Source organism: Rhinichthys klamathensis, unplaced genomic scaffold (genome assembly GCF_029890125.1).
Source record: "Rhinichthys klamathensis goyatoka isolate OS25496 unplaced genomic scaffold, OSU_Roscu_1.1 h1tg000001l_1, whole genome shotgun sequence".
Classification (NCBI taxonomy): domain Eukaryota; kingdom Metazoa; phylum Chordata; class Actinopteri; order Cypriniformes; family Leuciscidae; genus Rhinichthys; species Rhinichthys klamathensis.
The window spans coordinates 5,341,255-5,455,490 of record NW_026606555.1 but is presented as its reverse complement, the minus strand read 5'-3'; the positions used below and the strand labels follow the sequence as shown (position 1 = coordinate 5,455,490).

The 114,236-nt window shown below is 39.3% G+C and overlaps 4 protein-coding genes across 5 annotated transcripts; 1 reads left to right on the top strand and 3 right to left on the bottom strand.

Moving 5' to 3' along the window:
• Positions 1-2,654: 2,654 nt before the first annotated feature.
• spint1b (serine peptidase inhibitor, Kunitz type 1 b) lies at positions 2,655-28,096 on the bottom strand. Its single transcript, XM_056252894.1, has 10 exons — positions 27,476-28,096; positions 26,165-26,322; positions 25,451-25,592; positions 9,896-10,066; positions 6,263-6,301; positions 6,048-6,173; positions 5,924-5,971; positions 4,444-4,614; positions 4,296-4,361; positions 2,655-3,486 (listed from the first exon to the last, which is right to left on the bottom strand). Exons 1-10 carry the CDS (start codon positions 27,903-27,905, stop codon positions 3,299-3,301), a joined length of 1,539 nt encoding a protein of 512 aa, XP_056108869.1. The 5' UTR covers positions 27,906-28,096; the 3' UTR covers positions 2,655-3,298.
• Positions 28,097-33,298: 5,202 nt separating this feature from the next.
• Positions 33,299-71,373, bottom strand: rps6kc1 (ribosomal protein S6 kinase polypeptide 1). Of its 2 annotated transcripts, XM_056252024.1 has the most exons (16): positions 71,201-71,373; positions 70,549-70,584; positions 69,937-70,057; positions 69,696-69,811; positions 64,611-64,704; positions 62,533-62,592; positions 60,445-60,795; positions 57,223-57,344; positions 55,850-55,942; positions 52,122-52,169; positions 50,469-50,601; positions 49,210-50,376; positions 39,090-39,179; positions 34,581-34,663; positions 34,276-34,371; positions 33,299-34,025 (listed from the first exon to the last, which is right to left on the bottom strand). In XM_056252024.1, the coding sequence occupies exons 1-16, from the start codon at positions 71,300-71,302 to the stop codon at positions 33,924-33,926; spliced, it is 2,814 nt and encodes a 937-aa protein (XP_056107999.1). In that variant the 5' UTR covers positions 71,303-71,373; the 3' UTR covers positions 33,299-33,923. The 2 variants fall into 2 exon arrangements, with proteins under 2 accessions (XP_056107999.1, XP_056108075.1); XM_056252100.1 differs by lacking the exon at positions 62,533-62,592.
• Positions 71,374-74,869: 3,496 nt separating this feature from the next.
• Positions 74,870-86,248, top strand: ndufaf7 (NADH:ubiquinone oxidoreductase complex assembly factor 7). Its single transcript, XM_056251888.1, has 10 exons — positions 74,870-74,983; positions 76,078-76,238; positions 78,878-78,958; positions 79,059-79,169; positions 81,038-81,248; positions 81,339-81,397; positions 81,488-81,601; positions 82,850-82,993; positions 84,959-85,132; positions 85,998-86,248. Exons 1-10 carry the CDS (start codon positions 74,944-74,946, stop codon positions 86,199-86,201), a joined length of 1,299 nt encoding a protein of 432 aa, XP_056107863.1. The 5' UTR covers positions 74,870-74,943; the 3' UTR covers positions 86,202-86,248.
• A 1,848-nt stretch (positions 86,249-88,096) lies between these two features.
• Positions 88,097-102,671, bottom strand: cebpz (CCAAT enhancer binding protein zeta). The gene is made up of 15 exons (XM_056251770.1): positions 102,483-102,671; positions 98,840-100,341; positions 97,164-97,395; positions 96,735-96,885; positions 95,234-95,322; positions 95,101-95,154; positions 92,702-92,804; positions 92,549-92,617; positions 90,897-90,963; positions 90,697-90,803; positions 90,552-90,612; positions 89,596-89,792; positions 89,128-89,192; positions 88,698-88,779; positions 88,097-88,517 (listed from the first exon to the last, which is right to left on the bottom strand). Exons 1-15 carry the CDS (start codon positions 102,627-102,629, stop codon positions 88,363-88,365), a joined length of 3,081 nt encoding a protein of 1,026 aa, XP_056107745.1. The 5' UTR covers positions 102,630-102,671; the 3' UTR covers positions 88,097-88,362.
• Positions 102,672-114,236: the final 11,565 nt, after the last annotated feature.

Below are 114,236 nucleotides of genomic sequence, written 5' to 3'. Positions count from 1 at the left end.
TTTTTTTTTTATCATACATTTTATTTTGCATGTCCACATTATTCGTCACCATTACATTTTAATGAGTTAATTAGAATAAATAAGTCAAAATAGGCCTGGATGTAGCTTTTAAATTAATACAATCTACTTTCACTAAAGTTGTTTTGATTGATCGTTTGAAAAGATTGATCGATTGATTGATTGATTTATTGATTGATTGATTGATCGATCGATCGATTGATCAATCGATTGATTGATTGATCGATCGATTGACCAATCGATTGATTGATTGATTGATTGATTGATTGATTGATTGATTGATTGATTGATTGATTGATTGATTGATTGATTGATTGATTGGGTCTGAAGTTCAACCCTGTTGGGCTGTGACACTTCCAACTTTAAAAATGCATGTCCCGTGAAAGTCCTAACTTGACAAACAAAGGCATTTATTACTCTTGGTATTTAAATGCATGATGCAAACGTTGAACCCTTTAATGAAAGATGAAACTCAGGAAGTACAGTAGGCCTATATGTCTCACGAGTCATTTTAACAATTATAACATCTTATTACGCAACAGTTATTTTACTCATGTTATGACTTTTCACATAACATTACAACAAGTCTTCAAATATGTCATTATTAAGATGAACATCGAAACAGAACACGTCAAGACATGCCAAAAAACATGTTTGTCCACCAACGCAACCAGCAGGACAGGTGTATGAATTCGGTCCGCACGTCACCGCTATCCTGAAAACCAGAAAAACAGAAAGACTGTCATGAAAAAAGTTCTTACATGACTCCTGGCAAACATCCCACACTGAGAGAGGAAATCTGTTTAAATGTAAAGAAAACACTTTTTAGGGAATCAGTAGAAGTCAGAATATAAACTTCCAGTTATTTCAGAAACCTTAGACCCTTGTCTCAGTGTATGCCAGAATAATAGATCATCCACACGTCCCAGCACAAATCAGGCCAAAGAAAACTGGAGGGTGAAAAAGAATGACAACCATCACATGGACTTTTATTTGTATAAAAAATAGGCTACAACCTTTTCAACCTGATCTGAGTCATACGGTGTTGGTGTTTTACATTTATGAGAGGTGCCACTCCCCAATGAATAAATGAACATTGCCAAACATTGAGCCAGACATTATCCTTTATTTAAGATTGCTTTGCTATTACGTATGTTCAGAATGATCAGTGATGATATTATAATGACTGGTTTCTTCCGTAAGACATCCCAGACAAAAACCAACAAGATAGGACTTGCTTGGAAGTGACAGATTCCATGGAAACATGTATGTTTGGCTTTTGTCTAAAACCATTGTGTTCATCGAGTAATTCAAGGTGAAGAATTCAGTCAGAAGTAATTAACAAAAACAAAAAACAAGGTATTGAGACATAACAGAAAAAGGTCACTGGCATGTTATATTTTAATGTAATTTTATTAAAAATATTTAGTGGGGGAAAAATGATTACAGACATGATGGTGGTGAATAGGCTATTGCGACAGAACACTAGCCTTCAAGGAAATTCATTAAGGTGATTGGCTATAACTTTTAAATGAGAGAAATGATGTCTTCTAGTGGACAAGAGAGGCGGTCACGGAAATGATAATCATGCAGGAAAGTTCTCCTCTAGGGGGCGCATGACGTCTCACACTGATCCCCATTCAAAAAGCGTTTATTATTTTTGGAGAAAAAAATGAATTATTGTTTGTACACGAATACTGTAAGTGTATACGGTTTTATTTGTTAATTCCAAACAATCTGACACAAATGTAAAATTCTCAACAATATTCCCATTTATAAGCATGAACGAATGTGATTAGACCATTATGACCAGCGCAGAGAAAAGTAACAGGTTCCATGTGATGTCATCGGAAACGTTAAAGACATTGTATTAAAAATACAGTGAAGAATTAATTTGACCATCGTAGCCGAGCGATTTCAAACAACTTTCGGGGAACAACGATGGGCCCAATTTCACTCAAATTAATTTTATTCCTGCTTGTCCTAAGAGCATGTTCTGTCCATGTTCTAACATTTTTCTCTGCTTTTTGTTTTATTCGGATCAATTCGTCTATTTTCACGAAACATGCGAGACTCGTCACTGCCAATGGATGTCGCTATTGTACCAAATAACAACGAGCTCTATCAGTGCATTCATATTAGGCGTGCACAATCTCATTCATAACTTTTACGAATAGAAAATAAATGCTGTTTCAGTACATTGAGTCACCTTATTTGTTTTTCACGTTAAGCGTTTTAAAATGTTTTTAGCGATTTAAATATTGCAGTAGGTTCGTTTTTCTTCTTTTGAAATGGAAAATTGAGGTTTTGCCCTCCATGTCTCCACATCAGTCAGTGACCAAAAACTATGAATTGTCAAGTCACCTTTATTTATATAGCGCTTTATACAATACAGATTGTATAAATTCGGCTGTAAAGCAACTCTAAAGAAAAGTGTCATTGTTCAATTCAAGTCAGTTCAAGGACTGTAAAGTTCATCATTCAGCTACAAAGCAGCAGTCATGTCACCATCGAACTGTGACCCATACTGAAATGACATACAAGCAAAAATCTATTATGCATTAAACCTAGTTTTCTAGTTTTAAAGCCCCCTTTGTTCCAATACTCAGTAACTGGAATATCACTCAAACACTCAATATTAAGAAGTTCTCTTTAATAAACACTTTAGAGAAAAGCTGGCAGACATTTTACATTTAGTGCAACAAGAACTCATGGTTTTGTGGGACAAATAATACAATTCATCTCACAAATATTCCACATATAAACAATAAATTGTCACCATGAAAAAATAATGCAATTAAAAATGTTACAGAATTATTAATATAGATAAGAAATTCTACTCCCATCAACAATCTTCAGAATGATAAATACAGCTTGTGAATAACAAATAAAACAAAAAGACTATTACAATATCTTTTGTCACATGCTTATAAAACCTGAATATAAAATTCTCTGATTGTAGAAGACTATTTTTAAGGAATGATAAAAATCCAATATCTACTTTACAAACTCACTCGTGCCATTTCACAAACACACACTTGAGTCTCAATGTAACATAACATACTAATTATCCACATTAAAAAGAAACACCTTGATCATTAAGACCTGAGATAAAAAGACCTGGTTCAGTGACTAAACTTGTAATATGGCTTCAGGTTAAGGTCAGAAACCTGTAACTGAGTACTTTTGACAAGGGAATGATTCATATGACCCGTCCTACACTGCAGCCAGCCTACAGTAGAGCGGAGTGGCAGACCATAATGTTTTAAAGATGCTGGTGTCATGCTTTGGCAGTGGTGCTGTTGTAGACCATCTGTTGGTCTTCTTCACCCAAAGCCACTGGAGGACTGCTGGTGGCCACGCGCTGATGCTGATGTTTTTTTCTCCTGTTCTTGAGGAAGAAGTAACCCAGCACAGCCAGAACGGCCAAGATGCCCACGACCAACACCACAGCCAGGGCAACAGAAGCTGAGGGAGGAGAAAAGACAATTCAGAACATGCCCTGCGTGAACTCGTACATACTTCACACATAATTACTCAAGTTCTAAAAGTCACCAGAATAATATTATATATATATATATATATATATATATATATATATATATATATATATATATATATATATATATATATATAGAGAGAGAGAGAGAGAGAGAGAGAGAGAGAGAGAGAGAGAGAGAGAGATAGTTGTGCTGCAAAACAAGAACAAATCTACAAAAAAATAAAACAAGATACATTTACAAAATTGATGCAAGAAGCAAAATTGGGTAACGTTTTACTTGAATGCTTGATGTGTAATGCCATATAAAAGGTATTCATAACGCATGTTGTAATTCATTATATATATATTAAAAAAAAATTAAAGTTAAAATGGATTATAACTTTTGCAGATTCCTTGTCACATCTAGAATTGGTCATTTCTCTCATTTTAATGCATTATACTTTTTAAAAATGTGACAATAAATAGATAAGTATTATAATGTATTATAGCTGTGGCTACAATTATTAATGAGATCATACAATGCATTATAAGGTGCATTATAAGGCATATTTAAAAATAATTTTATAATGCATTATATATTAAGGCTAAGTAAAGTGACCTAAAATATGACAAAAGACGTAGGAAAATATCTTGATTTAGGTTAAGTATAAAACAAAAAAACTTGTATTCATGCTTAACACATTAAAAAAAGCAATGAGTTACAAGAATATTATTTTAAGGTATATATAGGAAAATATAAAGGAAGATATATGTAAATAAGATGATTAGATGTTACCTGACTGGCTTTCCCCAAGGCCAACATCAACCCTTGCAAACAATCCTCTGGCAAACACGTCTTTTTCTAAAAGATAGACATCAGAAATATACATCAAATCCACTCTTCGGCCATCATCACTGATATGTCAGAATTGAGCACTTCATACCTGTGACACCTGAGCAGTTGCTCATGCATTTGTCTGTTGTTTCAAAGTTGTTCTCATTGCCATCACAGCCACCAAAGATGAAGCGATGACACTTTTTGTTGAGAGGGTCATAGTACCAGCGAGTAAAGCTGGCTCGACATGGGCCCGTGTCAGGAGGATCTGTGCAGTGGGCTGTTCGGTCACGATAGGAGAACAGGATTAGCAGAGAATTAAAGATTATGAAGAAATAAGCAATCCGTTTCATGCACAAACTGTTGGTGGGATAACAAAAATACAAAACATTAACTGTTGATAAATGAAAACTTCTAAGATCGATAATAATGAGCAATAATAGAAAAATTAAAGACATTCTCCACCCAAAATTCCATTATGCAATAGCTCTCATATCTCAATAACCCTTCCACATCATCAAAATGCTGTCATGATGGGTTGTGATGTGAGAGAATTAATAGCTTTGAGCATTCTTGACATCAAACTTTTGCTCAATGCATGTAAACTAAAGGAACTACTTCATAAAATAGCAAATGTGGAAAGGAAAATTTGGTCCATTCAATCAAATTGTTCCAAAAGCTTTGTTGTATGGACTATCTTGTTTTATCTTTCGGTGTTTTTGCCTTTATTGCAGCTTGACAGCTTTTATTATATAGACAAGAATAGCCAGGAGATTCCACTAAATTTCCTCTGTGTTAAAATAAAAGAAAGAAAAGTTTCCCAGTGACATGAGAGGGAGTTAATATGGTGGCTTAAATGTGGGAGTGAATTATTCATTAAAGGTGCAATAGGTGATCTGGGAAATGCTAACTTTAGCCTGATAGCATTGAAGCATATGATCCCGCCTTTATGGCAAATCGCCGTCCAAAAGCCTCGCCTCCTCCAAAACACATGAACAGACACAGACCAGGAGAGAGACGACCAGAGACAACGTTATTGGATTAAATCATGTGTCATTTACCGATGAGAAAACTTTACAGTTCAGTGAGTAACACAGTACTACAATAACGTTTGCCTAACATTCTCGCTCTGTCCGCACAGTGTACGTGAAACACACTGATGAAGTAACACACCGCAAAGACTACAGGGGCAACTGACAACTAGCATATTGTATGTAATGAAATAACTGTTTATATAAGCCGGTATCAATAGTCTACAATCTTCATTCAAAAAGAGAAACCCAAACTAGGACAACACAATAAACAAAGCAGCACTTGCTTACCATTTTGAATATCAATCATGCGAATCACTTTCTTCATCCCAGGCGGCTGAAAATATTTGCATATCGGAATGCTCAGGTAAAATGACATATAATTATAACAGCCTTCTGAGCCGTCTGCACAGCCAATCAGAGTTCTCGCTCTCACTGACACCGATTCAACACGCTCAACTGGGCAAAGCTAACCTGACAGACGCTCAGATGGCCCACCAGTGGCTTGGTGTGTCACGGCAATACAATTACAATTTCTTAGCACTACATAAAACTCACCTTTTTCATTCACCCCAATCTCAAGAAGTCGACCCAGGCTTTTATTCACTAAAAAGTAAAAGAAGTACATTTAGAAATGGAGTACATGTCATGAGGTGTGTGTGGTTATGGTGCAGAGTCTCACATTGCTCACAGCTGTTCTCATCAGAACCATCTTTGCAGTGCTGATGTCCATCACACTCAAACTCTTTCTTCACACAGCAGCCGTTGGAGCATTTAAACTGCTCTTCTCCACAAAGAGTAGAACATTCTGTATCACACAGGCAAAAACACAGACTGAGACGAGCAACACACTCTGGGAGAAGTTTTGGGCAGAGGGGAGATTGAACGCAAACATACCTTCCTCAGTCACCTTTCTCGAATCTCCACCAGGGATTACTGCAGACAGACAACATTTGAGAAGACATTAAATCCTCAATCTCTCATGGACCATCAGAAAGTAATGAAAGGAAATGTCTTAAAGGAATACATATGATAATCTAATGATTTTTTGTGAGGGCAAATCCTAATGTTGATACAATGGCATTCAAAAAAACGGTGTCCTTTCAACATTGTTGCAGCAGTTTGTCTATCCCAAACACAAAGCGAGATCCATACAGATGTTTTGTGTGGATGAACTTGCCAGGCCTGCAGAGGTCATAGACATGTACCCCACCAGGCCCATTTACCCAGAGTCAGTGCCTGACCTCACTGAAGCACTGGTGTAGAAATGGAGGCTAATCTCTGCATCCATGTCTCAGCTTGGAAAGACCAAAAGAGTGTAAACTGCTATAGTAGCAAAAGGAAGGAATAATGCTTTTTGCCATGCTTTTAAAATTAAAGGGATACTCCAACCAAAAATTAAAAAAGTCCATTAAATGCAAGTATACGGGACCTTTTTTGACACATCATTTTTGATGAATCGATGCCTTCTGAAATAAAACAACAGGTGTGTGTGTGTGTGTGAGAAAAATACTAATAAGCACTATGTAATATACAAATGCACTATGATACTAAAGATGGTGTTTTATTTATATACAAGAAGTACAGTAGTTCCCAATGGGATGCATTCCAAAACAAGTGAATCCACAACTGCACCAAAATAATGAACTGTACCACCAAGAATATATTTAAAATAAACAAAAACAAACAAAAATATTCACAAATGTTCACAAATGTTCGCCAATACACAAATTCACAAGGTAAACAGCTCCACAATTGCACTCACACATCGGCCTACCGTGAGACAGTGGCTGCGTTAAAAGCTTAGGCAGTGACTTGTAGCCTCGCTGCCCTATTAGGCAATGACTTTTGCACACAGACACCTCATGAAGCTGATTTCGGACAGACTTCTGAGGCAGCGTAACGTTTTAATTATCTACAGCAAAATAGAGAGAGCTTTGGTGAAAATTAAGCGAATATTTAATTACTATGTAATGTTGCTGTTTGAGCATAAAAAAGATGTGCAAGGTTACAAAGCTCAAAATCCACTCCAAAGGGATACATTTTATTTAACACAATCCCCTTTGATTTTTCCGGATCTTAGATCTGGTTAAACTTAGAGTGACAAACTTAGAGTGGTTAAAATTAATTTTAAACGCTGTTCCTAAACATTGTAACTAGTGTTGTCAAAAGTACAGACTTCGGTACCAAGTCGGTACTGAAATTAAAAAAAATAACAACGCTTTGAGCGCTGTTGAGCAGAATCATAAACATCTCTGATTGCCTATTGTACTCACACGCTCATCAAATATGTCTGTGATTGGCTACACCGATCACTTATTCAGATACAGACGGGAGTGTTTGAAAGCAGCCGTCTATCGGTGGACCGGTCCACTAATAGACGGCTGCTTGTGCTTCCAAAAGCTCCCGCTCCCATTTAAAAAAACAACAACGTTCAAACACTTCTGTGTGCTCTGGAACGCTCCCGTGCGTTGATCATTGTAGCCAATCACAGACATATCCGATGAGCGCGTGAACAAAGTCTACGCATGAAATGCATTCTGGAAGATCCTCTTTTTCGTTAACATTGTCAGGGTCTGAATCGGGCTCAAAAAGCCATCCGTATTCATATTTACACTAGAGAACAACTTGCAGTTATGGAGGGGCGGGACATTTCCCGGACACACGCTAAGCGCTGCACACAATCACAACACACTGGGCCAAGGACCAAACCAATCGAAATCGGCGTGTTCGGGCCAGACTGGGGAGAGAGGTGCTGTAATAAAGTAAAGTATGTGAAAAATAATGTTTTTTGAACAATCAAGCATGAAAACATTGTAGTACACCCCAAAAACTAAATCAAGACTAAGTAAAAGGGCATATTTGGACCCCTTTAAAGGGAGAGGGCAGTTGTCATTACAGTGGTAAACCTGGACATTGGATGATAGTGTAGAAAAAAACAAGAAGAACTTAAGAGAAATGAACAATGTTAATCATCTTCTACTCAGTCTGCTTGCTATTCTGAAGCAGCCCCTCCCCTCGTCATTAAACCAGAACTATTACACTCGCGTACATCTAGGACACGACACAGAATAAGTGATATGTGCCTGTAACTTTTTCAAGTTACATGACTGAAAGATTGGACTTATGTTGACTAATAGGTCATAGAATGGACTTGAGGAGGTTTAAATTTGTATTATGTGAGAGTTATTAAAACTATCAAAGGGGGGATTGAGGGACAACAAATTTAAGAATAGGTTTTAAGATCTGCGGATCCTACCTCCTTATATAACATCACTTGGAAATCTAAGGTGAAATATATTGTATTTTATAGGCATTTAGTTGGCAGAACTTATATCTCATAAGCCCGATTCAATGCATGCCTGCCTTAGTCGGACTTGATGACTGCAGCCACCAACAACACGTTCTCAGTAAAGAATCCAGTTGTAGATACATCCAAGTGTCCTAGTCTTCGCTTCTGAGATTTCCAACAAGAAATTAACAAGCCTAACTACATTACCCACATCACACAACACATAGTACGATCCATCCCGGATGGCGCCATTATTGCGGAGTCGAGGCGGAGCGCTAGCCCTCAATACCAACAATCTCCTCAGCATCTGGAATCACTCAACATATATCAACCAACTGGTAATACTTGAATGTGTATGCGATGTGAGTTTATTGTAGCGGGGGCGATGCGTACATTGAGTTTTAATGAACACGTGCTATGGGTCTCGTGTGCACCCGGACCATAGCGGTAACAGAGGAGGGGCAAATTAAAATGTGTGTGTGTCCGCGCGTCAGAGCCAACGCCATCCAGTGGCCAGATCAGGTCTCTCTCTTCACAAAGTGATAGTGTAAAAATATTTGTATTTTTCTCACACACCCCTATCGTTTTGCTTCATAAGACATTGATAACTGGCGTCACACGGTTTCTTTTTGCATGGATTTTGAGGTATCAGCTTTGAGGTACCCATCCACGTGGGTAGAGATGGATTATTTTTCTAAAAATCTCTTATATACATTTGGGACGTCATGAAAGCGAGTAAATGATGAGAAAATGTTCATGTTGGAGTGGTGAATCTCTTTAACTGTGCAAGACACAAGCATCAGTGAGGTAAGGCTCGGAGGTTGCCGCTCTAATTCATCACAAAGGTGTTCTGGAAGGCTTCAGTAAAGGGACCAGTCAAGGTGACGACTTCTCCAAAGTCACTGAACTATTTCTTTATGAACCCACTCTGTGCACAGGGGTAATATCACTTTGGAACAGAAAAGGACCTGGAGCAAACAAAGTTGCAAGCACAGAATTCTCTAAAATGTCTGCATGGCCATATAGAACCAAAACCCACCCTCATTTTGCACTCATATTCTGTAATATTTTCTGTTAACACAAAACATTTTTAAATTTGTGGCAGCTCTTACAATTAAATATTCTGCAGGTTTAATCTCATGTTGTATGGGAATCAGACATAATTAAATTCAATGTTATTGCTGTCCAACCTGAACCACTGACGCCACATTTAATTTAAGAACTGCCATTTGCCTTACCTGTGATGTTTTTACAGGCATTTAAACACTCCTGTTCGGAGAGATAGTTGTTGTTATTCTCCTTACACCCTCCAAAGACGAACTGCTCACACTTGCTGGATGCAGCGTTGTAATGCCAACGAGGGAAAGCACCTCTGCAGGGTCCCGCCTTTTTAGGGGTCAAACAGTTACCTAGTGGGAAATGGAATAAAACAGAGTCATGACATAAGAACAGCAGAAAAAAAACTAGATTTATAATTTTCCTGAATAGCTGTTGGTGGCCTCTGGCCCAATTCAAAACCCTCCATTGACAGTTTATTTTAAGTTCATGTGCGGCATTTTATTTTGTGAATAAAATGTATGTTTAAATTCAGTTGGTTCACACCTCCTTATTGCCCACATTATGGACAGTGTTACATAATCATTTACACCTTTCATTAACAAATCTCTTTTGGATAGTACTTTAAGCCGGATTTAGTTTACAGCTTTTATACCTTCAGTTGTGCAAACTGAAACATTTTTCCTCATTTTAAAAAGACCTTAAAGAGGCATATTTAAAAATGCTTTCTGTAATTTCTTGCATTTTGTTCTTTACAAACCCCTCAGTTAAAGATTATAAATTAATAAATGTTGAAAAAAGTGAAAGAAATGAGATTCCAAAAGTAATCAATGAAATATGATAAATAAAAACATTGTTGATTAACTTGGGTGAGCAGATCACAGCATCATAGTTTATTGCAGTGCAAGATCAAAATAAAAATAAATATCTCAAATATCTTCAACAGCACTTGAATGACCTCGTAGAGTATTAAAGTATACGATTATTTGCAGGGTACATCACACGTAATTTACATTGCAAATGCATTTTCATTATCTGCATTCAGCTTTTACATTTACATCTTCCATAAATGTGGCCAGAATCTTTCCATCTGCAGCAGCTCTTCAATAAAATATGCTGCGGGTTTGACATCATGCTATATAGTAAAGACACACAAGAACTAAAGACGTTTTATCTTATTGACATCCAACCTGCAACACTGATGCCATATTTGTTTTGAGAAATACAACAGACATGAAAAACAAATTCCAATCTGTTCCTCACACAAAGACTTTAAAAGTTGCATTGGCCTACTGTGTGCGCATAATTAGGCGAAATTCTGATATTTTTCCTACCATTTTCCCAACCCCAAACCACATCAATCTTAAAGGGGTCATATAATGGTACATGCACTTTTACAAGTTGATTGTACTGAAATGTGTGTTGGCAGTGCCTGTACACAACCATCATAAAATTATAAAAATCCATCCAGTGTTTTTGTTTTAATCTCCTTATATGTTTTCCCCTGCCTCAAATCGAGCCGTTCGATTTTGTGACGTCACACGCTCGGAAGCCCCTCCCATGATTGTTGATTGACAGCATCGTTTCAACACAGACCCGCCCTCGCTCGTGAGAGCTGTCAATCATAGTCTGCGAGGACCAGCGCGGTCTTTGTTGATATGCTGGAGCACTGTCTATGAGCAGAATGGCGTCTAAGCGATTGTGGTGTTCTGTTCTTGGGTGTAATAACGAACACAGTAGTCATTTTAATGTTCCTAAATCCGAACCGCTGAAGACGCAGTGGCTGAGTTTGTTTTCGAAGGGAATATTCCCCACGATCAACGTCAATGCTCTCATGTTTGCGCGAATCATTTCACACACCAGACTGCTTTATAAACGAGGGTCAGTGTAAAGCTGGTTTTGCTAAGAAGCTGCTCATGAAAAAAGGATCGGTACCAGATATTCGTGTTCTTGCTGAACCTCCAGAAGAACTGAAGTGAGTGTAACGTTTTATTAAACTTTATATTAATATTTATATTAATCTTTGCAAATCGCTAGTGCACGCTTCACAATGAATGCGTCTAAGGTTTACACTTAGAAAACATGCCATAATGTACCCTATGTATGATGTTCTCAATATAATTCATAATCCCACGTTTATACTGAACAACGCGTTATGGTTATTGTGTTATTGTGTTACAAACGGTGTACGCACAGAACAGAGAGGCGGGGTGAGCAAAGCTCATTATCATTTAAAGTCATATTCACTGAAACGGCGTGCTGAAAACAGAGCTGTTTTTGACCAGGTAAAATAAGTGTTTTCTTACAATACTAATGAGAATTTTTAATTAAAGTATATTACAAACTTTTAATTTAGACCCTAAAGAATCAAACTAGCTTGTACAAAAATGGCATTATATGACCCCTTTAAAAAAATTACTCTTAAAGGTGCTATATGGAACTTTTCTTCTAAAATGAATCCTTTTTTTATTGCCTGTGTGTGAAGGGGTTGTAATCACACATTACAATGATCCACTTGTCGAGTTTTGCTATTACCTCTGAAGGCCAGTATTCCTATTTCTATGTTAAGTCTCCTGGTCGGATTTACCGCGAAATCCAACGGATGTGACGTGCATGCCTACTGTGCATTTTAATGAAAGTTAAATAGCAGAAGTGGGTGCTTGACTCACCAATCAGTTTAACCTGGGGCTGGATTTGGCACAGTGAGGGCTATTACATTAACCAACTAGGGGTAAAAACAAAACATACAGAGTTCTCTGGAAAAGAAAAGGGAACTAGGCCACAAGGTGTCCAAAGAGAAATTATGACTAAAAGCAACAATATTGATCACTCCATTTCATTTAAGATGGGACGAAATGGGAATGCCACAGTGCGTCTACGTTCGGTAGCTTCTGTCATCGTCAAAGTTACCGTTTAGATTTGGTGGTATTCCACCCCTAATAATATATACGTTCCCCATTCAGTTCACAAGCTGCTGAGGCAGGCAAAAAGGTATGATGCTCTGGCCAGAGGGGGGTGTGAAAGTGTGTGTGAAAGATGGTGAGAGGATGTTGAGTGATGGTGTTTGGTGAGACACCAAGACAAATAAATCATTCCAATCAAAACAGCTCTATCTAAATGTATTAATTGGGCCCAGGGGGCAGAATATGCCCAATAAAATAATGGCCATGGATGAATTTGGCTACCTATCCTGGCCTGGGTTATTGCAGCAGAAAGAAACCGTCCCACACCTGTGCAGCGCATAACATGGGAAGGCAAGCTTGCCCTGTCCACCCCACACTTAACTCTTTCCTTCTGCGGAATGTCATGATGGATTCCACTGAACAGAACTGATTGTGTTTAACACTGATGGGAGGATAACGTCTAAGACTGCAGAAATGAGAAAACATGCTGTGGAGTTCTCTTACGAGAGGTTCTCTCGTATTGCGTAAGCTAGCTTACGCTACGGGAAAGATTAATCTTTTCTGAGAAATTGAAGCCAAAAATTATCCCATAATTTTGTATCTATTGTCAACGCAGTTCAGCTGCAGCAGAGCATGAGCAGGCTAGCTAGCAGCTCATTGGCTCGCTCACAGGGAACTGCTTAAGCCTATGAGGAGACACGAATGAACTCTCGGCCAATGAGAGTCTGACCTGCTCTCATTGCGTCAGAGCCCGCCGAAACGGGCGTGGTCAGAGAGTATAAATTCGCCTCTCAGGCTGTAAATTCTGATTTTCATCTCTTCAGCGAGGCTACACGCATCTGCTGATCCTGAGAGAAGCCGCCCTCGTAGAAAAGGCACCTTCTAGCGAGCATCTGGGAGACTGAGGAAGCCGGCCGTCTTCGCCACCTTCAGCCGTCCTGCAAGCTAGCGCCATCCGACGGATTCATATCCTTTAATCAAAAGCTTCTTGTTTTTGTGTGTGTGTGTGTGTATCTAAAAGAGCCGAGCGTCTTTGTAAAGATGTCTCGTTTTTCCTCCTGCGGTTCTTGCCGCGCTCCCCTCGAGGCTGGAGACCGCCACGTCATCTGCGCTCTCTGCCTCGGATTGGAGCACGCCGAGCTCGCCCTCGCCGATGGCGGCTGCGATCTCTGCGAGGAGATGCCGTTATCGACCCTGCGGGCTCGACTTCAGGCCACAAAAGCTGCTTCCGCGCCGCCTTCGACTTCGCTGCGTAAGAAGAAACGCCGCTCGCAAAGGCCGCCGGAACCCCAGCCAGAAGCGTTCATCCCACCGGAGCCTGTCGCCTCCCGCTCTCCTTCTCCGCCGCTTCCGGACATACAGTTGCCGCCGAGTGGCCGCTCTGTCGCCTCCGACGACGCCGCGGACATCAAGGAGACATGTTCGCTTCTCGCTTCAGACAGTGAGGATTGGTCCGGTTCTCACGCCTCTTCGGCCCGAGAATCCTCTAGGACCCGCGCTGGAATTGAGGAGGAATTAGTGCGCCTCCTCTCACAGGCCGTCGAACGCCTCGGGCTCGATTGGTCTCCTCCCCCCGAGCAGACCATCAACCGTATGGACGGCAGCTATTTCCGCCAGCGCTCGACTCCCGTCACTAAACGGGCCGCGCCCTTCCTGCCCGAACTGCACGCGGAACTCACAAAGTCCTGGAATGCCCCGCTCTCTGCCAGAACTCGCTCCGACTCTTCCGCCCCGCTTCGCGTTGTGGACGGAGCCGCAGAAAAGGGCTATCTTTCCATTCCCCCTGTAGAGGACCTGGTCGCCGCACATCTGTGCCCGCCCTCCACGAGATGGCGCTCATCACCTGTGCTTCCCTCTAAAGCCTGCAGAGCGACTTCGAGCTTCCACGCGCGCGCTTACTCAGCCGCCGGCCAAGCAGCCTCTGCACTTCACTCCATGACCGTCCTCCAGATTCTACAGGGTGATTTACTGCGTGAGTGGGACGAGAGCGGAAAAAATCCCCCATCAGTCGCGGATTTGAGGAGCGATACGGACATTGCCCTTCGCACTACAAAGTCTGCTGCTCAAGCCCTGAGGAAATGTATGGCCGCCATTTGTGTGTCTGAAAGACATTTGTGGCTCACGCTCGCCGACATGGGAGATTCCGAGCGCGCCGCTTTTCTCAACGCCCCGCTCTCTCCGTCCGGCCTCTTCGGATCTGCTGTCACGGGTATCGTTGACCGTTTCTCCGAAGTGCAGAAAGCCTCCCAGGCCATGAATCTTTTTCTGCCTCGTCGCGCTAGCTCCTCTGCAGGCCGCTCACGTGACCAGCCTCCTGCACGAGCCCCACCCCAGCGCCCAGCTCAGCACAGTCAGACTTCTCAGCGACGCCAGGGCGGCCGCCTCCCCGTGGGCCTCGGTCCAGGATCACGCTGAAACCCGATCACTCTAAGTCTGCCTAGCACAGCTGAGAAAAAGACGGCGCTCTCCCGCCGAGGCCGGACCGCCGTCAAAGTTTCGCCCTCTGTTAGTCCCCGCTCACGCGGCTACTACAGCAGTGTACCCCACCATTACCAAGCCGGTTCCCTTTCCCGCTTGCATGAGCACAAACGCCGTTTTCACGGCGACCCAGAGAAATCTCAAAAAGAGCATAAAAGCCTCACGTGTAGAAAATGTGCCCACAACACTGTGTTCACTCATACACAAAAGCATTTCAGTTCCCGTGTGTCTCACAGAGCCCACTCTCATAAAGCGGTTCCTACCCGCTCGAGTGTCAAGAGTACATAAGCGCGCCCACGAGCCCGTGTGCGCGTCCCACCTCTGCCCACTCTGTTACACGGCCCTTAAACTCATCTCTGAGTGTAAGTCCTGCTGTTATAAACACGATGAGCGCGGCCTGCTGTGTACAGCAACGGGGACCATGTAGCCATTCACCCCTTAGCGTTACGCTTCAAAGCGTGGGAAGCTATTCCGGGAATTTCCCGCTGGGTGCTAAACACAATAAGGCTAGGCTATCGCTTACAGTTTCACCGCCGCCCTCCACGTTTCCGAGCTCGGCTAGAGACTATTGTGAACCCAGAAGCAGTGACTCTGCTCCGTTCAGAGATAGCGAAACTATTGTGCAAAAGGGCTATAGAGAGAGTCCCTCTATCTATGAGCGAGTCGGGGTTTTACGGCCGTTATTTTCTGGTTCCCAAGAAAGACGGCGGCCTCAGACCAATCTTAGACCTCAGATTTCTGAACAAAGTTCTCATGAAGAGACCGTTCAAAATGCTCACTATCAGAAAACTCCTCGCGCATGTGCGCCAGGGGGACTGGTTCATTTCACTAGATCTGAAAGATGCTTACTTTCAGATTCAGATAAATCCCCTTCACAGGCCATTCTTACGTTTCGCCTTCGAAGGCCAGGTTTATCAATACACCGTCCTCCCGTTCGGCCTATCCCTAGCACCCCGCACATTTACGAAGTGCATGGATGCGGCGCTCGCCCCCCTGCGGAGTCAGGGGCTGCGAATACTGAACTATTTGGACGACTGGCTGATTTTGGCACAATCACAGAGGAAGCTACTGTCTCATCGTACAGTCCTCCTCGACCATCTGAAAAGCTTGGGCCTCTCTGTCAACTGGACAAAGAGCGCACTTCAACCCAGTCAGACTATCTGCTTCTTGGGTATAGAGCTAGACTCGGGCTCGATGACGGCTCGCCTGTCTACACAGCGCGCGCGCCGTGTGCAGCGTCTCGCCGCATCCTTTCAGATGAACAGACTCACACCTCTAAAAACTTTTCAGAAGGCGCTGGGTTACATGGCCTCAGCCTCCGCAGTGCTCCAGCTGGGGTTACTGCGCATGCGCCCGCTTCAGTTCTGGTTGAAGAGCCGCGTGTCATCGCGCGTGGACCACGGGCCGCCAGCTGATAAAGGTAACGCAGACCTGTATCACAGCTCTGCAGCCATGGACCATGACAGAATGGTTTCAGCGGGGCGTTTCCATGGGGACCTTTTCTCGCCGAAAAGTCATTTCGACAGACACATCCAACATGGGTTGGGGTGCGGTCTGCGAGGGCTCACCGGCCTTCGGCCCCTGGTCAGCTCAGGAGAGTCTCCTCCACATAAACTGTTTGGAGATGCTGGCGGTCGAGAACGCGCTCACGCGCTTTCTGCCGCGCATTCACGGTCACCATGTGCTGATCCGTTCGGACAATATGGCTGTGGTCTCCTATCTAAACCGTCAGGGCGGTGTCAGATCCAGAATTCTCTTCCGGCTGACAGAACGCATCCTAGTTTGGTCCCAGTGTCACCTGCTCTCGCTCAGAGCGACGCACGTGCCGGGCCATCTGAATGACGGTCCAGACAGTCTTTCCAGGAACCCCATTCCCCCTGGCGAATGGTCCCTGCACACTCTTACAGTCCAAAAGCTGTGGCGAATATTCGGCAGAGCAGAGGTGGACCTCTTCGCCTCAGAAGAAAACACCCACTGCCCAATATTTTTCTCAAAACGCGAGGACGCGCTAGCCCAGACCTGGCCCAGCCGTCCGCTTTATGCATTCCCTCCGGTGTCTCTGCTACCACAGGTGCTTCAGAGAATCAGGGAAACACGGCACTCGGTGCTCCTCATAGCCCCGCGTTGGGAAGGTCAGACTTGGTTTCCGGAGCTCACTCAGCTGTCACAGACAGCCCCGTGGCCCATTCCAGTCAGAACAGATCTCCTCTCCCAAGCTCGCGGCACGATCTGGCATCCCCACCCAGAGCGCTGGGCGCTTCATGTGTGGGTGATCAACGACTACCCGTTGCTTTGCCAGAAGGAGTGTTAAACACGATCATGCAGGCTAGAGCGGCTTCTACTAGAAGGCTCTATGCGTCTAAATGGTCTGTGTTCTCTAAGTGGTCCACCGACAGAAACTTGGACCCACGGTCATGCGAGGTTCCTTCCTTGCTAGTTTTTCTCCAAGAGATGCTGGATAAGGGCAGGTCCCCTTCCACTCTCAAGGTGTATGTGGCAGCCGTCGCAGCGTTCGCTGAACCCCGGCGCAGCCAGTCACTGGGCAAAGATGGCTTAGTCATCCGCTTCCTCAGGGGAGCTAGAAGGATGAACCCCTCACGCCCCCCGTCGGTGCCGATTTGGGACCTTTCCATAGTTCTCGAAGCTATGAAAGCCCCCCCATTCGAACCGTTAAACACCGTGGAGCTCAAATACCTTTCGCTCAAGACTATCTTCCTGCTCGCGCTCGCGTCAGTGAAGCGTGTGGGGGACCTTCACGCGCTGTCCAGCAGCGCTTCCTGTCTGGAGTTTGGGCCCAATGACTCCTTAGTCGTTCTCAAACCTAGACATGGTTATGTCCCAAAAGCGATTGGTACCCCATTCAGGGCACAAGTTATTTCTCTATCGGCTCTGCCTGCATCCGATAGCGAATCTGACTCTAATCTCCTGTGTCCGGTCAGGGCCCTGAGATTATACTTTACTCTCACTGCTCCGGTCAGACGAGCTAAGCAGCTTTAAGTTTCGTTCGGTGGGCGCACCAAGGGGTTGGCCGCCTCGAAACAGACTCTGTCCAGATGGATAGTTGATGCCATTGCAGCCGCATACGCGTCAAAAGACCTGCCATGCCCTCTGGGCATCAGGGCCCATTCCACTAGAGGCATGGCCTCATCGTGGGCTTGGTCCAGCGGAATTTCCATTCATGATATTTGTGTGGCAGCGGGATGGGCTTCCCCCTCCACCTTTATCGGATTTTACAATCTGGAAGTTCCCGCCTTGCAGGCTAAACTACTAGCAGTCTAGTATGTTACAGCTCTTCTGGTTGAGCTGCACTATAGGGAGTTATTCACGCAGACCGGTCTCGTTCTGTCCCTCCTTATGTGCTTATGTACTTCACAAATCCCCGGCCCGCTCCGCTGGCCTTTGTCACTTGTACATATTTTATTCCCACTCATAAGGGTTCCCCGGGGTCCCCCCTGGGACTCATAGTGGGTGCTTAGCACGCACGGCGTTGACCAGGTGTTCCCGTAGCGTAAGCTAGCTTACGCAATACGAGAGAACCTCTCGTAAGAGAACGAATCGGTTACCTAACGTAACCTCGGTTCTCTCTAGATGAGGGAACGAGTATTGCGTTCCTGGCCGTGCTTGTGCTACTAGCGTTCTCGCTTCATTCTATGAAAACCAGAATTTACAGCCTGAGAGGCGAATTTATACTCTCTGACCACGCCCGTTTCGGCGGGCTCTGACGCAATGAGAGCAGGTCAGACTCTCATTGGCCGAGAGTTCATTCGTGTCTCCTCATAGGCTTAAGCAGTTCCCTGTGAGCGAGCCAATGAGCTGCTAGCTAGCCTGCTCATGCTCTGCTGCAGCTGAACTGCGTTGACAATAGATACAAAATTATAGGATAATTTTTGGCTTCAATTTCTCAGAAAAGATGAATCTTTCCCGTAGCGTAAGCTAGCTTACGCAATACTCGTTCCCTCATCTAGAGAGAACCGAGGTTACGTTAGGTAACCGATTCGTTCTATTCAAGCCTTTATGTTGCAGAGAACTGTGAAAATAGTGACTGTATGACACAGCTTCTTCAGGGTCTTACCACTGTTACCAAAGAAGGGTGATTTAGCCCTTTTAAAGAACTGGCGTCCTGGTGCCCTTCTTACAACAGAATATAAAATATTCTCAAAGTGTCTGGCAAATAGATTAAAACATTTTTTGGGTTTGGTTGTACACAAGGATCAGTCATATTGCATTCCAAAACGGTCTATTATGGATCATTTGTTTTTAGTGCGAGACATTGTGGATATTTGTAATGGTTTCAATGTGAATGTTGGGTTAATTGCCTTGGATCAAGAAAAGGCTTTTGTTCGTGTGGATCACAATTATCTTTTTAATGTATTGAAGGTTTTTGGTTTTGGCGAAACATTTTAAAATTTGATACAGTTATTATATAATGGTGCATCATGTATGGTTAAGATAGGGGGCACTTTGAGTCGGCCAATTCCTATTTTAAGTGGTATTAGGCAAGGCTGTCCATTGTCTGGTCAACTATACAGTTTAGCAATTGAGCCGCTGCTTTTTAGACTTCGAGATACTGTCGGGTTTTAATGTGCCTGGTCTTTCTTTAGACTCAAGAATGTATCTCTCTGCCTATGCTGATGATATTACAGTTTTTATAAACAATGCTGGAGATATTAACTGTCCATCTCAGGTATTCAGTCTTTTTGAGAAAGCTTCATCAGCTAAAGTGAACTGGGCAAAAAGTGAAGCTTTTTGGGCTGGTAAAGGGGAGTTTGAGAGTCTCCCAAAGTTACCCAGAGACCTAAAGTGGGGCAGAGAGGGACTTGAATTATTGGGAGTTTGTTTGGGGTCAAATGATTATAAAAGAAAAATTGGGAGGGACTAGTGGAGAAAGTGTGCAGCAAGTGGTCTAAATGGAAATGGTTGCTGCCGCAGTTGTCCTATAGGGGGAGATTTGAACAACTTTTGCGAATATCTTCGAAACCGTTAGTCCGATCGAGAAGAAGCCACTGTAGGAAAATGGGAAACATAGGTTGTTGTCTACATGATACTAGCCAAATGTCAAAATTTTTATAGTAAGTTGCAAATAAATGCAAAGTCGGATGTGGGTCATTTATTTGCTCATAAATAAAAATGTCTATAACTAAAAATATTTTTTACCAAATTTGACTTATGTACTCCACTCTGAGGACACAGAAAAAAGTAGTGGGACTGTGCCACTTGGTGGCGCTATAATTGAACAAAACATGAGATTGGCTCTAACTACAGTACCGTTAGTCTGATTGACTTCAAAAACTGACAAGCAGCATCTTTGTCTCAGTTGCTACCATAGTCCATAATGACATTGGTGTACCTTCAAATACATGGATGTCATTTTAATTACAAAATGACCAAAAAACATCCAAAGCTAACCATTGACTCTTCTACCTGTTCTTTACATAGCAAGCAGCCTACATTGTGAAATGTAACCCCATTGGTAATCTGGATTTGATCATCTGAAAGTGTGTATCTGGATCAGGGTGATCCAATCCTATTTTGCTTTGAAAAACCGGTAAAAAAAAAAAAGATGGATTACCTGATCCTGGATATCAAAAAAGGGGATTTACAAATTAAGTTCCAGAAAGTTCTGGAACATTTTAGAAAGAGCTACTTACTTACAAGCAGTAATGTTTGTTATATGGTTCTTCAAATTTTTTATCTGGGGTAACCTTTTTTTTTTTAGAGGAATTATGGCTTTTTTCATTGTCATTAAGCACAAGTTCATCATTTATGATACAGGAAATCTTTTACCTGAAAAATAGTCAAAAAGTTATAACCCTAGTGCCCATCTTCAAATGGGTACTTCCAGCAGGATAACATAACATATCACAAAGCTCAAATCATCTCAAACTGGTTTCTTGAACATGACAATAAGTTCATTAACTCAAAGCCGACAAATCTGTAGCAACTGCATGACACTATCATGACAATATTGACCAAAATCTCTGAGGAATGTTTCCAGCAACGCGTTGAATCTATGTCACGAAGAATTAAGGCCGTTCTGAAGGCAAAAGTGGGTCCAACCAAGTACTAGTAGTGTATATAAAAAAGTGGCTGGTGAGTGTAGATCTTAGTAGTATTTAAGTGATATTATGATAAACATCCATAAAAGTTAATTTTCATCTTTCTCCGGCTCTCTCATCAGGCAAAACCAGAAGGGTCTATGCGCACACTCACTAGACCAGAAATCCAACATGGCCAGCATATGCAACTAGCCAATTGCTTAGAAAAGTGCACACCTCTTCTCAACAAGCCACACTATTTGGACCACCAGTCATAAGTTTAATACTTAGGGTTAGGGATTTGAACAAACTAAGTACACTCTAAAATTAAATTTTTAAACCCAACGGTTGGGTTTGTCCATATTTGACCCAAACATGGGTTGAAACAACCCAGAATTTTTTAGAGCGAATAAGCAAGAATCACTAATCCACAAAAAAAAGAAAAATAAATGGGATAGCCTCCTCATATACGTAATTACATGTATACAATGAAAATAAAATAAAAGGAAACTAAAGAAAATGTAGAAATGAGTGAATGGGCAAATACAATCGCTTATGAGCAGTTGTTAGCATGGATGACAAGACATGACATGTTCCTTATTTGCAAGTCAATTTTATAGTTTAAGATACTGTTGAAACCTGCACATCGGATCAACGGTTTTGGCACCTGTTCAAGATGCAGGGGTGTACACAAAGTTCCTATTGTGCTAAAGGGATTGTTTGCATTAAAGGGACTCTATTATGCTTTTTCAAATATGACCTTTTATGCAGTGTGTAATATAACTGTTTTGGAATGTGAAAGGTCTGCAAAGTGTTAAAGATCAAGTGCACAACAGATAAAGTTATTGTTTCCTGAAAGAAAGGAACGATTCTGAACTGCCGAAACGAGTCACCAGCAATTCCAGTCTCACTTCCTGTTACATACCTATGTAACAAATTCGCATAAAGCCAGCCTAAGGTCTTCATTGGCTGGCCACGAACGTCATCTACTTTGACCCGCCCTCAAACACTGTAGTTTTTACTGAGGCCTGGAAGAGTTTGGTTAGTGTTGTCGACATGTCAAGAAGACATTGTTTTCAGTGCTGCAAATCCACTTTGCATGCACTTCCAAAAAGGACGAGTTTTATACATTTTTATGCGAATTGATACAGAAATAAACGACACATTACTGTTTGTATCAGTCAGTGTGTATACAAGCGCTGAGGAAGCCAATGCAGCTGAAATTCAGATATGGTAATGGACATTTTTTTTCCGAAACGTGCTGTAAGAGGTAGACCAATGACAACAGACTGGTCCGTCTGACCAATCAGAGCAGGGTAGGGTCTCGGAAAGTAGGGGTTTAGAGAGACTGAGGGCCCTATCATATACCCAGTGCAATGCGGCGCCAGGCACGATGCAAGTGTTTTTTGCTAGTTTCAGCCCGGCGCAGTTATCATTTTCACGTCCTGCGCCACGATGTTTAAATAGCAAATGCATTTGCGCCCATGGGCTGATGGTCTGTAAACGAGGTGTGTTCAGGCGCATTGTTGCTGCGTTGCTATTTTGAGGCAACTGAAATAGACTGTGCCATTGACCAAAGTCAATGGCGCAATTCTTTTTAGTTTTATTTAAAGAGCGCGTTAGTAAACCTATGTAAACCTATAGGCGGGTCCACAACGCGCGTACACTCTGCTTATTACACACACAGGGGAGTAGCTGCACACACAACCATGCCAAATATTAAAAAATATAGCGCGTTACACCCAAAACACACCCATTACTCATTAAGAGAATAGGGACAACTCTTTTATACCTTGCGCTGGGCGCACTGACCATTTTTCCCGCCGTTAAACTAGCAAAAGTGGATTCAGACATGCCATAAGTGCACTTGCGCCGTGCGCTTTAGACCATGCGCTTAGATCGTTCAAATAGGGCCCAGAATCTTCTAACAAACCGTTTTCAGACTCTTTAGCCTTGTTCAGACTGCCAGTCGAGATCCGATTTTTGTTTATATCTGATTGGAATACGATCATATTTAGCAAGTGTGAATGTCAAAAAAAAAAAAAAAAATTTCACATAAAATCTAATTTTTACAAATCTGTTTCAAGCTACAATCATATGTGGTTTAAAATCCTATTCAAATCTCACTTCTAGAAATCTGTTTCAGTCGGACCGCACTGATCGGATTTCGTGTAGCTTTTCTGCCTACGTCACGTTCTCACGCCACATAACACGTCAGACGTTGTTGCAGAAGGTTGTGTCAATGTGTAGGTCACACAGACAATTCTAGTATAATGCAGACATCTCTGTGGTCCAGTGACGAGGTGTCTTCACTTCTTTCACTGTGCAGCACAGACTAAAGCTGCTCATTTCAGCCTCTGTTTCCCTCACTGCTTCATTAATACACTCATATTCTAGACAACATTACAACTAAAAAGCCTGTATTATGCATGGCAGGCCGGTAGTTGGCGATGCCACTTTGTCAAGAAACATTAACCACAGCCACGTCCAAGTGATCTGAGGGCGCCGGCGCTTCGGTCTGTACGTTACAAGAGGTAAAAACGATATAAATACTGTTCGTTTTCTCACACGAACCGCTTGTTTTGTGTCTTAGGCCATAAATGTGTACTTACATTTACGAGTCATTAAATCATGTTTAATTTGGACTTCTCTGTGCATGCTCTTTGAGGTGGTGACCATAGACCTGCATTATATGACTGACAGACAAGAACGGTTTGACCTAAAAATATCAAAATTGAAACTTCTGCGGAAACAAAGACACCTACATCTTGGATGCCCTTGAGGTAGTCTAAAACATAAAAAATTTATTTCAAAGTGAACTATACCTTTAAATGCTTTTGTGAAAACGGTTTTCAAAAGCTTGTGTTCTCAAGCCCACAAAATGCTGTTGTTGTGTAAATGAAAGACCAAAACGCATAAAAAGTTTTCTGTTTTCATTTGAAAACACTGTCGTCGTGTAAACATACCGTAATATTCCTACTGTGATCTATGGCCTTAATGTTAATCAACCATCAAAAGCAAAAAGAGAATAGCCTTCTCCCAAATAGAACTATTCTCGTGCACTTGTAGGGACACGTAGGGTGTCCCATTCGTAATTTTAGGTTTCAGAAGGGTGCTCGCGAGAGCTCTCAGACTTCTACCCGATAGTCAAAGGCATTTCATTACGAATGTACCTATTTTTGATAATTTAGCACAACCCTTTTAAAATTTTGTATGATTTATGCCTAAAAAAACAAAACAATTCCCCAATATACACCACATTTGTGTAAAGTAAATTTGTTCTTTTATGGACCCCCCCCCCCCCCGGAAAACAAGATCAAAACACTAATTACAAAAATATTTTTTTTCGATGCAATTCATAGATTCATAGGTTTACTTTGAAATTCTAACCTTGTTGGCAAAACATCAAAGTAGAGGAATATCCACATTGTCTTCTACCATATGAAACAAAATGTAATTACACTGCATTACACAAATGTACTGTTGTAGTCATGTACCAGACAAAGATGTGTCACATAAAAAGGGTGATTAGATGGTGAGTAAAAAGCATTTTCATGTGATTCAACTGTTGCTAAAACTGACCTCATTTATACTGAAGTATACATGTGATTTTACTCAATTTATTGTAAATGTATGGTTTCTTCACTGAGTTCAGTCTTTGCGCTTTATTGCAATTTACTATAAAATACATTATCAATATTCTGCTTCCTGTCACACTGCCACTTTTTCATTTTTCATTCTATCGCTCCTCTTCTAAGTCCTTGCTGTATTGTGTGTTGTTTAGCAGAGCAGTTATCCATACTGGGCAACTGTGACTCAAACCCTGCAACACGTCAAACCGGTTCTACATTCATAGAGGGAGCGGTAAGCCTTCTCAAACAATAAAAACAGAGTCATACCTAACAGCACTACATTTCAGAGTCATTTGTAAGCTTACGACATTTAGACATCTGAAAACCTTCCTTTTTAGATTTATATATTTAGCAGATGGTTTTATCCAAAACGACTAACAAAAGAGTTTGTCATAACAGCCAACAATATTCATAGTAAAAAACTTAGTACACAACTTTTCCTAGTTAATAGACTACTTATTTGTTTGAACAGCTAATATTTCAAAATAAAAGTCCAGGTGTAATTGGGCTAAAATATTTTACTATGGTATTCCTAAACATTACAGGAAGAAGAACAACTCCACAAAGAGGGTTGAAATAATAATAATAGCTTGTTTCTCATTTACTGTGGGATAAACCCTGAGCCTCATTCAAAGGTAAAGGTAAAAGTCTGGGAGTGGTTGGGAAAAACATGATCAAAGATAACTCACGCTCAGATTGCTCAGAGGTGAGAACCAGGACAGAAACTTGATCTGAATCAGAATGGTGTGCTGAATCCGTCACGGTCAGTTTGAACTCATACAGCCCAGGCATCAGGTTGGACACCCTTAACTGGTCCAGAAAATCAGTTTTCTGTGGAACAGTTGTTTAGAAACAGATCACATGTTGGGTTTTATTCCTATTATGCCATAAAACAACAGTGAGTCATAGGTGACTGCTACTTGTCACCCATGTGTCAAGTCTGTTGCTACATGTCATCCGATCTGGGTCTTAAAGCCAAAGCCACTGAGAACACGTTGGGAAAGGCATTTCATTCCACTGAATTGCACTAAAATGATCATTAGTCCTAATTAAAGGGATAGTTCAGCCAAAAATTAAATTGTCATCATTTACTCTTCCACCTAACACAAAGAAATATTTTGAAGAATGTTGGCAACCAAACAGTTTTGGTTACATTTGACTTCAGTATGGAAAAAAATTATGTTGTTGTTCTAAAGAAGAAAGTAAGTCAATTTTAAAACTACATGAGGGTGAGTAAATGACAGAATTTCTTTTTTTTTGTTTTTTAGGGTGAACTATCAATTTAAGATCTCAAAGAAACAATTATTCAATAAGCTTTTAAATTAATCTTAGCATCATAACTGGAAACATAATTACATAACAACATTATTAATATCATAACATGTCTGATCATATTCTCATACCTCCATCTTGACAGATTCATCTCCACGGATGAGGCTCCATTCGTATTTTACGATCTTCCCATCATCCCAACTCTCTATGCCATTCAGAAACACCTCTTCATGAGGCTGGACCACCACATCTCGTCCAGCATTGGCAATGGGAGCTTTGTCCTTCTTATCTGAAGAAATTTCATATTATTGTTAAAATGACAATCACTCAGATTTCAATAAGAATGAAATTAATTTAATTGCACCTAGCTTGATTAAAGACACATAATCCATCTTTTATAAATCCAAAAATAAAGATACCCCCGGGGCACCAGGGATCTCCAGATCAGAACCCTCTAGAGAACCTCTAGCCACCCTTTCAAAAAGAGCATTTCTCAGAGTCACAAAATGAAACCCATATATTCCTGCAAAAATTCTAAAGAAAGTCAAAAGTTCCTCCATGGTATCATAAATATGAAATACATCATGAGTTTTACTTTGAGGCATTTTTAAAAGAGGCCAAGAGATTCTCCACAGGGTTCCACTGATGTGGCACACAGAACGAATTTTTGCTTTGAAAAACACGTGTGGATGGGGAACAAATGCACGTTTTCCAATGTTGTTCCAAACCTGCAAGACTTTCGTTGTCTTTGGAACACAAATGAAGATATTTTTAATTAAATCTGAGCGAATTTTGTTCCTCCATTGACAGCTACACAACTAACACTTTGACACATCAAAAAGTTTGAAAGAGCTTGTAAAACTAATCCATATGAATATGTGAAAAAAAACCTAAATTAAATCTGATTAGCATAAAAAGTGACTTAACTGCTCAATTCACATTGATTAGTTGTATGATCTCTTAATGAACTTCAATGTGGTAGTTGCTTAGTTGTCAATGGAGGGACATAAATCGCTCAGATATCATTTAAAAATATCGTATTTTGTCATAATTAATGACATTATTTAATTTTGTTAGGTGACCTATACCCTTAAGTATTTGTGGATGAATGCAATTAGACCATGTAGCCTATACCTATTCAAAACTACAAATAAATAAATAAAGAAAGCTTTATAAAGGTTTCTATTTTAAAATCAAAAAGAGAGAGAAACACAAGCCCATTTTAAGACAGTCTAAAATGATTTGCTTAGTTGGTATCTTGGCTGTTTTTTTTATAGATATTCTGGACACTTCACAACAGAATGAACCAGCTGAGCAAACTGAGACACCAGACCAGTGTAAACCAGCAAAACAGCTTAGGCTGTTAGGCTTAAGCATGGGTGGTAATGTTTTATAATGAGCATAATAAAAAAAAAAGTGAATGTAGCCTGAATAAAGTTTACCAGTTTTGCGGCCGTTCAGGTAGTTGTCATAGACTGAATCCAATACATAATTTTTAAACCCCTCCTTATGAACAAATCTGCAGACATATTTATCCTTGTATATGCAGTTGAAGAGAAAGCAGCCCTTCTCGTTTCCTTGCTCTACGAAGGCCAAGTTGCATCTGGGATGCCCGCAGCACGCGACAGTGCACGCGATACTGTCCTCGACGCCCGGGTTCGCCAGGAAAACCGCCCCATCCTTGATCGACTCTTCCGTGTCCAAAACAAAGTCTTCCCGACCTTCCATGAATGCGTTTACACACTGTTGGTCGGACATCTCGCTCTGGGTTTCTCCGACATAAACACCTACAATAAAAAGTAAGCACGCGAAACGAAAACACCACGAACCCATTTCTGATGGATTTAAAGTGACCCTGATATACTTGCGCATACAGTCCTCAAAATCACTCCAATCCACTTCAGCTGTAGTGTCAGCCGAATTGACTGGTATAAATCGCTTATCGTTGTTTCTTTTCACTGGAATTCATTCAAATTCACGGGTCTCCTGTCGAAAGATGTCCTGAGAACCCCATTCGTCTGATTTCTTCCTGCTTCAGCGCTCAGGTGTGTTGTTTTACCTGTGGGGAAATTAAGCACTGACGTAGTTTGTGGCCGTGTCTCAATCCCGTGTGAATGCCCTACATAGACAGCCTTTTGGCTAGCAGATGTTTTAACACTTCATTTCCTTTTTTTAACTTAATAAAAGTTCATTTTAAATTCTATCTATTCCTAAAAGTGGACTCTTTGTTTTTGGTCCAATAGTTGTGTGTAACTAAAGCAGTTCAATGGTAACCACGTGAAACCAGTTAAAATGCATATTTGTCATAGCCTGTTTGTCATTTCATTTATCAAACATGCACAAACTTTCTTAAAGTAATAGTTTACAGAAAATTCAAATTCTGTTATATTTTCTCACCACCAAGGTTAACAAAACTGAAACTAAGACTAAAACTACCCACTTAAAAATGTTGGGTTTAAAATAACCCAACTATGGGGTGGAATAGCACCTTCCCAACTGTTATTTTAACCCAATGCATTGGGTTAAACTCCAGACCTTATTTTAATAAATAAAATACACATTGTTTTCAAATACAGATTGTTTATTTGTGTAGAACAATACATATGTTTCAACAAATATATTTTTAAATTGCAAACTATATATTGGAGAGTCTAGCATTTAATGTAAATATACATAATTGTGTACATAAATTCAAAATACACAAGTGTACATACAACACACATAATAAATTCAAAACCTTTGCAAATATGTACAAACAGTACACATTCAAAACCTACACAAAAATGTAGTACAAATACATAAAATATACAGTACAGAACACAAAAATTCTAAATGAACACTACATTTAAAACTACACATTAATAACCTACATTTAATTCAATAACCTATACAAATATGGACACAATACACAAATTAATAACATTAAATCCTAATCACAAATCTTTATTAAAAGGTCTTAACTGTACACTGAATGCATTGATGTATTGTTGTAAACATACCTTAAGTAATTAAAACTACAAATACATATATGTTGACTACTGGACCTATAATGATGATGATGATCAAAGTTCTTAATGTGGCAGGAACTCCTCCGGATATATTAAAGTTGGCATGCTACAAAAACTCCCCAAATGGGTGCAGAGGTCTTGAAATAGTTTATGTCATGTAAAACATTTTTGAAACACATCCATTGCTTGAAATAAAGTCTTCTGTTCAACTGCTTCCACACTGAATATGATGAAAACTATAAATAAAGTTCAGTTGGGCATGCACTGTGACAACATCAACAGTGTTAAATTATGAAAAAGTTACATCAAAGCAGTGCTGTATTGAATTAAATTATGGTCACTCTAATTAGTCATAACACATGCTGTTAAAGGGTTACCCGGTAGTTCACCCAAAAATGTCAATTCTGTCATTAATTACTCGCCCTCATGTCATTCCAAACCTGTAAGACTTCCGTTCATCTTCAGAACACAAATTAAGATCTTTTTGATGAGTCTGAGAGATTTGATGTCTTTACTACCTTTCTGGGGCTTGAAAGTGGTAGTTGTGTAGACTTTCAATGGAGGGACAGAAAGCTGTCAGATTTCATCTAAAAGATCTTTTGTGTTCGGAAGGTGAGAGAAAATCTTACAGGTTTGGAACGACATGAGGGTGAGTAATCATGACAGAATTTTCTTTTTGGGTGAACTAACCCTTTAACAGCAGGTGTTATGACTAATTATGTGACCATAATTTAATTCAATACAGCACTGTTTTGATGAAACTTTTTCATAATTTAACACTGTTGGTGTTGTCATAGTGCATGCCCAACTGAACTTACATGACCAGCATGTAATTTAAAGCTGTGCAAACGTATGCAACTATGCACATGTTGATATACATAATTTGTATTTGATTCACGATAAAGCAACGCTGATGAGGCATCGCTTGGACTTGTGTTACTGTAATTAATATCATCCTTTACAGGAGTATTACAATTTTGTATGTCTTGATGTAAGAATTTTTAGATATTGGACTGGAAACAAGACAAAAATACTAAGTAAGAAAAGCATTTTTTGCAGTGTGAGTTGTATGTTCAGGAACAGTGTTGTGCCTGGACGTCCCTTTCAGACTGCTTCCTCTTGTGTCGACAGTTACTCCTGTTGGATGTGGTTCGTCCTACGTGGTGCTTTGCTGACATTACCCTGGATCCCATAGCACTCTACACACCACAAAGACTTGCCAACCTGGTCACAGATGAGCAAGCGAAACGATTTACAACAATTTGTCCTCTTTTGAACTCTTAATATGTCTCACATTATGTTGTGTGGATTGCAAAATTTTGTACAGTATAACTCCGCTAATTCAAACTTCACACTCTTACTGATGGAATGTAAAATTAGTAAAGATTGGCCACCAGGCCACGAGAGAGAAATATGAGAGTACTGATATCATAATTGCTACTTATTTGATAATCTATGATAAATCGTCTGCCAGTTTATTGGTATGCCAGTTTATTCAAACGTTAATGAGTTACGTTGTATATGTATATTGGTGTACATGTTGTACTGAAATGTTGAATAAGTTGTAAATTGAATGTTGCGAGTTGATATTTAAGAAGTAATGTAAGACTGGAAAAACTGGAAGAACTGGTTGAGGAACGACCACTCTGGAAATTACCATTTGAACTCACCATTTGAGACAAAAGTCTCAACTAACCTACATTTCTTTCCCTCATCCCCCATGCGAAGATCACCAAAAACTCACCCAAGAATCTAAATTGTTTAATACGAATGACTATCATCGAGTCTTATACATGTTTGGTATCATTTGAAATGTCTCAGTGCGACTGGTACAAATGTCTCATTTCCAAATAAGTAAAACAAAAGGTAATAAGGTTTTTAAGAGTTTAGAGATAACATACACACAAAGGAGGGTGGGATGGTTAAACCCTCCTGTTCATGTTAGCACGTTTCCATGTGAAAGAAGTTTCTGTCTATATAAAGAAATGCAAAGGGCTCGGGGCCTTTCTGTACCTCAGATCAGCCCGTGAATGTTGAGAGCCGCCGAGACTCTCATGTATTTCCTAATGTCTCCTCTTTTTATTCCAGAGCATTTGATGTTTTGTATTGATTATCTTTGAACTGATTATGAAATTGGAACGATACATTTACCTAACATAATAAATTGTTACATTTGATTATTCTAACTGACTTTGACATTATTTTCATTAGAGTTAAAAGGAACAGTCAAACATTCACTCACATTTAATGATGCACAGATATCATTAAAACCTTTTATGGAGTCAGATGAAATAACGAGAAAATACATATGAGCAAATGTATTGCATTTAATCAAAAATACTTTGCCACGAGAAAAGACAGTAACATGTAAAGACCTTCCGTGCTGGTCAGATGATGATTATTATTATGATTATATGCTGATAATTTCAGCTTTGTTTTTGCAAGGCCAGGTTTTTGTGAGTGTTTTGTTTTCATCTTTGGTATTCTTCGAGAGGGGGGAAAAAAAGAGTATCTTTATGGAAAAAGTCTTCTCATTATTGTAAGAAATCACAGAGTTCCAGATGCCAAAAACACTTTATTGGTAGAGACAATAAAGCCGAGATGCCTGCAGAACATCTAACAACCTCAGTCAAGACTCTCACTTTTATAGTTTCTCACACCTCGCCCCCAACTTTGCTCGGCCAATGAGCGTTCATTAGGTCATTTTTATACTGTTCACCCATCCTCCCCAATCAACCGTCTCTTTTCTAGACTCCATTCCTAATAGTGGAGAGCAATCACCTGGTTTATCATCAAAGCAACATATATATATACAACTATTTTACAGTGTCATTTGCATCAGTGCGCTAGATATGTGGTTATTTATATTAAAACATCTGATATTTCATTTTTGGCTGGTGTTTTGCTCAGAGCTGCTGAAGTGAGACATAGTGAACTCTGTGACCTGAGGCCTTCTCTGAGTTTTACACTACAGGCCGTAAAACATATCAAGAAATGCACAAAATATCCCAATAAAGAACTGTTCTAGCCTTGCGAAATATCCTTTGCTTGGACTGTCGAGGCAATCAACTGGATTTTCTTCCCTGGTGAAATTGAGAGAAACTCACAGCACAAACAATTTTCCTGATTTTAATTTCTTTGATTTTGATTGTAATTAACAGAAGGGAAAATAGGTTATACAGTGAAATAAGAATTTAACATATTCTCAAACGGATTTTACTAAAACAATAGTTGATACAAATATTAATGATTAAACAGAAATCTTAAACTTGAAGTTAAACTACAGGGTCAAATTAGTACTTAAAGTTCCATGAATTATATAATCTTAGATGTGAATTTTAGATTTGTGATAATAACCCTTCTTTTTTTAGTGATATTCCTCTGACTTTTTCTCTTTTGTAATGTCGCTCAGCCATCTCTCTTCCCCACTGCTGATTGGCTAGAAGTGTTGTGGTGCTCGGCCCGATCCACTTCCAACAGTGCTTCTCAGAAATCGCTTGCTGCACCCTTTAATGTAACACTCAACGTTTACTTTTTAAAGTGCTTTTTAAAATAGCTCTGCATGCCATTGAGCTCCATAGTTGTATTTGTCTGCAAGAATATGAACCATCCTTGAGAAAGTAAAACGCCAAGTGAAAGAACCAATAAACCCATTGACACAGAGTTTAATAAATAGAGCATTAGATGGGTTAGTGAAGAATATGTAGTGACAATGATAAATGTGATCAATTTAAATCAAACAATCACATCAAATGTGTTTTAGCCCATGCTAAAGATGTTCATGCAATGAAATTTGCCAGCTTCTTTTCATAAAACACACTATAAATTAAACACCCATACACAAGCAGTTGGATTTATATACAGTTACATATAGCAGTGGTCCCAACCCCTGGTCCTGGGTCTCTCTAATCTGACATTTCAGGTCATGTCACCTTTATTTATATAGCGCTTTAAGGCCAATGAAAGTTATTTTTCATAAAATGCTAAATCCAACGGCCAACCGGTTTGTCTTTTGTCTTTGAACTGGCCTTTATACAATACAGATTGTTTCAAAGCAGCTTTACAGTGATAAACAGGAAAATTATGCATTTCGGCTGTTGTTCAGCTGAAGTCAGTTCCGTTGTAAAGATCCTCAATTATTAAATTAGTTCCTTTCATCTATAAAGCAGTTCTGTAGAAAACGGTGATGTAATCAGGTACTCCAGGACCAGGTTTGGGAAGCATCAGAAATCGCATACTTTTCTACTATATAGTATGCGACAAAAGTAGTATGTAAGAATTCACAGTACTCATAAAAGAGTAGGCAAACAGTACCTGGATGACCTACTTCTTCCGGAGAGATTCTTAAGTGTGCATATGATGGACACTTTACTATCCCATGAGGCCACGGGACAGGATTTATGAATGGCAGTGAAGCAACACAACTGACACTGGTAGGTCAAATGATAATGACAACATGGCAAATGTAGTATGTCCTTATTGCATTCACACTACACAGCGGCAGTGAAGAAATTACTTATTCAGAATAAGTACGTACTCAAGAGTATGCGATTTCGAACGAAGCCATTGTGTTGATAGTTCTCATCTGATATGAACAGGAAACCTCCTTAAACTCTTCCTATTATTTCAAGTGGCTCTTGAATCTTAATTGCTAACCCTGGTTTAAACAAATGTTTTTTATTTTTTTATTTCAAAAACAGTAACATCCATTTTCCTCTCACTGCTATAGACTTCCTCACTCAACAGTGAGCTTTGGCCATTTGTAGGCAGGAGAATTTGTGAAATAAATGTGTCCTGCAGCATTTATGACATTGTTTTTGTCCATATAGACATCTCAGACAGTTTCGATCTTTCATCTCATACTAGTAAAGCATCTGATAGTTCAATTGGTCCAGTTCACATGAGAAAAGAAAGGATGAGACTTAATATCCTCCACACCAGCTACTCCTGCGCCAAGCCGCTCCACTGGATTATACTGCAACAACTACAGAGAAAGAGAGAGAGATCATTACAGTCAAACTATTTATTTTAGGGAATAGCTTGACACCCCCTCAGAATTCTTTCAAGAAAATTCCGTTCTTTACTCTTTAATTTGTTAATACAAAGTACAAAACGAGTCCTTTTTGACAGTTTAGATTCAAAACGTTTTTTTGGGGCCTTGCCCAACCACTTCTGTCACTGTGTCCTCTCACTTCTGGTTGCATATATAACTTTTCCACCATGGTAATATGTACCTGTTCCAGCAGAGAGCGTGCCTCCTCCGACACAAACTCTGGGATGTTCAGGGATGAGTGTCTACCAATGCCAGCAGGATGACACTGATATAGAGACTAAACACACACAGCAAAATACACATGAACAACAACAAACTTAAACAATAATAGTGTTAACCTTTAACATTAAGCTGTTGAAATTACATGAAAATACAATTATAACAATACAATTATCCCTCCAATACAATTTACCACACTCAAACAATGCATCAATTATTTTTTTAAATGATTCACTGAACATGATTCAAGTGTTTAAATACTCCTACCTTTCCAACTATGAGCTCAAATAAAAGGGCTCCCAAACTCCACCAATCACACGCTAGCGTCTCTTCACAGATTCCGCCCACTTCTACATGTCATAGAGAAAGAGAAGTTATCGTAAGTGCAACACAATATTCCATAGATGTTTAAGAATGTTAACTCATAAACCAACTAAATTAGTAAAGCAGCTTTATTGCTGCTACTCATCAACAGCGCATAAATATTTAGCACAATCAATCGACATTACCTTATGAGGCAATAAAGCTCCGACTTGTGAGTCAAGTTATTACGATGTCACCATGCAGATAGAAAACAAAATACAGAAGGACTCAAATCCAAACAAATGCTAAACATAAAAAAAAACTTACAACCAACCAAATGCTCTTGTTTCTGTTGTACCAGTGGATAATCTTAAATGTATAAACATTCATATGATTTATGCATGGTACATGGAAAAAAAGGAATTAAATTACATAAAAAAAAAAAAGAAAAAGAAAAAGCACAACGGTCGTGCCAATGACTTTATATTGCTTGTATGAAAGCTCTTCATATACGATCAACTCTTATTACTAAAATTAAAACTGAAATAACATTACAAAGTCCTTCACTACTATCTACTGCACAGTTGGATTCCATCTTCTTTGACCTCTTTCCACTTTGGTATCATGAAAAAATAAGATTTTCCCTCTAGTAAATAAAAACTTCTTTGAAAATACTAATTATTTAGCCTGACTTCGTCATACTCATATTCTAGTCAGAATGTGAGTCTGAAACTGCTCCATAGGGCTTTGATTATGAGGCGTGTCTTAACCGAACCAGGGAAAAAAAACTCTGCACTCAATTGGATAGACCTCCAACCAATGAGAGCAACGCAGTAAGTCAACTACTTTGCATGGCACAGTTGTTAACTACAGAACTCAAATGCACGCACGCTGGAAGAAGTAAAATAACGAGTGTTGCTTCTTTTACTTGGTCCTCCATGAGTGCGACCAAAGGAGAAACCACAACGACCACAGGGTTTTCATTGCGTCCCATCTTCTTAGTGACCATCGGAGCCAGCTGATAAAATAAACTTTTGCCGAATCCCGTAGGAAGGACGGCAAACATCTTTCCGATCGACAAATGCCTTGATTGCAGTTCTCTGTTCGTCTATTAAAGTGAATGCGCTGTCGATTTCTTTTACATCAGACGCGATAGCGGAAACTATACATCTCAGTTCTCCAGCTGCAGTCATCTCTGAGGGAAACCACCAGTTAAGCGCTCTTTGATAACGCGATGACTACGTAACTGCAGATCATCTGTCCATCATCGTATAAAGCCCGCCCTGGCAATTTGATTGGCCCGAACATTTTTTGACTGATCATAATTACTCCTCAATGGAGCGAGTCCAGACCGAACTTCCCGACCAAAAAATTTTGTGGGCGGGGTTTGGGCTGGCATCCAGGCTACTAATTATTGACATGACATGAGAATTTGTGCTGAGCCCAGAAGCCCTCATTGTGATGTACCCCTCAGGAGATGCTCGAGGTCCATCTCTCACGGTCTACAGCTCTTACTTTGAGATCGCATCTAACACCACTGTCTAAGCCGTCTTAAAGTCTTAAATGGCTGCGGGTGTGGAGCTGCATACCATGGCGGTTCTGCAGATGTAGCGTCTTTCAGGACTTTGACGAGGGGGCTGGCTTTACTTCTGAGGAAGTCAAGAAGACCAAACGGGGGATTGATCTGGAGGGTAGTGCCACAGAGCACACAACTTATGCAGTCTGTCACTTCATGGCCTTACTCCCCTTCAGGCTTAATAGCGTGTGGCTCGAATAGTCCGTCCCTTACTGGCTGAAAGGAAAGGAAAGGAAAGGAAACGCATCTCAAAAACGCCACGCTGATATTGATCCTGGTTTTAACTCTCCTTTTGTCCCAAAATCTGCTTGCCATGGTCTATAACAGTGGTCTCAAACTCACGGTGATATTTTGTGGCCCCGTACTTGACATTAAAGTGTAATGTTAGTGCGGCCCGTCGTTGCGTGTGCCGTGTTTTTTTTTTTTTTTTATCCCTTATGGGCTACCTACCATAGATAGTCTCGTGACAGCTTACGGTGGGTTTGTTGTCAATAGTTGTCCATAGACAACCGCAAAGTACAAACATACTGCGCCCTGGAAAAAATGAGTGCGTCGCTTCAATTATGATCGCGCTTCTTGCGCCTACATTTGAAATAACGAACTTGAGCGCGCAAAATATGTGAGCGCGATATGTGAACAGGCCCCTTGGCGAGCTACCACCAATCAGGCCACGAGCTACTGGTAGATCGCGAGCGACGTGTTGGAGACCCCTGCTCTGAAACAATGTGAGAATAATCATTTTGAGCTTGTAATATGTGTCCAACAGGTTGATAAGAAGGTTTGCTTTGATTTGTGCAAAGTCAGTAATTTGCCTGAGACACTATACATGTGTAGAAAGAATTCAATAAGATGGGGCAGACATGACATATTTGTATTTCAAAGCAATAGTTGTTCTTCTAAGTATAATAAAAGGAAATGTGCCTTCCAAAAAAACATTCAATATCATATTAATGTGTTGTATAAAGAAAATAAAAAGGACATGAGCAAATATAAGTATCACAAAGATGTGTTATAAGGAAAAGAATGTTTGTAAAATGAAGTATCACAAAGATGTTGTGTATAAGAAAAAGACAAAGAAAGTTTGTAAAATGAACTTCAACTGTCAGAAGGACAGCTCATGAAGAACCAATCATGTACAGAAAGGAATGTTCAAATTCAGAGGAACAGTTCAGAAGAAACGTTAATAATAAGATTGAGAAGATTGGATCAGCTGTGCTCCTTTTTTGGAATACTGAATACTATTTTTTTGTGGAATACTTGATGCGGCCCAGCCTGACCCAGACTCCACCTCAGCGGCCCCCAGTTAAGTTGAGTTTGAGACCCCTGGTCTATAATGTTTGAACGAAACAACAACAGTGTGTCGCTAGACGTAACGCACTACGCAGTTGTCCACGTCTGTCGCCACGGTCACTATGGCAGTACAAACGGAAACCAGGGATAACGCGGATATTACGTCATTGACAGGCGACAAGTGAACAGGGACGGGCACTTTTTAAAATTGTAAATTTCTCTGAATTTACAAATACTTGGAAACATTTTGGATAATGGAAGTACACTATGAAAGAAATATATAACACTGTGCAGGTGGTTTTTGGATATTTTGATACAAAATTCTTACATATTGTACCTTTGATTCAATTCAGATTGGATTATGTTGGTAATGGGCACTTACCTAACGCTAAAAGCTTTCGATCTTCTTTTTGATCTGAATGGTATGACTTGTCCCACCGCCTAGAATGCAACTGAATGCTTCGAGCGCCTCGATACTTGAAAAACTACTTTTAAACAAGAGATTACATTTTTACGTACATTTTTACAGCGGGTCTATTCGCACGGGATTAGTGAGGTCATTTTCCGGACCTTTTTACAGAAGGTTAAAGTTGCCGTAATCCTCACTGACATTGTCCGTAATAATTACTGAGATGCACATTCGGACGGAACTAAAATCACTGAGAAGCTCAGGTAACAATTACTTTACCCCACCTCTCCATGTTAAACGAGTCCCGTCCGAATAGGGATTAAGATTACAGAGACCATTTTTAATGCAAGAGCTCCTTCTTCCAGAAAGCTGTATGCCTAAGAAAATAAGATTCTGCCTTAAAGGGGTGGTTGATTATGATTTCACTTTTCTAACTTTAATGTGTAATGTTGCTGTTTGAGCATAAACATCAGTAAAGTTGCAATGCTTAAAGTTCAAAGCAAAGGGAGATATTTGCTTTTAAAGAAATTGCTTTTTAAGGACTACAACAAACGGCTGGTAGGGACTACACGAGCTCCTCCCGGGTTAGTGACATCACGAACCCTAAAATTTACATAAACCTCGCCCACAGGAACACGATTTATAGATTATCATGACAGAATATGCTAATCAATGACTAGAAGATAACTACACATAAGCTACCTAAATTCATCAACTAACCATTCAGAAATGTCATGTTGCTTCTTCTTGAGTCTCTCCATCACTGTCTGACTCCGGTTTGTACATAAAAGGCTAAAAGTTTTTAAAATGTTCAGTGCATGTCTGTGTGAGGTAAAAGGACACAAGCTGTTGAAACTCCGCCCCTGTGCCGGGAGCAGCAGCTCATTTGCATTTAAAGGGACAGACACAAAAACTGTGCGTTTTTGCTCACCCGTAAAAGTGACAATTTTAACATGCTATATAAAAATATCTGTGGGTATTTTGAGCTAAAACTTAACATACACACTCTGGGGACATCAAAGACTTATTTTACATCTTGTGAAAAGGGCATTATACCACCCCTTTAAATATATATATTTTTTATAAAACTCCATAATTGATTGTGGTGGATGGTGAACTCAAAGAAAGATGACATACCATTTAAAGAAAGAGCACAAAAACAGTACAGAATGTGTCTATAATGTTAAGAAAAGCTGACCTGGTGCGCAGTACATCTTCGAGAAGGCATTAGGGTCACATGACTCCTCTACATCACTCCAGCTACAGAAATAGGTCAGCTGCACATGACCTGAGAGAGAGAGAGAGAGAGAGAGAGAGAGAGAGAGAGAGAGAGAGAGAGAGAGAGAGAGAGAGAGAGAGAGAGAGAGAGAGAGAGAGAGAGAGAGAGAGAGAGAGAGAGAGAGAGAGAAGAGAGAGAGAGAGAGAGAGAGAGAGAGAGAGAGAGAGAGAGAGAGAGAGAGAGAGAGAGAGATTTGAGATTTAACACACATTTATTAACATCCAACAAACAAAATAAAATAAACAACACTACATTTACATAAAATCACATTTAGGCCTACTCAATCTCCAACGAAGTGCAATGTGTCATTTTCAGTCCAACACAACATTCTTTGTACACACCAGCCCTCTTCAAAGATTTCCAATTTTCTCATATGAGAATAAAAAATAAAATCATGTTTTATTCTTGCTTTTATAAGCCCCTTAAACAACAATTCAACATTTTTACTACTACCAGCAATTTCATATTTCCTACTAAGATAAACTGCCATTTTAGCTTGACCTAGGATAAAGTTTAACAACCGTCCTTTCTTCATTTTTCCTTTACAAAAATTAAAACCAAAAATAAACACGATCCTTGTAAATATTTCATCCACATTTGTAAAAAAAACCTCCAATAAACAATGAAACAATAAACAATAAACAATGAAATATGGTTTCTCTTTCACCACAAAAGGGACAATTATCTTGCACATTCGGATTCAACAATGAAATAAAAGCATTTATAGCAACAATTCCATGTAAAATTCTCCATTGAAGATCACCCACATTTTTTGTCAATGGTGGTTTGTAACAAGAGCCCCAACATGGTTTGACATCAAAATCAACACTTAAATGATCTCTCCATGGTGTATCTGCCAGTTTTAATTTCTCTTTATTTATCACCTTCACACAAACTGCATATAAACTCTTTCCACCCATTGTATCAAACATTATCTCTCTCGAATTCTCTGGGGTCATTAAAACATTTTCATTTTCTGTTACACTTTTAGATATCACCATACTGGGAAAATGATCCGTTTCATCAGGAAGAGCTTGACTTGACAAAAAGTTCCAGTCTTCTTCACTCAAATTTTCTCTGCACTTATTTAATAAAAAATAGACTGTCCTTGTTGATTTAATTCCAAGTCTCTGTGCGAGTGCATCAGCATTGTCCAACGCGATACCAGCAACTTCTATCAAGTCTTTCATTTTGACAACTTTGGCTTTTGTTAAAACTTGCATCAACCACAAAGTTGTATTTCCACATAAGTTGAATCGAGCACCATTAATCAATGGCTCCTCCAAAAACCAAAACAGTGACTGATATGACAATGTTATTTTGGCCTGTACCATACACCATGCTTTTCTTAAACTTTCATAGAAGGTAGAGATGGACTTCAGATTAAAACTCCTACAATCTGTCCAGAAGATATTTCTTCTAAAACCCCACCCACCAACCTTACTCAAAAGGCAACAGGCTGGTCCAAACCACGAAATACTGGGACTGTATAAAAACTTTTGGACAAACTGTAGCCTGAACGCTACTTTCCTGCTTACAAGGTCAACAACCCCTTGTCCCCCTTCTTCCTTTGGAAGGTACAGAACACTCCTCGGTAACCAATGTAGTTTATCCCAAAAGAAGTTGATCATCTTGGCCTGTATTTTTCCAAGAACCCCTTCAGGAGGCTCTAAAACTGTTAACCTGTGCCATAATGAGGAGGCTACTAAATTATTAATAATCAATGCTCTCCCCTTAAAGGACATTTTAGGTAAAAGCCATTTCCACCTTTCAAGTTTTCCTCCTACATTCTCAAGAATATTTTCCCAGTTTTTTTGCATTATTATTTCATCACCCAAAAAAATTCCAAGATATTTCAAACCTCTTTGTGACCAAACCAATTCACCTGGTAATACCAGTTCTCCATTCCATTTCCCAACTCTATATGCTGAACTTTTGGTCCAATTAACTTTTGCAGATGAGATTTTTGCATAAATGTTAACAATATCAACCAGCTTATCAACATCATTCTGTCCACTGGTTAAAACTAAAACATCATCTGCATATGCTGATAACTTTATAGGTGGAAATGTACTCTCATATGTAAACCCATCTAATTGAGTCCTAATTTTTTTTAACATGGGTTCTATTGCTATGGTGTAAAGCATACCTGACAAGGCACATCCTTGTCTAATCCCCCTTTGTATTTTAAAAGGGCAACTCAAACCACCATTTATTTTCAATACACTTTCAATATTTTCATAGAGCACTTTAATCAAGGCAGTAAAGGCAGGTGGAAAACCAAAAGTTTCAAACGTGTGACATAAAAACTGATGATCCACCCGATCAAAAGCCTTTTCTTGATCTAGGGAAATTAGGCCACATTTTTTCCCAAACAGTCTAGACACTTCCAAAATATCTCGAATTAAGGATATATTATCCACAACTGATCTATTAGGTACACAATAGGATTGATCTAAATGTATAATCTGTCCAATTACATTCTTCAGTCTGTTTGCCAAAGCTTTTGATAAAATCTTATAATCAGTGCATAATAAAGAAACTGGCCTCCAATTTTTTATTTCTTTGAGATCCCCTTTCTTGGGGAGCAAAGTCAAAACAGCTCTTCTGCAGCTTAGTGGCAGTTGTCCTTTGTCCAAACTATCACTTAAAACCATAAGTAGATCATCTCCCAACAAATGCCAATATGCCTTGTAAAAATCAACAGGCAACCCGTCCAATCCGGGTGCTTTTCCATTCTTCATACTCTGCAAGGCATTAAACAATTCGTCTTTTGTTAAGGGACATATCAGTTCTGCATATGAATCTTCATTTATTTTTGGTAGATTGGACACAAATTCAGCCATTAACTGGCCATCCACCACACTTTTGGAATACAGCTCTTTATAAAACCCGACAGCCCTATTTCGAATATCAGCGGCCTCAGTCAGAGCTTTCCCATCTTCCGCCCGTAAACACTGAATACTTTTTCTTTGGCCATTTTTTCTTTCTAAACTGAAGAAGAACTTAGACGGGGCATCCATTTCAGAAAGACTTTGAAATCTGGATCTAACCAACGCCCCCTGAGACCTTGTACCTAATAGATCTGCTAAGGCTGCTTTTTTTCCTTTAAGGGCCCGCAATTGATTTTGATTTGCAGAGGCTTCATTTAGCGCCTGCAGTTCAACAATATCCATCTCAAGACTTCTCATGGATTGAACTATGTCTCTAGTAACATTGAAAGTGTACTGATTACAAAGTTTCTGTATTTGCACCTTCCCAATCTCCCACCACTGTTGTTGAGATGTAAAAGAAGACTTTTTAGACTTCCACCCCAACCAAAAGAAGGAAAAACACTTACAAAAGTGAGCATCTTCAAGTAAAGCACTATTAAAATGCCAGTAGGCACTCTTATATTTAACAGAATTAATAAAAACACATGCTACTACCATTGAGTGGTCAGAGAAACCAACAGGACAAATATCACAAGATTTAAAACATTGTTTCTGATATTTAAAACAATAAAAAAGATCTAATCTTGCTAAAGAGATGCAGTTTTCTTTCACATGAGCCCATGTATACTGTCTTTCATCGCAATGAAAAGTTCTCCACACATCACAAAGTTGACAAGTTTTGATCACATTTATTAATTTACTTCTTGAAGCCATATGAGGCTCCATATGATTTCTGTCTAAGTCATTACTTGTACAATTAAAATCTCCACCCAGTACTAAAACATTTTCTGTATTACATTGCTTTATGCTATCACATACATTTTCAAAAAACAACATTCTTTCTGTTGATTTTACAGGCGCATAGACATTTATCAATTCCATATTAGCATTTTCAAACTTTGCTATTATCTTAATTAGTCTACCTTTTACTACTTCTGTAACATCATACGATATTGGTAGACAAGTCTTTGAAAACAAAACAGCCACCCCAGCACTCAGAGCAGTCTTATGACTCAGAACAATACTTCCTTCCCACTCTTTCATCCATTCAACTTCATTATCCTCTGTACTGTGAGTTTCTTGCAAAAACATGACATCTATATTTTTTAATTTCATTAACTCATAAATCTGCGCTCTTTTGCTTGCATCCCTCGCCCCATTTACATTCAGGGAAGATATTTTAAAATTACTCATTATGAGGGATGAAAAAAACACAAAGAGCCAGGTCCATATCACGCTATTATTCTTGTGACAAATCATTATTCAATGCTTGAGGACGCACTTTTTGTACAATCTTTTTTAGACGATACAGCTCAGGATTTGACAAACAACCTTCACCTTTCTGTTTCATTAATATTTTTACTGAGTCAATAAATAAGGAAAGATCAGGAAAATAGTCTATGACCTCAACATTCCTCATTCCCTTTGTACGCTGGAGAAAAAGTTTCATTCTTTCCAAACTGTAACCACTATAGTCTTGTCTCACCTCTTCCTCAACTTGAACTTCAGAAAGTTCTTGCTCACTCTCTGAGCCAGACAAATCGTTCAACACCTCCCGAGAACTTTTAGTAATGGTTTCAACTTGTGCCTTTTTCTTTGATGAAATTACAATCTCACCAACATTAGACTTCCTTTTCACTGCTGGCACTTTAAATGCTGCTTCGTCCTCTTTGAGTAAATCACCCACCATCTCATCCAGCTCAACATCCATTATCTCATCATCTTTTCGAATCCGTTTCTCACTACACTTCACTCCACTACTTCCTGGTTCTTCATTGCCCACACTCAAATCCGAAACCTCACCAACTTCACTTTCTTCTTCCACCCTCTGACTCTCATTTAGATTTTGAGATCCACTTTCCTCTTCTGTACCATTTGACGCATTTTTGTCTGGACACGCGCGTACCAAGTGCCCCACCTTCCCGCATCCAAAGCATTTCATACTCTCCGTTGTTGCAAAAATTACATAATCAAAGCTATCAACTTTGAATTTAAAAGCAATATTAAGTTCGTCAATATCACTCCTCAAAATAACATATACTTGTCTGCGGAAAGACACAACGTGTTTCAACAACGGGGATTTACACCCTAATGGAATTTTCTTAATAGCCGAGACCAACTGTCCATATCGTGATAATTCACGTTGCAGCGCTTCATCACTAATAAATGGAGGCACATTGGAAAGCAAAACCTTTCTCGCTGGGTTAACAAGTGGAAAGACCTTAATCAAACTATCATTGAGAACTATCCCGTTTTCAACTGCCGCATTCGCTTTTTCAATTTTGTCTAAAAATACCACCACCGCACCGTTCATTCTCGATGCCGAACGAATGCTGCTGTGACCAACACCCACCACCGCTCCTACCGCTAAAACACATTCTTCGACTGAGCACTCAACTCCAACCGGCACTTTTATTCCATGCTGCCGGGTGAGTTGCCCATAACTCGTCGTCTCCGCATTCGCCATGGCAGCAGCCAGTTTAAAAACTGGCTAATCCAACTCCCCGTTCTCACCACAATGTTCCCAGTGCTTTGTGACCATACACAGTAAAAACCAGTGAAAGAAACAACATATAAGTAAAACAGACCTTTGAAAATGAAGAAAAGACTCCACAGTCACGCTCCGATTCACACTCCGCACTCACTCACTCAACAAACGCCCACGCATGCGCACGAGAGAGAGAGAGAGAGAGAGAGAGAGAGAGAGAGAGAGTCAATCCAACTCTGATCAAATTACACCACAGCCTTAAATAAAGTTATTATGTAATATGCACTAGTCTTTTACTTATAATTCAAGACTTCACAAAAATGGTTTAATGAATACTGAAAAACATTTCGCACACACACATTAGAAATGAAAATGACAAGTACGTGAACTTGAATAGAGAATGTGGCACATGCATTTTAAACTAGATTTTTAAAACATTTCTCCTTTTAAGATAAAGGGGGGACAAACCAATATAATAAAAATACATGTCATGTGTTTGTCAAATAGAGCAGTTTGTCAATTCTTAAACCTGTCCTGGGGACCCATCATCCACTCCACATTTAGGAAGATCTCCCTGAACGGTCACACCCAACTCAAGTCTGGCAATTTCTACTAATGAGCTGATGAGTTGAATCAAGGGTGTTAGATAAATTAGACATCCAGGGATGCACCGATGCGCCAATAATCGGTATCGGCTGATACAAATAATTTTCACCATCAGCTATCGACTGATTTTTTAAAAAACAGCCGATGACCAGGGCTGATTACATCCTGGCGCTCCTCACATTCAATAATCGCAGAGTTTTGTTACTTCTGACATGAAAAAGTCTCAGCTTTAAAATACTGTCCATTTTATCATAACAATAAATGACAATTTGACACTCTCAGATGTGACGTATCGCTGTAGCACCTCAGTTCAAGCGGCAGTGCAGAGCACTTTTTATTTTCTTCCACTTTAATACAAGTTATAGCATTAAAAATCATGCATAAACATCAAATGGTACGTCGAGTGTTTCAAGCGAGGAAAGACGTCAATAAAGCAGCTTGTGAACAATGTCACTTAACATTGCATTTACCTCAGAAAAGTTATCCAATGTTCACATTTAGTTAGCTATTAAAAAAAGCACAAGAGAGGAGCTTACTTACTGTTAATTATATAATGATGCTGTATGCTTGAATAAACCTTCTATGAATATAAGTGTTTATGAAAACTACCTTATGTGCAACTGAGATACACTGATACAATAGTCACACTATTTCCGTTTTTATTTGCGTGTAATTATTATATCTAAAAATAAATAGCAGTTGAATAAATAGCTATTTATTTCAACCTCTAATATTATAGTAATGTACCAAATGAGAGGGTTTCCTGTATAATTTACATCATTAGTATTAGTAGTATTTAAGCTTATTGCCATCACCGGCTATTACATGGCAGATACATATTAAACATTTAACAACATAATATCATAAGAACAACATAATAAAAACAAACTTAGACTATAAATAAATAAATAAATAAATAAGTACATAATTCTATAAAATATTCTTTAAATGTACTTGTAAAAAAAGATCCATAAATAAGTCCTTAAAAGTTAGTCCTGATAAAAAGTGCTATCACATGTTTACAGCATTAGTTGGGAAAGGTCACTCTGGAAAAGAAATTTTGTAATGGAAAATGTGTAGGAACCCTGTCAGACTTAAATTTCCAAACCTCTCTGTAGATTTTCAGACCATATTCAAAGTGCCCCTATTATGCTTTTTCAAATATTCCCTCTCATGCAATGTGTAATGCAGCTATCTGCAAAGTTATGAAGACGAAACAGCACACGATAAATAAAGTTATTGTTTCTCAAAAAAAAAGAATCGACTCTGAACAGCCTAAACGAGTCGTCAGGAACTTGAATCCCACTTCCGTGACGGCTACACGTCACTGGGTAACACATTTGCCTATAATGCCCACCTATGTTCTACGGCGGCGAACAACTTGACCCGCCCTCAAACACTATAGCTGGTTCTTGTTGTGTATGTCGAGAATACGCTGTTTACTGCTCTGCAAAAGCAAATTCTTTGAATAACTAGTTCCAATGTTTCAATGTTTTTAAGGACCGCAATGGAAACAAGCCTTTGGGCTTTTTTGTGTTTTTATCCTTTTGAATACTTCGTGTTGATTGTTGTTGTTGTTCAATAAATTTTTCATTCATTCATTCATTCATTCATCATCGGATACAAGCTCAGATTGATATGGTAAAATCGACAACATCGTTAGTCAAGTCAAGTCAAGTCAAATATATTTATATAGCGCTTTTCACAATACAGATTGTATCAAAGCTGCTTCACAGTATCAATCAAAACAAATGAACAGTGTTTGTTTATTACTGGAAAAGACATCCAAGTTTGGTAGAGCTGATCAGTGGAATGATGGGTCATTTAATTTAAATATATCCCCAACTGAGCAAGCCAAAGGCAACAATGGCAAGGAACCGAAAAACTCCATCAAGTGACCCGATGGTGTCCTAAAACTCCATCAGATGACCCAATGGAGAAAAAAAAACCTTGGGAGAACCCAGGCTCAGTCGGGGCCAGTTCTCCTCTGGCGTTTATGAAGTAGAGGCCGAATTTACAGTAACTGTAAGATTAAAATTTTTATATGAATGCCTGGCTAAATAGATGCGTCTTTAGTCTAGTTTTAAACTGGGAGAACGAGTCTGAGCAACGAACAATATCAGGAAGGCTATTCCAGAGCTTCGGAGCTAAATGTGAAAATGCTCTCCCTCCTTTGGTGGATCTGGATATCCTAGGAATGACCAGAAGCCTCGAATTTAGTGATCTTAAAGAGCGCGATGGATTATAGGGCGATAGAAGATCCGTTAAATAGACTGGAGCTAAACCATTTAAACCGTCAATACGGAATTAATATAAAATACAAGGTTGACTTATAAAGTCAACCTTGTAATTAATACGGAACTTTATAGGTAACCAATGAAGTGATGATAGAATCGGTGTTATATGATCATATTTTCTTGATCTAGTAAAAACTCTTAGCGGCTGCATTTTGGACTAACTGTAGCTTGTTTATTGAAGATGCAGGACAACCAGCTAATAAAGCATTACAGTAATCTAGTCTCGAGGTCATGAATGCATGAACTAACTTTTCTGTTACTGTCTTTACAAGGTGTACAATCGCTATAGGGTCTAATATGGGCGTTCAGCTTCCGACAAGCACTGTAAGTGGTAGACCAATCACAGCAGACTGGTCCGTCTGGCCAATCAGAGCAGAGTAGGCTCGCGACAAGGAGAAATTTAAAGAGACTGAATCATGGGACCTGCGTCTGAGAATCATTGAAAAATGTGGTGAATGAAGGAAATGTGCAATGTATTTATGAGTTGTAACTATGAGAAAATGAAAGTGTTTTTTTGTAGGAGACCTCCAAAGCAAAAATAGTATTTTCAGCCCCCCCCCCCAAATGGTTTTAATCCAGTTATTTATATCTTTTGCTGTAGTGTCAGTAGACATAGGTTATAGTATATAAAACTAGAAATTTTAATGCTTAAAAGCATGCAAAAAAAAATTCGTGTCCATGTGAATAGTTTCTCGAGGGCATGACATTCTTTTTCGTGTGCATGCAATGCAAAAGTCTGTATATACAGTACTGTGCAAAAGTCTTAGGCACGCAAGTATTTTCACCCCAAAAAGTGGTTAAGCCAGTTATTTATATATTTTGCCAGTAGGAAATATCAGCTTACATTTCCTAACATTGATTTTGCCATTAATTGAGTGAGCTTTTTTTATTTTTGCAAAGGTCCTTTTAGAGGCTCTGTAATACGGTGCTAAGAATATCATGAGAAGAAACTCAAAACGCTTATAACCTGCCACAATCATTCAGTTGTGTTTGACAGTCACTAAAGAATCACTAAACAGCTGCCTTGAAAACACACTTCTTGTATGATACATTTGTTTTCATTAAATCCTTTTAAATTCATTAGATTTTCTATTATAGAAAACTAAATAGGGGCAATAGTCTGGAAATGCAAATATTTTTCCATACTCTGCTTTCTTTTTTCCATACTTTTCCAAACTTCGTAGGAACCCTGCTCTGAATAACTGGCTATGGTTATCGGCAGAGAAATGTAGTATTGGTGCACCTCTAATCGTTTTAATAGTACAATGACCTCTTCAGATTTTTTCAATTAATGACTGCCTAATTTACATTAATTTACTTCATTCAGACAATTTTTACCATCAACCGCAGACAGAGGGAGTTCACAGGCATTGAAGGATGAAGTTTAGCACAGATATATTTTCACTCGCCTTCATTTGAACACGGTCTCGAGCGTTTGATAGTTTCACTCTTTTTACATCAATGGATGTGCAATGTATTCTGAAGCAATGTAAACTCTAGTGTGTAGTCACTTGAATCACCGTGCTCAAAATAACTGAGTTTGTAAATATTCAGCCTTTGAGAATAAGCAGATGCCTCTGCCGGTTCCTTCGGTAGTGGGCGGAACTAATGCGCAAATACTATTCTCAAAAGCCGACATAAAATAAACAAAACATTGGGCCTTGAATGGTGTAATGAAGCACATTTCAACAGTACGCAGTGAGTAAGTGATTCACCTGTGTTGTTTAGCAGTATGTTGCTGGGGTTCAGGTCTCGACAGATGACTCCCTCCTGATGCAGCGCATCCAGAGCCACAACCATGTCAGCAGCCCAGCTCCTCACCATCGCCTCTGGGATACGCGTGTCTAATGAAACAGCAGCCAACCTATCCAGCTCTTGAAACAACTTCGACACTTTCTCAACCTCCTGCTCTCCTGAAGTGCCCTCTGACCCCAACCCCACGTCTTCATGTTCGGGAACCGCTGCGTCCAGCATAACCGAGAGCTTGGGGGAAGACAGAGTCAATAAGTCTGCTGTTTTTGATGGTTTGTGTGGAAGTGGAAGTGTAGCCACATCAACAGACGGGTCCAACTCTGCGTTCTCTCCTCTCTGTAGAACATCTGGCCTGCCAAATGTGGGAGAGGTTTTGTCTACAACAGGGAAAGCGATGCCTTTAGGGACAAGCACTTCCTCTAACACATCTCCTGTGCCTCCTTCGAGTGCCGGCAGATTGACCAAAAGATCAGGCGGTTGTCCCTCAACAGCACAGCTGACATTCGCATCCTCCGATACAGCCTCTTTAAAGGAAATTACCGGCACCAACTCATTTGAGCATTGATCACCGTCAGACCTCCAGAGATCCGACTCTTCCTGTGGCTTCCCCAGTGGCTCCTCTATACCAGCATCTGAGGGTAAAGACAGTGGCTTGCAGACGTCCTTACCCTCACTGTAGAAGAGCTCCTTGGGCGGCGATGGGCTCAGATGGTCAGATGTGCATTGATCCATAAAGCCAGCCAGTTGATCCTCCTCAGTGAAGAAGCACAGCTCCTGCATTGAAACCGGAGAGCACAGACTATCGGTGTTTAGCGTTGAACATGCATGTTTCTGTGTGCAGGGGTCTTCCTCTGGCTCCAGCTTCTCCTGCTCGTACTCGTTGCACAGTGTCAGGTAGCTGTTGGTGCACTCCTCCTCAGAGGTGGCTCCCGAGTCTGGCGGCCGGGCTCCTAAAGGACGCTCTCCAAAGCTTAGGACCCGGGAATCCACACTGCTGGAACCGGTGGGCACAGGGTTCAGGGCTGAATGTATAGCTATAGAGTGAGCTTTCTGGATGAAAGGTATGTTGAAGCTTTCGTCGGGACTGCTGCCATGCAGATACTTGCAGATATGAGTCCACAATTTACCACCTGATGAGACAAAGAGGAAGTGCTAGTCAACATCCTGTTTACACACTTAGGCATTTTGTAAAAAGTAAAAACGCAGTGAAAACAACACACACCCTCAGCATACTCCAGTAAAAGAAAGATGGAATCCTCTGAGACGATGTATTTCTCCAGTTGTACCATGTTAGGCAGGGAACGAGGCACAACGGTCTTCTTAACACGCCCACAAGCACTGCTTTTCCTTAAACCCTGAACACACACACACACACAAATCATGTCAGTACAAATCAGGGGTCTCAATCTACAAGACTGCAGTCCAAAAAGAGTTTTAGAAAAACCCTGTTAAAAATGTTAAAATGTAATAATTACCAGAGCTGTCTACAATGGAAGCATCTGTTGAGTTCAGTTGAGATCTATTTTTAATCTGCTAATCCAGCCACTTTATTTTGGCCGTCAAACTGAAAATGTTGCAAATATAATGTGTAAACTGATTGTTATATCTAGATCGTCAAGTCCTCGTATATTCCTATTACATCTGACCATTACATCAAAGAAAGCTTGAGATATGTCTAATGTCTAAACGGGACTGTGAGCTGCTGCATAGCGCCGAATTGCTGATTCTGTGTACCGGTGAGCAATGGCCCACTTTAAGCACTGCATACAGATCAAAAATAAATTTTCCTCAATAGTTAAGGTTATTGACGTTTTAGTCATTTCAGGTCGAGTCCATTAAAATTACGAGCCACTAACTCGAGTGCCCATCTCTGGATGTGAGTATGGTTACATACTCCACACAACTCTCCAACAAAGACTAGAATAAGTCCGTAATATGAACACTTTTTAAAATCGATCTAATTTAGAGGGTAGAAATTTGTTTATTGTACTTCTACAGAATAAAGGGGAGATACAATTTTAATTATGACTGTACTTTATTACACATTTTTAAAGTAACTCTCGTCCATTTACCTATTACAATATTGTCACAATGGGTATCTATAAAGGGAAGATAGGTTGACAGAGCCTTTTCCCTATGTGCCAGTAATAATACTTGAAATTTGGAAGACTCACTTCTCCATCAGTCTTCATAAGCTGTAGGGTTTCGTACTTAATTCTTGGCCTCTACCCTGACCAAAATACATTTCTCTAATGTACGAATGTACTACAGGCAACATCTGTGGGCCCTTGAAGCCACTTAAATTCACTTAATATTCTGTTTATGCTATCACCATAATACCTCCCTTTTATAAATCCAATTTGATCTCGATTTATAATATTGGTAATCACCTCGTTTAATAGTTGAAATAAGATGGTTATTTATATACGAAGATCCCTGTATACACGACATATGGGTCCATGCCTTCCTTGTGCATTACAGTTTTCAAAAAGATACGATTTTCATTAAAATTCAAAATGGCAAAGAAAGGCATTATTACCAACCAATTAATCAAAAGTTATGTCTTTTCGTATATAGTTTAATCACTAGGTGCGGTCACCAAACCTCTCAGGTCCCTATTATTTCTTTCAAATCCATCCATTTGGCCCCCTTTTTATCAAAATTTAATTATTTATCAATTTGTAATACTTCAGTCCTCGATATGGTTTAGATACAGCTTTTCTGGTTTTTACTCTTACTGTAAATAGTTAAATCAAATTCAAACAGTCAATTTAAACAGAAGAGAAGCATTACAGCTTTTAGGGAGTATTATAACTCACTGTAAGTAATTCCAGTAAAATCGTTAGGTGTTATTAACTCTAAATGGACCACTTACTTTCAAAATAAAAGTTTCTTGCGTTCTCTTATCCATCACCAACAGCACCTGCACATAAAACACATATGAATAAAGGCCATGTTTAAACAAAAACACTTTTGAAACAGTGTTATATACTGTAACGTCACCCACATCTTTTTGTCAAGGGAGTTATATTTACAGTAAATCTGGAGTCACTGTAGCCTATAGATAGAAAAGTAAAAACAAACTAATTTAACAAATGAATCCTTTAAACCTTTTTAAAGAGTTTAAAAGAGAGATCGTTGTCATGAAAACATTAACAACAAAGTTAATGTTTAATGTTAATGTTCGTTTCTCTTTGGTGCTTTTTTTTTTTTTTTTTGCAATGGCAACACTGTTTGATACATCTAAAATCCTGTGCTCACTGTGCATAGTTTTTATAGAGACAACACATTGCTTGCAGCTCAGTATTTTCCCACCAAGATTTTGAGGGCTTTTGGAAAAAACATGTTTAATTTATAATGTCACAGAGGTGAGAACGGTGCGAGGAAAGAAAGCTCTCAGATTTCATCAAAAATATCTTAATTTGTGTTCCGAAGATGAACGAAGGTCTTATGGGTTTGGAACGACATGAGGGTGAGTAAATGATGACAATTTTCATTTTTCGCAAACAGTCATTTATGTCTTAAGTGAACATAAACATTTGACAAAGAAAATGCATAACAGTATATTGGATCCGTGCAGCTCTTAAAGCAGACAGAAAAATGGAGCGAAACTGGAAGAAAACTAGAGGTATTTCGCATTTCATGGAAGGAGAGCTCGATTGCATAGAGAGGCCTTAAAAGCTGCTAGATCTGCTTATTTTTCCAACCCCATTAGAAGAAAATAAACACAACCCTAGGTATTTATTTGGAACAGTGGCTAAACTAACGAAAAATAAAGCTTCAAGCCCAGAAGTTTCCAACCAGCACAACAGTAATGACTTTATGACCTTCTTCACTTATAATTTTCTCCCTGATATCTTAGAACTATGCAACAGTCTACTATAACATCACATCAGGGAGTGCATTGTAGTCTCCCCAAGGAAAAATTCGATTCATTCATTGCTATAGAAGAGGAAGAATTTTCTAAACTCGTTAAATCATCTAAATCGACAACATGTATGTTAGACCCTATACCGACTAAGATATTGAAAGAGATGCTTCCAGATGTCATAGATCCTCTTCTTAACATCATTAATTCATCTTTGTCATTAGGATACGTACCAAAAACTTTTAAGCTGGCTATGATTAAACCGCTTGTTAAAAAAACGCAACTTGATCGTTTTATAGGCCGATCTCGAATCTACCTTTTCTGTCAAAGATACTAGAAAAGGCAGTATCTTCACAACTATGTTCATTTTTTAGAAAGAAATGATATCTGCGAGGATTTCCAGTCAGGATTTAGACCGTACCATAGTACTGAGACAGCTCTCAGAGTTACAAATGATTTGCTCTTATCATCCGATCGTGGTTTTATCTCGCTATTGGTGTTACTCGATCTTGTTTTAAATAGTCTCGAAAAATTATGTTGGCATTAGTGGAATTGCATTATTATGGTTTAAATCATACTTATCTGACCGTTATCAGTTTGTAGCAGTAAATGAAGAGATGTCTTATCGATCACAAGTTCCGTATGGCGTACCACAAGGCTCAGTACTAGGACCGTTGCTGTTCACTCTGTACATGCTACCCTTGGGATATATCATTAGGAAGCATGGCATTAGTTTTCACTGTTATACTGATGATACTCAGCTCTATATTTCTTCACGCCCTGACGAAACTTACCAATTCACAAAATTAACGGAATGCATAGCTTATATAAAAAACTGGATGATTAGTAATTTCCTACTACTTAACTCTGAATTAATTATTGGACAAAAAACTTCCTCATGTAATAACCTAGAATACTGTCTATCACTTGATGGCTGCTTTGTCAAGTCTCCGTCGTCGGTTCGGAACCTGTGTGTGCTCTTTGATAGCAATCTTTCATTTGAAAGTCACGTTTCTAGTATCTGTAAAACCGCATTTTTCCATCTTAAAAAAATATCTAAATCACGTCATATGCTCTCATTGACGAATGCGGAACAGTTAGTACATGCGTTCATGACATCAAGGCTAGATTATTGTAATGCTCTACTGGGGGGTTGCCCTGCAAGCTTAATAAACAAACTACAGCTGGTCCAAAACGCAGCAGCTCGAGTTCTTACCAGAACCAGGAAGTATGATCATATTAGCCCAGTTCTGTGAACACTGCATTGGCTCCCTATTAAACATTGTATAAATGTTAAAATATTGCTAATTACTTACAAAGCACTAAATGGTTTAGCTCCCCAGTACTTGAGCGAGCTCTTAACGCATTATAGTCCTTCACGTCTATTGACGATCTCAAAATTCAGGCCAGTTGGTAATATCTAGAATATCAAAATCAACTGCTGGCGGGAGATCCTTTTCCTATTTAGCACCAAAACTTTGAAACAGTCTTCCTACCATTGTCCGGGAAGCAGACACACTCTGTCAGTTCAAAGCTAGACTACAAACACATCTCTTTGACCTTTCATACACATAACACACTATAGACTTCTATAATTCAATGTTAGGCTGCATAGATTAGGTCAGCCGGAACCGGGAACACTTCCCATAAATCCTGATGTACTCGTTACATCATAAGAAGAATGGCATCTACGCTAATATTAGTCTCTCTGTTTATCCCGAGGTTTACCGCAGTCCGCCAGATCCAGGCCGTATCTAGATCTGATGAAGGACCTGCGTCTGGACGCAACGACAACGCAGTCCTGAAGTGTCAATTAGTCCCTCCCTGTGAAGGCCTCCTTCCCTTCACCTCTGTACAGATAATCGTTGTTGGGATAATTCTGGTTCTCGTGGCTACGCCGAAGCTATAAAATTCTGTATTATAAATTTTACGGCCAGACAAGTAGTTTGTTGAGGGTTGTTTTTTTTTTAGGGAAGGACTACATGCCTGCGCACATATATTCACATACACATACAACGCGCATACCTATAAAATGAACTCTTAATACGCATGTGCACGCCATCAGCGTTCTCACATGTTCACGTTTTTAAAGTTTGCGTAGAGAGAACTTAAGAGTTTTGTTAAAACGGTGTCGTGTTAGCGGCCCCTAAGTTAATAACTAATGATAGTGAGAACGACGGAAATGAATCAATTAAAATTAACTTTAGCTGGAAAATAACTTTATTCTAGAGCTGTCATAAAGCCAAAACAATCTCTTTTACTTTAATTTCCTATTATCACAGTAAAGCAGCTTTGGAACAATCTACATTGTTAAAGTCTACATTGTTGACTTGACTTGACTTAGTGACAGCAGATTAATATTCCTGCTGCTGTCTCTATAATAACGTTAATCAAGTTCCTTGTGTAAATGCTCTTTAGCCTTTTGATTTTTGTTCATGGTATTCAGCTGCAATTAAATGTTTTACAATAAGACTTAGAAAATGTGAATTAAATTATATTTTTTTACCTCATTGGTATTGAAATTAGGAATCGATAAAAATCTGAATCGAAAAGCAGAATCTGAATCGTCAAAATTCACAAGATACCAAACACAACAGGCAATTGTATTAAAGTTTGTTTGTTTCTGATTCAACTTCGCCGTGTTAATTGTGACATATACCATTTACTTCTACTGAGATGATTTTGGTCATAACTGCCAATCTTAGAAAAGAGCTTGTGAAGATTGTGATGTGTACCTTATCAATAACGCCCAGCACTCTGTAATGCTTCAGCTCATCAAAGTGAGTCTGCTCAGACCACGAGCCGCCACAGCACTGCGAGCCCAGCGCCTGAAGAGACACCAAACAAAGAGACACATGATGGACATGGAAAGGTTGTAATTCATAAAAAATGTGCACAGAATAATCCAATATGTGAGTGCACAATGTTTTAAATGTTCCTGTGAATGTTATAAAACATTCATATGCAATGTGCATGTAAATATTGTTCACTCACTTTTTTTAACATTTCACAAATTTAAGCCTGTCAGGTTTCAAAATATATTGTTCAAAATGAAGTTTTTCCTGTTTCTGTTCTGTTCCCATTTACTTTCAAAAATGTTCAAATAAATAAAAAAAATTCTCTAGTTTATGCCTTCATTAAAGGGATAGTTCACTCAAGAATTAAAATTAGCCCATGATTTACTCACCCTCAAGCCATCCTAGGTGTATATGACTTTCTTCTTTCAGACGAATACAATCGGGGTTATATAAAAAATGCCCTGGCTCTTCCAAGCTTTATAATGGCAGTGAATGGCCGTTTCTGAAGTCCATAAATATGCATCCGTCCATGATAAAAGTGCTCCACACGGCTCCGGGGGCTTGATAAAGGCCTTCTGAAGAGAAGCCATGCTTACGTGTAAGAAAAATATCCATATTTAAAACTTTATCGACTAAAATAACTAGCTTCCATCAGACGGCCATTCGTATCGATTTATGATGAAAGAGTAACATTTGACCTGACGTACAACGTAATGACGAACGCGGAAGCGCAGAGGATACAGCAAAACAAAACACCATTCACGAATTAGAAGTCTAAAACGAGAACTTTAAAGAGAAATGTCAGAGGAGCTTGAGTTTGTTGCCCAGCCCTGTTTGTTTGAACCAGGAGAGGAGTCAAAGCTTACGCTACTCCTACATCATCAAGTGAGTCTTTTTGGCGCAGGCCGTCTGACGGAAGCTTGTTATTTTAGTTGATAAAGTTTTAAATATGGATATTTTTCTTACACAAACGCATGGCTTCCCTTCAGAAAGCCTTTATTAACCTCCCGGAGCCGTGTGGAGCACTTTTATGATGGACGGATGTGCTTTTTTGGGCTTTAAAATCTCATCCTCCATTCACTGCAATTATAAAGCTTGGATTAGCCAGGACATTTTTTTATATAACTCCGATTGTATTTGTATGAAAGTCGTATACACCTAGGAAGGCTTGAGGGCAAGTAAATCATGGGCTAATTTTCATTTTTGGGTGAACTATTTAATCCTGATTTGTTCCTCACTTTATAGAGGATCAAATATGCATGTGCATTGTATTAACGAGGTCTCAGGTGAAAGGTCAGACACACACTGACCCTGCTTTGAGTGGAGCTCTGGCCCATGCTGTCCTTGAGCTGTGCAGAAATGAGCTCGGCACGCATCAGATATTCTGCCGTCTTTCTCTTCACAGCCTCCCTTCTGCTGGGACTCACCTCTCCTGAAATAAGCAATTAATACACACGCAATAAACAGGGGTGTGAATCTTCAGGCACCTCACAATCCGAATATCTGAATATTCAGTGAGGGATTTTTTTCTCTTTCTCAGCATTAATGCTGTTGCTGTTTGATTATTGATTATGTTATATTGACCACACGCGTTCTTCAAAGTGAACACACACAAAGCACACGTGAGCATTTGAAATTCCAACAAGTGAAAAAGGCATTAACCATGAAACCTTATGAATGTTTATATACTAGTTTGATAGTTTTGTGTGTGTTTGTTTGTTATTGGCAGCAAGCATAAAACAGTAGCCTGGTTAAAACCAGACCATTCTCAGTTGTAACTGAGTTACGGTCTGGCAAAGCGTCATAGACAAATCATTTCCAGAGGGGCGTCACCAACGGACGTCGAGGATAGACCTAAAACCAATCAGAGCGATGAAGGAGATGACGTATGCAGAGCGGCGGAGAAACATCTCCGAGTGTTGTTCTTTGCTCGGTTTTTAACAAAAAGGAAACGTTCAAATCGCTTAAAACAGACGCGATAGCTGATTGGAACGAGTGATGTTCGACGGCGGCATCCATCTTTGTAATGTAGGCTACAAAATCTGCTTCAAAATCCCAGCGCTGTCGTCATCGTGTAAAGCCCGCCCTAACGTTTCTGATTGGTGCCTCGATTTCGACGGATTGGAAATGGGCTTGAATGAGCTCTTTGCCAGACTAACTTTCAGAGCAAATCTAAATTTGCTGGAAGTTGTCTGGGTTTTCCCAGGCTAATAAAACAGGACACTTTCAATTCAATTCAGCAATATTATTGATCTGACTGTACTGACGCAGTTGTATGAGAACTGAGCTGGATGACTATTTTTTTGTAGAACTGCTTTATAGATGAAATAAACTAATTTAATAATTGACAATCTTTACAATGGGACTGAATCATCACTGAACTGACTTTGGCTGAACAACAGCCGAAATGCATATTTTCCTGTTATCACTGCAAAGCTGTTTTGAAACAATCTGTATTGTATAAAGCACTATAAAGGTGACTTGAATTGACTCTAGTGCAAACAAATGTCATGACGAAAAAAATTATTTAGCTCACAATTGATTCTGAAAGCTTTGGATGCATCGGCATTTTTTCCTCCTACCTCTAGTAAACATGTTTGTTTGTTGGTCCGCACCAAAAGTTCATTTGCTTGGGGTGAAAGCTGTTTTTCAAACATGGAAGTGCTAGTGTTGCGGAGCGGGCGTGTTACGGATATGTGGTGTAAATTTTTTAGCAATCAAAAAGCATGTCTAATTAATTGAAATAGTGTATTATGAATCATTAAACTTATACAACATTTAAAAAAAAAAAATGAAACAAATTTTACACTAATTCTGTGTTGTGTTTTTTCTGGTAATAAAATGAAGACATAAAACACAAATTTTATCATTTATCATCAATTTTAATCATATGAAATTAAATAAACTTTTTGTCAAACAACGTGCTGCACAATGAGCTTTACTGTTAAAATTAAAACATGTATTATTCCTTAAATTCAGTTTTGATGATAATTTATTTGGATTAGTGTTAGTATTATTACATTGGGACATATCTAAATTATACTGTACAACGGTAATGTACGGTATTTCTGTCAAGTTAAACCGCACTTTAATTTTGACGGGTTGCCGTGAAGACCTTTTGAGTTTGTGTGTTTATGTCATAATGATAGTTTTTCTCAAATAAAGCGGTTAAATGATCACGAAGGGACTTTCGGAGTGGATCTAGAGCCTGGAGAGGAAGTTTATGCATTTTTGTCTTCATAGGCAAAAAAACAGCGCAAGCGTCACACGTGCTTCAGTGTGTGTGTGTGTGTGTGTGTGTGTGTGTGTGTGTGTGTGTGTGTGTGTGTGTGTGTGTGTGTGTGTGTGGTAAATGAAACTGCGCGTCGGCTGCACCATTCATTCACACAGAACAAGCAGGATTCGTATTTAAATTGTCTTTGTGGTTTAATATCCACACACACTTGTCTACATCGCGATTTGATTTCAAGTGTATACTGAACTGCTTTCTATTTATTCCTCAAAAGATTGACAAATTCCATGAAATTCCGCGTTATACAGTAAATTAATTTTTTATGACTGGATTTCGTCAGCAATTTAGGGGGGGGGCGGGGGGTCGTTTTGGGGGGGCGGGCCGCCCCCCCAAAACAATGGTAGGGGAAACACTGTCTCCCATGTGTATCTGTGTAAGCGATCGGTAAAGACAACATGTTTTTGAAGCGTTGATCATTGTAGCCATTCACTGGCATATATGTATGTTGAGCGCGAAAACACAATGGCCAATCAGACACATGTTGAGCGTGTGAACACAATGGCCAATCAGAAGCATACATGTTGAGAGCGCCAACACAATGGCCAATCAAAAGCATAAATGTTGAGTGTGTGAACACAATGGCCAATAAGAAGAATATATGTTGAGCGTGTGAACACAATGGCCAATCAGAGGCATATGTTGAGCGCGTCAACAATGGCCAATCAGAGACATATGTTGAACGCGTCAACAATGGCCAATAAGAAGAATATGTTGAGCGTGTGAACACAATGGCCAATCAGAGGCATATGTTGAACGCGTCAACAATGGCCAATAAGAAGAATATGTTGAGCGCGTCAACAATGGCCAATCAGAGGCATATGTTGAGCGCGTCAACAATGGCCAATCAGAGGCATATGTTGAGCGTGTCAACAATGGCCAATCAGAGGCATATGTTGAGCGTGTCAACAATGGCCAATCAGAGACATATGTTGAGCGTGTGAACACAATGGCCAATCAGAGGCATATGTTGAACGCGTCAACAATGGCCAATAAGAAGAATATGTTGAGCGCGTCAACAATGGCCAATCAGAGGCATATGTTGAGCGCGTCAACAATGGCCAATCAGAGGCATATGTTGAGCGTGTCAACAATGGCCAATCAGAGACATATGTTGAGCGTGTGAACACAATGGCCAATCAGAGACATAGATCTTAAGTGCGTCAACACAAAGCAAGCACGTGCGACCGATATGAGACAATTGCAGCTGTGCATGTGTAAATACATGCATTTAATGACATACCTTGTACACCCTGCAGCAGAAGATCCACACCTCTACGATAGTAGGAAAACGCCACTGCAAATTCCTGCTCCACTTCTTTCTGGACAGCTAGAGCGATCAGCCCACTGGCCTTTTCCAGGTAGTCCTCCTTCTCTGTGGAGCTCCTGAGACTGGAGGCAAAGCTCAAAGTCCCACTGGTGTGGCTGGACTCTACTCCCACCCGGCTCGGGAACGTCACTGGCTGTGGGATTGGAGAGGAGTTGCTTTGTGTTGCTTTGTGCTTGATGCTGCCTGATGCCATTCCATCGTCCACAGCGGCCAGAAAGTCTCCATCAACCTCCAGAGAATTCAGCTCACTGTGACCGCTGCCACCTGCAATTAAACACACAAATTCAGTATGAACTACATGACTGGATATGGTAAAAAAAAAAATGTTGCAAGCAGCAACAAAAGGCCCAAGCATTAAGGTGCCACCACTACTAATAGCTTTAAGAAAACAATGCACAGTAGGCCCATCCATGTGATCAGCCTCCTTTACCAAATTTACAACATCAATTTGATATAAATCTGACAATGCACAATGAGACTCTTCTTGTGTCCCTTTTGTTGTCATTAATTTGGCTTGCCGAAAACAATAACTGTACTGGTGGTGAGTCTGGTGACTAAAACTAAAACTGTTTAGTCAAAAGGGGGCGCTACAGAGCCCAACTGCACGTCCTTGTTTTAGCTTTTGCTAACAGCCAACAACTCTGATATGTTTGGATGACAAATTTCATGAAATTTTAAAAATGCTAAGAACTTTAAAACAAGAGCATGCAAAGAAAAGCATTTTGAACTTTGATGAGTTACCATGGCAACACTATTTAAGAGATCACAAAGCCCTTTGCAATTTTACATGAGCCATGTCTTGAAATTATTCTAACAGCATTTGAAGCAATTTGGGTAATTTGAAGAGAATCTTTCAAAGCCCGTTGTGTGTGACATGCTTCCTGCTGCCAGTTGTTGGCACTATGACCGCGACTCACAACCGCGTGTCGTCACATCCGGCTCTGATTAGAAGCGTAAATTAATTTCTACCTGCATTATCGTCAATGGACAGATGCCAGTTTTGAGAAGAAAATTAAACTAATGTAGTTGAACTTAACAATAAACATCAATATCGAAAACTGTTTATTTAGACTTACAAGATACCCTACGACGCGATTGTCATGAGATTCAAATCCAACATATGTATCGAACCATAATTTCGGTGTGCCGTTATACCACTAATGTCTGCTGACTGTAAGAATAAGAAGTGTTACAGTTGGTCAGAATCCACTCAATATCACTCAAGACTGTAGTTTAGTCATTGTTCATTGAGTTCAGCACGTTTGCGAATCTCTGCATAATAACCAACAGGAGTACAGAACTCAGTCCAACAGCTTCAGTGATCTTTGCTTACTTTCTGTATATAATCCATTTACAATTAAATAATAGTTTTATTTTTCATGTTGCCAATTTCTTTGTTTTCAAACGTTAAATCATTTTTTCAGCTTTTGATGGAAAACCGCAGGGAGACCTGATCACTTCCCTTTGTTGACAACAACAGATTTTTCAAACGATTCTCATGAAAAATGTTGCGTTCACAAATGCAAATTATAAGTGACTCAAACACAGCACTTGCAGAGTAGCATTTAATGTGAATCGAAACTGAAAACACAGACTGTTACAGTACTCTGAAACAAGATCAAGATATTCATATAATTACATCACAACCGTTGCGATTTGATGATCGCACTAAGCCATCTCACCACCATGCAATATCAAAATCTTAAAGTACTGTTTCAATGGCAATTTTTCCTCGCATTTAGATGTAAACTGATTGATGATAGCAAAGACAATAGCAAAAGATACAACAAATAAATCTGATGTGACAAACTTAGACTAATAGGCTACATTACTTATATTTTAAGCATTAATAATTAGCTAATTCAATTTCTTTATTTATTCTTTTTTTCACATAGTTAAATAAAATAGTTTTTACAGAGAACCATGACATGTTTACTGGCATTGGCACAGACTACTGAAGTTTTGGCTTATTATTTACACATGCAGGATCATCTCACTTACACTCATGTTTAGATGGGTTGGTGACTAGAAAATCATCCACAAAACTGATATGTTTGGGAACTACAGAAAAACAACATCGGAAAAAAAAGAAGAAAAAAAAGAAAAATCAGAGAAAAGCATCAATTCAAATCAATAAATGAAACCATTTTCTGAGACAGTGTAGAGTCATGAAATAGCAAGATAACAAACATATCCAGATACTAAACTGAACAACTAACTGAACGGATACATGGACTGCATTCATGCAATCATCAGTGTTTGAAATTAACACCCGCCAAATGCAAACATTTGCATTTCAGCCATTTTCCATTTCAACCTTTTCACTGGAGTGAGCTTTTTGTTTGAATGGATGTCAATAAAGGAGAGATTTTTTTTTACATTTTATTTGAATGGTATCCGCAAACGATGCTTGACTGTCGTAAAACTGAAAGCCATTCAATGATTCAGAATCAGATTTGCCAATAAATATATGCAGTATTTTTGTTAATCTGGTTTATTTCCGATATTTTTTATTTTGGCTAGTAGAAGTTTTGAACGGCAGGAGACTTCAGTGGTGTAGTCTAGTTTTTTGTAGAGAGTATACTCTGATTTAACCCAACCCCCCACCCCCAATTCTCACCCGTCCCAGAGCAACACCCCATAAGCACCTCCACACTCACTAATGTATACAGTGTGCATCTACATGTATTGGGAGCATTATGAAAGACCACATGTTATCAATATGTCAATTTATTACATTTACAGCTGAGGAGACTGGACTGATTTCTACTGTTTAGTGTTAATCGCCATCTAACTCCGCCAGTTAAGAGCTACATTTAGCCTCAGATGTTATATGAATATTATGGTCCCATGAGCACAAGTTTTATCAGCTGGACATTTTCTAAACATTTTTTAAAACATTGTAAGGATAAATACAAATGTACTTTAAAAATAGTGGTAATCAAATCCATTTATAAAGCTCATTTAAAACTTAAATAAAAGATTTATAATAATTTAATCTTAATGTAATCAAATAAAAATTCTAATTCCTTTTTTGCAAGTTAACTGTTTAAATTTTTAAATTTTAAGTTAATAGATTTTATTATTATTAATATTTTTTTTTTTAAAAGAACATTTTAATGTGCAATTTCTTTCATAATTTCTTCAAGTTAGACCGAGTTTTTATGACTGAGTTGTAATGAAGATATTTGAGTTTTTGTGTGTTTTAATAAACTGTTATTATTATTATTATTATTATTAGGCCTACTTAAAGTATACTTTAATGTGCTATAGTAATATATTTCTGTTACAATTTCTTCAAGTTATAACTAACTTTTATTTTGACGGGTGGTTGTAAACACCTTGGAGTTTCTGTGTGCATGTGATATGACTAACGATAGTTTTATCCACAGTCGTTACAGAGCAGGTTTAATCAAATGCAAAGCTCGTGATGTGACTCTCAGCTCTACGATGAAGTTCACACGTGTTCGTCTCCTCATACAGTGATGAAACGCTGAAAACACCACAAGCGTGCTTCGGTGTGTGTGTGTAATAGACGAAACTGCACCGCTCATTCACAGACGCGCAGAACATGCAGACTTCTGATTTTTTATATAGCAGTCTTTTTAGCTTTAATATTCACAGACACTAAAATTGATTCATTGTAAAGCCCTACTTTTGATTTATTCATTCAAAAATGGCCAAATTTCGTGACGTTCTGCTGTATAGCTACAGTATAAGTTTCATTTGTGACTAGATTCCGTGATTTGGTTGTTACGTATCCTCACGCTTTTTTAAGAGGGTATACGGAAATACTTGACCTTTCCTAGTGGGTACACGGCGTATACCAGCGTATCACGTAGACTACACCACTGGGTAACTTAATTTTGGCTGGTTAGTGAAAAAGGTCATTTCAAACACAGAATTTTAAAAACTGTGGCTTCTCACATAACAGTTTTTTGCAGGTGTTTTATACTATGTTGAAATGCATTTAGGGTAGGTTTTTCTTTTTATACTGTTTATTCATGCTAACTCTATTGGGTGTGGGTAATATTTTATGTGTGTCTAATTTAAAGAAGCAAGTTTGATGAACAACTTACCTTCAGAGCTGCTATCTAAGAGACTGTCAGCTAGGAAATCAGAGAAGGGCTCGGCTGGGCCGATGAGCTCAGAGCTGTCTTGCACCTCACCACCCTAAAACACACAACAATTGAGATCACCATGTTTTATTGCTGCAAAAAGGGGAGGAAATGATAAAGAAAAGCATGAAAGGAAACAATGGTTACTCTATACATGTCTAGACATACTCTATATGTCTATACAGGTCTTCCTTCACACTGTTCTCACTCTTGGTTTGATTAGCTGGTTGATTACCCGGGATTACCTGGATACCCGAGTTTGATTCAACCAAAAAAAAAAAAACCCTACACAACAAGTCAAAAGTTTGGATAAATCTACTAGTTTTTCAACATTTTACAATAATTTGTATTCATTACAACTATAAAATAATACAAATGGAAGTATAGGAAATGTATAGACTAAAAATATCAAACAAAAACTATAGTTCTGTCAGGATCACTATCAGCAATGAGGATTGACAGTTAGCATACAGTTTGGATTGGCGGTTATGGTTCTGTTCTGGGCAAGAACTCCAGCGATAAAACCCCCTCAGAGTAAACGGATCAGAACCAACATAAAGGTATTGCAGATATCATCAATGTTTAATAATTTAATGTACAATATAATACATTTAAAAAAAAGAGTGATTTGAAAAGGAATATCAGAAGGCCAAGTCATGACTGGATGAGAGGAGGAGCTGGGGATGAAGGAGGGTGAAATTTGTCATTAATTTACTTTTTGGAAATAAATTCATGACAAATTTCTTTGAAACAAAAAAGCATGTCGAATTGAAGTACTTAAAAAAAAAAGCACTATTTAAAAAATTTGCATTGCAATAAAAGTGCTTGCATTTTAATGCATTGCATTTTCAGGGCTTGCATTTGGAGGGGGATTTCACTGTGATTGGTTGTATTTTTAAGCTGTGAATATTTCAACTTAAAATATTAAAAATTAAAAACTCCACTTTTACCATCCAGACTTCACTTCCAAAATATTCATGCTGTGGTTCTTTTTTTAACTCTTATAGACGGTACATTTGATTTTCACCAATCTCCGTTCTAGTTCATCTTAAAGGTGTTGGATGAGGTTGAGGTCAGGGCTTTCAAGTTCAATCAGCCAGTCAAGTTCTTTCACTCCAAACTCATCCAAACATGTCTTTATGGATCTTGCTTTATGTTCATGCTGGAATAGAAAAGGCCCATTCCACAAAGTCCCACTTCTCACAATGTCTGAAGTATTAAGATGCCCCCTCACTGGCACTAAGGGGCCAAGCCCAACCCCTAAAAACAACCCCACACCATAATCCCCCCTCCACCAAACTTCACAGTTGGCACAGTCCAGTCAGACAGGTAACGTTCTCCTGCCAAACCCACACTCGCCCATCAGACTGCCAAACAGAGAAGGATGATTCGTCACTCCACAGAACATGTTTCCACTGCTCCAGAGTCCAGTGGTGACGTGCTTTACACTACTCTATCCGACACATGGCATCGCACTTAGTGATGTGAGGCTTGGCCATGGAAACGCATGCCATGATGCTCCCATTGCACTGTTTTTTTTCTTTCCTGATATTAATGCCAATGGAAGTTCGGTTCTCTTCAGCTGTGGAATCAGCAGATTGCTGACTTTTACGCACCATGTGCTTCAGCACTCAGTGAACCGCTCCGTGACTTTACATGGTCTTCCGCCTGTTCCTAAACGCTTCCACTTTCCGATAATACCACTTACAGTTATCCGTGGAATATCTAGCAGAGATGAAATTTCACAAACTGACTTATTGAAAAGGTTGCATCCTATCAAAGTACCACGGCGAATTCACTGCGCTCTTCAGAACGACCTTTTTTCCCCCCCACAGGGCCCAGATTCAGATTGGTTTACTTATTGCCATGTCAGCATCCAAGGCTATTTTCATGGCAAAAATACAAATATCATTTAAATACAATAAAAAAACAAAAACAGCAAGTCATATTATACAAGATTTTTTAAAGCTGCAGTCCACATTTTTTCCTCTTTGTCGCCATCTCTGTTCGAAATTTGCAATTGCAGTCATTCGCGGAATTATCAACTTTACGTGAGTTGTAGTTCGACACCACACAGCGCGGATGAACACATTGAGGAGAGTGTGCAGCTGTCAATCACCGCGCCGGTGTCAATACTGGCATTCAGAATCACAGATTATTCTTTTTGGAAGTATGACCAACATAAGAATTTAATGTAATAATATATAATTTAATAATTTAAAACATAAAAATGTCATCTGAACAAGCAAGTAACATCCACTTTTGTTCTGGTTCTGAGATTGCAGTAAATCGCGCCGATTAAATCTAACAATCGCTTATCATATCACGCAAAACCGTGCAAATTATACTTTGTTCTTGACTTGTTAATGTTAACAACATCAGCATTGCGTGACTACATGTAATGTCCTTCCGATATGTATCCTTATTTTCGCACGGGTCCGGTTGCAGTCTCTTTTTTTCACTCCGAAGTCCGAAGTCTTTTGCATTTTACAGCGGGTAAATCTCTAGTTGTCACTGGTGATTGTCGTTTGAACCTTTCTAGATCCGCCATCAAATTGATAAGTTTAATTATATCAAGCGCTGTGAGAAAAGGCTATAAATCTCCACCTCCAACATCCTCACTCACAATATAGCCTACTAGCCGAGACTCCTTCTTTATGTGTACAGATGTGACGTAATGACGCAAAGACATGCTCAAATCTCCAGCGGAAATCCACCAGTACCACTGGAATTAAAAACATTATTACAAGCTTACTGTTTTGAATCGAGCTACGGCAAGCAGATAACGTTGAAAACTGTCTGGTTATGTATTTTCTCAAATATGTATCTGGATCATTTTTAATCCAAAAAAAGCTACGGACTGCAGCTTTAAATTAACAAATGATAAAAAAAATCTAAAACCTTTTCCGGCATAATCTTACTAAATAAGTGGTGTAACTTCATTAAAAAAAAAGCATTCTACTTCTTTTAAGTCCAAGACAATCTAATAAAATATGTTTAACAGTTCGGGGAATCTTACAAAACATGCATAAAGTTGGGTCTTCATCTTTAAGCAAAAAAGCATGAGTCAAACTTGTGTGACCTGTACGACATCTGGTGAAGACCACTTGATCAAGTCTAGGTTTAAGAGTGATAAAAAGTCTGTTTGTAATTTCCGGATGAGTTTCATATAGCTTATTATTCTTGCACATATTCCACTCTTCTTGGCACTTATTTAATGCACCGATTAATAATCGGGTCTGATATCTGAAGGAGGAATTTGACATTCATTAACTTCCTTAGCAGCTGAATCAGCTCGTTCATTTCCTGAGAGTCCAACATGGCAGGAACCCAGCAGAAGATAACACTGAAGAACTGATTTAGTAGATAATACACTTTGGTTAAGATACAGTCCACAAAAGGATGATACATTTTTAGTGTCCATTGCTTGAAGGCAAGATTTAGAGTCTGTAAAAATGATAGAATCCTTTTGTTGTGTATTTTCAATATGTTCCAAAGCTAAAAGTAAAGCATGTGCTTCAGCAGAGAAAATTGAGCACTGTTTTGTTATACGGATCCCATAGCGTTGATGTCCAGTCACCATTGCTGCCGTTACACCATTGTCTACCTTCGAACCATCTGTGAATATAGGTACGTGAAAAGGGAGCTGGTTTCTTATGCCCAAATATTGCTGTCTATATACATTTGGATAAGTCGCTCCTTTCCTCTGATGATCCAAATCCAAATTGATATTAGGCTTCTTTAATATCCAGGGAGATATAGAATTAAATTGTATTTGGTTTAAAATGTTCAAATTCATTTTTAAGTTCTCCAAATGTGGTTTAATACGAATACCGAGGGATCTGATGCTTTTAGGTTTGCTCTCATACAAGAGTGTAAATTGAAGACTGTAGAATAGGATGGATTGGTTTTATTTGCCTTTTATACTGCATTAGAAAATATATCTGTACATATGCAGTAACATATCTTATCACATGTACATCGATATATTATGAAGTGTATTACTAAATATATTGTCACGTATTTTTAAATATATGAAAAGCGGCAATTCCTTATGTATTATTCAATATATTGTAATATATTAACACAATATATTATTCTGCATATTTTCAAATATACTGTTACATCATTTAATATATTAATCATTCATATATACAAGTAAATATATTTTCTTTGAGTAAGGTTGGCAGAACAACCTGAGGAGAAGAGCCATGGTAAGAACAAGATGGTCAGTCTGTTTGAGCTCCAGAGATCATGTGTGGAAATGCAGGACACTGCAACACGGATCTGAGCTTTATAGCAGAGTGACCAGACGGAAACCACTCTTCAGTTATAATAATAATAAAAAAAAGAAATTATAAAAGTTTTTTGCATAAGGCTGCAACATAAAAAAGTGAAAAATTAAAGGGGTCTAAATACTTTCCGAACGCACTGTAGTTGACCGTGAAATAAGGCGAGTTATTGTGTGATGTCCAGAGGGTGTCCTATAACTTATAAAACAGTGTTTCTCAATGAAATTCATAAAACTGCAGGCCCATAGTTAAAATGCACATGACTATATTTGTGACCCTGGATCACAAAACCAGTCACAAGTCACACGGGTATATTTGTGGCAAAAGTATGGGTCAAAATTATTTTTCTTGTATGCCAAAAATCATTAGGATAAGTAAAGATCATGTTCCATGAAGATATTTTGTAAATTTCCTACCATAAATATATAAAACATTTATTTTTGTGAGTGAATGCAGCACAATCGCGAACATAAATGAACAACTTTTAAGGCGATTTTCTCAATGTTTTAATTTTTGTGAAGCCTCAGATTCCAGATTTTCAAATAGTTGTATCTCGGCTAAATATTGTCCTATCATAATAAACCATACATCAATGGAAAGCTTATATATTCCGCTTTCAGATGATGTATACATCTCAAAAAAAATTACCCATGTGAATGGTTTTGTGGTCCAGGGTCACATTTGATAAATGAATAAATGTAAATTCTCGAAAACAACCTGACAGCTTTGATAGCATCTTAGTTAATATACATACCTTAAAGAAATCCTGTATGGACTGGCTGCCATACAGAGCAGGAATATTAGCACTGAACTGCAGCAAATCCTCTGAGCACTGTCTTCTCTTTTCAATCACAGAATCATCAAAACGACCTTAAAACACAAAAGCACAAGTTATAATGCACTTGCTTTCAGGATTTTTCTGTGATTTCAAATCTGCACATCCAGGCAAAAGTTTGGACAACTACTCAATCATTATTTTTTTCACACACACTTACCAAAGACTATAGCTTTGGCGAAGGGGGGGAAGAGCTCTGACTGCCCAAAGAGGTTTCGGTGAATCTGCCAAAGGTCTTGATGAAGCTTTTTGAAATCGCTATACCTTTTCCACACTGTGATCTATTGACAACAAGTCAGACACAAAGACAGTGTGTGTTAGTAACTCACTCCAGTGCTCACTGAACATGCCATGCTTTGTACAGTTTTCCAAACAATGTTTCTAGTTTGTAACACAAGTGTTCTTCTGCAATGTGGCAATTTTATGAGTGAAACAAGATTTTAAAATCTATCGTTATTTTCAATTGCAAATCAGTTTCATTACATTAACCACCTGCATTCATTACTATAACTACTGGCAAGATTTCAGAGAAGCTGCATTAGCTACAACTGTAGACTAAAAAAATATACCTAAACTGCTATTTGGCCTAAATGATGAAAAATGAAAAGTGGTTTCAGTGGTAGATCAAATCATTACATTTTTTTTAAAGGTTTTTTTTCCCCCAACGGGAATAAGGCGCACAGATGAATCATTCACAATTAGACCGGTGACATGTATACTATTAATAAGAGTAAATAAGGTCATTTTGATTGACTTTGTTAAGGATTCTCACCTCCTGAATGTCCTCTGGGTTTTTCCGTGAGATAATCTGGACAGAAACAGAATAATATAGTCATCAACAGAGAGCAGCAAATATCTTTGATCTATATTATGAACAATAATACTGCTTTAGTCAGCTCTTTATTGTGCATAGTGTGTGTTTGTGTGTAAGAAGGAAGAGAAAGCAAAAACTGAAACACACTGCACTATCTAAAAACACCATTCATTTGTTTTATATGAAATAACATATTTACAGTATTGACATTACATATTTTTGTCTATGTCTGATTCAGTCACATCTGATCTGATGCTTCAGTTGACATGTGTATACGTTTGAGGAATATAAATAAAAAAAACAAATCACAGGTTTATGATTATGATATTACACAGCTGACTGTGACTGTTAAAGATGCATTAGATTTACTTGACATCAGTAAACACACACAAACACACACACAAACAAACACACACACACACACACACACACACACACACACACACACACACACACACACACACACACACACACGGCATTACAGATGTGACATGAATAATAAAATAATTCACTGACTGACAAATGTTTTCCTATTTTGTGTTGGTATTCTTGATAAACATTAGCGTTAGCACATGGGCACTACACCCTGGTAAAATCAGTCAAGTCTTACCCGGGCCGTGACTTTATACACCGTGTAGCCTTTCTTGTGTGTCGTAGGGTCGGTGACCGTGTAGAATCGCACAATTTCGTCTTTGTTCCGCGCGGAGATCATCCTGAGACAAGCATCGCCATAGCAGGACAATTACCCGTACAATAGACAGCTACAGCTGAGCTCATGAATATTAATCAGGCCGTGCTGATGACGCTGCGTGCGTAGCAACCTTCCGGGAAGCGTCACATTTAAAGGGACAGTTCCCTTCAAAATACAAATTCTGTCATTTACTCACCCTCATGTCGTTCCAAACCCGTTAGACTTTGGTTAATCATCGAGGAACAACAACAACAAAAAGATACAACCAGGCCAAATGTACACCTTAAATGGATAGTTCAATAAAAAAAAAACTAATTATACCGCAAAATAGTTAAAATCTCCGGTAATCTAGAGCGAGCGCGCACGCGAGACAGAGATTGTGCTTCAAACCGCGTAGCGCGCGCGCAACCTTGCGTGTGCAGACGCCCCCCGTTGGCAATTTGGATGCAGTACAAATAGACACAACTGACTATTGAAACTGATCAGGAAGATTATTAATAAAGCAATCTTAGTGACAGAAGTGATAGTTCTACCATATTTATAACACAGAGTCGGCTTTGCAGCCTTGGCTAAATGAAGTATACATGAGATTAAATGATCTGAGATGTCATCGCTCTGCTGCAGAATTTCAACGGCATCAACATTTATTCCATGTGATAATATTAGATCTAGAGTATGATTATGACAATGACTAGGTCCTGACACGTGTTGTCTAACTCCAATAGAGTTCAGGATGTCTTTAAATGCCAATCCCAATGCATCTTTTTCGTTATCTACATGTATATTAAAATCACCAACAATTAGGACTTTATCTGCAGCCAGTACTAACTCTGATAGAAAGTCAGCAAACTCTTTGATAAAATCTGTATGGTGCCCTGGTGGCCTGTATACACTCACATAACAACATTGTGACGGCCCAGATCCGGCCCACATCTGGCACATGTGGAAAGATGATCTGGCCCACATGCAGCGTGGAATGACGGCCCTCGGGCGGACCGCTCTTGTTTGCCTGATCTGGGCCACAAGCAGACCATAGTAATGCCACATGTCAGCCAAGAGCAAAGAAATAAACCAGAACTGGACCTTATCTGAGCCACAAAACCTGTGTATATTAAATATGGAGTCATCTCAGCCTTAATACGCCTAACAAGCAGAATCACTGAAGGAAAGAAGAGAACAGAAAAAGAGACGAGCGGAAACACAAGAACTAAAACTGACTTTCAGCCACAGTCTTAGATGAAATCAACTGAAGAGAAAAGAAGACATTAAATCTGCGAAGATCTCAGCAGAGGAGGATTAAACAACTCCACAAACAGCATTACCAGCTTCACTTATTACTAACCAGACTGACTTTATTTCTGTCAGACTTCTACAGAAGTTGTTATTGAGAATTAACTGGGTTTAACTCAAATGTGTTTCATTTGAAGTCACCATAACAGTGATTAGTGTTTCCATTAGTTGGGCTCTTAACTCTTAAAGGGTTAGTTCACCCAAAAATGAAAATTCTGTCAGTATTTACTCACTCATGTTCTTCCAACCCTGTAAGACCTTCGTTCATCTTCGGAACACGAATTAAGATATTTTTGATGAAATCTGAGAGCTGGATCACTCCTCCATACTAGTCCATAGGCTTCTTCAGGGATTGAACTTGCCGGCCTCGAAAAGTTATTAAAGACATCGTAAAAATAGTCCAAGTGACTACAGTGGCTCAATCTTAAGTTTATCAAGCGACGAGAATACTTTTTGTGCGCAAAAAAACAAAAATAACGACTTTATTTCAACTATTCATTTCCTTCTCTGTGGGCCTCTAGTCAGTTAAACTAGTGTGATTCCGTAGAGCTACGTCACACGTAGGCTCACTATTGGCCGACGCTGGTCATGTGGGTGATGCCTGTGACGTACAACAACAGAACCTTACGCTATTACACTAGTGAACTGACTCGAGGCCCACAGAGAAGGAAATGAATAGTTGAAATAAAGTCGTTATTTTTGTTTGTTTTTTGCGCACAAAAAGTATTCTCGTCGCTTGATAAACTTAAGATTGAGCCACTGTAGTCACTTGAACTATTTTAACGATGTCTTTAATAACTTTTCGAGGCCGGCAAGTTCAATCCCTTAAAAAGCCTATGGAGGAGTGATCCAGCTCTCAGATTTCATCAAAAATATCTTAATTCGTGTTCCGAAGATGAACGAAGGTCTTACGGGGTTGGAACAACATGAGGGTGAGTAATTACTGACAGAATTTTCATTTTTGGGTGAACTAACCCTTTAATGTATCTTTTGTCTTTTTAGGCCGCTGTGACAGTGTGTTTGTCAAACACATTTGCAGCAGCAAAGAAAGCTAAAGTGAAACGAGATCAGGTGATGATTTCCTGGTGATGGTTTTATAATCATCATGAAATAGACTGATTCACTGATGTCTTTTGAATCTAACAATTGTGTTGTACCATTAATATATTCACATCACAAACACTGTTACTGCAGCATGAGATCCAGCAATATGATAACAATCAGTTAGAAGATTTTAACAAACATGAGCACGAAAAGTTAATCTGCGTCCTTTGAAGTTATATGTTTCCTTATTCCCTGCCATTCGCAGTGCCCTTTGAACTGAACATGTTCGGTCCCTTCAGATTGGAATCTCGATCTGAAATAACTAAAATATTTTGGCGAAGTGATATGGAACTGTATGCAATCAAGACCGGCCTGAAACGACTTTTAGATCTCCTGAAAAACAACTAGAATCAAGCATGCAACAGACCCGTGAAGTGTGCAGAGCCGGAAGTAAAGCCAGAGGAGCTCAACAGGCAGAGCTGGGGTGCTTCTCAAACGCAAAGCTGCATCCTACGAAGGCTGAAAATCTCTTTTCTTTTCTTTTCTAAAATCTTCTTTTCTTTCGGCCTGTTTTGAAGGATGCATGGGATGTATCCTTCGCTGTCTTAAATCACCCACAATCCTTTGCACATATTCAAATTCACGAAAATAAACTGACGGAAAATGAGTCGGTACTGAGCTCGTCTGAGTTTATTATGAAATGTAAGACAAAAATAATGATTTTGGACATTAAATCATAGATGTTATCTTTTGTTTTGCTGTAAATTAATCACTTCCAGACAAGTACTAATTTTCCAGTATTGTAAGCCACTGGGAGACCGCAGATGGTTGTCATTCACTGTACTGTATGTATTAATAGAAAGCCAGTTAATATAAAGATTTGTAATACAAAGTATTTTTCCAAAATTAAGTTTAAATGGTATTTTAGTGCCGTGAACGCGGGGCGGAAACATTTATGATGTAGCCATGCTCACTTCCTATACCGTCTCATTATAGCGTAATGAGTAGGACTCTAGCCTACAAGCCTCTGAAGGACTGGACTAGGAAGGACACAGCCTCAGTAGGATACAGCCTTCCGTTTGAGAAACACCCCTGGTTTGTTGGAGAGGGAGGAAGGGTACTATTGTAAGCTGCCAGGGGATGGCAGTAATGCACTGATCTGAAGTGCGATCTACCAATAAACAGAAGAAGACGACTCAGGGACTTCTGCTTCTGACGCTTGTGACGCTTGTGACCTGTCTATGGTGACAGCGGTGTGTAGCACGTCAATGTTCACTCATTAATGTTTATGATTTCGGGGCATGACATAAGGTGTTAATGAGAGAAACATGAGGACTGTGCTGAGGCTGAGGCGGCTAATGCCAGAAGGTGAGATGAGATTATTTTGCCCAAAGTGATACAGTATATATTCACGTGTTGAACACCAACAGATATTAAATCTGCAGTGATAAACGTTTCAGACAGTATAGTGTGCTGCAATGTTGTCATATGATCTCACTACGTCGCGTGCTTAGTGTCACTCAAAATAAAATATAAAATAAAAACAAAATAAAATAAAACTTGAGGTCTAATCAAATATTAAATATTATGCATGTAAACGGTAAATGCACATAGTCTACTGCTTACATGTAGGCTAATAGTGTAAACAATACTGCTAATCTGAAACAGGGCTATATATACATTTCCAAGTGCATTATTTCCTCTTAAAATAATTAGATACATTTATGACATATCACTTTATTCTATAGAACCTATTTAGTTTGAATTCATTTTTAGTAGCTACATTTAAATAATAAATATGAATTTATAATTTGGTATCTTAAACCCCCCAAATGTCAGGTGGCGCAATATAATAACAACGAGGTAATAATAATGGGTTCAAATAAAGTATCAAAAGCAAGTAATAATCATGATTTTATTGGACAACACCTTTAAAATACATAATGTAATAAACAATTTAAACATGATCAACTTGTGTACATGACGTATTATAACAAAGGCCTGCAGAAGGCGCCAACAGCCTGGTGATTGTTGTTATTACACCTTGACAGCATGATCAAATATGCATAGATGTAATTGATGTATTCTGTGTTGGCGTAGATTTATAAATGATTTACATTACAAATCTGGTGAAATGACGCACGTTGCATTCCCAGATGAACGTTATAAGCAACCCAAACTCACAGCATATGCAGAGATGGAGTTAAAGTTTTCTTTTGTAATATAATTTAAAATATCATGTATTCATGTGATGGCAAAACTGCATTTTCACAAGCCATTACTCGAGTCTTCAAAGTCACATGATCCTTCAGAAATCATTTCTAAGATGCTGATATAAACATTTTTTTGTACAAATTTAGCCATTAAGCCTTTTTTTACAAGATGTGCTCATTATTTTGTGTGTGTTCTGCATAGAACAAAAGAGGTGCATAGTAGTACTGATACAGTTCTATCTGTTGTAGTGCTGTGGACCATGTGTGGAAACCGATCCTGCTCAAACTCTTCCACCCGGAGACTGGAGTCAAACACATCCATCCTTAAACATCTTATTTCCAAGATCACTGCCACAGGTCCAATCTCAGTAGCTGAGTATATGAGGGAGTCGCTCACTAACCCAGTGTCGGTATGTATCATATCACAAGCACTTTTTATACTGTGTATTATGGAATTCCGAAACTTTTAGGGCTGGGTAAAGATGAATCGCAGTCCTTATTTGAATGATTAAATTGGGTGATCGATAGCCTTTTTTCATAACCGATTCAATTCGGAGTATCGGCCGATAATTATATGATATCTGTGCTGTTTTTTTCTTGATCATTGTAGAATATCTACCTTTCTGTGTGTAGAACTGATGATCACTATTTTTCACGTGTTAAACACTATCCACTAAATACACACTACTTAATTATTGAGGGGAAAAAACACACAAATATATGTAAAATATAAACTTGGCTAGTGGTTAAAGCAGCAAAAGTTATTCTAATTGACTTCCCTGAGTATGTATTGTGAATTTATTCATTCATCCCCCGATATGTAGCCTATTGTGAAAAGCGTTATACGAATGAATGCGAATTAAATTGAATTATTCAATTCAATTCGCATTAATTTGTATAGCGCTTTTCACAATACACATCGTTTCAAAGAAGCTTTTCTGAAAATGCACGAGTCCACATTACAATTTAGAGTGATCTGTTATCAGATGTAACTGTCTAAGTTATGTATTTCAGAAATGTACATGTCATGGATTTAGCTAACAATGTATTCATTTAAAGGTGGATTGTGTAATATTTAGGAGAATCTGTTGACAGAAATGCAATATCATATACATAACTATGTTTCCAGTGGTGTATAAAGACCTTACATAATGAACCGTTATGTTTTTATTACCTTAGAATGAGCCGTTTCTATTTAGATACACCGCGGGTCCCCTTACATTGTAATGCGCCGAGATGTTTCTACAGTGGCCCTGAATGGACAAACGCGTTGTTCTTCGTGCAAGGAAGCTAGCTAAAGTCAGCGAATAAAATACTGACACAATGATGAACAACTAACAATAATATTCGCAATAACATTGTTTTACTGAATAATAAAGTAAACCTTATTTTTTAATTAATCTTTGTAAAGAAACCTCATTGCTTAACTGGCGACTCTCTGCTGTCTCAGACGACGACATCACTTCCTGTCGACCACCTCACCACTAGATGCGCTAAAAATCACACACTGCACCTTTAAGGCAGAAACAATGAGCTCATTGAAGTAATGAATACTTGTTAATTGACAAATGATTAGGATATATAGACAAATGTAGCATTGGTGGATGTTGATTCAGAGTTGGCATCATCTGAAGTCTTCGCAGGAGTTAGTCTCTTCACAGGTGTAGATTTAAACTGGGAAAGTGAGTCTGAGCCCAGAACATTATCAGGAAAGCTATTCTAGAGTCAAATGTGAAAACGCTCTCCCTCCTATAGTGGACTTCCGACTTACATATGATAGGTACAACCAAAAGCCCAGAGTTTTGTGATCTTAAAGAGCTGGATGGATTCTAAGACGATAGAAGATCAGTTAAATACACAGGAGCTACAAGGTTTAGGGCCTTATAGGTCAGAAGCAATACTTTATAATTGATACGGAACTTAACCAGTGTAGAGATGATAAAATTGGTGTTATATGATTATGCATTTTGGACTAATTATAGCTTGTTTATTGAGTATGAAGGGCAACCAGCTAGTAATGCATTACAGTAATCTAGTCTAGAGGTCATGAATGTCGGTGATGTTTCTGAGGGGGGAGAAGGCAGTAACAGGTGGGACTTAAACGCGCTTCTCGTGTATTAAACAACAGCACACATTTGTCATACACTACATTTTTTCCAGTTGTGTAGTGTAAAATAAAAACTCTACAACATGATCTCATCCCCAACTTTATTAGTAAACTCATCCATATATGGACCAAACAGGGTCATCTTCAGAAGATAAGAGGATGCGGTGTGTACCACTGTACAGCGATCTATCCCATCTTGTTCATAAGTACAGAGCTCTAACGCGACACGAGTCATTAAACACACCAAGAAAGATTTGTTGCGGGTTTCTCATCTGCATAAGTCCACTGAACGAGAGCAACAGTGTCTGACAAAAATGCAAAATGCTTGACAGTTAATGTGTAGCTGCACACTGGTGGTTGAGGAGAGACACCTGACATGAGTGTATAGCGCTTTGGGTATACTAGGAAATGCGCTATATAAATACCTTCATTCATTCATTTTCATTCATTCATTGATTCATTCATTTTCATTCATTCATTCATTCATTCATTCATTCATTCATTCATTCATTCATTCATTCATTCATTCATTCATTCATTCATTCATTCATTCATTCATTCATTCATTCATTTTCACATTAGAGCCAGGAAAATCTGATTATTTGGATAAAGCAGACTTCACACAATCCTAACATGGACGTTTGGATGAGAATATGCCCCTCCCCCATGTCTGAATTGAACTGCCTGCAAGAATATCAGAATAAGCATTACACCATTTAGTAGCTCAGTAATAGGTTGTATATAAAACTATTTATTATCTGTAGTTTAGAAAACATTACAAATCTGGTCAGAAGCTGGTCATTCTGTATCCACTTAATAATAAACAATAAGCATTTATGCATTCATTTTAATCTACCCACCCACTTTTAGACATTACAAGAGCTAATTAGATAATAATTGCTCTTTCGCCAAAAATCCAAATTCTGTTTTCTGTGTTTTCAGGGATATTATGTGAAAAATGACATGCTTGGAGCAGGTGGTGATTTTATTACATCACCAGAGCTCAGTCAGATTTTTGGTGAGGTAAGCATTATTTGTAATTTGTAAGCATTAATTGAATATAAAACCATACATTTATTAAAAAAAGTGTGTGTGTGTGTATAATATGGTCTTTCTTCCACAGCTGTTGGGTGTGTGGTGTGTCAGTGAGTGGATGGCAGCGGGGAAATCCAGTGTGTTCCAGTTAGTGGAGCTCGGGCCAGGTAGAGGTTCATTGGCCAGTGACATCCTGAGGGTAAATACTTCAATGGATATTGTCTGGTAGGGAAAGGCACCATAAAATTCATTCATATTGGCACTTTTGGTAAATATGAGCAAAACAGGATGTGTAAAATTGCTTCTTGGTCTTTCATTCAAAACCTTCACAAAAATCTCACTTTTAAATCCAAGCAAAATTGTGTGCCACAATGATTACTTCTCCTGTAATGCTTAATGATGTTGAAGAACACATAGCAAGGGATCTGAAAACATTCCTCCTTACAGAATCTCTCCAGGTTCTTTAGATTCAAAAACTAATCTAAATCAAAAACTAAATCAAACCTCAATAAGAAACCTGTGGACTCTCCTCTTCATTTTAGCCCACAGGTTTGATTTAGTTTTTTTTTTTTCAGTGCATCTTTTGTGATTTCTTAGCTGTCACTCACTACACATGTGTTAAAAGTTCAGCTTGAAATTGATCAGCATAGTAGCAGCTCATCTGACCGTAGAGCACGGTCCCACTGAAAGCTCCAGTAACGTCTGGCAGTAAGTGTTCCTCATTAAGCATACAATATGAATTGGAAAAATAATAATAAAAACAATAAATTAAAGGGTAAAACATTTTTTTAAAGGAGAGTTCACCCAAAAATGTAAATTCTGTCATCATTTACTCGTCCTCATGTCGTTCCAAACCCATAAGATTTTCGTTCATCTTTGGAACACAAATGAAGTAGCCTGGGAAAACCCAGACAACTTCCGGCAAATTTAGATTTGCTCTGAAAGTTAGTCTGGCAAAGAGCTCATTCAAGCCCATTTCCAATCCGTCGAAATCGAGGCACCAATCAGAAACGTTGGGGCGGGCTTTACACGATGACGACAGCGCTGGGATTTTGAAGCAGATTTTGTAGCCTACATTACAAAGATGGATGCCGCCGTCGAACATCACTCGTTCCAATCAGCTATCGCGTCTGTTTTAAGCGATTTGAACGTTTCCTTTTTGTTAAAAGGAAAAATGAAAATTCTGTCAGTATACTCGCCCTCATGTTGTTCCAATCCCGTAAGACTTTCGTTCATCTTCCGAACACAAATTAAGATATTTTTGATGGAATCTGAGAGCTGTCTCACTCCTCCATAGGCTGCAAGGTAATTGTATTCTGCCAGCCCAGAAAAAAAAAGGTTGTAGAAACATTGTTAAAATAGTCCAAGTGACTACAGTGGCTCAACCTTAAGTTTATCAAGCGACAAGAATACTTTTTGTGCGCAAAAACCCCTAAAATAACAACTTTATTCAACCATCTCTTCTCTTCCATGTCATTCTCCTAAGCTGTTGACGTAGTGTAACAGCGCAGCGCTTCTGGGTTGTACGTCAGAACGTCGGCTCACTATTGGCCGACGCTGGTCATGTGTGTGATGCGTGTGAAGCTGGCCAATAATGAGCCAGCGTTCTGACGTACAACCCAGAAGCGTTTCTCGTTCACTGAAGACCCTCCCTGTATAAGCTCTATTTTGAAGCATCTGACTTCTTTGTCCTCTTTTCATGCCTGAAGACGACCACCAATAGTACGATCCAGTTGAACTCTAGTGCGGACTGTGAAGGAGGATTTCTTTGGGTTGGACCTACTGAACAAAAATGCCCAGTTTTGTTGAATCAGTCTTCTTGTTTGTGACTGAGGGTCTTCTGATCAACTTTTGCAACAGTGAAAATAGAACGAGAGAGGGCAAGTCATTTTTTCACCATGGAAGGAAGTCTTGTTTAAAACGTGTAACGCAAGGATAGCAGCCTATGCACAAAACATAATGACTGCACAAATACAATTTAGAGTACCAAAGAAATACTCTATGTGCTTACAAGTGTGGGGATGCACTAAATTTCATATGAGCAAGTGTTGTGTTCTTATTTGCCAGGTTTTCAGTCAGTTAAAAGCTGTCCTGGGAGAGACTGATATCTCTGTTCATCTCGTGGAGGTCAGCCCAAAGTTAAGTCAACTTCAGGCCAAATGTCTAACTGGAGATCAGACGTGGACATGTAATGAGGATCAGCTTGTTTACCGCAGTGGCACCACATTTACTGGCCTGCCTATAAACTGGTACCGCAGGATAGAGGATGTCCCTAGGGGTACGGACACATCAAACTGACACAAACTCGCTCCTTGATAAGGTAATGATGTTTTCTTGTTGTAATGAAAGTCTGTTTTGCTTTTGCCAGGTTTTAGTGTCTTCCTTGCCCATGAGTTTTTCGATGCTTTACCCATTCACAAGTTTCAGGTACACTCTTAGCATAAGTTAATTTTAAAATAATAATTTTCCAACTTAAACATTAGCATTACATTAAAGGATTTTTTCTTTGTCTTTTAGAGAACAGAGAACAGCTGGCGGGAGGTGATGGTTGATATTGACCCTGAACGTCCAGAAAAACTGAGATTTGTGGTTTCTCACAGACCCACACTGGCCTCCAGCATGCTTATACAGGCGAGCTCTCCCTCTTTCGCTGAGAACATTTGTCATGTGGCCGTGTAAAAGCAACATCAGTTCATTGAAATGCTTTCCAAAATAGTAAGGTTAAAAAGAAGTATAAATTATATAATAAAAAAAGTGCAAATATGTACATTCCCACAACACTTTAACAACAATTAACTTTGCTCTGCCTCAAACGGCAGACTAAAAAGATGCGTCTTTGAGCAAGACTAAATGCCTCCGGCGTGGGCGAGAGGGTTATATTATCCCTCTATGCGCTTGTCCAAAGTCTGGCAATATATAAATAATGTTGACATAAGAGGGAAACATCCTTTTTGCATATTTACACCATTGTAATGGTAATCCAACATTAAAGGGTTAGTTCACCCAAAAATGAAAATGATGTCATTAATGACTCACCCTCATGTCGTCCCAAGCCCGTAAGACCTCCGTTCATCTTCGGGACACAGTTTAAGATATTTTAGATTTAGTCCGAGAGCTTTCTGTCCCTCCATTGAAAATGTACGGTATACTGTCCTTGTCCAGAAAGGAAATAAAGACATCATCAAAGTAGTCCATGTGACATCAGTGGGTTTGTTAGAATGTTTTGAAGCATCGAAAATACATTTCGGTCCAAAAATAACAACTACGACTTTATTCAGGATTGTATTGTCTTCCGGTTCTGTTGTCAATCCGCGTTCAGGAGTCCGCAGTGACGCTGCTGACGTAAGACGCTGCTGACGTCTATCTGGTAACCAGTTATCTAGTACACCAGATAACACGTCAGCAGCGTCTTACGTCAGCAGCGTCACTGCGGACTCGTGAACGCAGAACCGGAAGACAATACAATGCTGAATAAAGTCGTTGTTTTTGTTATTTTTGGACCAAAAAGTATTTTACATTTTTAATGGAGGGACAGAAAGCTCTCGGACTAAATCTAAAATATCTTAAACTGTGTCCCGAAGATGAACGGAGGTCTTACGGGCTTGGAACGACATGAGGGTGAGTCATTAATGACATAATTTTCATTTTTGGGTAAACTAACCCTTTAATGCCTGTGTCTCTAAATAATATCAGATCAATTTAACTTTTTATGAAATGGAATGGTTAGTTCAAGTTGTCAAGAGGTAAAACCATAAGAAAATGACAATATTCATGATTCAAAAAATACTTGGCATTTGTGTTTTGAAAAGATTTCTATGTTTCATCCTTTTGTACTTTCTTGTTTGTTAGTGAGTGAACCCTGTCAATTGTTATTTTCAGAAAGATGAAAACAGGCAGCATGTGGAAGTGTGTCCAGAAGGGGGAGTCATTGTTCAGAAACTGGCCAATCGGATTGCAGATGACGGAGGCGCAGCATTGATTGTAGACTATGGGCATGATGGAACAAAAACTGATACTTTCCGAGTAAGTGCCACATGATAGCCATCTCTCTCAGGCTTTCTCTGATGTGGTCAGTCCTGGATAGTTGTTGTGTTCTTATCTTGTGGAAGCTTGTGGACATGATCATTTGCAGGGCTGTTGAAATGTATTAATTTGGACTAACATGGACTTTTTTAAGCGGTCACATTGTTGCTATTTTAATAGTTCCTTATTTTGTTCATTGGGTGTAATAGAATAGGTTAACATGCTTTAATGTTCAAAAAACACATGATTTTTCACATACTGTACATTATTGCAGCTCTTCAATAGAGTTGCATTTTAACACTGTACACAAATACATCAGTATCACCCCACTCGTGGTTTTTTGAAGCTGTTAGGTGTCTTGAAAAAGGCGGTTGCTAACAAGTGGCTAAATGTGACTAAAAGGTAAACTTAGTCCGCTTTTACAGCATCGTTACGCTTATAATTGTGTTCTTACAAACTATTCTAACTCAGACTTTCGGCGAAAATGTTTATAGATAAAAACTGAAAGAGTTGTCAGAAGCTTAGTGATGGTGACGTAGAAGTCATGCGACCATGGTGTAGTTTATTAATAGCCTACCTTTAGCTTTTTACTTCTGGCGACTGCATTTGGGCTTCAAAATTAATAAAAGTTGTGTTCATCTGCCTATGGGAAAATCCTATTGGGTTTTTGTTGAGGGAACCAGTGTGATGCGAACTGCCGGTTGGCCTACAAAGTGACGTCACACCTGCACCACTCTATACCCAGTCTGTCTGGAACACGCTGATTTCTACAAAGCCCCTCCTCCCGAAAAGCCCAGAGTGCTCTGATTGGCCAGCTGTCCCAGTGTGTTGTGATTGGCCAAACACCACGCGTGCTTTGAAAATGTAACGCCCCTTACCATAATCGTGAGTTTCGGAGTCTGAAGCCTTTAAAGCAATTAGAAACGCAAACAATTAATAATGTCATCTAATTTACCATCTTAGTTAGTGTCCGAGTCACATTCTGAAACGTGGACGATCAAGCAAACCAATTGGAACTGGCATTGCAAGCATGACTTGTGTATATCTGGCACTACACAAGCAAACTTTTGGGTTGTACTGCTCAGGAACATCATTATCACTAAATCTTGACCACTGATTCCTAATTTCATCTGTCTTCAGATGACAAACAAAGGGGTTTTGCTTTCACATCCAAACACACGACATGATGACAACACATCAGTTCACTGAAGCCTTGTCTTCTCTCGTTGTGTATGCCTATGGGTGGGCATTATGCTAATATTTCACATTGTGACAGTAATTTCTGGACTTGGATCGAGGTGTTTTAGGCAGGTCTGGATCAGTGTTCTCTGTTAGAATAAATCGCTTTCTGGGAGACTATGAGCTTTGTAACTTTGCAAATCTTATACATGCACAAACAGACACATTACACACTAAAGGAAAAGGAAAACAGTAGAATACTTCAATCAACCTAATAAGCTTGATTTATCATAGAGAAGAAGATCTAAGTAAACCCATTAATTGTTTCTGCACTATTTGGTGTGATCAAATCCAGAGCAAATGAACTGTGGAATGGGACAGATCTCAATCAATGGGGGGTCTGTGCTTCATTAACATACAGATCATGGCTCTTACAACAGGGGAGGTAAATTGCAACTGTATAAAAGTTTAGGATGTTCGGTGTTCATCCGGAAACCAAGGTGCTTCATGCACTGTCACCACTATATGCTGCATTCTTATTATTTGCTCACATTTTTTCCCCTCAATTTTCCTCAAGTATTTTTTGATCTTGGTATCATGAGTAAGTCATATGGATTTGTAATGACATGAGGGTTAATTTTTATGTCCCTCCCTCACCAAATCTGAAAGAGTCTCATTTACTTGGATGTACGTCATTGGTTACATTTAGCAAGTGTCTACAAGATAATTTATTATGAACATGTTTTTTCTGCATGAATTTGTTGTTAAAGTTTATGTTTGTGGCAGGGCTTTAAAGGCCATCACCTCCACAATGTCTTGGAAGCACCTGGCATGGCAGACTTGACAGCAGACGTGGACTTCAGTTACCTGAGGAGAATGGCAGGGGATCAGGTGACCTGCTTGGGACCCGTCACACAAAGATCCTTCCTGAAGAACATGGGCATTGACTCACGCCTGCAGGTGAGAACGACTGAAGTAATGTCTGTGGACTTGTTTCAAAAGCATCCTGAGCAATGTGAAACACAATTGTGTGTTTTTTGGCCATTGACCAACTGAAACCTGGTCTAAAGTCAATGGCACAATTTTTTTGTGTTATTTAAAGAGCACGTTAGAAATATGTGCATATAGGCGGGTCCACAACACACGTACACTTTGTCCCGTAGATGGTCTGCACGCTTTAACCTCGCGCACGAGCAGATCCGTTTCCTCGCTAGAGAAGCAGTTTTCCTCCATGTAAATAGCGAATAGCAAAATTGTGAGCGCAACTGACTTTTAAAGGGAATGGGAGATGAGACTGATTGGTTTATTGCACGTTACGCCCAAAACACACCCATTACTCATCATTAAGAGAATAGGGACAACCCTTTTAGACCATGCGCGCAGACCATTTTTCCCGTCGTTAAACTAGCAAAAGTGGATTCGGACACGCCATAAGTGCATTTGTGCTTTAGACCATGTGCTTAGATTGTTAAAATAGGGCCCTGAGAGTGCATGAGTTAAAGGCCAATAGAACCATTTTAAATTACTGTCGGGTACCCTTCAGAAGTTTGGGATCAGCAAGATTTTTTTTTTAAAAGAAATTAATACTTTTATTTAGAAAGCAATATATTGATCAAAAATGACAGTAAAGACAATGTTACAAAAAAAAGTTTGTTTGCATTAAGTTTTCTGTTAGGGTTAGGATATAGTATTTACAACTATCTGTATATGAAAACAGTAGAAGTGTAAGTGTGTAGTATTTTGATAACTGACCCAAAATAATGCAACTTTTTCAGGGAGAATTGCTTTATCTCACGACCTTTTGTATTTTCATGTTGTGTTTCAGGTCCTCCTGAGGAGCAGTCATGACCCGTCCACCAGAGCGCAGCTCACCAACAGCTACGACATGCTGATCAACCCTGAGAAGATGGGGCACAGGTTTCAGTTCTTCTCTGTGCTCGGTCGAGGTCGGCTGGCTCAAAGTCAGGGGAGTCAGAAGAACTCGACGCCGGTGCCCGTGGCGGGCTTTGCTGAGCTCACTACGCAATGAAAACACTGTAAATGGACCGCAACGTCCACGTGTTCTGAATAACTACACAACTAGATGTAGATCCGGGGCTACAGATGTACATTGAACTGCACTCGTTTTTATAGTATCGAGCACATTTCTCCCTTTGTGTCTGAAATCACCCCCTATACCCACATTTTGATTCTGTCAAAATTAATCATAGCCCTAGATAAATTAGGTGTCAACTTTTAACCTTTTTTTTTTTACTACTTCAAATGCACATTCTTACGTGATCGCTCCTCAACCTCATCCCTCGGAAAACGTTCACTATGAGCGATGTAATATCACTGGTCAAAATGTTTAACAATCATGTCATGAATCTTTTTATTTTCATATTAGTTCTGAAGCAACTGTATTTTTTCTAGTTGTAGTTATTATAAGGGAAACAAGTCATTTAGCTCATAGCAGAATAATTTCAATTCAAAGGGGAATAATGACATTTGTGAAGAGAGGCTATGGAATTAATATTCAGCAGTGGATTGAAGAACAGAGAAAGAACAGAAATTCACACAGGTTTGGAACAACATGATGGTGTGTAAATGATGACAGAATTTTCATTTTTGGGTGAACTATCCGTTTAATGAGTGTCGAAGACTTGAGCTGTAGATAAAGTCTTTGCAGTAAAGTCGATCTTGGCAAAGTTCCAACGAAAGCTCAGATTTGACAGTCTTGAAGGTCAAGGATTCTTTGGATGGCAAGAGGGAATATTTGATTTTGACATCCTTGTTTTACAGTAATTAGCATAGTGTCTGTATGGTCATGTGATTCCCAACTTTCCATGATTTGGTTATGGATTTCATAATGGGGGTTATGATTAATTAAGTTAATTTAGGTCACTTTTCTTGAAATTAGTCAACAATCACAAACAAACACTTTCAGTATGCTTGTTAGTTAGATATTTGTATAAGTAATAAATATGTAAAAGCATGAGAATAATTTTGTAGGTTACATGAATAATATATATTTTTTTCTTTTTCACCATGATTTAAATTATGAAAATGATTGTCCACAGGTTTAGACAACTTTGTTCCTGCAAGCCCACAGTCCTGCAGAGTTTAGTTCTGTCCCTAATCAGACAATCCTGTCTGTCATTTTCAAGCAATCCTGAAGACAGGAGATTTGATTTATTGGGTGTGTTTGATTATGGAGAAAGTAAACTGTGACTGTGGCCCAATATCTGAACTGGTTTGTGCGTTTGCTGCCGGATAAAAGGTTGTTTGGACCTTTGGAACATGTAAGGAAGCATCTACAAATTTGAAATTTGCTTGATTTCAGACTTGTTTCCACAAAATGTTTCATACACAGCAGGACTATTTAGTTGAGTTTCTGCAGGGCCATGACCCACAGTTTAGTTTCAATCCTAATGTTTAATCAGGATCTCATCTTTTTTCATGGCTTCCCAGACACATAATGTAATAGCCCTGATATACAGCATCCTTTCATAGCCTAATAGATTGTTTCAATTATGAAACATTGAACTGACTCTGACCTGAATAACGACAGTTGTCTTCTGTCGAGCTGCTTTACGTGTTTATTACTGCAAAGTTGCTTTGAAACAATCTGTATTATATAACATTTGCTGTATAAATAAAAGTGACTTTACTCTCTCCAAATGTGAGGAATAAAGGGGACACAAATTGTCAATATATTCTCTAAATGTAAATATCTAGGGAGAACACGAGTTGTTTTTGTAAACAATTTAAAGTTTACAAGTCAAAAACTTTAAATTGTTTACAAAAACATTTAATGCCATTACTTGTGCTCTGATTTAATACCTTTTTAAGACCCGCAGAAACCCTGATCCAATTCATTTTTTCTTTTGTTTCCAGGTTAGTTGTGTTTATAAAAAGAAAAGAAAAAACACCAAGCATTTTCAAGATGTTAAAATGTAAATTTTTTAAAGCATAACAGAATCAAGCATTTTCCAAAGAATGTAGGAACCCTGGATTTAATACAACACGTGTGAAACAGCCCATATTGACTGAACCACTTAACAACTCTACAGCTGTAATATAATAGAAACATGGCATAGCATTCGTCCCTGTCCCGTATATTAGAGGTACAGTCAGTGGGCCGGGATGTAATGTGTCCGTGAAGCATGTTAGGAGGTCTGGTCCATCAAGCTGGAGAAGAAATTGAAGACTCAAGTTTTTATTTTCTTCCTATTGACACTCTGTCGCTTTTTGGTTACTCCAAACTTTCTCTTGTTGAACGTGGCCTTTTTCCTCCTGAGAGTTTGGACATCTCTCCCACAGATCCAGTCATTCCGTTGAACTTCCCACTTCAGCTGCTTAACATCTGATGGAAGAGACACGGGAAAATCAGGAAAAATGTCATTGCATAAAAGCAGCAAGTCTGTAGTTTCTTCTTTCAATAGATGTCACTCACAGAAACAGTTTATGCAGGAATGATATTAAGCATTTTAATTCTCTATTATTGTATCAAAACAAAACAAAAATATCTATTATCAGCACTCACCGGCTTTGTCCGTATTGGCCATTGCATTCATACCAGTGTTTTCAAACTTCAAGCCTGCGTTTTCTTCCAGCAAACACCCAAACTGTTAAGAAAGACATTTCCGGTTCATTCAGCTGCATTAGAAATGTGCTTAACATCTCCTCTCTTTTGAGCTAGGTGCACATCTAACTCACTAATAATTAACTGTAAACTGGTTATTAAAGATTACGGTTAAGCCCTTCCATATATTGGTCTGTGTCATAGGTACACTTACACATAAAAAAAGATTGGAACATTCCTGCTGTTAACTAAGAAATAAAGCAGGTTTAAAAGGCAAGGGGTGGTCCCATCAAATATTGCATTTTCATTTAGTTTATAAAAAAAAAAAAAAAACATTGAACATGTCAAAAATACTTCTATGGATCTTGTTTTTAACCCCAAAACCATCTACCTCTTCAGCTGATGCAAACACTGCTTGGTCCTTTGTTCTTTTCCTTTTCTTTTCAGGTTGAGCGCCTTTGGGATGATGGAATCACACACACGAGAAAAAAAGTCGATTCAGTTGATTAGGAAAAAACATAAGGGTAAAAAAAAAAAAAAAACACTATTACATTATATACAGTAATGAGTTTGTGTAGAGTTGAACATTTACTGCTTTGAAATACTGGAAAGACCGTAGCTGTAAAGACCAGTTACCCTTCCCAATGGATACAATAAAGAAGGATTTCACCAGGTTGTGTGATATTCACCAAAAAAGCGATTCTTTAATCGGAGCCAGTCATCCAGCTGATACAATTACCTTTTTTCTTTCTTAGATTTTCTATGGAAATCGTTTCCATTTCTTCTCATTTTGCATTATCTTTGAAATTACAAAATCATACTTATAAGCTCGATAATGAAAATTGCTGTATTGACGCACCTGCTTCATCATCATCATCATCATCATTAGCAGCAGCATCTTCTGTTTCCATGAACTCTCCACCTTCATCCTCCAACTCATCTTCAAGATCCTCCATACTGCCCAGAGAGACTTCCTCATCATCAAGGTCATCGAGGTCAGAGTCAGACGCAGAGTCTTCTGGATCTTCACCTTTCTTCGACTTGGGCGTCACATTGCTGCAACAAAGATCGTTTGGCCACATTAACTGCTATTAACATTACTGGATAAACATTTTAAGATCGTTTAAAACGATTTGTGCAAAAGAATATATTCACTAACACAACAAAACATCACCACAGCTTTGGAACACACAAATAATTGTGCAATGTATTTGCAACCTTCCATGGAAAGGCTATCCCCCAACAGTGGTTCTCAACTTTTTTTAGGATATATATATATATATATATATATATATATAGACAAAGCAAACAATAATATATATATATATATAAATAAATAAACAAATTTATTTTTCTCAAAATAAAATGTTTTTTTTTTTAAATAACGATAGAATTCAATAGACCGTAGATCCTGAATCGGGACAACTGGGGGGCACTAATGCCTTCTCCTGTCCTGAATTCAAATTCAACTTCCCTGTTTCTATGCTTTTCTCCATGTGGTAATGTTAAGCTCACACTGTTCTGTTCTTGCGCTAGATTTAGGCGTGCTGCATTTTGATTGGATTTGATTGCACACTGAAGGGGAGTGGCGGAGAATTCCTGCTTTGTGCCATTCAGAAATCATGCATGCTCGCTATATAAATAAAGGTGATCTTATTATGATTTCGATTAACCGCACAACCCTACACATCAGCACCAAAATACCGGAAAACTCAATTCAACTCGTGGTCAATTATTAAAAATGGATAACTTCTGATTATCCATTTGATGATGTTTTCTTCTTTGGATAAGAAGAGTGAACAGCACTGAACATACCTTGCAAAGTCCAAGTCATCGTCCTTGAACTCAGTGAAAAAGCTGTCTCCTTCAAAAGCATCTGAGAAGGCAAAATTTGGGGCAGGTTACTCACAACAGGAAGATCAAAAGTATAAAGCTGAATGGTTTTGATTTCAGGGCCTACCAAGAACCCGATCAAATTCGTCATCGTCAACGTCCTCCACACTCTCATTGTCTTCCTTTCGGTTTGGCCGTTTCCACCGTTTCTCTGCATCGCGCTTCTTAAAGTACCTGAATGACACAAAACAGCAGAGTTACATTGTTCATTACATTGTTCCACTCTTAAGTAACAGTCTTTTGTATTTGCTTGAAGCTTCTACTAACCTGTAGAAGAACACCTCATCCACAGGTATCTGACTCTCCTCTTTGGCCAAATATTCATCACAGTTAACTGCACAAAAACGAATAAAAAAAAAAAGTGTTGTTGTTCTGACCTACCATAAAACGTAACCTTCATACATATATATATATATAAATAAATGTACACAAGTTTTAGATCTAAAATTACAGAGCAAATTGTAATCATTTAATTTGTCTACAAATAAGGTCCAAAAGTTGAATGCATTATAGAAACGTTAAAAGTTCCGTTCATCAAAAAATTGGCTTCATTACTTCAACCTTCATTAGAAATTGTTCAGTGCAGGGCTCTAGACTGCAGCCAAATGGTCGCAATTTGCAATCTTTTTTCTAGCCAGTGCAACTAAATTTTGTTAGAGGTCACACTGGTGTCACCACCACATTGCCCAACTGCTAAGAGTTGCCATTTCTGTTGCATATGAGAAACATCAAATGGCAAACGAAACAAAAGCAGAACGAAACCGCGCTTCTCGTTAAAGAGAAGAAAGCGTCAGCTCAGAACAGGTAATCGTGGGCCGGTCTCGGTCACGCGACAGTTACTACACAACGCTGGGACATTCAGTGAGAAAGCATTTGAATTGGCCACAGTATTAATAACATCACTGTGAGATATAGTGAGGAGCATTTAAATTCAGCACAGAATTCTCTGTTATTAACCATATCAGATCAAACAACGCTGACTTAAAGACCAGGAGGAGCATTGTGCCATGAACTAACAATAGGCGTTTCAATCCACAAATCACCAACATTCACCATGGGTTTAATGTAGCAACGCTGGCTGTAACTATGGTATTGTGGAAGAAATAGTCAAATGTTTATACATTATTCATTTCAGGGTTCGTAAACCTTTTAAGAGTGAAATTCAAGCACTTTTCAAAGACTTTCAAGTGCTTAACACTTCTTCCAGCACTTCAAAGCTATAAATATTATCCAGTTTAAATGTTATTTTTAATGTGAGAACCAAAAATAGTATTTGTTTATCCATCAAAGATTGCCACCATTTGTAAAATCAAAAGTTTTAAGAGGTAGGAACACCAACACGTGGCAAACAAATGCTTTTATTTAAAAGTAAAACAAATATGAAATTACCATTATAACCAGTAGATGGCGGCATAGGAGCACGGATCGACTTTTTTTGTGCCATTTCCACTCCCTAATAGTTTATTTTCACACATTTGGCTTTACATTTATATTCAGATGTTATGAAATCCCTATTATAAAATACCAAATCATCAAGAAATCAATTTTTGTCAAAGTTTGACACTTTTGGTTCTGAAAGTATGAAGTAGGAAGTCACGAAGTGTCATGAAAAACAAAAACCTTAATTGTGAAGAATTACACAAAGTAAAGAGCGCTCTGTTTATAATCACTGAAGCTGCCTGTCAGTTCAGTATGACACTATAAGAGAACAATGGTACATTTAATAAGAGTAGAATATTCATTTTTTTCCCCTATAAAAATTTGGTTTTTAAAAGTTAATTTTATCTGCATCTTAACTCAAGCTCAGTGCTTTACTGTCAAAAGTGCATTTACAAGAAAAAAAAACATGTGATATTATTAGTAACGACATTTATAAATGCAAAACAATAGTAATTTGATGATTAAATTGCAGGACTCACCAGGTAATGACTTGACATTGCTGAGCGTCCTCCTGTACTTGGGCTGCATCAGCGTAGCATCTGTGTTTTCTAGAATACAAAGAAAAGATTTAGCAAAATGAATAAAGTCACCAGTTCAAGAGCTTAAATTGTAATTTTGTTGAGTTTGCTTACGTTTTCCCTTCATTTGCTTTGGATTCCTATACACAAAGCGATCTAAGAATCGGATAAGTGTGAAGTCCTGCAGCGGATCCCCCGTGTACAGAATGAACTCTCCCTGGGGGTCAAATGAAGGTCCCACTTTATATTAAATGTCTTTAACTTATATGTACTAACATTTAAATCAATCATTTGATACAATGCACTTCTTGTGTACATACATGTTTTAAAATTGAACCTATATTATTATTATTATTATAACTACCTGCATGCAAATTAAAGCTCCAATTAATTTCTGTAATTACACACTGTTGACCTTTCCCTACAACCCGTATCCCACTTCAATTACATTACAACATGAACACAATAAGTACATTGCACTTATTTTTTATTTAAGTACATAGAAGTTAAAGACACCACTACTGACCACCATGAGTAGTGGTGTCTTTAACTTCTATGTACTTAAATAAAAAATAAGTGCAATGTACTTATTGTGTTCATGTTGTAATGTAATTGAGGTGGGATACGGGTTTAGGACGGGTTGTCATTAGTGGTTGTCAATTTTCATTTATTTATTTGGTCACTCTATGTCAAGACAAGCTCTGAAGAAAAATCCTGTTGTTTAAAAACATTGAAGGTCAGAAGTTTTCAGTTAGACAGACAGACAGACAGTTGCTTGTCAACTATATTTTTTCTACATTCCTACAGTAATTAACTAGAATGCTGCTTCTGATACCCTGAAAGAATATATTTTATATCCACACAGGTTGGAGTTTTGCATAATTTTGCATCTCTTAGAATTACCTTAATAAAATGTAAAAATGACCTTGAAGATCTATTATTAAAACGTTTCTATTTCGTAGTGCTGAGAATATCACATGGATTATATATATATATAAAAAAAAAAATCAAATTCCTTTAAGAAACCACTGAACATATGTCAGAATAGCTTAAATACACGTTAAGTACAGCACTTAATCAGTGTGTAGTGGCATCCATAACACAAACTCACCAGGAAAAACATTATTTCCCTTTTACAATAATGAAATGCATAAACTGAAAACAGATTTTTCTCTCAAATTGAAATTATTGCAGTGTTGATGCACAGATTATATAGGGATTATGCAGTGAACATTATAGGGATGCACCGATATGCAAATTCTGAGCTCAATATTTCATTGTTTGTTGTGGTCAATATAGATAATTAATAGCTATAAAATAACTCTACCAGAAACTACAACTGGTTTGAATGAGAAATCATGGCAAAACTTGTACTGTATTATATAAGCATTTATAAAATGGATCGTTCCATTCCTTGACGCTGATTGGTCAATAGCTGTGTTTTATTTATGATAAAGCATGGCTATGACCGATTCACCGGTCTGTATCACTGTGCGTAACTCTGCTCAACACCCTTAGCTACATAATCAATATACTCTCAAAACATGTATTATGTATTTAAGCAAAAGTAACAGTTTATTATTTATTTAATGAAGTATGAGTGACCTCTGTCTGCGTCATTCACCTTTAATTTTAAGGCCATTACCCGTCAAAGAAAGTCTTCTCATAGCGGGAGATACTTTGATGTGTGTGTCCGTGTTTAAGCCTGCAGTTTCCAAAGTGGAATATTCCAGAGGGAAATCTATTTAAAACTTCCATAGTTCAAGCCTTGCTTATCAGAATTGAAATCAGTTTGCATTATTGAATCATTATTTCCCTGTTTATCACTGTAAAGCTGCTTTGAAACAATCTGTATTGTATAAAGGCTATATAAATAAAGGTGACTTGATTTGACTTATGCGCAAGGTCTAGAAACATGTTTTTAAAAGTTGAACTTATTTCGTCTTGAGCGCAGAAAACGTCGCTCTAGCATGTTTTCTAGCGTTTACATTGAAAAAACAATAGAAATGTAGCACAGTGGAATGGAAAACCGAGTTCTGTATGTAGATCTTTTCTGTCGCACTGCAAAAAAAAAAACTGGCCAAACAATAAGATTCATACTTTTGGTCATGTGCCCGGAGCCACTGCTGTCATAAAACTGACTAGGTGGCACTCACACACTATTTTGCCAAGCAACAGTGAACAGCAGAGAAAGGATCTGGAACAGGCTCTCGTGTCTCCGTACACTGTTTGTTGGCATCTATCGGCGTGTCTACATTAGACATGAGCGATGCGACGACAGAACCCATTATAATCAGTGATGCTGTCTACACTGCTGTCTACACTGGATGCGTTGTTTCAAGGTGGAGTAAGTGACAGTCTACACTTGGATGAAAGATTACAAAAGACAAACTTTTTTTTTCATGCACTGGTAAATTATTCACAATAACACCAGGAGTGTGTACCAAGAGAGTGAATAGAGAGCATTTTGAAGGTTGACTTTAAACAAGTTGTTACAAGTTGAAAGTTGTTACCTGCAATAGAGTCTTCGCAAAAAGAGCCACGGAGGGATGGAAATGAAGGGAGAGCTGAAAAAGAGAGCATGACGTCAGAGCACAAATCACAGTAATAATGAGAAGAATAGAAAAACAGTGTTAGTCTTGGTACCTTCTGCAGTTCCCAGAGGGCCGTGTGATCGGCCCCGCAGTACAAAGGGTTTCTGTTCATGGGGTCATATATCTCCTTTTTTACACCACCTGAGGACATGAGGGGTTTGAAATAAAGAAAAAGGCTCATAAGAGAACAGTGGCATGTGGAGACAAATTGACAAAATTCATTTTTAATGGAAGACACTGCATGAGGGTAAATATGATACTCGCATTTGCTGATTTTACTCGTTTTATTCTCAATAGTGACATTCTAATGTCAAAAACTCGAAACGTGGCTTAAAGGTGCAGTATGTAATATTGACAGCTAGCGGTTGAAATGGGTTATCCCCCGTATCCTCCTCTTCAGACTCGATGCTCACACAGGTTGCCAGATTGAGGACACGCAACAGGAGTGAGCGCAATTGACAATGGAAGCAATAAGCTGACGAGTTGATTTATTGTTGTTTTAATACATAGAGCTTTTTAGATCGATCCCAAGGTTTTTTAGGTCAGGTAGAATCTGCGATCTCTTACCCAGTTGTAATTTTCTGGCTTCCATGGCTGCAATAAGCTGTGATTTACGCCAACTGGCAACACAGGGTGTCGAAATACTATTGGGTAAATTGGCAGTGGGCGGAGTCACACAGACCAAAACGAAGACAAACATTCCGACAGGGAAACGCAAATTGAGGTCCCCATGAGGAAACAAGATTATAAATCATACAGAAAGAGTTTTTTCTTTTTGTAGAAAATGTAAAAATGCAGAAAGTTTTCTGTGATGGATAGGTTTAGTGTAAATGGATATAATATAGAGTTTGTACAGTATAAAAACCATTATGTCTATGGAGAGTCCCCACAAAGATAGCCAACCAGATGTGTGTGTGTGTGTGTGCGTGTGAGAAGATATCTAGAGGAGATTCCCGGTCGCTAAAACGTTGGTGACATTCAACCTTATGTAAACGAACACGCATGCAAACACAATGGTCAATATTAGTCAAATGTCATATCCATATACTGTACAAGTCGATAAAGTATTTATTGTGACAGGCCAACCCTCTACAATGCGAAACAAGTTTCACGCTAGGTGACTAAAAGTCTTTGATTAGCCAATGGCTAGTAAATTGTAACATTTCACTCGCCTGTGATTAAGTTAAAAAATAAAAGATCTAAATGCAGGGCTCGACAATAAGGACCGTCTGATGGCAGAACTGTCACTTTCTGTACCTAATCTGTATCGAAATATCTGAAAAGCACTGTTTATTTAATTTGTATCTTTGTTCTATTGCGTTTATTTGTGCTATTGCTTGTGGTTTAATTATTTGTTCTTAATTTATTACACACTGTTTACTTGTCTTTAATAATGTTATTTCATATTACATTTACATAGAATTTTCATTTGCATTGTACTTGTATTACATGTAAAAAGTCCGGCGAGTAAAATAAAACAAATGTTCTTAGCCAATGGCGACTCGAGCTTCAGTGTGTCCGTCAAGAGTTACAGGCCTATGGATGAGGCTCACCTTCCAAATTTTGATGATGTACCCATGATGCAGTGGGCTTCATCTGGCATTGTTTTGCGCTTTGTTTTTGTACGTCCCTGTCGGGATCCACGGGTCCCTCCTCATCATCGCTATCCTCTTCGAGATCCTGATACACCTCTTCCTCGTCATCCTGCAGAAAGACCTTTTTATTACAGACAACTCTGTGATGGGTTCATGTTTATGCTATACCTCAAGCAGTGATGAAATAGAACAATTCCAAGAGCGATTCACCGACACCAAGGCTATAATGTTATTGTTCTTCAAGGCACACATGTATTTAAGCTGACCGTCATACTTTCTCCAGTGGTACAGCGGGTAATACACCAGAGGTGGGATCTCCTCATATAATAAGAAACTCTCTGAGCAAACACTACACTGTAGATGGTGAGGGTGTGTGTGTAGACTTACCCCCTCGTCCAGTAGCAGTAACTTGAGGCCTGGCTTGTCCTTCATCACCTCTGACACAAGGAATAGCGCACCACATATAAAGGCAGGGGTCTCCCCACAGCTGACTTGAAGTAACCTTTTCACAAAAGCCTTCACCCGTCTGATCACTATATCAGCTTTTACAGACTTATACAAGAGGTTGAGAAACATACTCTTTTTTGAGCATGACAATAATCCTGGGTCCAGCAACTTCCTGTGGAGAGCAAACAAATGGAGACATGAACCATAATGCTCTATGTGCCAATTTACCAATGACAAGTGGTATATATACACAGTATAACAGGGTTTCTGCAGTGTTTCTAAAATCAAATTTAAGGCTTTATAACTTTTGAATACCTGGCCAAAAATAATACCATGTGTCCATAGCAAACTCCTACAACATCAACAAATAATGAATCTCATATTCTTTCACTTAAACAGGCTGCAGCTCACATTCAACAGCAAAAGAGGGTAACTGCAAGTTTAAAATACTCAAGACATGTTTATTCAATATATTAATTTGTATAGAAGCACTGTGCACTAATACATAAATGAATATATCACCAAATTGGAGGTTCAGCGGATATTGGATTTTGCTTATACAATAAAAGTGTGTTTAAAGAAAGGCAATAAAAAGATTGGTGCCGAGCCAATACTAGTAAAATACATATTTTGCATACTGTAATGATCAATGCTACGGTGTTGGTTTTTCACTCAAAAATGCTAACAGTTTATGCAGACTAAATGATTGGAAAAGTGTTTCTCAAATCTTGTTCACTTTTAGTTAGATAGTCTGCATTGACAATATGTGCAGTTCCTTCTCTTTTTTTAAATATGATATGTCACTTATGTAAAGAAGCAATTTTTCTTCCAAAAAAGCTCAGATTAATTCAGACTTGGACTAACAAACTGTTTATATAGACTAATTTTATGGAACGTTTTTGGAGCTTACCAGTTACAATTCACCATCCTTTTAACCCCATTTGTCAAAGATGGAAAAGCCGCATGGGGTTAGGGATTAAAAGATTAAATTACATATAAATTAGATGATGTTTGTTAATCGGACAAATATTCCTCTTCCATCGCTTCTGCAAAGCAGTTTCATCTTGTATTTATTTTGAAATATTGTTAGCCAAATTTGTATATTTAAATGTTTTGTTCTGCATTACTTTGCAACACAATGTAGATATGTCAGAAGTTCAGAATTAAGTCCTGCCACTTCAATACTACAATAAGAATCATTATATATCAGTGTTGTCTTTCTGCAGTACCAACTCCATTTGGAGACTTTACATTCCCCTGTAAGAGTGTTTCCCTTACAAATCTTACAAAGGGATCTTTTATGCTGTTTGAAATGCAGTACATGTTATATACACACACAACTGACTGATCGACAGGTGGCTGCGTATGTGCACACGCTCGCTCTCTAAAGAGCACTCATTGCATGAAGCTGTGTGAGCAGTGATCAATAGCCTAGTGCACTCAATAACGTCCACTGTTGATTGGGACACCACTACAAATGGCCATCCCCTCAAATAATGCCCTATTTAAGGGTATAGGGGGCAATTTCGGATTCAGCCAAGGTTTAAATTCAGTGCACCTACTGACTCGTTCAACATTTTAGTCATTCATCAGAAAAACAAAGAGCATTGGCTCACCTGTAGAGTGCTACATAATAGCGATCTGAAATGGACTGCTGGGAGTTCATGACCTGAAAGAGCAGCATGAGGGCTTGCACAGCCGTGTTAAATCTGACGATGTGGACCACTTTAAAAAGCGTGTCCAGCTGCTTGCACACATTCTCATCCCCACTCTTCGCGTACGGATACGCTCGGTTCACTCCGGTTAGCAGAGCGCTGAGCATTTTAGACTCTATATCCTTCTTCTTGACACACGCATTGAAGAACGTGAAGTAGATGGTGATGAGTCTGGCAGCGAGGTCCGCTTCCTCGTGACTCAGGATGACCTGGTTCAGGAAGCACGCGGCGTAGTACTGAGCCTTCGAGCTGATGTTGGACCTGAACATGAGGCGCTCGACCTCACAGCACACCACCGTCTTCATGTTGGGGTGTTTGTGAATCACGGTTTCCAGCAGGTGCGAGGCTTTGCAGGCGATTTTGTATTCAGGATCACCCAGTTTGTTGACGACCTGCACCAGAAGCGCTTTCTCCTGCTCCGGCTGGTTGCACAGCAGCTCGTAGGCAGTGGCAAGCGATCGCATTTTGGCGGTCTGGACCGTATCGTGAGCCATTGCGTCCAGTGCGACGACAAACTCTGCTACCTGAAACTTTAGCTGGTGCTCAAAGTACCAGAGGATGAGCCTGCGGTCCCGGGCGTCCCTGTTCCCACTGGCTTTTTCCTCCAACTGATCAAAAGGATGCTGGGAGAAAGTCCAAAGTTTGCGGTTATTCGGTAGAAGGTCGCTGAGAAGCAGCTCTTTGAGAGTATCCAAAGCCATAAGGCCTTGTCTGCGACTCCCTTTCTTTTTCACCTGGGACACAAGGCTCTCGATGTGCTGGAGACCGTGAACCGGAGCATCCTGAATTAACACGGTCATCGCCGCCATCCTGTCGGTCAGAGTCCCCGTGGACACCACGCTCTTCATCCAGGTGGAGTTGGCACCTTTCTGGAAGTTCTTCTTGGTTTTGTAGAGGACAGTTTCATTCTCGTAGAGTTTCTGAGCCAAAGCCTTGTACTGAGCAACCAGAGACTCATTCTGAGGTGCAGACGTGCTCTCGGAGGCGTACTCCATGTCAAACCACTTACCCCCGGGTTTGAGAAGAAGAGTCTGCCGTGGGTAAAACTCAAACACGTTTGCGCTCTTTTGTTTTTGCTTTTTTTGCTTTTTTTCAAGTTGTGTAGATTTTACAGGGGGTTGTTTGAGCTCCTCTGTCGAGGGTTTAATGGCATTTTTCACAACGGGCTTCGAATCCTCTTTCAATTTGGAGCTTTTTGCCTTTTTCCCCTCTTTTTTGCTTGGCTCTGAGGATTTTTCATCCTGTCCATCTGGAATGATTTGTTGCCCTGCATAAGCACGAATTCCCAGCTTTGTAATGAATTCTTCCAGCTCTCCCTTCTCCAGATCATCAATTGCGTTTTTCTTTCCACCATTGAGGAGCTCGTTCGAGTCGCTGACGTTGGCCAGCATGACATAATCGGCCTGTGATGACACAACAACATGATTTATCAGACAAACATCACACCATATTCTTGATTACTTGTGGGAAATTAGGGGTCGAGAGAAAAAAAATACAGTAGTCAACATTTGAAGTGGATCAAAACAGTTGTCCTAAGACAAGAACGTGTCCATCCATCCATCTTCTTCCGCTTATCCGGGGCCGGGTCGCGGGGGCAGCAGTCTGAGCAGAGATGCCCAGACTTCCCTCTCCCTGGACACTTCCTCCAGCTCTTCCGGGGGGACACCGAGGCGTTCCCAGGCCAGCCGGGAGACATAGTCTCTCCAGCGTGTCCTAGGTCTTCCCCGGGGTCTCCTCCCAGTGGGACTTGCCCGGAACACCTCCCCGGGAAGGCGACCAGGAGGCATCCGGAACAGATGCCCGAGCCACCTCAGCTGACCCCTCTCGATGTGGAGGAGCAGCGGCTCTACTCTGAGCTCCTCCCGAGTGACCGAGCTTCTCACCCTATCTCTAAGGGATCGCCCAGCCACCCTGCGGAGAAAGCTCATTTCGGCCGCCTGTATCCGGGATCTTGTCCTTTCGGTCATGACCCAAAGCTCATGACCATAGGTGAGAGTAGGAACGTAGATTGACCGGTAAATCGAGAGCTTTGCCTTACGGCTCAGCTCCTTCTTCTTCACCACAACAGACCGGTACATCGACCGCATTACTGCAGAAGCTGCAACGATCCGTCTGTCAATCTCCCGTTCCATCCTTCCCTCACTCGTGAACAAAACCCCAAGATACTTAAACTCCTCCACTTGAGGAAGGATCTCTCCACCAACCTGAAGTGAGCAAGCCACCCTTTTCCGACTGAGGACCACCAAGAACGTGGACCACCAAGACCACCAAGAACGACAAGAACGTGTATTGTTCAAAATTCATGTAACTTTAATGAAAGGTTTTGATCCACTTCAAATGTTGACTACTGTATATGTAACTGAAAAACAGAATTTCAATGCAGTTGAAAAAGAAACGAGCGAGTAAATATCATAACTCCTGCTTTAATCAGTCTAGCCAGACAAATATACGTGTACATCTGTACATCTAGAAAATGCACATGTACATCTTAGTATGAATGAGGGTTCTACTTACATTTATATGCTTCTAGCTGCTGCTCTAAGAAGTAACATTAACAATTCTTTTAGGTTTAATTATGAATATTTATAGCAGACTGTTTTATAATTAATTTTTATAGTTTTATTGTTACATTTATTTCTACTTTTAAGGTTGTTATTAACAAACAACTGGTCAATTTGCTTGGTTTTAACTATTTTCTCATTTTGTTATCACTGAAAGCATGTTCAGCTGATTAAAGGCACTTTTTGCTTTCTACTCTCATGATATCTAGGTTGTTCAATCTCGTTCAAATTATTTCTGGCCTTCATAAAGATCAATTGTAATAAATAGTTACGCTCTATGTCTTAATTATTATCTTTCATCTTATAAAGAAAAAGAAAGATTGAGTTTACAAAAGAAAATGGTGAGAATCATTCAGAACAAAATAGCCTAGCTTACTTGCCATATTATACCCAAGACTAATTCAGTCCTGAATTATCAATGACATCCATGTCAGATTGCCTATTAGTTTGGCATTTATACAATTACTGGAACAGTTATTTTATTCTGACAAATTGCATGTCCAAGTCATTTTGGGTCGCTTTACAAAACAATTTATTGAGAAGAATAGTTCATAAGAAAGTTAGTTTTATCATTAGTATGCAACTTTTATCTGTTCTAAGACAAAAACAAATGACGTTACATAAGAAATATATAAAACATGTTCATGTGAAGACACACATATAAAAGACCTGAGTTCAGTTTATGTTCCAGTAATTGTATAAATGCCAAACTAATGGCATTTATACAAGATTGCCATACAAGATTGCCATTTATACAAGTTTACTTTTGTCATATCTGTCAGATAAAAAAAAAACTATATGGAATTTTGAAATATTAAATATAAAAAAGTGGCTGCAACGTCACATGCCTTCAGTTGAAGAAACTTCCACTTAGAATTTCAGGAATATAAAAAATACATTCGCAGTTTGTCCCTTCAGTGTAAACATGTTTTAATCTTTCATAGAGGAATGGCACGTGTGTTGGAGACAAGCTAAAACCTCACCTTTGTCCCGCCCAAACGCAACACATCCTCCAGTGAGAACTCTTCTTCATTATTGTCATCCTCGATGGGATCGCAGTCTTCATTCTCACACTCCTGATCGTTATTCGTGCCCATGCTGTTGTTGCCCTCCTGGTCGTGTTCCTCCATGGTGATCTCTGGCGCACGTTTCCGCGTGGACTCACAGCAACACGTGTGCGCTCACGATTCACAAGAAAAGTCCCTCAAAAATCAAAATAAAAGCCTCTACTGGACTGGTGCTGCTGCTTCGCTGGGTTTTACTGGCCGTTGCAGACGAGCTGGATACTGCCACCTACTGTACCTACTGTACTGGAGTGTGGAGAGAATCGAGTCTGAATGGCATAATTTCTGTTTCTAATATTATATATATATATAGTTCTTTGTGTCTGGTGTCTGGATTATTATTTAAGATGCTAAATATTGTAAATGCCTGATATCCCGAGGTTTGTATTTCTTTCCTAAATTCAATAGGACATAGCCTATGTTCTATAGTTTTTGCTTTGTGACAGTCATCATAAACCTGTAGGCTATTATACTTCATCAAGATGTGTAATGTAGCATTAGTCTTAAACATTGTGAAAGTGTAAAAATAATCTCTGCTGATGTTATGTGTGACTTTTACTTATATGTTCCTTTTCTATTAAGAATACCATGTCTGGTATTTTTGGCACTTGTTATTTATTACAAGCTTCTAGAAGGAATCAATATTTTATTATTAAAATATTATTGTGGTAACACAATACGGGTGCACTAATATGCATTAATTCATACTTAACTAATGCACAGATAATCATGAGTTAATGTAGCCTATGACTCATGAAGAACTAAACCATTAATTAATGATTACTGCATCAGAAACTAATAAAGAGTCTATGATTAATTAAGTAATACATGAATTGCTATTAATTAAACGTATCATCATGTATTAATTCCTTAATAACATATTTTATTAACTAATAGTGTAAATGAATGTGTTAATTACCACAATTAGTCAACGCTATGCACTTCAACTTCCAGTTGTCTGCTTTAATTAACTATTAGCTAATGATTTGCAAAGGTATCATTATGTTATGACTTTACTTGTTAAGGAACATGACTATTAACTAATTGTTAATTATTGTTATTAATATATGGACAGATAGTTGCCCCTGCCATCCAGTTTTAGGGCCCCCAATTTAGACATCAGTGTAAACCTGAATAAATTAAATGAGTCGTTCTGATCTATTCCACTGCATAGTGCCCTATTATTACTTCCTATTTTACAAATTGTATTACTATATTTGAGTAGCCAGTACTGTTTTCCCCCCATCTTTTCCCCCCTTCTTTTTAATTTTTAAAAAATATATTTTGTAACTTTTGACAGAAAAATTCAGCAGTTGCAGACAGAGGTTTTAATTTACAAGGGGTTTGCTTGCTTCAGGCCTTATTAACACCTGGAATAACTAAAAATTGATGTCCACAAAAAAAAAAAAAGTGTTCACTTGAGGTGCACTGTTGGACCTTACCATTTTTTTTTTACAGTAAAATACTGGCAACACTGTTGCCAGCAATTAACAGTTAATTGTACAGTTCTTTACTGTAATCTACAGTATGTTACTGTAAAAATGCACTAAAACTCGAGTTAACTAATTTCACTTGCAGAAACCGGCTGCCTTTGTCACGATCCACACACGGGAAACAGAGAGATCCAATTGCAAGTAAGAATTTATTGGGGAAATCCGTAATTGTACATCCAGTCCAGGCAGGGGTCATAAATCCATATACACGATCCAAAAACATAAAACAATAAACAAATGATCACAAAGCAGAAACAGACCTCAGATGTGGTGTGAAAAATAACAAGGACTCCGTCACAAACACTAAACAGGCAGGGTATTTATACACAGAACAAGACAATCATGATGGGGAACAGCTGAGTGCAATGAACAGTGATGAGCGCAGACAAGGATTGTGGGGAATGCATTTCCAAAAGTGAATGACACCGTGGGGAAGGAGGACCTCTAGTGGACACCAGGGAACATAAACCAGACACTGTGACATGACCCCCCCTCTACGGAGCGGCTACCAGACGCTCCAAGACAACTAACACACAACACAAGAGTTCAGGAGGGAGGTGGAATGGCGGAGGATCAGGGGGAGGGATGGTGGGCCAGGTCCATGCAGGGGAACAAAAACGGGAAATAACGACTTAGCCGGCGACCCGGGCGAAGCAGACGGTCCATCGGGCGGCCAGGGCGGTGAAGACCCCTCGGGCGGCCAGGGCGGTGAAGACCCCTTGGGCGGCCAGGGCGGAGACGACCCCTCGGGCGGCCAGGGCGGAGACGACCACGGCACAGGAACAGCAACCGGCTCAGGATTTGACCAACTGTCATTTAAATGTATTAACTGAAATGTATAATGCATTAATAACCTGAGCAAAGTATTACTGTGAACTTATTTCATTTGAAACGACAAAAAAACTTTTGTAAATAAAAGAGATTTCCACTGGAACAGCAACTACACAGTCACTGTCTGTTAAATAAAGCAACACACAACATATCATCAATGTTTGTAGATTTTCTCGTGGACTGAAGCACAGGCTCTACTCTTCAGCACAATGGTGACCCAAAAAACAAGATTTTACAGTAAACTACTGGCAACAGTGTTGCCAGTATAAACCTGTTTTATAACTTACAGTTTATTGCTGTTAAAATACATTTTGTGGGTGTGTCTTTTTATGTTAACCCTTTCAACCCCACAGGAAAATCCACACTACAAAGAGTAAAAAGTAAAATCAATGCGAAAATGCAAATATAACCCAGAATGCATTGTTTTCTACGGTATATTACTGTTTTAATGGAAAATGGTATGATACTGTCACTTTTTTTACTGCAAGGGTTAACAGTGTAGGGTCTTAAAATTCTAGCACACCACATGTAGCCACTTACTCGTATGGCTACTTGGCAAATGTAACTTTTTAGGTATTTACAGCACCACTGGTCACTATATGATAAAAGTGTGAAAATTAATTGTAATTAGAAGTTTATATTAGTTGAAGTTTGCTCTGTGTGGATGATTTCTTTCTGTTCCAGTGATGTTCTGTGACTCAACCTTGAAGGGAAAAGATATCGCTTATTGGGGTCAAAGCCTGTTCCCCAATGGCATCTGGTGAAGCAAGCAAAAAGGCTTCTGATTCGTTCAAGGCATATGTACCCCTCGGGTCCAAACATGTTCTCTCCAAGGTGGTAGGGCCCAGCGATCCATTTCGCCACTCTGCATACCTTGTTTATTCGTGTAGCCTGCATTTAGACAATAAATATGCACCCGCTTTGGAATTTATCCATTGGGTTATCATGAAATCAAACTAATCAAGAGTTCTAGACTTTGATGCCTTCTTATTTATTTTCATTTTTCTGTTCTCATGATTCCTGTATGAGATTTTTATAAACAACTATGCCCAGGGCCTTGAAGTTCTATCACACCACATGTAGCCACTTACATGTATGCGTACTTGGCAAATGTAACTTTTTAGGTATTTACAGCACCACTGGTCACTATATGATAAAAGTGTGAAAATTAATCGTAATTAGACGTTTCTATAAGTAGAAGTTTGTATTAGTTCAAGTTTGCTCTGTCTGAAAATAAATCATAAGTAGAAGTTTATTTTAATTCAAGTTTGCTCTATGTTGATGAATTGTTCTGTTCCAGTGATGTTCTGTGACTCAACCTTGAAGGGAAACGGTATCACCTCTTAGGGTCAAAGCCTGTTCCCCAATGGCATCTGGTGAAGGAAGCAAAAGCAAGCAAAAACAAGTTCGCTCCAAGGTGGTAGGGCCCAGCGATATATTTCGCCACTTTGCGTACCTTGATGTAAGTGCTATTTTTAGAAGTTTATATTAGTTCAAGTTTGCTCTGTGTGAAAATAAATCATAAGTAGAAGTTTCTATTAGTTGAAGTTTGCTCTGCGTGGATGAATTTTTCTGTTCCACTGATGTTCTGTGACTCAACCTTGAAGGGAAAGGATATCGGCTATTGGTGTCAAAGCCTGTTCCCCAATGGCATCTGCTGAAGCCTTAGCAAGCAAAAGCCTCCTGACCCGCTCAAGGCAATATGTACCCTTCGGCTCCCTGCAAGTTCTTTCCAAGGTGGTAGGGACCAGAGATCCATTTTATAGACAACTATGCCCAGGGTCTTGAAGTTCTATCACACCACATGTAGCCACTTACTCGTATGCCTACTTGGCAAATGTCTCTTTTTACGTTTTTACAGCACCACTGGTCACCATATGATATAAGTGTGAAAATTAATCGTAATTAGACGTTTATATTAGTTCAAGTTTGCTCTGTGTGGATGAATTGTTCTGTTCCTGTGATGCTCTGTGACTCAACCTTGAAGGAAAAGGATATCGCCTTTTGGTTTCAATGCCTTTTCCCCAATGGCATCTGCTGAAGCCTTAGCAAGCAAAAGCCTCCTGACACGCTCAAGGCATATGTACCCCTCGGGTCCCAGCAAGTTCTCTCCAAGATGGTAGGGTCCAGCAATCCATTTCGCCACTTTGCGTACCTTGATGAAAGTGTCACTATATGATGAAAGTGTGAAAATGAATCATAAGTAGAAGTTTCTATTAGTTCAAGTTTGCTCTGCGTGGATGAATTTTTTTGTTCCACTGATGTTCTGTGACTCAACCTTGAAGGGAAAGGATATCGCCTATTGGTGTCAAAGCCTGTTCCCCAATGGCATCTGCTGAAGCCATAGCAAGCTAAAGCCTCCTGACATGCTCAAGGCATACCCCTCGGCTCCCAGAAAGTTCTCTCCAAGGTGGTAGGGCCCAGCGATCCATTTTATAGAGAACTATACCTAGGTTCTTGAAGTATGCCTACTTGGCAAATGTAACTTTTTAGGTATTTACAGCACCAATGGTCACAATATGATAAAAGTGTGAAAATTAATCATGAGTAGAAGTTTATATTACTTCAAGTTTGCTCTGTGTGGATACATTTTTTCTGTTCCAGTGATGTTCTGTGACTCAACCTTGAAGGGAAAAGATATCGCCTATTGGGGTCAAAGCCTGTTTCCCAATGGCATCTGGTGAAGCAAGCAAAAGCCTCCTGACCCTTTCAAGGCATATGTACCTCTTGGGTCCCAGCAAGTTCTCTCCAAGGTGGTAGGGCCCAGCGATCCATTTCGCCACTCTTCATACCTTGTTTATTCGTGTAGCCTGCCTTTTAAACAATATATATACACACGCTTTGGAATTTATCCATTGGGTTATCATGCAATCAAACTAATCAAGAGTTCTAGACTTTGATGCCTTCTTCCTATTTTTTATTTATTTTTCTGTTCTCATGATTGCTGTATGAGATTTTTATAAACAACTATGCCCAGGGTATTGAACTTCTATCACACTAGTTCAAGTTTGCTCTTTGTGGATGATTTTCTTCTGTTCCAGTGATGTTCTGTGACTCAACCTTGAAGGGAAAAGATATTGCCTATTGGGGTCAAAGTCTGTTCCCTAACGGCATCTGCTGAAGCCTTAGCAAGCAAAAGGCTCCTGATCTAGTCATACATCTACACACAGTCTTATTTAGATTTACAGAAGTTTAGATGGTGATGTTTTATGGAATGTTTCATTTCATGTCACCATTATGGTGATCAGTGTTTTCTTTAGTTGGGCTCTTGACCCTTTACTTTTTAATATTATTTTTTTTTCTGGCCGCTCCAACTCTATGTTCTTAAAGCATATAGTGACCATTGGTGCTGAAAATACCTAAAAAGTTACATTTGCCAAGTAGGCATGTATGTAAGTGGCTAAATGTGGTGTGATAGAACTTCAAGACCCTAGGCATAGTTGTTTATAAAAATCTCATACTGTCACGATTTGGTCTTGTCTCTGTCACGTTTTGGTTTTGTTCCCTGGCTCCCAGCACTGCCGGATCCGCCCTGGCTGCATCGCTGATCGATTGCTCCTGTCTGCCTCGCTGCCTGCTGTGTGTTTGTTTGCTTCGAGGTTGTAAGCTCCGCCTGAGCCTCGTATTTCTTTCTGTTTTGAGCCATCATTTATCATTTACTATCATTTCTAGTTGTTTATACTACTAAATACAGCTTACCCAACATCTGAGATTAACCTTACATCTCTAGCTTCCGTTATTGTTAACACAGCACGCTAACTCCCTTACGTTAGCCTGTTAACGCGCACCCCGTGCGATTTATTTATTTATTTTCTCTTGCGCGCCCGCGCCTTTGAGTTCATAAGTCCAGGTAAGTAAGGATCAGTCAACAAAAACATATGTCATATGTTTAGTATAGCCTTCTCCGATGGCAATATAGGATTTATATGTGATAAATACAAGGAGACAGTCAGGCTGACGGAGAAGATTTCAGAACTAGAGACACGCATCCAAACTTTAATTGAGGATGGTAAGAATGCTAGATCTTTAGATAGTGTTTTGGATGCGCCTAGCATAGTGAACTCTTTACATGATACGGTTCCGGCTGAAGAAGAGCCCGTGCAGCAGGGCAGATGGGTGACTGTCAGAGATCGTTCTAGTCGCGGATCAAAGAACCACTCTTCCGTTCCGATTCCCATAACAAATCGATTTGCCCCACTCAGTGAAACACCCACTGAGAATACTGTTGATTGTGCCCTGGTAATTGGTGATTCGATCACACGGAACGTGAAAATAGAGACACCAGCCACCATAGTCACATGTTTGCCGGGAGCCAGAGCGTCTGACATCAAAGCAAATTTAAAAGTGCTGGCTAATGCTAATCGTAAATTCTCTAAGATCATTATTCATGTCGGCACTAATGATGTTCGACTCCGCCAGTCGGAGATCACCAAAATGAATATTAAAGAGATGTGTGAACTCGCAAGTATGATGTCAGGCACTGTAATTTGCTCTGGCCCTCTTCCTGTTCGCAGGAGTGATGAGATAGTTAGTAGATTGGCCTCACTGAATCGCTGGCTGTCTGAGTGGTGTCCGCAAAATAATGTAGAATTCATAGACAATTGGAAAAGTTTTTGGGGCAAGCCTGACCTGTTGAAAAGAGATGGTATTCATCCCTCCTGGGCTGGTGCTGCTCTTCTCTCTAGTAATTTGGCTCATAGTCTTAGAGCTAAAACATGACAATCTGGGGCTCAGGTCAGGAAGCAGACAGACTGGCTAAACCGACCGTCTGCTAGCGGCCTCACGTCACCAAGGTCAGATAAATCCCATCACATAGAGCCTCTTTCACCTAGATATCATCATATAGAGACTGTGTCTGTTCCCCGAAATTGGAAATCCAAAAAACGTCAGGTTAAAAATTTAATTGATGTTCAACAAATAAAAAACAGATATAATACAGATGAGCAAATGATAAAGCTTGGGTTGCTGAACATTCGATCCCTTACTCCAAAATCACTCATAGTTAATGATATGATTTCAGATTATAATCTAGATGTGCTGTGTTTGAAACCTGGCTAAAACCAAACGATTATATTACTTTAAATGAGTCAACCCCACAAGATTACAGTTATAAACATGAACCTCGTCTGAACGGCAAAGGGGGAGGTGTTGCTGTAATTTATAGTAATATTTTCAAAACCATTAAGAAATCTAGTTTTAAATATTCTTCTTTTGAAGTGTTGGTTCTTAATGTAAAAATATATAGTGTAAACGATAAATCACATTTGAGAATTCTGCTGGCTACTGTATACAGGGCACCAGGGCACCATAAAGATTTTATCAAAGAATTTGCTGACTTTCTATCAGAATTAGTATTGGCTGCAGATAAAGTACTAATTGTTGGTGATTTTAATATACATGTAGATAATGAAAAAGATGCATTGGGATTGGCATTTAAAGATATTGTAAACTCAATTGGAGTTAGACAACACGTGTCGGGACCTACTCATTGTCATAATCATACTCTAGATCTAATATTATCACATGGAATAGATATTGATGCCGTTGAAATTCTGCAGCAGAGCGATGACATCTCAGATCATCATCTAGTCTCATGTAAATTACATTTAGCCAAGGCTGCAAAGCCGACTCCGTGTTATAAATACGTTAGACCTATCACTTCTGCCACTAAAGATTGCTTTATCAATAATCTTCCTAATCAGTTTCATCATCTCAGCATCCCAGATAGCTTAGAAGAACTCGATATTGCAACAGAAACTTTTAACTCTCTCTTTTCCAGCACTTTAGACGCAGTTGCTCCATTGCGCTTAAAGAAGATTAAAGAAAATAGTCCAACACTGTGGTACAACGAGCACACCCAGGCCCTTAAGAGAGCAGCCAGAAAAATGGAGCGCAACTGGAAGAAAACTAAACTAGAGGTATTTCGGATTTCATGGAAAGAGAGCTCGATTGCTTACAGAGAGGCTTTAAAAGCTGCTAGATCTGCTTATTTTTCAACCCTATTAGAAGAAAATAAACATAATCCTAGGTATTTATTTGAAACAGTAGTTAAACTAACGAAAAAGAAAGCTTCAACCCCAGAAGTGTCCAAGCAACACAGCAGTGATGACTTTATGAACTTCTTTACTAATAAGATTGATAATATCAGGGACAAAATTATAACTATGCAACCGTCTACCACAGTATCGCATCAGGGAGTGCATTGTAGTGTCCCTGAGGAAAAATTTGATTCATTTGTTGCCATAGGAGAGGACGAATTTTCTAAACTCGTTAAATCATCTAAATCGACAACATGTATGTTAGACCCTATACCGACTAAGCTACTGAAAGAGATGCTTCCAGAGGTCATAGATCCTCTTCTTACTATCATTAATTCGTCTTTGTCTCTAGGATACGTACCAAAAACCTTTAAGCTGGCTATGATAAAACCGCTTGTTAAAAAACCGCAACTTGATCATACAAAATTAGTCAATTACAGGCCGATCTCAAATCTGCCTTTTCTATCAAAAATATTAGAAAAAGCAGTATCCTCACAACTGTGCTCCTTTCTAGAAAGAAATGATATCTGCGAGGATTTTCAGTCAGGATTCAGACCGTACCATAGTACCGAGACCGCTCTCATCAGAGTCACAAATGATTTGCTCTTATCATCCGATCGTGGTTGTATCTCTCTATTAGTGTTACTTGATCTTAGTGCTGCATTTGATACTATTGACCACAACATTCTTTTAAATAGACTCGAAAATGATGTTGCCATTAGTGGAGTTGCACTAGCATGGTTTAAATCATACTTATCTGACCGTTATCAGTTTGTAACAGTAAATGAAGATATGTCTTATCGATCACAAGTTCAGTATGGCGTGCCACAAGGCTCAGTACTAGGACCGTTGCTGTTCACTCTGTACATGCTACCATTAGGAGATATCATTAGGGAACATGGAATTAGTTTTCACTGTTATGCCGATGACACTCAGCTCTATATTTCTTCACGCCCCGACGAAACTTACCAATTCACAAAATTAACGGAATGCATAGCCGATATAAAAAATTGGATGACTAGTCATTTCCTACTACTAAATTCTGAAAAAACAGAGATTCTAATTATTGGACAAAAAACTTCCACACGTAATAACCTAGAATACTGTCTAACACTTGATGGCTGCTCTGTTAAGTCTTCGTCGTCGGTTAGGAACCTGGGTGTGCTCTTTGGTTCGTGCCGAGCCGCACTCAGTGACGGGGACCGCCATTTCATCTGCGTTTCCTGCCTGGGTAAGGATCATGCAGCTCTCGCGCTCGCTGACGGCGGCTGCCATCATTGCGAGCTATTGCCATGGTGACTCGCCTGGCATTTTTCTCTGAGTCTGCACTTCCGCCCACTATAGTGCCGGTCCATAAAAAGCGCCGTACTCAGCGGGTCCCCGAGCCTTTCTCCAGCCCGCGAAAGCTCGCCGGTTCGCCCGCGAGCTTCACCAGCTTCACTCGAGTCGCCCACCGACGGACAACGGCCGCCATCCGCCGCCACTTCCGCCATTACACTCGATGGCCGTACTGCAGATCTTCCAAGCCGACCTTCTCCGAAAACTGGATGAGGAAGGACCGGAAGCTATCAGTGTGCCGGATTTGAGGAGCCAACGGACCTGGCTCTTCGCGGCGCGAAATCCGCTGCACAGGCCATTGGGCAGAACATGGCTTCTCTCAGCGTTGCTGAAAGACACCTATAGCTGAAGTTATCTGAGATGCCGTACGCGGAGCGCTCCGCGTTCCTCGACGAGCCCATCACCCCAACTTGCCTCTTTGGATCATCCGTCAAAGTTTTCGTAGATAGATTGCCTGAGGTTCAGAAGACGTCACAGACTATGAAGCACTTCTTACCAAAGCGCTCCAGCTTCGCAGCAGATCCCCCAAAATAGCCGTCTGCTCGAAGCTCCCAGCCACAGCCTCCGCCCGCCGCCGCTTCACAGCGCCGTCAAGGCCGGGACCAGAGACCACACTCTCGCTCTGCCGGCCGCCGCCCCCCCCTCCACGTGGGCCCCGGCAAAAGATTGAGATAAAGCCAGAGGCCTCCTAGGAAAACAACGGTTTTCAAGTCTCGCCGCGGCCAGACTTCCACCGAAACTTTTCGCTCCAGAAAATGCGACTGTTCCAGTGTATTTTGCAGTAAACAAGTCGGTACCATGGCCCGCTTGCCTGCACACAAATGCCGTTTCCCAGGTGTCCCAGATGAATCACATAAGCAGTGTAATTTCTGGTATTCCGGCCACAGCCGATGGTGTTATGAGTGTAATACAAAATACTCACAGCCCAGTGTTCATTTCTACACACAAACACAATCCGCCACAGTACAGGGCTCGCACAAATATAATTGACTCATGTCGATTGTGCATTAAATGTAGTGAATGTGCGCACAACCCAGTGCCCACAAACACTACACACTGCATGTCCCACGGTTTCTGTAAAAACGAAACCAACACACATACAGTCAGCTCAGGCCGACAGTGTTTTCAGTGCAGTAAATGTGCCCGCTGTCCCGCGCCCACATTCACTCACAGACATGTTAAGTCCCACAGGGCTTGCCCTGCTCGCTCTCTCTCAGCAAACTGCTATAAGGGAATCGAGTGCGGCCAGGCTGCCCGCCACGATCGGCGTGCCCCCCCCCCCCGCCTCAAACGCTGCAAGTTTATGTTACAGCACACCAAAGCTCTCCTGTCGCCACTACGTTGCGGCCAGAGCCCAGATCTCATTCTACCCCTAGCTATTCATGCAAATGCGTGGGAAAAGCTTCCCGGGGTATCAGAATGGGTGCTGAACATTATAAAAAGAGGCTATTCGCTGCAGAAACTATTGAGCAAAGGGGCAATAGAGCCTTTATCTCAAGCTCAGAGCGAAGGGGGCCTATACAGCAGATATTTTCTGGTGCCGAAAAAAGACGGGGGTCTCAGACCCATTCTAGATCTAAGACAGCTGAACAAAGTGCTTGTGAAACGCCAGTTCAGAATGCTCACAACCAGGAAAATCCTTGCGCAGATTTGCCAAGGGGACTGGTTTATGTCAATAGATCTGAAGGACGTGTGTTTCCAAATACAAATAGCGTCACGTCACAGGCGATTCTTGAGATTCGCCTTCGAGGGCCAGGCATATCAATACTCAGTCCTACCGTTCGGCCTGTCCGTAGCACCCCGTACATTTACAATGTGCATGGACGCTGCTTTCGTACCCCTGAAACTTCGGGGCATGCGAGTTTTGAACTATTTGGACGATTGGCTGTTTCTAGCTCGATCACACTCAGAACTCATAGAACACAGGACCATATTACTCGAACATCTCGAGAATCTAGGTCTCAAAGTCAATT

Bases quoted from the DNA above. Each gene is read 5' to 3' on its own strand.
- spint1b (XM_056252894.1), bottom strand. From the start codon at position 27,905: ATGCGCAAGTATATCAGGGTCACTTTAAATCCATCAGAAATGGGTTCG. The intron at 5,972-6,047 runs GTGAGACTCTGC...TTTACTTTTTAG, and splicing joins TGAGAACAGCTGTGAGCAAT to TGAATAAAAGCCTGGGTCGA. The intron at 3,487-4,295 runs GTAACATCTAAT...CTCCTCCCTCAG, and splicing joins CCTTGGGGAAAGCCAGTCAG to CTTCTGTTGCCCTGGCTGTG.
- rps6kc1 (XM_056252024.1), bottom strand. From the start codon at position 71,302: ATGATCTCCGCGCGGAACAAAGACGAAATTGTGCGATTCTACACGGTC. The intron at 64,705-69,695 runs GTATGTATATTA...TGTGTGTTTTAG, and splicing joins CCATACAGGATTTCTTTAAG to GGTGGTGAGGTGCAAGACAG. The intron at 60,796-62,532 runs GTAAGTGAGATG...GTTTAATTGCAG, and splicing joins CAACCCATCTAAACATGAGT to GTGGCAGCGGTCACAGTGAG.
- ndufaf7 (XM_056251888.1), top strand. From the start codon at position 74,944: ATGAGGACTGTGCTGAGGCTGAGGCGGCTAATGCCAGAAG. The intron at 81,249-81,338 runs GTACGGACACAT...TGCTTTTGCCAG, and splicing joins GATAGAGGATGTCCCTAGGG to GTTTTAGTGTCTTCCTTGCC. The intron at 81,398-81,487 runs GTACACTCTTAG...TTTGTCTTTTAG, and splicing joins TACCCATTCACAAGTTTCAG to AGAACAGAGAACAGCTGGCG.
- cebpz (XM_056251770.1), bottom strand. From the start codon at position 102,629: ATGGAGGAACACGACCAGGAGGGCAACAACAGCATGGGCACGAATAAC. The intron at 97,396-98,839 runs GTGAGCCAATGC...TGCTCTCCACAG, and splicing joins TATTATGTAGCACTCTACAG to GAAGTTGCTGGACCCAGGAT. The intron at 89,793-90,551 runs GTATGTTCAGTG...TCTTTGTTGCAG, and splicing joins GATGACTTGGACTTTGCAAG to CAATGTGACGCCCAAGTCGA.